At 39.4% G+C, this 144,179-nt stretch overlaps 2 protein-coding genes and 1 pseudogene across 5 annotated transcripts; all 3 read left to right on the top strand.

Annotated features, from left to right (window-relative positions):
* The first annotated feature begins 20,462 nt into the window (after positions 1-20,462).
* On the top strand, positions 20,463-20,942 carry LOC102271405 (mitochondrial inner membrane protease subunit 1 pseudogene; annotated as a pseudogene).
* Positions 20,943-46,334: 25,392 nt separating this feature from the next.
* Positions 46,335-47,510, top strand: LOC102272822 (eukaryotic translation initiation factor 3 subunit F-like). Its single transcript, XM_014476776.2, is given in 1 exon segment — positions 46,335-47,510. A coding segment is annotated over 1 exon segment (1,074 nt). The 3' UTR covers positions 47,409-47,510.
* Positions 47,511-70,534: 23,024 nt separating this feature from the next.
* On the top strand, positions 70,535-135,103 carry GPCPD1 (glycerophosphocholine phosphodiesterase 1). Of its 4 annotated transcripts, none has more exons than XM_070381247.1 (20): positions 70,535-70,702; positions 75,992-76,068; positions 79,027-79,123; positions 83,127-83,211; positions 89,340-89,415; positions 91,225-91,266; positions 99,698-99,821; positions 106,010-106,241; positions 108,008-108,170; positions 108,677-108,809; positions 109,156-109,210; positions 113,427-113,519; positions 117,243-117,320; positions 117,944-117,983; positions 123,161-123,222; positions 125,409-125,474; positions 127,029-127,165; positions 127,629-127,764; positions 128,130-128,290; positions 128,473-128,940. In XM_070381247.1, the coding sequence occupies exons 2-20, from the start codon at positions 76,020-76,022 to the stop codon at positions 128,654-128,656; spliced, it is 2,013 nt and encodes a 670-aa protein (XP_070237348.1). In that variant the 5' UTR covers positions 70,535-70,702; positions 75,992-76,019; the 3' UTR covers positions 128,657-128,940. The 4 variants fall into 4 exon arrangements, with proteins under 4 accessions (XP_070237348.1, XP_005891121.1, XP_070237349.1 ...); XM_005891059.3 differs by lacking the exon at positions 128,473-128,940 and adding an exon at positions 133,895-135,103 and having other exon boundaries at positions 70,536-70,702; XM_070381248.1 differs by lacking the exons at positions 83,127-83,211; positions 89,340-89,415; positions 128,473-128,940 and adding an exon at positions 133,895-135,103 and having other exon boundaries at positions 70,536-70,702.
* The last annotated feature ends 9,076 nt before the right edge of the window (positions 135,104-144,179 follow it).

Raw genomic sequence — 144,179 nt, 5'->3', positions numbered from 1 at the left:
CTGTATGTATGTTACCTTTGCAAAATGTGTTCTGTTATTATTAAAACTATAACCAGATCCCACTTCTGCCTCACTTGATGGTCAACATTTCATGTCTTCTTATGATCAGAAATCAATCTAACTAAATTTGTCCTGCTCCAGCCATTTGTTGCCTTGCTGTTTGAGAAAAATTATGCAATAAACTAAATAGACTCCATGCTGAGGCTATAGATTTTCATTTCCTAATTTTCTCTACTACATTCTGTATCTTCCTATTTTTTTCTAAACCCCTGGTCTGAACTTGAAAGCACTGGTTGGTAACCAATTTCCGTTCCTTGATGAAGAAACCCTTGTTTACATTTAGAGTTTCCTATTATGTTACTAAAGAGGCTAAGAGTCATTTCCTCCTTATGCTGTACAAGCAGTTTATATCCAGCTGTGTCTATACACAACAATAGAACACTTACAGAAGTCTTAGGATCATAATCCTTCTGCAAAGCCAGATTCTAAACACAGAATGTTCTCAATTATGTGGAATCTAAAAAACAAACAAAACCCAAATTTATAGAAAAAGAGATAAGATTTGTGGTTACTGGAGGTGGAGGATGGAGAGTGGGGTAATTGGAAGAAAATGGTCAAAAAGTATAAACTTCCAGTTATAAGATAAATAAATACTAGAGAAGTAATATATACAAAATTACAACCATAGTTAACATGCTATTTGGTGCATATGAAAATTGTTAAAGGAATAAATTTAAAAGTTCTCATCACAAGGGAAAAAAATTCATTTTATTCTTTTTTTTTAATCTATATGAGATGATGGAGGATAACTAAACTTTTTGTGGTAAATGTTTCACAGTGCATTTAGGTCAATAATTATGCTGTGCATCTTAAACTTACACAGTGCTGAGTGTCAATTATATCTCAATAAAACTGGGGAGAGGGAATGAAAATGTTAAGTTTTGAGGGGCCACAATTTACCCTCTACTTTCAAAGAAAATATCCTTGTGTGGTAGAATTATGAGTAATTTACATTTTTTTCTCTTTAATTTTCTATACTTTTCAAAATTTTATAAACATTATGTTTTATCTTTTTAGCCAGAGAGAAAAAAAGGGGATTTCTTAAAAACAATTTTTAATTATCCGATCAGTCTTTCTAACACTTAATCTTAAAAAAGATCCTCCTTGAGACTGATTGACCTGCTTCCTGTTAACCTGTGGCCAAAAGGTCACTTAGTGGCTGCTAGGGCCACTTCTAGATCTTGTCTTAAAGTGGAAACTCCCAGACGCTGACTCTGAGTCAGGACTTAGTAGTGGTTTATGTGGGAGGCAATCCCAAGAAATCTCAGTGGGACAGAAGGTAGCCTGCCCAGGTCTTTATCAAGTGGGCTACCAGAGGGGCCTTTGAAAGTTTGGGCAGAACACAACTTGGAGTGTCCCACTACAGGGAGAGGGAACTGACCTGCTAGCCAGACATCAAGGGCCACTCCCAAATGGGTGGGCGGTTCCTGAGCGCTCTGGACTATCATGTGAGCCCTGGCAGCAGCAGAAGACCCAGGCCCCGCCCCCAAAGGAGTTAGTGAGGGCATACTGGTGGGCTACAGCTTCTGGCACAGGTGTAGTAGGAAAGAAATGAAATCGTGCACTTTGATCCCTAACTACCAAAACCACAGCCTCAACTAGCGCCATCACAGGACGCCAATGTCAGCATCCTTGGAAACCTGATTTCAGGTAACACATCACCTCCAAGGAATTATCTGTGGGAGTCCACACATTAATTCATGTCACTCAATAACATGTCAGAAGTCTTTGATTGAAAGTGACAAAACCCAAATTCTGATTGGTATAGACACTAAAGTGGGGGTGAGAGATTATTTTTTGTAATTCATCAACACAGAGTGAACAGTAGTGTCCTCTGTGATAATTGTCTTGTCCTGACTTCAATGTCACTGCTGGAGATTATAAAGTATAGGAATGTAAAGAATGCTCTTCAGCAGGGAGATGCAAATTATAATAACAATGAACTCTGATTTCTGAGCCTTTAGATTGGCAAAATTTTAAAGTCTGAAAATATCAACTGTGATGAGAGTGGAAAATCAGCAACAGGGCTGTTACACTTTGCCAGTGAGAGTGAAAATTGGAATGATTGCAATAGGAAGCAATTTTGCAGTACTTAATAAATTAATGTGTGCATAATGCCAACTCAACAGTTTCCTACTCAGTTATATGTATGACCAAGCAAGGTTTTTGCACATATGGGTCAGGCCATGTGAACTAGAGGGAAACAATAGAATGGGGAAGACTACAGATCTCTTTAAGAAAGTTAGAGATACTAAGGGTATATTTCATGCAAGGATGGGCACAATAAAGGACAGAAACAGCAAGGACTTAACAGAAGCAGAAGAAATTAAGAAGAGGTGGCAAGAATACACAGAAAAACTAGACAAAAAAAGGTGTAATGACCTGGATAACTACAACAGTGTGGTCAATTCACCTAGAGCCAGACATCCTGGAGTGTGAAGTCATCCTGGGCCTTAGGAAGCATTACTACAATCAAAGTTAGTGGAGGTGATGGAATTCCAGCTGAGTTATTTCAAATCCTATTTCAAATGATGCTGTGAAAGTGCTACACTTAATATGCCAGCAAATTTGGAAAACTCAGCAAAGTCCACAGGGCTGGAAAATGTCAGTTTTCATTCGAATCCCAAAGAAAGGCAATGCCAAAGAATGTTCAAACGGTACTGTGCTCATTTCATATGCTATCAGGGTAATGCTCAAAATTCTTTAAGCTAGGCTTCAAGTACATGAACCAAGAACTTTCAGATGTACAAGCTGGATTTAGAAAATGTAGAAGAACCAGAGATCAAATTGTCAACATCTGTTGGGTCATAGAGAAAGCAAGGGAATTCCAGAAAAACGTCAACTCCTGCTTCAATGACTATGTTAAAGCCTTTGGCTGTGTGGATAACAAGAAACTATGGAAAATTCTTAAACAGATGGGAATATGAGACCACCTCACTTGTATCCTGTGAAGCAACAGTTAGAACCTTACATGGAACAATGGACTGACTCAAAATTGGAAAAGATTATATATTGTTACCCTGCTTATTTAACATCTATGCAGTGTACATCATGCAAAATGCTGGGCTGGTTGAATCCCAGGCTGGAAACAAGATTACCAGGAGAAATATCAATAGCCTCAGATATGCAGATGATACCACTTTAATGGCAGAATGCAAAGAGGATCTAAAGAGCCTCTTGATGAGGGTTTAAAGAGGAGAGTGAAAAAAGCTGGTTTGATACCCAACATTCAAAACATGAAGATCATGGCATCCCAAGATCGTCCCATCAATTCATGGCAAATAGATGGGGAAAAAGTAGAAACAATGACAGACTATTTTCTTGGGCTCCAAAATCACTGTAGACGGTGACTGTAGCCATGAAATTAAAAGACACTTGCTCCTTGGAAGAAAAGCTATGACAAGCCTAGATAGCATATTAAAAAGAAGAGACATCACTTTGCCAACAAAGGTCCATATAGTCAAAGCTATGGTTTTTCCAGTAGTCATGTATGGATGTGAGAGTTGGACCATAAAGAAGGCTGAGCTCCAAAGAATTGATACCTTCAAATTCTGGTACTGTTGCAGGAAGGGGGACCCCTTCCAGGGCCTGAAAGTGGGCTCTTGTCTAACATTCAGAAAGGAATTGTCCAAGGAGACGCATATGCTGACAAAGCAAGAGATTTTATTGGGAAAGTGTGCCCGAAGAGAGAGCAGTAGAGTAAGAGAACCCAGGAGAACTTCTCTGCCACATGGCTCCCAGTCTCAGGTTTTACGGTGATAGGATTCGTTTCCGGGCTGTCTTTAGCCAATCGTTCTGACTCAGAGTCCTTCCTGGTGGTGTATGCCTTGTTCAACCAAGATGGATGCCAGCGAGAAGGATTCTGGGAGGTGGTTGGACACATGATGTCACCTTTTGACTTTTCCTGAACTCTTCTGGTTGGTAATTATTAGTTCCTTGTTCCTTATCAGGACTTCCTGTCGTAAAACAACTCATGCAAATGGTTACCAAGGTGCCTGGCCAGGGTAGGTGGTTTCAGTCAGTGTACTTCCCCTAACAGTGCTGGAGAAGACTCTTGAGAGTCCCTTGGACAGCAAGGAGATCAAACCAGTCAATTCTAAAGGAAATCAACCCTGAATATTCACTGGAAGGACTGATGCTGAAACTGAAGCTCCAATACTTTGGCCACCTGATGCAAATAGCCGATTCATTGTAAGAAACCCTAATGCTGGGAAGGATTCAGGGTAGGATGAGAAGGCGGCGACTGAAGATGAGATGGTTGGATGGCATCATCGACTCAATGGACGAAAGTTTGAGCAAATTCCAAGAGATAGTGAAGGACAGGGATGCTTTCAGTACTGACATGCTGTGGTCCATGGGGTTGCAAAGAGTCAAACAGAACTTAGCAACTGAACAACAGCAATGTGTTTATAAACCTCTTGTGATAGTGAAGTGATAGACTACTGCAGGGCAAGTACAATCAGTGTTTGAATTAGAGCTCTTTTTTTTTTTTTTCAGGAAAAAGATAAAAAATATAATGGTGAGGGACTTCCCTGCCGATCCTGTGACTAAGACTCCACGCTCCCAGTGCACTCCTAAGACTTTTCATGCCAAAATGAAGATGGAAGATTCTGTGTGCTGCAACTAAGACTTAGCTGCCAGAGTAAAATAAGTACTAAATAAATGACATGCATATTCCATAGACAGAATGCAGTCCATCTCAAAATGTGACAGTGGTCCCCAAGTATGGCATGATTACTTTTTATGGGCTGAGTAATTGCATATACTAATGAGTGAGATGACTATTTCAACTATTTGGGGCAGGGCGTGGATTTCTAGGAATTGAGCCACATTTTGGCCTTTTATGATTGGCCTCAGAACTGTCATGGCACCGGTGAGTGTGTCATTTAGCTAATGGATTATAACGAGCATGTAATGAGGCTCAAGGTCTACTGGAAGTCTAATCTTCTGCCGTCTTGGGCCTAATCTGCTCTAACCAGTTTTCATCATATCCTGTGTTTGTCAAAGGCTGTGTCATCCTTTTGATGTTGTGCTCTGCCCCCTTTCCTCCTATCTCAGCCATATTTGACTTTTTAAAAAAAAATAAATTTTAAGAAATCACATCAGAAACTATTGTGTAAGAATATTTAGTTCAGTATTTTAGAAAGACTTCTTGCTCAGTCGTGTCTGACTCTTAGTGACCCCATGGACTGCAGCCTACCAGGCTCCTCCGCCCCTGGGATTTTCCAGGCAAGAGTACTGGAGTGGGGTGCCATCTCCTTCTCCGAATAATAAGCTTTAGAGAGTGAAATGCTTCATCATTCAGGATGACACAAGAGTGTCACAAGAGTCCCAAGGCACAGTGCATCTGATGGAAAGTTCTCTTTCATCCTGGACCCTCTCTTCACCAGCATTTCTTCCAAAAACACAAGATAAATTCTGCACCACTGGATGAGACCACTCCACCTTTTTTTGTCTGGAAGTTGTGAGAAAGTGCAGAGGTGCAATTTTAAGATACTGAGATGGAACAGGATACTGTGGGGTCCTCTCAGCTACAGAGCCTTTCCATATCCCCAGTTTCTAGGACTAGGAGATAGTCTTCTTTAAGCCTCTTTGACCTTCCCTGAGTTCCAAAGGGCAGATTCAAATAGCCATTTATCAGGGAAGGGAAGGAATATGGAAACAAGGAGGAGCAGTCAAGAAACAATACTTCAGAGATAAAGCAAGGTCCTGCTTCCTCCTCAACAAATGCACATAACAATATTTTTGAGTTCTTCTGCAGAAACTAAGGCCCCACCCAGGTAAAGGATGATATCTTCAGGCTGAGCACAAGATTCCTGGAACACCACCATGTTACCTCACCTCCAACCAATCAGAAGAAAGTCACACACTCTGTTCATCCCCAATTTTGCCTTAAAAACTTATCCCAAAACCTTTGAGGTGTCCAGGGGTTTTGAGCATGAGCCATTGTTCTCCTAGCTTGGCCCTGCAATAAACCTTGCTCTGCTCCAAACTCTGATGTTTTGGCTTGTTAGACTTCACTGTGTCTTAGGTGTACAAACCTGTGTCTGGTAACAACACCTGATGAAAGTTACGCAAAACTGGCCCCCAGTCAAGTCTAGAGGGCATCATGGTTGTTAACAGAACAGATCACTTGTATCTTCCTATTTCTACAAGGTATTGTTAACCAAGGCCTCGGCATATTTGTTTTCATATTGCTAAGGAAGTTACTTATAAAGCCCTAATAGACACAAAACAGTACGGAAAATTGCACAATTGCTTGACTTCTTTGAGTAAAACATTTGTAAGTGTGTATCTTAGAGCTTAGAGTCAAAGCCTTTATTGCCTTGCTTTAGTTAAAGCTGTGTGTGTGTGTTCATGTGCAAGGCTGTGATTTTAAGATATTTTAATTGATTTTTATGGTATTTTCACAAGTTACATTTATTGTTGTGAAAAAATAATCAATACAAAGTGTAAAGTTGACAGAAAAAGGCCCTTGGCTGTTTCAACCACACCCGAGCCCCTCCTTTTTCTAAAAATAAAAATTGCTATTTAATGTGGTGTGTTTCCTCCAAACTGTTATCTATATAAGTAGACATGCTATGTAAGTATAGACACCAGCTTATCTGATGGCTCCGATGGTAAAGTGTCTGCCTGCAATGTGGGAGACCCAGGTTCGATCCCTGAGTTGGGACAATCCCCTGGAGAAGGAAATGGCAACGCACTCCAGTATTCTTGACTGGAAAATCCCATGGACAGAGAAGCCTGGTAGGCTATAGTCCATGGGGTCGCAAAGAGTCAGACACGACTGAGCGACTTCACTTTACTATAGACATGTGCACTAGAAATATTATCTTTAATATTAAAGCTTTGATATTGTCAGCTACACATTGGTGCTTGCCAAGGGCAATTGCTGGAGAAGGCAATGGCACCCCACTCCAGTACTCTTGCCTGGAAAATCCCATGGGTGGAGGAGCCTGGTAGGCTGCAGTCCCTGGGGTCGCTAAGAGTCGGATACAACTGAGCGACTTCCCTTTCACTTTTCACTTTCATGCATTGGAGAAGGCAATGGCACCCCACTCCAGTGTTCTTGCCTGGAGAATCCCAGGGATGGGGGAGCCTGGTGGGCTGCCGTCTATCGGGTCGCACAGAGTCGGACACGGCTGCAGTGACTTAGCAAGGGCAATTGCCAGGGCTTCCCAGGTGGCGTTAGTGGAATCTGCCTGCAATGCAGGAGACACAGGAGCTGCAGATTCTATCCCTGGGTTGGGAAGGTCCCCTGGAGGAGAATCCCATGGAGAGGAGCCTGGGGGGCTACCTGGCAGGCTACAGTCCATAGGGTTGCAAAGAGTTGGACACGACTGAAGCAATTTAGCACACATGGATGCAACGGCATTTGCCATCTGCCTCTGTGGAGATTGAATCTATTCTGTTGACCTTTGACACACCCTGAAGGGAGTTCCAGGTGGAGAATGAGGCACTTTGGGCTCCAGGAAAACTGGTGGAATAGGTCTTTAGATAGTTAGATTTCATGATCCCAGTCCTTGCATCTCCTCACATCTGCAAAAGCACTAAATCCCTTCATGGTGACAGAAGCTCCTCATGACTAGCAGAAACTTTTTAAGTGTTTGATTGCATTGAGCTCCCCCTTCACCAAAATCACACATACTGACCTTCCCCCACAGCCTCTTTGGAGCAGCTTCTCTGAGTTATTTGAAGTGCTATCTCCCAGGCTGCAGTCCTCATTTTTCCCGAAATAAAACTTAACTTGCAACTCTCACATTGTGCTTTTTAAGTTGATAATATAATTATAATAATTCTTGGTCTTCTACCACTTGCTTTTCTCAACTAATAACATATGACAGCTAAGAGTATTGATACATTTCTTATGAGACAGGCATAATTCAAAATTCTTTACATGCATTAATCCGCTTAATTCTCAAAAAAGGGAGAAAAAAGAAAAGAAAAACCCTAGGGCTTCCCTGGTGACTCAGATGATAAAGAATTCGCCTGCAATGCGGGATACCTGGGTTCAATCCCTGGGTTGAGAAGATCCCCTGGAGGAGGGCATGGCAACCCAATCCAGTATTCTTGCCTGGAGAATCCCCATGGACAGAGGAGCCTGGCAGGCTACAGCGCACGGGGTCACAGAATTGGAGATGACTGAGTGACTAAGCACAGCACAGGAAGCAAATACTATTACTTTTCCCATTTCACAAATGGGAGAGTGGAAGACTGGAATACTTAGAGTACAGACAGGCAGGAAGGGCCAGCACTATGATTTGAATCCAGGCCAACTGGTGTTAAAGCCTTCATTGGTTACTGCTGCACCATGTTGCCCTTATTCTTAAGAGCTTGTTATGTTACTATGTATCAGCTCAGTTCAGTCGCTCAGTCTGTCCGACTCTTTGCGACCCCATGAATCGCAGCACGCCAGGCCTCCCTGTCCATCACCAACTCCCGGAGTTCACCCAGACTCAAGTCCATTAAGTCAGTGATGCCATCCAGCCATCTCATCCTCTGTCGTCCCCTTCCCCTCCTGCCCCCAATCTCTCCCAGGATCAGAGTCTTTTCCAATGAGTCAACTCTTCGCATGAGGTGGCCAAAGTACTGGAGTTTCAGCTTTAGCGTCAGTCCTTCCAAAGAAATCCCAGGGCTGATCTCTTTCAGAACGGACTGGTTGGATCTCCTTGCAGTCCAAGGGACTCTCAAGAGTCTTCTCCAACACCACAGTTCAAAAGCATCAATTCTTTGGCGTTCAGCCTTCTTCACAGTCCAACTCTCACATCCATACATGACCACAGGAAAAACCATAGCCTTGACTAGACGGACCTTTGTTGGCAAAGTAGTGTCTCTGCTTCTTTAGTTATAGCATGGTTTTCAACAGCATGGATGAATCATAGTTTACATAGCCATTCTCTCCTGCTGGACATTTGCATCATTTCCAGTGCTTTATGACTCAGCTATTTCTTGTGCATACTCTTCTTGTGTATGTGGGTAACTATTTCTCCAGGCTAGGTACCTAAAATTGGAGTGCAGGGTATGCACACTTAAAGTGTTGACGTGTAACACTAGGTTCTCTTTGGGAGAAGAATTTTCAATAGTACATATCCTCGTAGACACTGGATACTATTAGACTTTTAAATTTTCTTAGAGAATTCACATTCTTACAGACTCTAGATATTACCAATTTTTAAAATGTTTCTTAAGCTGGTAGGCAAAAATTATATTTCTTACTGGTTGTAACTTTTATTTCCTTGGTTTTTAGTGAAGTTGAGACCTTTTTATTTGTTTATTAGAAATTTGAATTTCAACTTCCATAAATATCTTTTGTCTGATTTTTATCAGATTACTTTTTCGTTTTGATTTGAATCATATATATGTATATTAAAATTATTTTCCTGCTATACTTATTGCAAATGTTTTCTCTCAGTCTATCCCTTGTCTTTCAAATTTATTTTTGGTGACTTCTGACTCAAGCAGTATTCAATATTTATAAAGACAAGTTCTTTTTGATTTTTGAAGCTGAGTCTTTCTCACTCTCCATCTTTAGAAAAAATATACATAAACATATAATACATGTTTATTGTAGAAAATATAGATACTACAGATAAAAGTTAAAAGTAAAAATCAAGTGTAATTCTATCCCTCAGGAACAAACAAAAATTGCTAATGTTTTGAGTATTTCCCATTAATATTTTAAATAGGAGAACAGATAATAGTTACACTATTTTTTAAGGACCATTTAAAAATATATATCTTTATTAACTCATTTAGGCTGTGCCGGGTCTTAGTTGCAGCACACGGGATCTTTAGTTGAAGCATGTGGGAACTAGTTCCCCAACCAGGGATCAAACCCAGGCCCCCTGCATTGGGAGCATGGAGTCTTAGCCACTGGACCCCTAGGGAAGTCCCTAAAGGGCAATTTTTTAAAGATTTTGATGTAACTATTTTTTATGTCTGGTGAACTGTTTTAAGACATTTTCAAGACTGTAGGGGAATTATCATATACAAGGAAAACTCTGTGTTCTTAGCAATCTGGGCTGGAAAAATGCAGAGAGGACATTTCCATGCTGTTGGTAGAATTCACCTCTTATTTCAAGAAGTAGGGAGGATACCCAGAGGAGTACATGCAGCACCATTTGTTGGGGAGATGTTTCTGTTCCCACCAGGACCCTCTACCTCCAGACATCTCTGGTTACATTTGTGATGTAAATGAGTAACCAAGGCCCCTTGGGTGCAACCCTTCCTCTCTCCATATGATCACTTAAGACTCGATGTCATTTGAAACCCTGAGCCCTAAATTCTCTTGGGTCTCATTTGTTGTCTTGCTCCAGTCACTAAAGAGACTGAGCATAAAGTTTCCATTATTTTCAAAGAAGACTTTGCACTAACTGAGCTCTGGAGGCCATTAGAAAATATGATTTTCCGCCTTTAAAGTTAAAGATGGAGGGCGTTTTTTTTTTAAGTTAAAAACAAGAAAGCATTTTAGGAGCATTGTTTTACTCTCAAGTCTAATTACTACACAAACATCATTATAACGATGTAAAGGAAAGACAACAATCATTCATTGCTCCTCTGTCACCTGTTTTCACATTTTCATGGCTTCTAACAAATGTAGAATGTTTAAAACAAAAATTCAATTCCCTCCTTCTCACCTCAAGTCACTCATAGTATAGGACAGATTCTCTATGTCCATTTCTACTACACACGTGACTGCTGTCAGGCTAGTAAGTTCTTCACAGTTTAATTCATGTATACTGTCAATTCATTAGGAAATCTAAGGCAGAGAGGTATTGAAAATTTTAGTTTCTCCAATCACGTTTTTAACCATGTTCTTTTGAGACTCTCTTCCCATTCCTGAATGTTATCTATAGCAGGTGCTATTTACGCCTTGACCTACAGCTCTCATCATTCATACCAAATGCTTCTTGATGCAAGTGCTTGGGTTTTCCACTTGAGCTAATTCCAGGGAGGGCAGGGAATTAATACCTCTGGGAGCAGCCCTCAAACAGTGACTGATAAGAGCTGGTGGATAGGTACCCCAGCTCCCTCACCCCTCAGGTTGGACAGCTCTGAGGTGTGCTCTTCACCCTCTCCCAGAGGCCTTTGTGGAACTGAGGCACAGTTGCCCACCCTTTGCTGTTAATAACATATCTATAGCTTCCTTCCTTTCCCTATGTCACTTTGCTGCTCCCCTACAGTGCTTCCTGGGATCATATCCCAAATAAACTTGCATGCACATTCTTGTCTTCTGGTCTGCATCTATGGGAAGGCTGCAGCAATGATCATATAGCACATTCCCAACATCTGGCTATAGCTGGCTGAACACAAGCTGAGTTTCTGCCTGTGCTGATCTGATCACATCCTTTCTCCCTGGAATCTTAAATTGGGAGAGAGAACATGCCAATTGTCTACAGGAAGCTGGGGGCTCTCTCATGCAAACTAAGGAGATTTGCAGTGCAGTGATGGGTAGGAGAAGCAGAGAAAGTCAGTCTGCAGGAAGAGAAAGGGATGAAGGGAGGAAGGGAGATAGAGTGATGGAGAGAGAGAAGAGAATGGACAAGAGAATCAGTGATGAGAGAGAGGTTCCTGTTCCAGGCTCCCTTCCTTCCTGGAGCCCTCCTACATCTGCTTCCTGGTCTGTGAGTTAAGCCAATATAAGCATCATAAATTCTCCTCTTTCTCTTAAACTACCTTAAATAACTTGTTACCTACCTCCAAACAGAAGATCATCAGGAAGTTAGACTCACCCTCTCAGAGAGTTGGAAATCCATGTTCCAGGATTCTTCCCCTCCCTACCCTGAGCTCTTCCCATGAGATGAGGCTCTGCCCTCTGACCTTCTCCTATGACTGGCCTCCTAAGCGGACTCCCTCAGCTGGTGACCCCCACATGGCTGGTGGGCTCTGCTGAGATGGTGCATGTGGTGCTTTTGGAGTGCTACATAACGTCATCTGGACCATTTTCCACTGAAGATCCCTTCGGGCAGTGGCAGTCTTGAGTCCCCTCAGCCTCTGCCAGCCCCAGGCTGCAGGCCCTCTACAAGGTGAAACATCTCCTTACTGGACAACTAGGGCAGCCTCTTGACATCAGTTTCTACTCTACCCTGTGCTCTTTCATAAGAAAGACTGGGGGTCCCTTGAGGTGCCTGCTCATGCCCTCAGGCTGAGAAACAAGATGAGGAAAAGGCTCCACCCCTTTCCTCTTGAGGCACACTACAGTGTGGTCACTGCTCACCTGGCAGGGACTGCCATCAGGGCCTCCCTGTTTCAAAGTGAGAACATTTAGGAAGCCCTGCCAATCTCTAAGTTCATGAGCACCCCATATTCCAGGGGACATATGTCAACTCTCTCAAGAGTCACAAATGTCCAAACGTCTTCTCAAATGTCACCCTGGCAATGAGTCCTATCTTGACTTCATGATCTAAAATGTCAGCCTCTCCTTTCCCCTGCTTTTGTTTTTTCCCCTTAACTTTTCTCTAACATTTTCCCATACATTTGTCTTGTTGTGGATTTTTTTCGTTTGTTTGTTTTCCCCAGTAGAATGTAAGCTCCATGAATTATTGCCCATTTTATTTAGTGCTGAATCCCCAGAACTTAAAACAAGATATGATGCACAGTAAGAACCTGTATTAGTCAGGGTTCTCCAGAGAAATAAACTCAAGTATATATACAGTTGATCCTTGAATTTGAACTGCACAAGTCCATTTATATCTGAATTTCTTTCACTAAATATGTATCACAGTACTACACGATCCACCATCCATGGTCGGTTGAATCCATAGATGCAGAACCATAGATACAGAGCACTCACTATAAAGTTATATCTGAATTTTTGACTGAGGAAATGGTCTAGGCCCCTAACTCCTGCATTGTGAAAATGCCAATTTTATTCATGTGTGTGTGTGTATATATATATATATATATGTGTGTGTGTGTATATATATATACATAAAAATTATGATATATATACTAGGACATATATATCTTAGCCCATTGAGGCTGTCCTAACAAACTATCCTAGACTGGGAGGATTAAAAACAACAAAAATTGTATTTCTCACAGTTCTGGAGGCTGGGAAACCCAAGGTATGTGCAGATTAGGTGAGAGATCTGTTAAGAATCCGCCTGCCAATGCAGGGGTCACAGGGGAAGAGTCCACATGTCTTGGGGCAACTAGGCCCATGTGCCACAATTACTAAGCCTGTACTTTAGGGCCTGCGAGCTGCAACTACTGAAGGCTACCAGCTCTAGAGTCCATGCTCCGCATAAGAGAAGCCACCAGAATGAGAGGCCTACGCACTGCAACTAGAGAAAGACCCTGCGTGTCAACAGAGACCCAGCACAGCCAAAAATAGATTAATTAATTAAGTTTTTTATAAAAGAAGCTGAAGAAGACCAATGTCCTAGCTCAAGGACCATCAGGCAGAGTGAGAGCAAATTCTTCCTAATCTCTGTTTTCTTCAGACCTTCAGTGGATTAGACAGAAAGGAAAGGAAACCAGTTGCTAAGTCATGTCTGACTCTTCCGATCATGGACTGTAGCCTGCCAGGCTCCTCTGCTCCTAGGATTTTCCAGGCAAAAATACTGGAGTGGGTTGCCATTTCCTTCTCCAGGGGATCTTCCCGACCCTAGGATCGAGCACAGGTCTGTCTTTACCAACTGAGCTACCAGGGAAGCTCATTAGATGAGGATTAGATGAGGCCCATCAAAATTAAGGTTGGCAGTCGGCTTCACTACCAATTCAGATGTCATTTCATCCAAACACAGCCTCACAGACACACCCAGAATAATATTTAACTAAGTATCTGGGCACCCCATGACTCACTCAATTTGACATAAAATTAATCATTACAGTGCCCAAGAAATATATGGTTAACAAATGGATGAGCTCCCATCATCAGTCTCCTCTCCAGATTTATAATCTAGGCAGTCAGGATTAAGATGTTTATCTCTTCTTCCTGCAAATCATCACTTTGTTTAAGCAATTCCTTTGGAGCCTCCCCAATCATTTGATTTAGAGATGGGGAAATCCACCCCTTCTCCACTCCATTCCCCGCTAAGCCACTTCCTTCCAACACCACTCACCGGGGGAAGCATCCAACCCTGGGGGTTGACAGCTCTCCTTAGAATGAGAAGTGTGTATGTTTACTGTTTTCAGCTGCATCCCCTAATGCCAACAGGATGTCAACAGAAGAGATCCCTCTTACCGAATGTTGTTGCACAAGTTTCCTGTCTGGCAGATTGTGAAAAATGGCCACAAACTCCTCCTTTCCAAGCTTTACCTGCCCTTTTCCAATATGCCTCTATATTTCCTCCTATTAAAGAGTGGAAATAATTTCTCTACCCTTTGAGTCTGGACAGACCTTATCACTTGCTGTGATCAATAAAATGTGGCAGGGACAACTACTGAGCCCTCTCACCCTAGTTCCCGTGCTCTGCAACAAGAGTAGCCCCCACTTGCTGCAAATAGAGAAAGTCTGTGGGCCGCAACGAAGACCCAGCATAGCCAAAATAATAATAATAATAGTAACAATAGTAAATAATAAAATAAAATATGGCAGGAATGACATTGTGGGGAGTTCTGAGCAAAGCCTTAAGAACCCTTGTAGCTACTGCTCTCACTTTCTTTCCAGGTAAAGTAGGCCAGCCTCATCTCCTGGCACCAACCACCAGACATGCAAATGAGCTGCTCAGTTCATCCGGCCTGTCATGCCTGATTGTAGCAATGTGAGTGACTGTACTGGTTTTCTATTGCTATAGAACAAGTTAACACCAGCTGAAAACAATGTGCATTTATCACCTCACAGTTCTGGAACTCCAAGATAGATCTCACCAGGCTAAAACTGAGCTGTCAGCAGGGCTGCATTCCTTTTCAGAAGTTTTAGGGGAGAATCTTTTTCTTTGCTTATTCAGACTGTTGGCAGAATTCAGTCTCTTGCAGTTGTAGGATTGAGGTCTCCTGTTTGCTGCCTGTTAGTGCGGGCTGTTCCTATACTCCTGGGCTCATGAACCCTTTCCTCAATATTCAAAGCCAGCAGTGATGGGCCAAGTCCCTTTGCCACTTCAAATCTCTCCCATCTCTTCTTCCATTTCATCTCTGTGACTAACTCTTCTGCCTTCTTCTTACACTTTTAAGTGCCCATGTGACTACACTGGACCCATCCAGACAATCAAAGATAATCTTCTTAGCCAAAGGTCCATAAACTTAATTCCATTTACAAAGTCCCTTTGACCATGTAACATACCCAGACTTAATATCAGGGATTAAAGCATCAACATCTTTGGAGGAGGTACATTATTCCACTTACCACAGTGACCCCAGATGAGGGTATCAGGACCACCCAACTCAAAGGCTGACCCACAGAATCATCAGCAAGTAAAATGGGTAGTTAAAGGAGCAATAATGAACTGATCCGTGCTGTACACAATAATATCAGGTCACAAACAGCCAAAAGAAAATGTGTTTGGAATATGTTCTCAAAATTCCAAAGGAGTCCCTCAAGCCTTGAAAGCTCTTAGAGACAAAATTCTCTGGGTTTGGAGTCTCGGCCCTGTCTTCTTGCTGCTAAACTGCCTCTCAAAGTGGAAAATGAATGATAAGCCTTTAAGAATCTGGATTCTCAAAGTATATTATTAGTAAAATGTATGAGTTGGACCCAAGTGATCATTAAATGCTGCCTGGGCTCCATGCTTTCCTGGATACATCTCTCCTGGCTGCTTGTTGAAAATCAGCTATGTTGCCAGATGGTTCCTTTTAAGGTTGTCACTTGTCCTGCAAAGGGTTGGACACATTTTACTACATCACACAGTATCTTTATCTTATTGTCTTTATTGTGAAAAGGCAAAATCTACAAAACCAAGATGAGAAAGACAGATGTATGATCTTCAGATTCTCATTAAATCAAGGAGCAATCTGCCAGAGCCAGGACAGCAGCTGGACACAGTGTGGGAGCTCTGGTGCATTTGGACCAGGATATTTGGCCATGAGGAGAATGCAATAACCCTCGTACTACAAGGTCCCTACTGCCCTCGCTGCAAAGTGTTTGGCATTCCCAGACAACTTCATTCAAATAGTCTAGATTGGAGACTGACATCTCCAGTCTAGACTATTTGACATCAGTGTGTGCCGTAAGAGGGTGGGAAGTTTTTCCACTAGAATAGAACTCATAGCATATCCACCAGGGTCCTGATCTTGGCATACCTTCCTTGAGGTATGAACAGGGGTGAGGATGCCTACTTTTCCCTTTATTAGTTTTTCCTTTCCCTAATCAAGCTGCTTCTTTAATGATTCGGGTTCTGCCACCAATTCTGATTCAGGGTCAGGGAGGCAGAGTATAGGGTCATACCATGAACAAGCACTGCTCCAGACATGAGCTGGGTACCTACAATTCAACTCATTCTGACAGGTGAAGAGTGCAGTCCTGCAAGACTGCTTTCCCTCTGCAAGTCCAGGCTAGGTTATCACCTGTATTTCTGGCTGACTGTACAGAAGTCAGAGATAGCCAGGACCCCATCTTCAGGTTTGATTTGCTAGAGTGGCTCATGGAACTCAGAGAAACATTTTACTTACTAGATCATTGGATTATTATAAAAGGATACAACTCAGAAATAGCCAGACAGAAGAGATGTATAGGGCATAGTGTGGAGAAAAGGCTTAAAATTTCATGCCCTCTCTGAGAGAGCCATGTTCCCCAGTTGCCACATATTCACCAACCTGGAAGGTTTCCTAAACCTCTACATTCTTTTGGGTTTTTATGGAGGCTTCATTACACAGATGACTGTTGACTGAGTCAACCTCCATCTTCTCCCTCCACCCTCCCGGAGGTCAGGCAGGTTTAACTCAAAGTTCCAACCTGCCAGTCATGGTTGGTTTCACTAGCAACCAGCCCCCATCCTTGGTTTAGTCTGAAAATTACCTCATCAGCATAATAAAATACAGCTTTGTCACTCTTATTGTTTTGGAAAATCCAAGAGTTTTAGGAGCCTGTGCCAGAAACAGAGATGAAGACTATATATATATATGTACATATAAATATATATATACAAAATATATACACACACATATATATACACACACATATTAATTTTTTAGAAGAATTCTATTGGAGTAGAGTTTATTTATAATATTGTGTTAGCTTTGGGTCTACAGCAAAGTGATCCAGTTATACATATACATACATTCACTCTTGCTTAGATTCTTTTCTCATGTAGGTTATCACAGAATATTGACTAGAGTTCCTGGTGATATCATAGGTCCTTGTTGGTTATCTGTCTCATAAATAGTGTACATTTGTTAACCCTAAACTCCTGGAGAGGGTAACCTCTCCACTATATTTCCCCTTTGGTGACCATAAGTTTGTTCTCAGTATCTATCAGTCTGTTTCTGTTTTGTAAGTATCATTTTTAAAAAATTAGATCCCACATATGAGCGACATCATACAGTACTTGTCTTTGTCTGGCTTACTTCATTTAGTGTGATCATCTCAAGGTCCATTCTTGTTGCTGCAAATAGCATTATTTCATTCTTTTTTATGGTTGAATAATATTTCATTGCATTTATGTATCACATCTTCTTTATCCATTCCTCCACATTTCTTTATCCATTCCTCTGTCAATGGATATTTAGGTGGCTTCTATGTCTTGGCTATTGTTAACAGTGCTACAATGAACATTGGGGTGCACGTATCTTTTCAAATTATGATTTTCTACAGATATATGCCCAGGAGTCAGACTTTGGATGATATGGTAGTTTTATTTTTGGTTTTCTTTTAAACTTTTTATTTTGTATTGGAGTACAGATGATTAACAAACAATGTTGTGATAGTTTCGGGTGAACAATGAAGGGACTCAGCCTGACATATACATGTATCCTATTTTTTGTTTTTTAAGGAACCTCCATACTGTCTCCAAAGTGGTTATACCATAAATATATATTTATTATAAATTACAATATCACATTTACCCATTCTGTATGACATTTTAGAATTGGCCCCTATCCCTTGTATGACAGGTGTTAACCTCACAGGGTTTCACCCTTGCATGACAGCAGGTATAAGCAAATATACAGATTTCCTGGTGTCAGGTTCAATTAGAATCTCTGGGATGGGCCCATACACTGGAACTTTTTATATACTGTTGCTATCTAATGGAGCCTATAGGCTCCTTCTCAGAATGCCATTTTTAAAAAGCATAAAATAAGGGGGGAAAAAACCCTACATTTACATTAGGATTCACTTATAGTAGAAGAGAGAAATAAAAATATTAAGAAAACAAGTGTGTGATAAAATACCATATTTGTTGCTCATAATATTCACACATTCAACAACAAGACCTAGCAGTAGGTCTAATAAATACAGTCATTCCAAAAATAATAAGAATAAACAACATTTTTCTCCAGATTTTGCCATCCACTAGCTCTCACCTTAATCATCTCTAATGATTTCCCCAAATTCCCAACAAGGAATCCCTTTGAAATGGTTTCCCATGTTTGAAAAGAGTCTGCCTTGGGGCTTCCCTGGTAGCTCATGGGAAAGAATCTGCTTGCCGGTGCAAGAGACACAGGTTCAATCCCTGGTCCAGGAAGATCCCACAAGCTGAGGAGCAACTAAGCCCCTGCACTACAACTATTGAGCCTGTGTTGTAGAGCCCAGAAATCACAACTACTGAGCCCACTTGCTTCAACTACTGAAGCCCGAGCTCCCTAGAGCCCATGGTCCACAAGTAAAGCCACTGTGGTGAGAAAGCCTCACACCACAACCAGAGCATAGACCCTGCTCACAGGAGCAGAATAAAAGCCCAAGCAGCCGCGAAGATCCAGCACAGCCAAAACTAAATTAATTAGCTAATTAAATTAAAAAGAGAAGAGTCTATCTTCTCTAATAATGGCAATCATTCATTTTCCCATTTTCCATTCCAATGAAATAACATTAAATGTTTTGATAAAAGTTTAAGAACCATTGTATGGTTCCTAGGAAGTCATTGAGTTTCAATATGATTTTAGGCTCATATATATGAATTTGTTCCATGAGAATCAAATTCAGAAAGTGTCAACTTACTTTATATTATTAAATGAAATTAAATCTGCTGCAACCTTCATTGGCTTTAGTAGTAGAGAAATCCAATCCAAGACTTTTGGTGAAAAGTTTCCTGCCACTCAATTAGGATCAGGCCACCACCCGGGGTTTACGCAATCCAGGTATTTTGCCATTTGATCTGGAGGAAGTGGAGTTGCCTTTTCTTCCTGCATTCTTTCCTCCCCTCATTTGGGTGAGGGCTCTTTGCCAAAGCCCCTGAATAGCAGCCAGGATCCTAAACTCTTTGCATACTGGAAAAACTATATGAATGAATACTAGCTAAGATGTTAGCTGATATTGATCTTGGGTGGCCTTGGCTTGCATGTGCTTGAAGCAGAGCTTCAGTTCCTGGCCAGAGACTGAGGATTGGGTAGCGGTGGTAAGAGCACTGAATCCTAGCCATTTAGACCAATGGTCAGTGACAAGACCCTGACTCTGCAGATTCGCTGAAGGAGAATACCCACAACAATGAAATGTAGTGAAACAAGTCAAGTGTTTATTAGGAGAAAAAAAAGTATAGTATGTGTGGATAGACACACAGGCAGACTCAAAGAGAGAATTGCAGAGTTGTGCCCTCATTGTAGTTGGAATCACTTATAAGGGGCATTTCTTCCAGGTTTCCTTTAGCCAATCATTTTGATTTTCATGGTTCAGAGTTCATATTTGGTATATCTCAAGATCTCCCACATGTGCCCACACATCTCTTAGCCAAGATGGATTCTACCAAAGAGGCCTATGGGTAGTTAGCATCACTTAGCATCACTCCCCTTTTGAGCTCCAAGGAACCTTTCTGCCCATGTGCAGTTGAGGAGTTCTCCTGATTTCAAGAATGAGAGATATGTGGTCTCTTATCTCCTTTCTGGGCAGAGCTTAGCCTCCTGCCTTGATTGTCCTGCTAGTCTCATGTCGGAGTATTTACATGGTGGGGCGGGGGCGAAGGGTGGCTACCTCCTGCCTCAATATCATCTTAAACTAAGTGATATCCCTCTCAGAGGCATTAGTATTGTTATATGGAGTTATTTCCATGTATATTTAGAATAGAGATGTATTTAAATTTCACATAATACACACTTACTAGAATGACTAAGAATACACAGGTTAACAATGTTAATTGTTGGCAAGGATATGAACCAGCTAAAACTTTCATATCTTGCTGGTAGGATCACAAAATAGTACAGCCAAGCAGACTTCTGCAGGTCCAGGAATCCTGAAATCATGGATCACCTATATGTGCTTTGAAGCATGCTTTAGATGTTTTTTTCTTGGAAGCCCTGGAACTACACTAAAAACTGAATGCTTGAATGTTGAAAAGACCTATGGTCAATGGTGGCAGAGTCTACATAGAACTATGCTTTGTGTTGTTCTGGGAAAAATGTTTTGGCTTGTTAGCTATACTATTTAGTATGGCTGTATAGCCCATGGTGCTTTTGAATATGTTGGTAGTGTTGTCATGTGTTTTGAACCATCAATGGAGCCTACAATTCAAAATTCAGATACTGTCTTTGCAGAAAGTCTTAATCGACATTTTTATGGTATCCAAAGAAATGACATTGTGATTACAAAAAGCCCAAGTGATCAACATTTCAAATTGGTTTTGAAGAAGACAAAATTCTCACCAGTAGCCCAGCAGATTTCTTCAAAAGACATTGTTTTGTGCCAACAGGTCATGTTTGGTTAGAAGGTGATAATCTACAGTTACAGATTTCAGGTACTATGGACTTGTTCCATACAAACTAATAAGTGGACATATCTTCTTTAGATTTGGCCTCTGAGTGATTTTGGATTTCTATGTGACAGCCCTAATAGTCACAGATTTTCTGATGATTAGCAAGCATTTGTTCTTTTGATTTGATTATTGTCTTCTGTTCATGTGAGTTTATTATTGTCACTGGAACCATGTATTTACTAATAAACTCTTTGCTATTCAGAAAAAAAATGGTCCAGCCACTTTAGAGAATAGTTTAGCAGTTTTTTTTACAGTTAAACAAAAACTTACTATAGTGAGACATATACCTATACTATGATCCACAATCCCTAATTTCACTCCTGAACATCTAATCAAAGACATGTGTTCACATAAAAACCTGTATGAAAATGTTATAAACATTATTCACAAGCACTAAAAATTGGAAACAACCTAAATGTGGATCAACAAGTGAGTGGATAGAATGGTATATCCTAGACAGAAAATCAGTCAGTAGTTGATTGAGGCTTAGAGTCAGGGAAGGGAACATGTCAGAACATTTTGGGGTGGTAGAAGTGTTCCATACCTTGATTATGGTGAGTGTTAAACTCTTTGTTGAAGGGTAGAGGTATATTACATGAGGACAAGGGGCAGGCTTGGGATGGAGGATATTAGTTCTCCTGAAACCTGGTAGGAACTGTTTTCAAATCTGCAGAGATAGGGCCTCTGAATAGATTGGCTGCAAGTACGCAAAGAGTTTGGGACCCTCGCTGCTACACAGGGGCTTTGGCAAAGAACTTTCACCCAAATGAGAGGAGATGAAGGAGGAAGTAAGGGCAACTCCATTTCTTCCAGATCAAAAGGCAAGATACTTGGTGGAGTGGGAAGAAGGTTTTCACCCAAAGTCTGGGATTGGATTTCTTCACTACTTAAAGCCAATGGAGGTTGAGCCAGATTTAGTTTCATTAAAGAATTTAATGTAAGTTGAAGTACTTCCCTGCTGAGCCAGTGGTTAAGACTCTGCCTTCCAATGCAGGGGGCACAGGTTTAATCCCTGGTCAGGGAACTAAGATCCCACATGCTGTGCAGTGCAGCCAATAATAATAATTAAGAAAAAATGGAATATAAAATAAGTTGATACTTCTTGAGTTTGATTCTCATGAAACAAATTCATACAGATTCAAATGGGCACAAAATCATATTATTAGACAGAAGTTAGAGAAGATATAATATCCAGAGAAAAGGAGAACTAAAGGTGGTTCTGGCATGGACAGAAGTGGTGAGACACTTTGGCAGCAACAGGGCTCCTAGTTCCCCTGAGATCTTGCCAGAGAAACTGGTACTTCTCCTTGCTTTCTTGAAAGACTCACTTACTGGGCTTAGGGACTTTGCAAAGAAACATACTTCAATGAAATTAAAAGTCAACTTAAGCATCATGTCCAAATTTGCAAAATTTGTTCAAAACAGTTTGCATTTGCCAAGCAATTTGTTTTGAACAGTTGCCTTGTCTATGAAAGGCAGCCAGAAGAAGATAACATTGCTCTATCAACATAAAACAAAGGCTATCTTCTTATAAACACATGCCCGAAATACCACATGCAGCTCACCCAACCTCGGGAGTTAGCAATTGCATATTGAGGTAATGATTGAGAGTTTTCAAATAAGGAAAAGCAAACAGACCTAAGATGTGTCTTCTCAGAGTAAACTGAATAGATGGGTGATTATGTTAACATCAGATTATTATACATATTTATTGCTGCAGTAAAACCATCTCTTTACACGTTCTCTTGGCTTCATAATGGTGAGAAAAGTACTTGGATATAAAGATATGAAACTGTGATTATGATAGGAATATAACATTGATGATCTTTAATGATTGATCAAGATCAGAGGGTTGAGAGATTTTGAAATCTCTCAAAGGGTTGTCCCAGCCCAGGAATACTGGATGGAGCAGGGCCTGGAAGTCTGTCTTAGTCTGCTTGGGCTGCCATAACAAAATACCCTACGCTGTGTGGCTTAAACCACAGAAGTTTATCTTGTCATAGTTGTAGAGGCTAGAAGCCTGAGATCAGGGTACCAGAATGATCTAGTTTTAGTGAGGGGTCTCTTCTGGCTGCCATTTTGCTGTATCCTCACATGGGCTTCCATCAGTGTTAGCATGTGGAGAAAGATTGACCTCTCTTTCTTCCACTTCTTGCTGCTGCTGCTAAGTCACTTCAGTCGTGTCCGACTCTGTGCGACCCCATAGATGGCAGCCCACCAGGCTCCCCCGTCCCTGGGATTCTCCAGGCAGGAACACTGGAGTGGGTTGCCATTTCCTTCTCCAATGCATGAAAGTGAAAAGTGAAAGGGAAGTCGCTCAGTCATGTTCGACTCTTAGTGACCCCCTGGACTGCAGCCTACCAGGCTCCTCCATCCATGGGATTTTCCAGGCAAGAGTACTGGAGTGGGGTGCCATTGCCTTCTCCGCTCCACTTCTTAGAAGGTCATTAATTCTATTAGGCAAGGACTCCATCCTTATGACCTCACTTAACCTTAGTTACCTCCAAAAGCCCCATCTTCAAACACAATCACATCAGGAGTTCAGGCTTCAACATAGAAACTTGCAAGGGACACAATTCAGTCCATAGTAAAAAGTAAGCAACCCCTCCCTCATGTCAGCGTGGAACTTTCAATTTAGCCACCATAGAAACCTGTGGTGAAGCATGAAGCATGAGGCAACAGCAAAGAATAAGGGACACAAATTCCATAGCTCAGAAAGAGGAGGGCTGGAGCACTCAGAAAAGACCTTCTAAACCTGGGATTCTCTTGGGACATTCAAGCCTGCGTGCAGATTTTCTAAACTCTGAATTTAGTCAGGAATTCCCTTGCTCAATGGCTTCCATTCTCTAAAGAAAATGTCCAGACTCTTATCACTGCCTTCTGACCCCTCAGTTCTACCTCCCAGCCTCTTCTGTTGCCAAACTCTGAGGCAATCACATTGAGCTTCTTTCAGTCCCAAGGACTTTCTTTCATCTTCAGGCCTGTGCCTGGGTACTTTCCTCTTCCTGGAAGACTTATCCACCCAACACCTCACATCTCATCCTCTCACCTCAGTCTGTGCCTCCCAGCTCCTCTCATCCTTGAGGTCTGAGTTTAGAGGACACTTCCTCAGAAAACCTCAGCGAGAACATCATCATGAACCCTCAAACACCTGTCACTCATCTGCATTTGGTAATGAAATGCCATGAAATATTCCACCAGTGCTCAAATTGCCCTAATCATCTCATAAATAATTATAATAGTTTATTTGTATGAATCAAGACCCAAAGTTCACACTTCGCAAAATAATGGTTAAATTATTCTACTGAATTGTTACATATATGATATTTACCCACTACCTATCCAATCACATTGGTTGAACTGCCAAGTATTATCTGCCCCAACACACCAACCCCCATCCCCGGGCCACCCACCTTGGATGAAAATTTCCAGTTAACATTCACATCTATAGGGCTAACCTCTAAACCAAACACTACTACTGACATTGTCCTTCAAACATAATCTACTGAACTTCCCTGGTGCTCCAGTGGTAAGGAGTCCACCTAACAGTGCAGGGGACATGGGTTCAATCCCTGGTCCAGGAAGATTCCATGTGCATGGAGCAAAAAAGCCCATGAACCACAACCATGGAGCCTGTGCTCTAGAGCCCACTAACCATAACTACTGAGCCTGCATACTGCAACTCCTGAAGCCCATTCACCCTAGAACCCATGCTCCACAACAAGAGAAGCCACTGCAGTGAGAAGCCCACGTACTGCAACTAGAGAGTAGCCCCTGCTCGCCACAGCTAGAGAACGCCTGCATGCAGCAACAAAGACCCAGCACAGTTCAGTTCAGTTCAGTCGCTCAGTCGTGTCCGACTCTTTGAGACCCCATAACTTGCAGCATGCCAGGCCTCCCTGTCCATCACCAACCCCCGGAGTTTACTCAAACTCACGTCCATCGAGTCAGTGATGCCATCCAGCCATCTCATCCTCTGTCTTCCCCTTCTCCTCCTGCCCCCAATCCCTCCCAGCATCAGAGTCTTTTCCAATGAGTCAACTCTTCGCATGAGGTGGCCAAAGTATTGGAGTTTCAGCTTTAGCATCAGTCCTTCCAAAGAACACCCAGGACTGAACTCTTTTAGGATGGACTGGTTGGATCTCCTTGCAGTCCAAGGGACTCTCAAAGAGTCTTCTCGAACACCACAGTTCAAAAACATCAATTCTTCAGCGCTCAGCTTTCTTCACAGTCCAACTCTCACATCCATACATGACCACTGGACCCAGCACAGCCATAAATAAATAGAATTTTTTTTAAAAAAAGGTGGGGTGGGGGATTTTCATAAAGTTCTGATGTGATTCATCTCCTCCATTTCCCCCCCACACACAAAAAAGCTAACTCACCCAAATTTACTGACATTCAGCCCAGATATATCTCCAGTATGTTATTTTCAGCACAACCTGACCTCATTGAAGGGTTCTTGAAGAACTAGAAAACTGACAATGTGCTTTAAAAGAAAAGAAGAGAAAAGATGTGTGATGTTCCAATTGGCAGCTCCAGGCTCTACCCGTACAGTCTTTGAGGACATTTACATGTCAGGAAGTTTATAATAAGCCAGATGAAATGTTTGTGCAGTGCACCCCATGAGACATACTGTTCCAAAAGCTGAATCTAAGCTTAGATGGATTCCAAGATCTTCCCCCACCCTCCTGATATCCTCTAAAAATAGCTTCTCTCTTACTTAGGAAATCTGTCTTGCTTCTGAACACAAATATGCTTTTACTTGATTCCAACACAAAAAGACATTACTGACTGAAAGAAAAACTGAGCTCTTAGCAAAGGGACACGCATGGGTGAGGAACTATCTGAGCTATTTCTATTTACTTTCCTAGTGTTTTTAAAGGTACGAAATGCTCCCCTCCCCCATTTCAGTGTTCTGTGTTGAAAACACAGTGTAGAGGGGGACTTTGCCAATGAAATATGGTGAGTGTAGGAGGAGGGAGACACAGGCAGCGTACCAAGCCCTGCTTTGTAACACAGAACATGCTGGAGAGAAAAATGCTGAAAAACAGAGAGAATAGGGGAGGATTTATATTTCCATGTTGGCAGTTGATCACATTCAGTCTTATTCAATGAAGCTGCTTCAGTGGCTGTTGCCATGGGAACCAGACATGATTAAGTAGTTTATTGGATGCAGTTTCCATGGACCCATGTTCTAAAGCGGAGTCAGTGTTTCACCCTCACTTTGGGTCTTCCAAAATTGCCAAAGTATTTTCTTTTAACAGGTGTGTTTTTAATTTCACTGTCAATGAACACTCATAATATCTGAGATAAAATGTAGGATTTCGATTATTTTGTCAGAAATAAAATGATTTAGCTTACTTGCCAGAAGAAGGCTGTAATTAAAAATTTTACATGTGTGCACAGTGAACTTTGCATCACAGTGTAGAAGGGATCATCTCACTTTGTAAGATCACTAAGGCCATCACTGATTTGAAGTAGTTCTCTTTCCTGACTGTGCTGGTTCAGCAGAATATTCTTCACTGTAGTGACGCTGTAGTTACCTTCCCAGGATCGTCACACCCCTCATTTATTCAAACCAGACAGTTCTGTGCTAAGAGTCTGGACAGACATTCTGTCTTCCTAAGCACCTAATGAGATGCAGCAACACTGCTTTCCTCCCCATATTCAGCCCCCATAGTTACTCACATGACACACATGGACAGGCAGCTGACTCTTAGACACTGTGTATCCAGGATCGTTTCCAGAAATGCTCCACAGCAGTCAGCGTGCGGAGATCAACACACACCAAACTAAGCAAACAGCTGGGAGCTGGGGCTGCTGCTGCTGCTGCTAAGTCGCTTCAGTCGTGTCCGACTCTGTGCGAACCCATAGACGGCAGCCCATTAGCCTCCTCTGTCCTTGGAATTCTCCAGGCAAAACACTGGAGTGGGTTGCCATTTCCTTCTCCAGTGCATGAAAGTGAAAAGTGAAAGGGGTGTCCTCAGTCGTATCCGACTCTTAGCGACCCCCTGGACTGCAGCCTACCAGGCTCCTCTGTCCATGGGATTTTCCAGGCAAGAGTACTGGAGTGGGGTGCCATTGCCAGGCAGTGCTGTCTAAAAGGCTACATGCAGACCTGGGCTTTGCTGCTAGAAGCTGGATGACTTGTTTCCTTTCCCACAACTTCTTCAGGATTTCTGGGAGGTACTTCTCAGTTTCTTCTTCAAACCAAAAGGACTCCTAGCTGCTAGAAGTGTTGTCAGGTAACAGCTGGGGCCCTCTCCTGAAATCATCTTCTCCTAAAAAAAGCCAGCTCCCTCAGGGGCATGCTTCCTTCCTTCCTGGGCATCTCACAAACAATATGTGGTTTATGGGGTGTGTATGGTGGGGTGGAGGATGACTGGTATGAAATCCTGAGCACCTCATTCCCACCCACCTTGCTCCAGCTCCAGATCCCTGTGAAGGATCACCCAGCTCTAGAGCTCCCTGCAGAGTCAGCCACAGCACATGTTGAGACTTCTCTGAAGCCCAGCTTCTCCCTCTGCCCAACCCTGCTTTTTTCACTCCATTTGCAAGGGTGCTGCTCACTAGGGCACTCCCTAGGAACATACACGTCAGCCTCCATCTAAGAATCTGCCTCCCAGAATAAAGACCAGCAATAACTCTGAACTTCTGAGAAATTCCCTCCCCTATTTTTACAGTTCAATTTTGGGGCAACTTAGTCCCTACTAAGCCTCAGGTGTAAAGCATCTGGAAAAGCCCATCAGCTCCTCCATCCCCAGGCCACATGATTTCTGAATTAGGGCAATGAAGTACTGAGAAGAGGTCTGATGAAAACATCTAAAAATGAAGCTTTCCTAATTTTCCAGATCTACCAGAAGAGATATTCTCCATCACTGAATATGAACAAGGAAACATACGGACTTTGAGTTATTCTTAAAATGATGAGAAGTTTGCTGAGATTACAGCCAACCCAGGAAAGAGGAGGAGAGAAATAATCACTCATCGAGTCACTGATTCAAACTACACCTGCACCAGTTACATCTGAAGCCAGCCTGCCTCTGGATTTCTCAACCTGTGAACCCTTAATCCGCACTGTTTAAGTTAACTTTATGTTTCCCAACTGTAAAATGGCATTGCTGATGCTACAGTCTTTCTAATAAGGATGTTTTAGAGAATACATTATCAATGTATCCAGTGTATCAGAAGGGCACCATAGATGTCAGTGATTCACATGGCTTTGAAAATCCTTGGCTGATTTACACGATGGAAGACAATGCATTTTCCTTAAGTATATGTTCTTCAGAGGAACAAAGTTTTGTTTTGTTTTTTTTTTGGAACAAAGGTTTTTATTGGACAATATCTGGGACTGTGTTCAACCTGTAGTTTGATGCTCGATCCAGAACTGAGATTTTCAATTGGTAAGCAGTGGTATTTTAAAAAACTGAAATCTCATGTGGAAACCATAAATATGTATACACACAAAAGTGGAAGTGTCAGTCGCTCATTCGTGTTCAACTCTGTGACCCCATGGACTGCAGCACGCCAGTCTTCTCTGTCCTTGGAATTCTCCAGACAAGAATACTGGAGTGGGTTGCCATTCCCTTCTCCAGGGGATCTTCCCTATCCAAGGATCGAACCTGGGTTTCCCACATTGCAGGCAGATTCTTCATTGTCTGAGCCACCAGGGAAGTAATAATAATAATAAGTATAGGGTACTTGCTATGTGCCAGGTACCATGCTTAGCACTATATTTTTAGGATATATATGCATGCTTGTGCAATAATGAATTCACTGAAACTTCCTGATAATTCTATGATGTACACACTACTATCGTCTCTGGTACTTCTTATGAAACCTCTCCAGTACATTCACAGTAGTGAATGCTGGAATCAGATGACTATGAATATTTTCTCTGAATAATGGATACTTTGAAAGCAACATTGGGTCACAAAACTTTTTTAAAAAAACAGGAAATAAAATCTATGTAGCACAAATAGTCTAAAGTAATAACTACACACATACATATTCAATCAGAGCTTTAGTTAGCTAAATGAGAGCAGTTGTTGAGAAATGCAATAGTTCTTCCATATTCCAAATAGTCCTGAGAAAACAATTTGCAAAGGAAAGGAAGATTAAGGAAAGGAATGAATACTACTTTATACAGAAATGTGAAATTTTACATTCATCAGAGAGAGAATTACAGAGCATGTTGGGAAAATGGTTTATTTCCCCCTTTTGGGTTTAGGCTATAGGAACGATTAACATCTGTCATTGGGAGACTGTGTATTTATGTTTACGTGTGTATGAGCCTTCAGTTCCCTTATGGGAAAGCAGGAAATAGAGATTTTTCTCTGCAACTACACTGGTAGGGAGATTGGAGTTCAAGGTTAGGACTTGGGAATCCATGTCCATTCTGAACTCTTCAAAGGGACCTGGAATACCAAAACCATATTACGCCCCCAGTGTATTGACCCAGGCAAAATAAATAAGCCTCGGGACCACATACCACTCAGGGAAGAACACTGTCAATGACCAAAACTAAGTCCTTGGGGCAGGGCCTGGGGCTTTGAACTAACAGAAGAGCTATGCATGGCAGCGAGCAAGCATCTTTTACAGAGTGGAAGATGAGTTGGTGGGGTAGATTTATGAACTAGGGTGTGGCAACAAGAAATCCCAGTGAAGAACTAAACTTTGTGGAAAGTTTTCCTTTGAGCTAGAGGAAAATTCTTACATAGCCTCACTTTATTTTATTTTTTTTCACTTTATTTATTTATTTTTTTGAAGGCTAATTACTTTACAATATTGTATTGGTTTTGTCGTACATTGACATGACTCACTTTAAATGGCTTCCTTCTTATGTGGTCTAAGCTTTCCTCAACAATGTAACAAAATCTGATACCTCTAAAAACCTTGAGAGTTGTGATATTGGGGCAGAGGGAAGTGGGGAAGTGGGCTGCCAAATTGTGTGGTGGTCAAAGGCAGAGAAAAGAGAAGCAGACCCCTCAGGCCTAGCAGGCTGCCGGGCTCCATAATCTGAAGGTCAGGAACCTCTTGAGGGTCCTAAAACAAATGTGGCTGCCATTAAGGCTCCAAAACGCAGAAGTTGAGTTATAAGTGGAGTCAGTTAAGCTTTTTTTTTTTTTTTTAAGCAGAGATTATCAAAAGTCCATTAAAAAAACTGCTCTACAGAATTGAAAATATTTTTCAATATTTCCTGTGGCAGAAATGCCAAATCATGTTAGTGGTTGATCATAGAAGTTGTGGGAACTGTGTATTTCTTACAGAGAGAAATTTAGTACCTATGGGCCTGACATCATTATCTGGAAGGGTTCTCTACATAAGTACTCCAGTTTCATGAAATCCAAGTATATTTTTTGGTAGATGCTGCATGACAGGTCTTGCAGACAGAAAGAGAGGGGAGTGATGTGGGAGAGGAAGCCAAGAGCTCCAACTTCAGCTCACCATCAGCCAGCACGGTGCCTTCAGCCATATCTTCTTGGCCTCTTAGAGCCTCAGATTTCTCTTTAAAATGAGAGTTTTGCAAATTCCACAATTAGAGATTCATTATTTTTGCCTAAAGTGTTTCTTCCTGCTAAAATACACATGCCCCTGATTGTTGTCAGAAACCACAATCAGGTATTTATGATAAAGTGGATTTATTCAAGAACAGGCTTTAGAAGGGGTTACTGAGCTGAAGAAAGAACACAGAAAAGGGAGGAGGGTCAAACCAACATACATTTTTCAGTTCAGCTAGTCAGCTAAGAGGCGAGAAAAAAATGGAGAGTTTTGACAGTGTCACCTTGTCACGGTAAGAGGGAATACATGTCACCCCAGAAAGAGTTGAGTTTTACTAAGTATTTGTACCACTAAAAACAATTGCTAGCAGTGTCAGTTAAAACCTTGGGGTACAAAATTATTATCATTGGGTTTCTTCCTGGGTTGTGATTGCCAGGTATACTTCAGAGTAAGAAAATTAATTCCTTTCTTTCAGATTTCTCCTGTAAAATGTATATCTGATGATCACTTTTTAATTGTCATTTATTGAGAATTTAAGGAAGTTCTACTCTGTGTTATCAACTCCAAAGTAAAAGTAGAAAAGTTGATCAATAACTTTTCTAAAAAATGAGAACATTGAGGAAGTAATCTCTTAGGTCCCTTCCAACTCTGAAATATTTCAGCTGTGTGTTGGGCTTTACTTCCTGAAAGTGGAGGTGTTTGAAGGAGGTCATGAACACAGGACCCAATTAAAGGAGAAGGCACCAAGCTCAGGACTGACTCATCGAGAGCAGAAATGCATCCTGCCTGGATTTGTTGAGCAATAAAAGGAGAGCAATATCTTATAGTTAGTGGCATCTCAGAATTTCTTCCAGAAGTTTAGCAGACACTGTGAATTAGAGATGGAACTGGTGTAAATTTCTGCTTAGAAGTTAAACTGGGCAACTCAATGCAGGGCTCAGTATAAACTCCTTTTAGAAGCAGCCAAGGAAATGGTCTTGACAGATACAACATTCTTGCATGGTTCAGGACAATCTCTTAGCCCAATCATCTGATCCTTACAGTTTAAGAAACCAAACAAAAATACTTCTCTAGATATCATTTTAAATTTTTAATTGAGTCTTGATTAGAGACTATTTTAAACCATCAGGAGAAAATACAAAAGGTATTTTAGCTCTGAAATAAGCTTTATTCCTCATAGAAACAAATATGAACATCTGGGCACATTTCCTCCTCACAGGTTCCGCAGGAAGAGATGAGCCTGGGATCTTTGACCTTTGTGGTATCTGGTGACTCATTCTTTATATGCAAAGATCATTTTAGTTGTGTGAAGAAGATTTTCCAATACAGGCCTATTCCCTGCAAAGTGGATTTCTTCCCAGGGAATTTTATCTATCACACGGTTTTATGATTTATTTTTAAAGACTTGAAACACTTTTGGTTCCTTGGAGGATGATTTGAATTCACTTAACAAAATACAGGCCCCTTTGTGAGCTAGAATTTCAGGATCTGTAACTTGACAAAGGTGATTTATGGCTTTTATGAATGTTGGAAAGTAGGAGTTTCAGTGGATTAAATTCCACTTAAAACCTCCTGGTAATTTGTGATATATTACAAAATAAAAGAGAAGCTGTTTAAGGTATTAGAACAGAGTGCAAATTCCTGAGTAAGTTTTCGCCAAGTAAACGACAACTTCAATTGCACAATTATCAGGAGACCAATTTTCATCTCAGTGTACATGACACAAAGTTTTGCCATAGATATAAAAGTGAGAAGCTTTACTTTAAAGGCTATAGTTTCCTAATGTTGATATTTCCTATGAATGTAAGAATTTTAAAGTGCCAAGATCTAATCTGGAGTTTCATTCATGTGCTCATACAGAAGAATCCGAGTTCAAACCTTCTTTTCCTGCTCCATCAAGACAATGTCCATCTCATGGGATGTTGGTCTTAGAGGAGGGAAAATGAGAACAATAATCAACTGCAATAAGAAACACAGGATATGGTATGTCGTGAGAAATTCCTTCCAGCCTCTGCATGTTAGGTTGACTGCATCTGTGTCACAGAGGGCCATGACCACAGTAAAACAAAAACTGTTTAGCTAAATGCTTTCCACTGAAAGGGTCCCAAGAGTATCCTTAATTTTGGTTTTAGATGCTGAGTAACCTGATCCATTTTCAGATATGGGTGCTATTGTGGGATTGGTCACGTCCAGCAGAAGCCCTAGTTAGGAGAGAAATAGTTCGTTTTTTATGTAGCCTCTGATTTGTTTCAAATCTAACAAGTTGCATTAAAGACTCCCAATGCCCTCCTTTGTGGAAAAATTGGGCTGACATTATAACTATGGGAATAACTGTGATGATGGACAGGAAAAAGCTACTAAAAAGGGAACAAAGAGGCATACATCCGGTAAGATAGTCAAGGGAAGTCTCTCTGAGTAGACAATATTCAGCTAACACCTAAAGGAAGAGAAAGAGCCAGACTAAGAAAAGTATGGGAAGACCTTCTAGGAAGAATAAACAACATATTCAAAGGCCCTGAATCAGGACAGGCTGGTGTATGAGCCAAAGACAGTAGTCTGAAATAAGCTTGAAAGGTGAGTAGGAGTGAAGTCCTACAGCAGCTTGGAAGACACTGCAAGTTTATATTTAATTCTGGGTGTAGTAGAAATCCATTGAGTGGTATTAAATAGATCATAACAGGAACAAATTTTTATTTTAAGATGCATCTATTGTCTATGTGGAGAATGGGTTGGATGGGCAAGGAGATTGGGTGGTAATAAAGGACAGGTTGATAAAATCAACAGCACTTCTGCTGAACTGAATTTCGAGAGTGAGAAGAAGGGTGCATCAAGATGTACTGAAGTTTCTCACCAAAGTGTCTAAATATGAGATGATGCCATTTACAAGACAGGTAAGGCTTAGGCTGGGGCAGCAGGTTGGAGGTGAGGAACCAAAAGCAACAGGAGACACACTGTGATATCTCTGAAATTCCCTAGCTGAAATGCCAAGAAGGCAGTTGGATATAGGAATCTTGAATTCGAGGAAGAGACGATGGCTGGAAATATTAATGTTAACATCGTTGGCATCTAGATGGTGTCAGAGCCAATGTATTGGAAAAGATTATGCAGAAAGAGCTCAGAAAGACAAGAGAAATGATCAAGAACTCAAACATTTAGAGACTGGGTAGTGGAAGAACAACTTATATCAATAGCAAACAAGGAGATGGTTGTTTGCTGAGCAAACAAGGAGAAAATGACATCCTAGGAATCAGGAGAGTATTTCCAGAAATAGTAGGGTGCTTAACTGGGTTATTGCTGCTTAGAAATCAGCTTAGAAATCAGTAAGTTCAAAAACAGAAAAATGTTCATCAGATCAGGCAACAAGGAGGTTGTTGTTAACCACAATGAAAGCAGGTCTGAAGAAATAATGGGGGCAAAAGCCAGGCCAGAGGTATTGGGGAGGTAAAGCAGAAACAGCACGTAGAGGGCATTTTTCCAAGAAATTTGGCTGTGATGAAAGTAGCTTAGAAACTCTTTGCTCCCCTACGTGTTATGAAAGAACAAAGCTCTAAGGTTCTTGCCACAATACAATGTTTTTTCCCTTCCTGTTTTGATTGCAATGTTCCCTTTGCTTCAATTTTCAATTAGCACTAACTGGAAAATCACCTCCTTTCATCCCAGCATGAAACCTGGACATTATTGTCCTGTAAAGTAACTACTAATTATATTGGCAAAAGTAAACTTCCTGGAAGACTGTGTCCTTGCTGAAAAAAGATATCATTTAGGCAACCCCAATTTCTTGTTAGAAGCTTAAAATATCTTTCTGTCTCATAAAACCAATTAAATATTCAGGAGAAATATTCCCCTTGTAGTTCAGCCAAGAAATTGAAAATGACTTTTTAAGTTTGTCTCCTGTTGTTAGTGCAGGAATAACTTTGAAAGAAAAAAATTGGTCATTCTTCTCACTTCTCTTTTACCTCTTACCTTCACAAGATGTGGCAGGACTATACGCTCTTAAGATTCTCTACCTCATCCTCAGCTTCAGTACCCAAATTATTACTTCAGTTTTCCTCAAAATGCTCCTGGTTCCATATTACATATCTCCTTTGTCTCTTCTTTTCTCCCAATATTATCTTTTCCTTGGCTTAACCAAGCTCATTTCCTCAGATGACCCCAATGACACCTCATCTCCTGTTATTCATATTCTTGTTATTCATACTCTCCCTCACTATTAAGGCCAACCTCTGTGACCAATAGAATTATGGAAATGAAAGAGGATGAATTATAACATTAGGTCACAAAAATCACTGTGACCTCTGCCTTACTCTCTCTGGGACGGCTTACTCTGTGAGAAGGCAGCCACCATGTCATGAGAACAGTAAAGCAATTCCTGGAGAGGTCCTTCTGGGGAAGATCTGAGGTTCCCACCTATAACTAGAACTATTCAAGCATGCCATCTTGGAAATGAATCTTTCAGCCCCAGCTGAGCCTTCAGAAGACTACACACAGCCCAGATAACATTTTGCTCTAGCCTTCTCTGAGACCTGGAATCAGAACCACTTAACTAAGCTGCTTCTAAATTACTGATCCACAAAAAATGTGATATAAAAAACTTTAACAACATTGAGTTTTGAGGAAAAGATAGCCAATACATCACTGAAAATCAATTACTGTGAAATGGTCCACAAATTTTCAGAAGAGTTTACATATTCTAAAAAGGATAGTTTTAAACTCAAATGTATAGTTGATAATTTTCAGGCAACAGGAAAAGTGAAGTGAAGGCTGCAATACAAGGAATAAGGAGAGCGGATAATTTCTCTTTGCATGTGTATGTTTTGGGAAGCAGGAGAGGGCAGAAGATACTAATATATTGTAAATGGGTCCTGATAATCTGCTCTCCAGTCAAACCTCTCCTAAACCCATACATCTTGTCAGAGCTTATTTCCTTCCTTCTCTTTAAAAAAATATGTCATTGAGGTAGATTATCATGGTAGATTAAAAGTAGTCTCTTCTAGGGAAGCCAGCCGACTTAGACCACCATGCCAGGATGAAGTGTCTCAGATGGTGGCAGAGAGTTTCTTTTTCTATCCAGTCTCTCCACATGACTAGCATGGGTTTCCTCACAGCATAGCAATTTCAAAGTACTCAGATTTTTTACCTAGCAGCTGGCATCCCTCAGAGCAAACATTCTAAGAGACACAGGCAAAAGCTATAGGGTTTTGAAAGATTATTATTTTTCCAATAACATGAGACATTAAACACCAAAGGGGTGAAAAATAGACATGTAATAAGACTAGGTTTGAATTTTTTTTAATGATTTTATTTATTTATTTATTTTTGGCTGTGCTGGGCCTTCATTTCTGCGTGGGCTTTCCTCTCGTTGTGGAGCCAGGGCTACTCTTTGTTGCAGTCTGTAGGCTTCTCATTGCAATGGCTTCTCTTATTGCAGAGCTTGGGCTCTAGGGCATGTGGGCCTCGTTATTTGTGGCACACAGACTCCGTAGCTGTGACTTCTGGGCTCTGAAGCACATGCTCAGTAGTTGTAGATCATAGGCTTAGTTGCTCTGAGGCATGTGGGATCTTTTTACCACTGAGTCACCCAGGAAGCCCCTAGGTTTGATTTTAAAAGGAGAAAAGGAATCGAGAAAATGGAGCTATGGTGCCCCAAAACTTGTTATCTAGAACCAGTGTTGCCCAAAATAAGTTCCTTTTTTTTTTAAGTACACACTGCTATATTTTAAAAATACATAAATAAAACTGTGCTGAAAGTAAAATAAAATTTTTTAAATAAATTAAATCTTTCAGGATTTATAAGAGAAAACAAAATCTAAAGCTAGTCATTGACCATTAGCATTTTGTCTTCTGAACTCTTGGTCACCTTATTTCATCCACACTTTTTGTGTCTTCTATTGTAGATACTTGGGCATTTGAATGATTCAATTCAAATAAGATTGGTATAAGATGGTGACATCCAATAGGACAAGGGCCATCTTATTTTTTTTTTAACATCATAGTAGCCTCGTGCCCTGTTTCAAGCAGGGCTTCCATAACAGTTGTAGTTCTGCTAAGTATTTGGTCTTTAAGGAGAAACATTAATATCCTCTTATTTTTCTTGATCATGAAGCAGAGTACTGAAAGCTTTCAAGACAACTAAAAAATGCTTTCCATCATTATTGTTGGTCGCTTTGATGACTTCTTGTTCAGGTTAACCTCCTCAACCTTGAGGTAGCTCTTGACTTTAGTGAAGGCCTTTAATGACAAGTGCTTCAGAGTCGGATGTTAAGTATACCATTTGATAATGAAAACACTTATTCTTCAAGGAGGTAGGGAAAGGCAGGATGACTCTCAGTTTGAACATTTGGTGTGACCTCTGACTGGCAACAAGATGGCATCTGAGAGGTTAGAGGAGTTTTGGAGCTAAGTGTCCTTGCTGCTGCTACTGCTACTAAGTCGCTTCAGTCGTGTCTGACTCTGTGCAACCCCACAGATGGCAGCCCACTAGCCTCCTCTGTCCCTGGGACTCTCCAGGCAAGAACACTGGAGTGGGTTGCCATTTCCTTCTCCAATGCATGAAAGTGAAAAGTGAAAGTGAAGTTGCTCAGTCGTGCCCGACTCTTAGCAACCCCATGGACTGGAGCCTACCAGGTTCCTCTGTCCATGGGATTTTCCAGGCAAGAGTACTGGAGTGGGGTGCCATTGTCCTTAGGCTTATCAAAAGGATAGTTTCTATCGGACAGTCAGGAATAACCTTTGAGTGTGTGGATCACAACAACCTGTGAAAAATACTCAAAGAGATGAGAATACCAAACCACCTTACCTGCCTCTTGAGAAACCTGTATGCAGGTCAAGAAGCAACAGTTAGAACCAGACACAGAAATACGGACTCGTTCAAAATTGGGAAAGGAGTACATCAAGGCTATATGTTGTCACCCTGCTTATTTAACTTCTATGCAGAGTATACCATACAAAATGCCAGGCTGGATGAAGCTCAAGCTGGAATCAAGATTCCCTGGAGAAATATCAATAACCTCAGATATGCAGATAACACCACCCTTATGGCAGAAAGCGAAGAGGAACTAAAGAGCCTTTTGATGAAGGTGAAAGAGAAGAGTGAAAAACATGGCTTAAAACTCAACATGAAGAAAACAAAGATCATGGCATCCGTTCCCATCACTTCATGGCAAATAGATGAGGAAAAAATGCAAATAGTAACACTTTATTTTCTTGGGCTCCAAAATCACTGTGGACAGTGACTGCAGCCATGAAATTAAAAGACATTTTCTTCTTGGAAGAAAAGCTATGACAAATTTAGGCAGCATATTAAAAAGCAGAGACATCTCTTTGCCAACAAAGATCCGTATAGTCAAAGCTATGGTTTTCCCAGTAGTCATGTATGGGTGTGAGAGTTGGACAACAACAATTATCAGGACACGCAGGGACTTGCCATTGATAGAGTCCATAGTGGTTCTAGTGGTAAAGAACACTCCTGCCAGTGCAGAAGACCTAAGAGATACAGGTTCAATGCCTGGGTCAGGAAGATCCTCTGGAGGGGGAAATGCAACCCACTCCAGTATTCTTGCCTGGAGAATCCCATGGACAGAGGAGCCTGGCAGGCTACAGTCCATGGGGTCACAAAGAATCCGATAGGACTGAAGCAACTTACCATGCGGCACATACAACTGACTTGTTATTGTTGTTCAGTTGCTATAGTTGTTCAGTCACAGGGTCTGACTCTGTGACCCCATGGAGGGCAGCACGCCAGGCTTCCCTATCCTTCACTATCTCCCGGAGTTTTCTCAAACTCATGTTCATTGAATCAGTGAAGCTATTCAACCATCTCACTCTCTGCTGCCCACTTCTCCTGCCCGCAGTTTTTCTCAGCATCAGCATCTTTTCCAGTGAGTTGGTTCTTTGCATTAGGTGGCCAAAGTATTAGAGCTTCAGCTTCAGCATCAGTCCTTCCAATGAATATTCAGGGATGATTTCCTTTAGAATTGACTGGTTTGATTTCCTTGAAGTCCAAGGGACTTTTAGAGTCTTCTCTAGTATCACAGTTCAAAAGCATCAATTATTTGGTGCTCAGCCTTCTTTATGGTCCAGTTCTCACATGCATACATGACTACTGGAAAATCCATAGCTTTGACTATATGGAACTTGTCAGCAAAGTGATGTCTCTGATTTTTCAATATGCTGTCTAGGTTTGTCATAACTTTTCTTCCAAGAAGCAAGGGTCTTTTAATTTCATGGCTGCAGTCACTATTCTCAGTGATTTTGGAGCCCAAGAAAATAAAACCTGTTTGGGGGGCTACAATTCATGGAGTCACAAAGAGTCAAACATGACTGAGCAACTAACACTCTCTTGACTTGTACCACCCTATATTTTGAGGATGTTCTACTTGGAAATCAAATGTGAGACTCACTGTCTGGTGTTTCTGTAGAAGCAGCTCAATGTTGGTTACAAACTCCACAACAACCACTCCCAAAGGAATAAAGCAAGCCTAAACCATCCTATCTGGTCAGTAGATAAAATTTCACAAAACAAAAATGAGAAAAGTGAATGCAGACCAAGCCCAAGATTTTCATCCCATGACTATGTTGATTGGGCATAAAATGGATACCACAGATGCCTACAGAGCTGAGTTTTTAATCTCACTGAATATCCAGAAACTCAGAAAAGATTTGGAGCAGAAACAATCAAATGTGAATACCCTACCATAACCACCAAGGGTTTAAGGGTAGGGAATATTGGCTTTCATTTCAGTAAAAAGGTAAAAGACAAATGTTATTTTCTACATACTCTGAAATAAGATTTTAGATAAAGTAATATCTTGAAACCCACATCAACTGTAGTTCTATAATCACACATAAAATGTGTAAGATATTTTGTGAATCTCACAATCAACTTGGAAAACTTTGTTTTTTGATGTTTAAAGTGACCAATAAGTCTCTTCCTTATGTATTTTGTTAGTAGCTTTTAATCCTTTTGCTATTGAAAAGAGTGGCATTGTGAAATTAAAACAGGTAGATTTTTATGGTGTGAGGAAGGTGTGTAGGAAGGAAAAATAATTTTAAACCCTTCTAGGTTCTTGGCTGAGACATCTCCTTGGAATAAAAGAGAGATTAGGTAGAGAAAATTAGATTTAATTTAACTTTGTACATGCTGCTGCTGCTGCTAAGTCGCTTCAGTCGTGTCCGACTCTGTGCGACCCCATAGACCGCAGCCCACCAGGCTCTGCCGTCCCTGGGATTCTCTAGGCAAGATCACTGGAGTGGGTTGCCATTTCCTTCTCCAATGCATGAAACTGAAAAGTGAAAGTTAAGTCGCTCAGTCGTGTCCGACCCTCAGCGACCCCATGGACTGCTGCCCACCAGGCTCCTCCGTACATAGGGGAACCCAAATATAAGAGACCTTCTTATACATCATGAGCTAAGGAGAAGGAAGTAGGGGTTTGGGACTTCAAAGGGGACTTCTCCTTCTGGGACTCCTATAATGTGAATATTAGTATGCTTGATATTATCCCAGGGGTCTCTTAAATAGTCCTTATTTCTTTTTTCAGCTTGAGTGGTTTCCACTACTCTGTCTTCCAGCTCACTGATCTGTTTCTCCATATCATCAACTCTACTCTTGATTTTTTCCAACGTACATTTAATTTCAGGTACTGTATTTTTCATCACTGTCTGGATCCTCTTTATATTTTCTAACTCTTCGTTAAAAACTTCTAAATTCTCACTCTGTTTATCCAATCTTCTTCCAAATTCTTTGAGCAACTTTAAAATAATTACTTTGAACTCTTTACTGGTAGATTATTTCCATTTCCCTTAGCTCTTCTTCTTGAGTTTTATCTTGTTCCTTCATTTGGATCATATTCCTTTCTTGCCTCATTTGCTGTTTTTATTTCTACGTATTTGGAAGGTTGACTATGTTTCCAAACCTTGGAGACATCCTAGGAACAACCCCCTCTAGTCCCTAGAGCTGTGTGCTCTAGGGTTGACGCTTATGTAGGCAGCATAGGTCCTTCTGTTGTGTGCATACTACTGAGGGTGGCCTGGTACGTGTGACTGGCCCTTGGTCTGATAGGTTGCCAGGTCCTGCCTTGTGTGGGGACTGCCAGCCACTGGTGGTCAGGGCTGGGTTATGAGGTAGCTGGCTACAGAGCCCTAGGGAAGGAAGGTGTCCTGGGGCTAGTGCTGGCTCACTGGTGTGCAAAGCCAGGTTCTGAGGTGGGTGGTTATGCAGTGGGGTCCCTGGATCTGGTGTCACCCTGCTAATGGTGGGACTGGCTCCTGTGGACACTGACTGAGAGGTCCAAGGTATCCCAGTTTGCATGCTAGTGGGTAGATCCTGATAGGGCTGGCTGTGGGACTGTTGTCATGGTGAGTGTAGATGGGTCTTTGGGCAGTCCCAGCCTACTGTGAACAGAGCTAGGTTCTAGATTCTCTGCCTGAGGGCTTAAGAGTTCGGGAGCTGGTGCCAGCTTGCTAGTGGTCAGGGCAGATGCCCAGGGACTCCTGGGGCTAGTGCCAGCTCACTAGTGTATAAGTCTGGTCTCAAGGTTAGTTCTGGCTCACTGGTAGACAAAGTTGGGTCCCAGCATGTCTGGCTGTTGGGCCCTAAGTATCCTGAGGTTTATGTGTTTGCCCAGTGGTGGGTGGGGCCAGGGCACAGGGAGTCCTGGGGCTGATGCATGCCCACTAATGGGTGATACTAGTTCAAGGGTTAGTTCTGGTCCACTGGTGAGTGGAGCTGGGTCCTGGGATCTCTGGCTATAGGGCCCTGGGTGTCCAGGCGTTGGTATCAGCCAAGTGGTTCATGAGACAGGGTCTCAGTGGCTGGCTGCAGCGTCCTGGAGGAGTCCCAAGGATAGTGTCTGAGGACTGGTATGTGGGGCTGGGTCCTGGGCCCTCTGGTACACAGAGTCAGGTCCTGGGGTGGCTATGGTCTTCTGTGGGTCTTAATGGAGCCCATCTGCTGATGGGTAGTACTGTGTCCCTGTCTGGCTAGCTGTTTGACTTGAGGCATACTGGTGCTGGCTGACAAGCTGGTGGGCAGGGCTGGGTCCAGATACTAATAAGCTAGAGGGAGGGCTCCAAAATGACGCTTGTCAGCACCAGGTCCTTGTGGTAGAAAGAGTTCCCACAGTTGCTGCTGCCAGTGTCTAGTGCAATGTGAGTTCCAGTTGTCTCCTGCCTCTCCAGGAGGCAGGCATTCCAAGATAAGCAAGTGGGTCTGACCCGGGTCCTTTCAAGTTACTGCTTCTGCCCTGGGTCTCAAAGTATGTGAGATTTTGTGTGTGCCTTTAAGATGGAGTCTCAATTTCCCATAACTCTCTGGTTCTTCTAAAAGGAGGCCCCGCTGACCTTCAGAGCCAAAGTTTTGGGGGCTTATCTTCCCTGTGCAAAACCCCCAGGCCTGATGTGGGGCTTGGACCCCTCACTTCTTGGTGAGAACCTCTGCAACCTCTGCAGTTATAATTAGCTCTCTACTGGGTGCACCTAGGGTTATGGGTCTCTGCTCCCCCTATCTGTCTCATTGTGGTTCCTTCTTTAAATCTTTAGTTTTAGAAAATATTTTCTGTTAGTCTTCTGGCCTTTCTTATCAATAATTGCTCTATAAATAATTATAATTTTGGTGTGCTCATGGAAGAAAGGGAGCTAAGGGTCTTCCCAGTCTGCCATCTTCACTCTTCAGTTAAGTCTTCGTGATGAAAAAAAAATGTTGATAATAACACTCTTCCTGGTACAGGCTCTCTATATAAATTATTTTACACAATTGAGTTCAGTCGCTCAGTCGTGTCCAACTCTTTGAGACCCCATGAATCGCAGCACACCAGGCCTCCCTGTCCATCACCAACTCCCAGAGTTCACCCAAACTCACGTGCGTTGAGTCGGTGATGCCATCCAGCCATCTCATCCTCTGTCGTCCCCTTCTCCTCCTGCCCTCAATCCCTCCCAGCATCAGGGTCTTTTCCAATGAGTCAACTCTTCACATGAGGTGGTCAAAGTATTGGAGTTTCAGCCTCAGCATCAGTCCTTCCAAAGAACACCCAGGACTGATCTCCTTTAGAATGGACTGGTTGGATCTCCTTGTAGTCCAAGGGACTCTCAAGAGTCTTCTCCAACACCACAGTTCAAAAGCATCAATTCTTCAGGGACAGTATAAAGCTCTTCTTGAGTCTGTTGGGCCTTGATTGTCTTCAGCTTGAAATAATCCATATGATAATGGTATATTCTAGAGTGCCCTGCTCTGAACCACATCAATGGCAATAAGCACAAAGCAGATACGCATCTGTGGGAGGTAAATATCCTCATTAATTAAAAAGAATCTTAACAGTTATAAGCTAAGTGTTCAAATAAACCTTCATCTTTTATCTTTTCATTTGTTTGATGAGTAACATTGCTTCATATATCACATTGCAATTGTTTAAATTCTGTTGTGATTATACACTTTTTTTTAACCATATATATAATCTTTTGTTTTCTTTTTATTAAAGTTGATTTACCATATTATATTAATTTCAGGTATATAATATAGAAATTCAATACATTTATAGATTTTACTCTATTTAAATTTATCATTAAATATTGGCTACATTCCCTGTGCTGTACAATATATCCTTGTAGCTAATTTGTTTTGTAATGATAGGTTATACCTTTTAACCCTCTACCCCTATCTTGCACCTTATCATCCATCTCTCTACCAGTATCCACTAGCTCATTCTCTGTATCTGTGAGTCTGTTTCTGTTTTGTTATATTCACTCATTTGTTTTATATTTCAGATTCTACATATAAGTAAGTGATCACATACAGTATTTGTCTCTTTCTGTCTGACTTGTTTTACTAAGCACAGCGCCCTCCAGGTCCATTGATGTTGTTGCAAATCGTAAAATTTCATTCTTTTTACGGCTAAGTAGTATCGCATTTCATGTGTGTATATATATATACACCACATCTTCTTTATTCATCATCTGTTAATGAAAACTTAGATTGCTTCCGTATCTTAGTTAGTGTAAGTAATGCTCCTATGAACATTGGGTAGCAAACTAGTGCTTTGATTATACATATTTAATGCAAGTAGTTATCCTTTTTAGCTACTGAGGCATTTTCCCCAAATAATCAACTTGTATGGAATCCTAAAGCTCATATCATAGTTTTATTAAGTGAAAATGACATGGTATAATTTAGTTTACCCTAATTTCTACTTGACTTGGGAAATTTATAGAATTTATCTCTGAATTTGTGACTTCTGCATCCAGCTTTAACACACCAAAAGAGAATTTTGTGGAGGAGGGTGGAGACAGTGCACACAGGAGATGTTGCTTCCAACATCTTCAGTGTGTTTTAAATATTATTTTTTTCTGCTTACTAGCTCTAGAAATAGCATAAGAAGTTTGGTGATTTATCTAAGTTCTCCATAAATGTAATGTGGGAAAAGGTAAATGAAATTTAAACCAAAGATACTGAATACAGTCCTGATATTTGTTATTTACTTTCTGTGTAAATATTTTCTCACTTTTTGTTTGCTTTCATGAGTCATTATGAAAGAGGGTGTACAACAGCGGGGTGTGGATTATCAGTTAGCCTCTGCCTATAGGGATGCAATTTAAACTTAGAATTGCAGCACCAGGTCATATGCAGTGACTGATTCTTTTTTTAAAAGATGACTCTGCCTGCAATGAGGGAGACCCAGCTTTGATCCCTGGATTGGGGAGATCCCCTGGAGAAGGGAATGACTACCTACTCCAGTATTCTTGCCTGGAGAAGTCCATGGACAGAGGCTATAGTCCATGGGGTTGCAAATAGTCAGACATGACTGACTAACACTAACACTTTCACTACAATTTTTGGTGCACATAATTTTTGATGCCTTGTCTTGGTATTGCCTTCAAGTTTGGTTAGTGTCCCATCATCTAGAACTCCTGAAAATATATGAGCTAACCCAAGAGCATCAGGTGAGAGACGGACCACAGATACCAAAGGCCTACAAAATGATGTACTCCTTGAGCATTGACCAGGTGTAGACTGTGGTGAGACTTCCTGATCAAAGACTACTTGTGTCTCGGGACTTCCCTGGTGATCCAGTGGTTCAGGGTCCACCTGCCAATGAAGGGGACATGGGTTCAATTTCTGGTCAGGGAAAATCCTACATACTGCAGAGCAACTAAGCCTATGCACCACAACTACAGAAGCCCATGTACCTAAAGCCCATGCTCCACAAGAGACGACACTGCAATGAAGACCCAATGCAGCCAAAAATAAATAAATACATAAATTTTAAAAGACTACTTGCTTACTTGAAGAGATGGTAGCAGCAGCACCCTGTGGAAGCTTATTAGAAATTCAGAATTTCAGACCCCAGACTTGCTGAATTAGAACCTGTACTTTAACAAGAGCCCCTGGTGATTCAGGGTAAGTTAAAATTTGAGAAACACTGCTCTAGATCCTAGATTCTAGGGCATTCCATAACCATATTTGATTTCTGCAAATTATGCAAGCGACCCATATCACCCCCTCACTCCTTTCTTTCCACTCTGTTCTGCTCTCTCCATCTCTTCCTCTTCTTCCTCCTGCACCTCTTTCTACTCCATCTTCTTTTCCTCCATTTCCTTCTTTTCTTCCTCCTCCCTCTTCTCCTCTTCCCTCTTTCTCTCTCCCTGCTACACTCTATACTCTCACCCTCTTTCTCCTCTTTCATCTATAGAATATACGCTAGGAAAATAGAGACCTTTAACTCACATACACATATGCATATTCACAAAGCCAAATAACAAATAACTCAGCCTACATGGAGCATTAATCTGTGAAGGAGCTGAAACTGGGTCTTGGAAGAGTGGTGAAGAATGTGAGGTTATAGTTCTCACCCCTGAGTCTGAGATGTTCTCTCTTTGTTGCAGAAAAGACAAAGAAGCTTGGGTTTGGGGTAGTAAATTGGTGAAGAAATAGACAAAAATTTTAATATAGCCTCTCAATCCTAAATTCCCTGTCTTGGCTGACAAGGATGCCATCTCCACTCCGGATACAGGGAAGGTGCGTTTCACATGGAAAATTCATCTCTTGCTTGCAGGGGGTCAAAGGAGGGTCAGAATGTCCTCCTTACACCACTGTTTTTCAAGTACATTTATTTCAAAATAATCATTATGTCAAAGTGGCATATTTTGGGGTAACGTATTCTGAACTATTGTATTTGTATGGTGTAAATGTTTTATAATGTTCTCAGCTGTGCATCTCATCCCAACTCAACATTTAGTGATGCCACATAGGTAGCTGAAAAATGGCCATGGTGAGTATTTGTACCATGGAAACTGGCAAATGGGACAAACCAGAATTGTTTTTTGGAGAGCCAACTGTTAAACATTTACCATCAAACCACTGACTTACATATTACTTACATTACTCTTTATTGGGTTTTCCTCCTTCCCTGTCCCCTTCCCCCTCCCTCACAATACTTTCTGAGATCACCTTGCAAATAAGCTATTTGCACACAACTCTTTGTCTCAGAGAAACAGCGGGAAAGAAAATTCCGACCATTCCAAGCTGACACTGTTGTTGGCCAGGGAGGTTGGCCTCTTAGCATCGAACAGGCTGCTGAATATCCCCCCTTACAGATGAGAGTAGTTTCCAAGCAACAAAGAATTGTCATGAGCCCCATACTTACTGCAAGAGAGCCTGAAGTAACCTAGCCTGGTGAAAATTTGTATCCAAAGAGACTATGTGGGGGAAAGTGGCTTACATAGAATTTGTCAGAAGAAAGAAATTGAATCTCCTACTCAGCAAAGCTTGTGGATATTGTGTGTGAATGTCACGGGGCTTCAGTGTGCTTTAGGTCAGTGCTTATCAGACTTTTAGAAAATTTTGTTCCAACAAAGTAAATTTTTTAAAATTCTGAGTCTAAATATAGGATTGCTGGTTTCTCATTTTGTTCCAAATAGAACATTATAAAATGAAACAAACTCCGATTGTTTCAAAGGATATTTTAACCTTTAAAAATAGAAATAGCCTTCTCTCCGGACAAGATGGCCACACCGGCAGTACCGGCGAGCGCGCCTCCCGCCACCCCATCCGAAGCCCTAGCTGCGGCCTCATCTCCGGCCTCGGCCCAGGCCCCGGCCTCGGCCCCAGCCTCAGCCTCGGCCCCGGCTCCATCGCCGGCTCCCGCGTCATCCTCAGACCTGGCAGCAGCAGCGGCTACGACCGAGGCTCCGGGCCAGACCCCGGCCTCAGCGCCAGCCCCAGCGCAGACCCCCGCACAGTCTCTGTCCGGCCCTGCTCTCCCAGGCCCCTTCCCCGGCGGCCGCGTGGTCCGGCTGCACCCGGTCATTTTGGCCTCCATCGTGAACAGCTACGAGCGACGCAACGAGGGAGCTGCCTGAGTTATCGCGGCCCTGCTGGGAACCGTTGACAAGCACTCAGTGGAAGTCACCAATTGCTTTTCAGTGCCACACAAAGAGTCAGAAGATGAGGTGGCTGTTGACATGGAGTTTGCTAAGAACATGTATGAGTTGCACAAGAAAGTCTCTCCAAATGAGCTCATCCTGGGCTGGTACGCTACAGGCCATGACATGACAGAGCACTCAGTGCTGATCCATGAGTACTACAGCCGAGAAGCCCCCAACCCCATTCACCTCACAGTGGACACCAGCCTCCAGAACGGCCGCATGAGCATCAGCACTTTAATGGGTGTTCCTGGGAGGACCATGGGGGTGATGTTCACCCCTCTGACAGTGAAATACACGCATTACGACACTGAACTCATTGGAGTTGACCTGATCATGAGGACCTGTTTTAGCCCCAACCGGGTGATCGGCCTCTCCAGTGACTTGCAGCAAGTGGGCGGGGCTTCTGCTCGCATCCAGGACGCCCTCAGCACAGTGTTGCAGTATGCGGAGGATGTGCTGTCTGGAAAGGTGTCAGCCGACAATACCGTGGGTCGCTTCTTGATGAGTCTGGTTAACCAAGTACCCAAAATAGTTCCCGAGGACTTCGAGACCATGCTCAACAGCAACATCAACGACCTGTTGATGGTAACCTATCTGGCCAACCTCACACAGTCACAAATTGCCCTCGATAAGAAGCTTGTGAACCTGTGAAGGGGCCTCAGGCAGCCCTTCTGCCACGCTGGACCCCAGCCAAGCCCGGGACCCAGAATGGAGTGACGGAGAAATGGTGTCTTTGTGGTCTGAGTCACACTGAGTCAAATCAACTGCTTGTGACTCTACATAAACATAGACTGCCTTTTGTTAAGTGAATTCCATCTAATGTGAGTTTCCCTCTGGGTGGAAGGGAAAAGGCAGTTCTGGAGCTTACCCAGAAACTAGGAAGTGAGTACTTTGGAGGAAGCTGGTCATGTGTGTGTGGCCTGAATCCAGCTCTGGATTTTTTTCTTGTGCTCTGTCTGCTTCATAGTTTAGTGGCCCAGTGAAATAACTGCTCTCATAAAGCAAAAATACAACATAACGGGAACAAAAGGGCTGACCAGAGTCTGTCAGAGTCTATGTAAGACATGATATCTGAGCTGATTTTTTTTTTTTAAATCAGCAAATCCAGAAAGGGTGATTGGGACAAAGGAAGTACATGGAAAATTGCTTAACCTGTTTAGAATCTAAGAAGTCAGGAGCCAGACCACAAGGGCCCACAACCTGTGGAGGTTGGATTTTTATCCTGGAAGTTGTGGGAAGGCATTGGATAATTAGATTTGGATTTTAGGAAGATTACTGGGTACTGGTGTAGAAGAAGGAGGGAAAGGGAGAAAAACAGAAGGCAGAGAACTAGGCAGAGGGTCACTGTGATTGTCAGGAGATGACGAGAACCCAGGTTCAGGCCGGGCCTTGGGGATGGTGACAGAGACTTGGGTTCAGGAGGCAGATCCAAGGAGGACCTGAAGTCTGGTTGACACTTGGATGGTGAGAGATGGGAGCAGTCTGGGATGTTGCCTGGTTTCTGATAAAGGTGATAGAAGGGCTGGTGATACATGAAAACCCTGGCTACTTGAGAGTGGTAGAAGCTGAGGATGCAGAGGTAGGGTTACAGGGTAGTTTACCAAATGGTGAAGTCTTAAATGCAAATACATGTGACTTATTTTGTAAACTGGGGCCACACCAGATGCTTTGAGGAAAGGCTGAAGAATTCATGTTACGTATTGGCTCATGTAATACTTATCAAATGCTAACCAGTGTGCTAAACAAGAGGTCCTGGTGCCTGCTTAGAACCTGCAGGGGGGACAAAGAGACCGTCACTTTGGGAATCATGAGATGTTACAGATCGGGGAAGACTTCCAGTTAGGAAATGAAATCTAAGCTGGACTTGAAGAATGAGAAAGAGGCAGATTGAAAAAGAAAAGAAAGGAAAACAGAGCATTCTAGACAAAAAACAAAAGGCTTGGAGGAAGACTGTCACTGAACGTTGCTCCATTGTCATCCACCCTGGCCACAGAGTTGTTTATAAGACAAGAACACTCCTCTGTGCCTACAAGGATGCTCGATTTATTTTTTTCCCCAGGCTTTGCCTATATGTGCACAAGTTTGTTTTTTCTATGAAATGTGTTTTCACACATTCTCTTTGTATGTGGTTGTGCCTTTGCTGAAAACACTGCAGTGTGTCTGGGTGTGACATCATGTGTTACTTGAGTCCTGTGATACCATACTTCCCTGATTTTCTCCCAACACCCTTACAAACTGGTCCTTCCTCCTCTGACATCCCCCTATCCCATCCCACCCCCAACAAGTTCCATTCCCCAGGGTTCCATCTTGGGCCCTCTGCCTGGAAGAGCTGAGAAAAGCTTGGGGCTGATTACTCCCTCTGTGTTAATGATGCATAGGCTCCAACTCTGGCTGAAATTCAGAACTGGTTTCCTGATTCCAGAAATACCATATCTCTCACCTGGATGTCTCAGAAGCCTCTTAAATTCAGCATGTTTCATATTCAGTTGACTGTCTCTTCCTCCCCAACAAATCACTTCCTCAGGGAATAACACAACCATGTACGCAGTTGTCAAAGCCAAGAAACCTTGGGTGAATCCTTAATTCCCCCACCCACCATCATGCCTCAAACAGTTCATCACAACTTAGCCATCCCTCTTGCCCTCTGTGATACTGTGATACAATAAGAAATAAATTTTTTCATCCAAGTTAAAAAAAAAAAAATAAATGACATTTATCATAGGATATCTTTTTACAGGATAAACTTGGCTTCATGAAGAACTTATGACATTTCCTTTGTATTTCTCAATTTTCTTGAGGCTGTAAATATGTCTTCACGGATCATCAACCATTCCACATGGGCTTCAGGGCAATCTGGTTTACAGTTTAGAAAAAATCTCTCAAGTGAAGGAAATCAAAGGAGGGAATGATTGAGTTCATGGAAGGGATGCAGTGGAAACCACATTGCCCATCTTTCTTTTTTTTTTCTGTTTCCCTTTTTACATCTGTTCTGCCTGTGCCTTCCTTTTCCCATTGCCTTCCCTTGCTGACTCATCTTGGACTTGGCCTGATTATTTACAAACCCCTGACCTATAGAGCATTCACTGAGGACTTTCTTCTCAGTATCTGTTGTGGGATCTGTCCCACAGAAAGTTATGTTCAACTTCAACCTCTATATCTCTGAACATGACCTTGTTTGGAAATAGGGGTTTGCAGATACAACCAAGTTAAAATAAGGTCAGTAAGGTAGGTGGAGAAGGCAATGGCACCCCACTCCAGTACTCTTGCCTGGAAAATCCCATGGATGGAGGAGCCTGGTAGGCTGCAGTCCATGGGGTCACTAAGAGTCAGACACGACTGAGCGACTTCACTTTCACTTTTCGCTTTCATGCATTGGAGAGGGAAATGGCAACCCACTCCAGTATTCTTGCCTGGAGAATCCCAGGGATGGGGGAGCCTGGTGGGCTGCTGTCTATGGGGTTGCACAGAGTCCGAAATGACTGAAGCGACTTAGCAGCAGCAACAGGGTGGGTAATCCAATATGGCTGATGTCTTTGGAAGAGTGTAAGAAGCACAGAGATAGACACACACAGAGGAAAGAGAATGTAAAGACAGACACACAGGGGAAATTGTGTACAATGAAGGCAGCAGAGATTGGAGTAATGCATCTATACAGGTTAAAGAAGGGTAAAGATTGCTGGCAACACCAGAAGTTAAGAAAAAGGCATGGAACAGATTCTCTCCTGGTGTCTTTAGAGAGAGCATGGCTCTGCTGGCACCTTGGCCTCCAAAACTGTGACAGAATAAATTTCTGTTGTTTTAAGTCACTAAATTTGTTGTACTTTGCTACATGAGTCTTGGAAATGTGGTATCCTAGCTGAAGTTGCTGAGAGAAGCTAATTAGCTTCCCTCCTGTCAGGAACCTAACCCTAGTCTAGTCAGAGGCCAGCCAAGCTTTGCCTCCCAGACTGGGTAGCTGTGAGTGGGACACTTTGACCTACATGTCTGATACAGGAAAGCTGACAGGACCCATGGGAGAAAGGGCAGTGGATGTGGCCAGTGACTTGATGACATTGAGGGGGAAGCAGGACTTACCCTCTGTACCGCTTAAGTTGCAGCTTGAGTTTCAGGAGGGCGCAATGAAGTCCAACAGAAAGTTTTGCATGTCTTCAGCCATAATGAAGTAGTCTCATTATTTTATCATGGAGGAAAGGGAAGCTTTCTGGGGCCAAACATGAGCCACTGAAATAATGTTGACCAATACTGCCTTATTTTGACAAAATATCTCAACTTCTCCATGCCAGCCGTTCTTACAAGATATGGTTCCACAGGAGAATAAACACTGCTTAATGAGCTAGCTACTCCAAGACACTAGTATGCCAAACAAATTGGGCTATTCACAAAGTTATTTATCTGAGCCCTTTATGGCAGTAATAAGCAGGGCAGAGATTAACAACAACAACAACAACAAAAACCCAACGATGTGTCTGGAATATTGTGTTTCCTTAATCAGATTGAAAGAGCTGAAATGGGAAAATCATTTTCTAGGGGGTTTTTGCCATTCTTGAAATTCCTTCACACTGCAGCTGGGAAAATAGGCCTCATAACATGCAGATCCAAGTTATGAATCATTCTCCCTACCTCAATAAATAAAACTGAATTTGAGCTAGTTCAGTAAATCTGTTATATTTTAATCTGGGAGCTGTGGTGTGCCAGTAAATATCTGACAACCAGTCCTTCTCGGGGAAAGACCTGATCTGCAGCATTTACTGGTTTCAGACTCCCCCCGTGGCTGATTTCAAGTCACCGACGTGAAGACAGTGAACTTGAAGTTGGGAGATGGGTACCACCCACATGCAGCTGGCTCCTGCACAGGACTTCTTCAGAGTTTAATAGTTGTACTTGACATTGTTAGAGAACTTCAAAGCATTTGTTTTCTTTATACCAGGTGTTTCACATAAGAATTCATTCACAGTTGACATTCTTTTAAAATTCTTGCACTTGATGAGGTAGATGCTATCTTAGTTTTATAGGCTATAAAATTGAAAGCCAAAGTGTATGAGTGGTTTGTATAAAACCAGGTAGTGGAGCTGAATTAGTCAAGTTATTTAACCTAATGGCTTTTATTTCCTTTCCTACAATATGTGTTAATAATAGTACCTCAAACACAGTTGGGAGGATTTACTAAGATAAGGCATGTAAACTTCTTTGCACATTGCCTCCTGTGCAGTCATTCTCTATTTCAAATGCAATAAATATTCAGCGTGAAACATTAAAAAATACCAATATGCAAAAAGGAGGAAAATTTAAAAAACTTTTAACTGCTAACAATCCTGGTGCAGGATTTTAGTTCTGGTTTATAAGATTTATGAAGGGCAATCCAAGCATAAAATACTTTTCCAATGATAAAGCATTTGAGCAATTGTTGAGTGCAATTTTGTTTGGCTCATGATGGAAGCTTAGGTTGCATACCAAAGTATGCAAATTACTTTAAAAAATAAATTAGAGCAGAAACAATAATATCATTGTCACTCTGAGTATGATATCATGTTCTCTCTAGAGTGGGAGTCCTAAGAAAGAAGATGAAGCCAAGGTCCAGAGCATATAATAATCATGATTGGAACATCAATGAGTACATGTGGTGGCTGTAAATTATACCCTTGGTGAATGCTGCAAGAAAGATGGGGAGAGAACTGAGTCAGACAAATTCGAGGTTAGGGAGAGCTAGTGTCCTTCTTACAAGTCATTACTTAGAGTTCCCTGTAAGGGGTAGTGGAGCTTCTCCTCTGGGTGTGGGGGTGGGATTTAGGGGGCCATTGCTATTTTTCAGTAGATCACAATTCTCCACCTGATTTGACAGAGGAATTTCAGTGGATTTCAGTGGAAACAAAAAGTGATACTTTTTTTTTTTACCATACCGAGGCAGCATGTAGGACTTATCCAACCAGAGACTGAGCTTGAGCCTCCTGTAGTGGAATGACTGCATCTTGATGCTTTTGAACTGTGGTATGGGGGAAGATTTTTGAGAGTCTCTTGGACTGCAAGGAGATCCAACCAGTCCATCCAAAAGGAGATCAGTCCTGGGTGTTCATTGGAAGGACTGGTGTTGAAGCTGAAACTCCAATACTTTGGCCACCTGACGCAAAGAGCTGACTCATTTGAAAAAACCATGATGCTGGGAAAGATTGAAGGCAGGAGGAGAAGGGGACGACAGAAGATAAGATGGTTGGATGGCATCACGGACTCAATGGACATGAGTTTGGGTAAATTCCGGGGAGTTGGTGATAGACAGGGAGGCCTGGCATGTTGCAGTCCATGGGATCACAAAGAGTCGGACACAACTGAGCGACTGAATTGAACTGAACTGAACTGCTACACTACCACTGAAATCCAAGAAGTGACACTTTTTTTTTCCTGAAAATTTCACAATTTCTTTCCTTCAAAACAACTTTATTGGGAATTCCCTGGGGGTCTGGTGGTTAGGACTCTGTGCTCTCATTGCTGAGGGTGCAGGTTTGATCCTGGTTGGGAAGTAAGATTGCAGAAGCTGTACAGAGTGATCAAAAAACAAACACCCCCCCTTTCCTTTTTGTTTCATTTGTTACCACAATTTGTTGCCATAATTCAGTAATTAGAAGATGAGCTTGTAGTTTGCTTGTATGAGCCTTTTCTATTGTTTTCAAGCATGATTAAAAATTAATACATATTCACATAGAATATTTTAAAAGCTGAGAAAAACACAAAAAAGCCACAACCTCACATACTTCCACTACTTTTTTGTGTATTCACTGAGCCTTTTAAAAGTAGTATGCTGCTGCTGCTGCTGCTAAGTCGCTTCAGTTGTGTCCGACTCTGTGCGACCCCATAGACAGCAGCCCACCAGGCTCCCCCGTCCCTGGGATTCTCCAGGCAAGAACACTGGAGTGGGTTGCCATTTCCTTCTCCAATGAAGTGGCTCAGTCGTGTCCGACTCCCAGCGACCCCATGGACTGCAGCCCACCAGGCCCCTCCGTCCATGGGATTTTCCAGGCAAGAGTACTGGAGTGGGTTGCCATTGCCTTCTCCGTAAAAGTAGTATACAAACATATATTTCTATAAATACATATATATCAAGAAATACTTTTATTAAAAAGTAGGATCATACAAAAAACTCTACCACTGTTTTTTACTTAGTAATAGACTGTGGACATCTTTTTAAGCAGGTACATAAGGAGTAATCAAATTCTTCTTTAAGTGACTATTTCTTTTGTAGATAAGTGAGCATCATTTATGTAACCACTGTCAAATGTTTGTATTGTTTTTACTTTTTTTCTTAATTCTTAGTATATTTTCATACGCCTGTAAGTATACCTTTCTAAAAAATATAAATTCTGGGTTGAAAGCTATGCACTCAAATTTTTCATAGATGTGATTCAAATACTCTCCAAAAGAGTGCTATCAATGAAAATCCTTAACAATAATGTGCCAGATTATTTGTTTTTTCACATCCTTCCAAAACTGGGTGCTATAAATTTTTACTTCTAATATTGACAAGTTCCTATGGTTTCTCTCTGCTAAAGACTGTTGGAAACCCAGGAGGTTGAAGGTCATAGAACTAGAGATATGGTGGAATGAATTGTTCTGTTGGCTGCTAGAAAAGTTTTGGCTCTGAAATCAAAGAGGGCCATTCTGGGGTCTGAGCAGGAAGACATCATGCTTGTCTGTAGACCAAAGGATTACACAGAGCATAAGCCTGTGGTGGCATAATTAGATGGCAGACACCTTCCTTAGGGCTTTCCTCATAGTTCAGTTGGTAAAGAATCTGCCTGCAATGCAGGAGACCTGGGTTTGATTCCTGAGTTGGGAAGATCCTCTGGAGAAGGAAATGGCAACCCACTTCAATATTCTTGCCTGGAGAATCCCATGGACAGAGGAGCCTGGCAGACTACAGTCCATGGGGTTGCAAGAGTTGGACACGACTTAACAACTAAACCACCACCACCTTCCTTTTGGCTCAGGGCAGTATCTTTGGACTAGAAATAGGATGAGCAGATGTTGCATCTGTTAGAATAGTTGTGGTCAGCCCTGTGCCGAATTCAAATAGTCATGTGAGGGACTTCCCCAGTGGTCCAGTGATTAAGACTCCACCTTCCAAAGCAGGGAGCACGGGTTCAATTCCCAGTTGGGGAACTAAGGTCCCACATGCCATGAAGTGCAGTCAAAGATTAAACAAACTTTGGACTTCCCTGGTGGGCCAGTGCTTAAGAATCTGCCTGCCAATTCAGGGGACATGGGCTTGATCCCTGGTCCAGGAAGATTCCATATGCCGAGGGGCAACTAAACCCCCACACCTAGGACACACGCTCTGCAGTAAGGGAAGCCACCGCAATGAGAAGCCCATGTGCCACAACTAGAGAGTAGCCTCCTGTTGCCACAACTAGAGAAAGCACAGGCGCAGCAATGAAGACCTAGCACAGCCAAATAAACAAATAAATGTCTTTTAGAATAGTCATGTGAGATTAAAGTTTGTGATTCTGAAATCACTCCGAACTTTTCTTAAGACTAGATGGCCCTTCTGGTAGTTGAGATTAATTACAAGAAAGCATGGGCTTTAGAAGTCAATTATTTATTCCCTCAGGCAACAGAACTTATCAAGTCCATCTGATAGGCTTAGTTATAGAAATGGGCTTCAAAATAGAATAATATAAGATTCAGTAAATTCAACGAGTTTACAAATTAGTTGCCCCTCCAGTGTTCTTGGGCCTCCCTTGCGGCTTAGCTGGTAAAGAATCAGCCTGCAATGTGGGAGACCTGGGTTCGATTCCTGGGTTGGGAAGATTCCCTGGTGAAGTGAAAGGCTACCCACTCCAGTATTCTGGCCTGGAGAAATCCATGGACTGTATAGTCCATGGGGTTGCAAAGAGTTGGACATGGACATGACTGAGCGACTTTCACAAATTAGTTGGGACTGAGGAGACTGAAAACCAAAAACCAATACCAATAAAGATGCAGTTGATATTGTCTATGCAAATTTACCCATGTAAATTTTTATCACACCCACCCCCTCAACACACACACACACAAAACTCTAAGAAGAAAGCAAGAAGGAAGAAAAGGGTTGTAAGGAAACACTTCTAAGATAAGTGCAGATCATTTGATGACTTCTTGGAGCTAATTTTACAGTGGTTCAATGGGTGGGGTGAGGACAGGCAGAGAAGAGTCCCTTGAAGAAGATCTTTTCAAACTGTGTTCAACTTTGAATACCTAGTAATCTTGTTAAAATGCAGGTTTGGCAGGACTGGAATACCAATGCTGCTGGTTCAAAGACCACACTTATGATGAAGTTCTAGGCTGACATAGCCCTAAATCCTTTGGAATGACTGGGAAGGAAGGGAGTGGCTTGGGTCAGAGACAAGGCTTTAGAGGTAGGTAGGATTCACTAATCGTGGAGAGCCATGGAGGTAATGGTGAAATTTAATCCAGAGAGGTAGACTATGAGAATAAATCTACCCTTTTGCTTTCTTTGCCTTCCCACTTCCTCCTCCTCCACACCCCAACCTTACATGAAGCAAACAAAGAGGGAGGCTTCTCTATTTTGAAGACAAACAGAAATTTCTGGCTATTACAGAATTCTTAGGTCTCTGAATTTCTTAAAATTTCCAAGATGAGTTTTAATCTCCTACAAAAAGAATTTGGCTGTTTGCCTTAGGTAGTGGGTGCCTGCTTTGGCCATGTTACTGAACTCAAATTAGGCTGTTTGCTGCTTGAAAGTCAATATGCAAGAAAAACCTTGTCAATAGAGTGTTAGTTGGAAAGTAAAGCTTGCTTTATTCAGGGGGCTGGCAACCTGTGGAGAAAGCAAACTCATGTCCAAGAACCAATTCTGAAGTTGCTGGTCGACCATGAAAATTTTTTAAAGGGAGAAAGAGGAAGTTAATTATTTGGGGTAAGGTGTCAAGAGTCTTTGTTATCACAAAGTCGGCTGTGTGCAGACTCTCTTCTGATTGGTTGGTGGTGAGGTAACAGGGTGTGATCTTGAGCTCAGCCTCAAGTTTCCATCCTCCACCTGGGTGGGGACCTCGGTGATGGTTTAGTCGCTAAGTCATTGACCCCGTGGACTGTAGCTTGCCAGGCTCCTCTGTCCCTGGGATTTTCCAGGCAAGAATACTGGAGTGGGTAGGCATTTCCTTCTCCAGGGGATCTTCAGGACCCAGGACTCGAACCCTAGTTTCCTGCATTGCTGGCAGACTCCTGAATTGCAGGTGATTGTTAAGGTGGGTGGGGCCCTTAGTTCCTGCAAAAGAGCTCAAAGATATACTGTAGTGTATACCCCTTGAGGAGGAGCCAGGATTCTGCCCCATCCCTACACTATTGTTTCTTTGACTGCCCCTCCTCTTTTTCTGCATTCCCTCCCTTTTCTGGTGGCTTAAGTCTTAAGGCTTCCCTGGTGGCTCATTTGGTAAATAGTCTGTCACAATGCAGGTGACCTCGGTTTGATTGCTGGGTTGGGAAGATCCCCTGGAGAAGGAAATGGCAACCCACTCCAGAATTCTTGCCTGGAAAATTCCAGGGACAGAGGAGCCTGGTGAGCTACAGTCCATGGGGTCACAAAGAGTTGGACACGACTGAGTGACTAACTTTCACTTTCACTTTTTTCCCTTTTCTGATTAGCAACTGTTTAATCTGCCCTTTGGAAATTAAGGAAGGTCAAGGAGGCCAAGTAAAGCCTGTTTCCTGCAAAGGAGAAAGGCAATGTGGAAGGATTTGTACCTGGGAGGGCCCCACAAGGTCTTGCTCAGTTTCAATTAGTCTATGATTTGAAATCTGAGACCTAAAAAGTAATCACTGATTTTAATAAGTTTTATCAGCCTAGGATGTCATTTCCTAAAGAACTTTTCTGTAATAACTCCCTACAGGAAACTTTTCTCTCCAAATCCAGTAAAATAAACATCTCTGCTGCTAAGTCACTTCAGTCATGTCCGACTCTGTGCGACCCCATAGACGGCAGCCCACCAGGCTCCCCCATCCCTGGGATTCTCCAGGCAAGAACACTGGAGTGGGTTGCCATTTCCTTGTCCAAAGCATGAAAGTGAAAAGTGAAAGTGAAGTCGCTCAGTCGTATCCGACCCTCAGCGACCCCATGGACTGCGGTCTTCCAGGCTCCTCCATCCATGGGATTTTCCAGGCAAGAGTACTGGAGTGGGGTGCCATTGCCTTCTCCAAACATCTCTAAAACCAACTAATTAGTTGAGGTTACTAATGCTCATGTCTATAGTTGGCTGGGTAATGAAATAACTTGGGAGACAATTTCCATTTCTGATGGACTTTGGTTGACTACACACACTATAACTGAGTCTTCTAACCATTAATCATAGATATAATATTTATATTAAATAAAGATCATTTATTCAGTTTAAAAAAAAAAATGCCTGTGTGCTCAGTCACTCAGTCATGTCTGGCTCTTTGCGGCCCCATGGACTGTAGCCGGCCAGGCTTCTCTGTCCATAGAATTTTCCAGGCAAAAACACCAGAGTGGGTTGCCATTTCCCCCTCTAGAGGATCTTCCCAACCCAGGGACTGAATCCTCATCTGTTGGGTCTCCTGCATTGGCAGGCAGATTCTGATAGTTAAATAAATCTAGAGGTAAAAAGACTGGATTACAGGGGTGCAAAAGAAGGATATAATAAATAAAAGCAATCAAGTGTTAGTTCTCAGTCTTGTTTTCATTTTTAGGTAAAATAACAAAGGTATGGTGTAAAACAAGGTAAGAGTAGAACAGAGAGAAGGGTTATTGCTGCTAATCTCCCCATCTCAATCATTCACATAATAGATGCACCGCCAGTGCCAAAAACTCTGCCTTCCTGACTCTGGCTCCAGCATTCTTTGGCCTGGCACCAGCCTGGATTGAGCAGCTGGGTTTTTGGCCCTTGTGTGTGGTATCAATGCTGATAGTGGTTGTTTTTTTTGTCGTTCAAGAGTAAGGATATGCCCTGAAACAGCAGCTCATTTTGTGGACAATCAATATTTTCACCTAAATGGTAAAATGATAGCCAGTCAACTCTGGAACAGTTTGAGCAGTAAAGGGAACTCTGTTGGCGGATCCATTGTAATGCAAAATGCACAAGACTCAGAGGCATTTGGAAAGAAAAGAAAATAGTAATAAGTGGAACATACTGAAGACAAAATGTTCAGGATTTTCTGTTAAATTTTCTGTGTGTGTATTAAAAAGACTGAAATATAGTGTTAGTTCAGGTGTAATACATAGTGATTTGACAATCGCATACATTTTTGTGAACATGCTGCTACTGCTAAGTCGTTTCAGTCGTGTCCGACTCTGTGCGACCCCATAGACGGCAGCCCACCAGGCTCAGCCATCCCTGGGATTCTCCAGGCAAGAACACCGGAGTGGGTTGCCATTTCCTTCTCCAATGCATGAAAGTGAAAGGTGAAAGTGAAGTCGCTCAGTCGTGTCCGACTCTTAGCGACTCCATGGACTGCAGCCTACCAGGCTCCTCCATCCATGGGATTTTCCAAGCAAGAGTACTGGAGTGGGGTGCCATTGCCTTCTCCATTTTGCGAACATAGGAGTGCATTTATCTTTTTGAATTAGTATTTTTGTTTTCTACAGGTGAATACCTAGAAGTGGAATTGCTGGATCATATGGTAGTTCTATTATTAATTTTTGAGGCACTTCGATACTGTTTTCCACCAATTTACATTCCCACCAAGGAATGCACAAGAGTTTCCTGTTTTTCACATCATAGCCCAGACTTCTTGTCTCTTGTCTTTTGATAATAGCTATTCTGACAGGCATGATGCGATAGCTCACTGTGGTTTTGCGTTTCCCTGATGATTAGTGACGTTGAGCATCTTTTCATGTGGGCCAATCTGTATGTCTTCATTGGAAAAATGTTATGTCCTCTGCCCATCATTTAATTGTTCTGCTTCATTGTATCCAGTTTCAACAAAATGAGAAAATTGTAACTCTATTCTCCCTTTTTGTGGAGGAGACTCTATATAGCAACTGACGAAGCTTTCTAATTAATTCTTCCATTTACTTAAAACAATTCTTTTTTGAAGCGCTCCCTTTTTGGTTATATAAATTCAAAATGTGATAGGGAAATTAAATGAGTAACCGGTACTCTACCAAAACTATTGGCATAATTTCCACAATTCTGTGAATTAGGCTGGGCATTACCTTATTCCACCCATTCTACTGTCCCCTTTGAAAAATTAACCTCTGAAATCACTGATGGCCAGGGAGGAGCAGCCCTGACATACTTGTCCTCTAGACACATTGAATGTCATTATTTTCCCTGAAGACCTTTGAAAATGAAGTAGGAATCCAGACTATTATCTGTAGACCTTTGTTGATAGCTTCCCTTAGGCCCAAAACCAGAAATGGCATCAAAACTTGGCCATTGGTATCAGCGACTTAGGTCCTGGTGATCATATTTGAGCACTTTAAAAAAAATGTTGAATCACTAATGTTATTGGATAATATTGTTTAGAAAACAAGGGCATTACAATGTTATTTATGGTTGAACTATAAATGTGAAGATGTTTCAGGAATACCAGAAGAAATATCAATAACCTCAGATACGCAGATGATACCACCCTTACGGCAGAAAGCAAAGAAGAACTAAAGAACCTCTGAAAGTGAAAGAAGAGAGTGAAAAAGTTGGCTTAAAACTTAACATTGAGAAAGCTAAGATCATGGCATCTGGTCCCATCACTTCACAGCAAATAGATGGGGAAACAATGGAAACAGTGAAAGACTTTATTTTCTTGGGCTCCAAAGTCACCGCAGATGGTGACTGCAGCCATGAAATTAAAAGACGCTTTGCTCCTTGAAAGAAAAGCTAAGACCAACCTAGTAAGTAAGTGAAGTCGCTCAGTCGTGTCCGACTCTTTGCAACCCCATGGACTGAAGCCTACCGGGCTCCTCCATCCATGGGATTTTCCAGGCAAGAATACTGGAGTGGGCTGCCATTTCCTTCTCCAGGGGAACTTCCTGACCCAGGGATGGAACCCGGGTCTCCTGCATTGTAGGCAGACGCTTTACCATCTGAGCCACGAGGGAAGCCTAGACAGCATATTAAAAAACAGAGACATTACTTTGCCAACAAAGGTCCGTCTAGTCAAAGCTATGGTTTTTCCAGTAGTCATGTATGGATGTTAGAGTTGGAATATAAAGAAAGCTGAGAACCAAAGAATTGTTGCTTTTGAACTGTGGTGTTGGAGAAGACTATTGAGAGTCCCTGGGACAGCAAGGAGATCCAACCAGTCCATCCTAAAGGAAATCAGTCCTGAATGTTCATTGGAAGGACTGATGTTGAAGCTGAAGCTCCAATACTTTGGCCACCTGATGCGAAGAACTGACTCCTTGGAAAAGACCCTGAAGTTGGGAAAGATTGAAGGCAGGAGGTGAAGGGAATGACAGAGGATGAGATGGTTGGATGGCATCACCAACTCGATGGACATGAGTTTGAGGAAGCTCTGGGAGTTAGTGATTGATAGGGAAGCCTGGTGTGCTGCAGTCCATGGCAACGCAAAGCCTCCATGGACTGATTCACAAAGACATGACTGAGCGACTAAACTGAACTAAGCAATTTCACTTATATTTTCCTATTCATGCATATATGCACAATAATTATACATAATAAAATTTGTGTCTAAATAGATATAAAAGAACACTTTCATTAAATAAAATGAAACAAAATATAAGATGTTATGGCATATTTTAAAGGGCAGCACTTTTTGATTCTTAGTATTGTCTTACAATCAACTTTTTACGTATGTTGAAATTGGTAGTTCTTTCATGGAATTGAGGCATAGGGAAGGTCTAGGGGGGACGGTAAAGTGTCTGCCTACAGTGTGGGAGACCCGGGTTCAATTCCTGGGTCTGGAAGATCCCCTGGAAAAGAAAATGGCAACCCACTCCAGTACTCTTGCCTGGAAAATCCCATGGGTGAAGGAGCCTGGTAGGCTACAGTCCATGGGGTCTCAAAGAGTCGGACATGACTAAGCGACTTCACTTTCACTTTCAGGAGGGACATAGTCATTAGGTGGAAACAGGTACTGTGTCAGAGGCTGGGTGCCTTCTCCAGCTTCATTTGAAATAACCTATGTATTTAAATTTCCACTTCACCAATGAAGAAACAGGTCAAATACATTTTGAGCTAACCATCTGAATCTTAGGTGCTACAGACATTTCAATATGATGATACAACTGAAAGCTTGGAAAGCATGGACCAGAAAAGCAGCAGCCAATTTGAAACTGGTTTAAAGGTTCACATTTGCAGCACTTAAAAATTTTTGGAAATCAGCAGTTCCCTTGATTTCCTCCACATAGAATTGATCTTTATATCAAAGAAAAATTAACAGCAAGAACAAACTGTAGCAACTGTGTCACTTTTATGAAGAATTAGTCAGTACAGTTCAGTTACTCAGTTGTGTCCAAGTCTTTGCGACCCCATGGACTACAGCACACCAGGCTTCCCTGTCCATCACCAACTCCTGAAGCTTCCTCAAACTCATATCCATTGAGTTGGTGATGCTATCCAACCAACTCATCCTGTCATCCCCTTCTCCTCCTGCCTTCAATCTTTCCCAACACCAGGGTCATTTCTAATGAGTCAGTTCTCTCTATCAGGTGGCCAAAGTATTGGAGCTTCAGCATCAGTCCTTCTAATAAATATTCAGGACTGATTTCCTTTAGGATTGACTGATTTCCTTGGAGTCCAAGGGAAGAGTCTTCAACACCACAGTTCTTCTTTGCTCAGCCTTCTTTATGGCCCAACTCTCACATCCATACATGACTACTGGAAAAAACATAGCTTTGACTAGGTGGACCTTTGTTGGCAAAATAATGTCTCTCTTCTTAATATGCTATCTAGGTTGATCATAGCTTTTCTTCCAAGGAGCAAGCACCTTTTAATTTCATGGCTGCAGTCACCATCTGCAATGATTTTGGAGCCCAAGAAAATAAAGTCTCTCACTGTTTCCCTTGTTTCTCCATCTATTTGCCATGAAGCGTGGGACCAGATGCCATGATCTTAGTTTTGTGAATGTTGAGTTTTAAGCCAACTTTTTCACTCTCCTCTTTCACTTTCATCAAGGGGCTCTTTAGTTCTTCGCTTTCTGCCATAAGTTTGGTGTTATCTGCGTGTCTGAGGTTATTGATATTTCTCCTAGCAATCTTGATTCCAGCTTGTGCTTCATCCAGCCTGGCATTTCGCATGATGTACTCTGCATATAAGTTAAATAAGCACGGTGACAATATATAGCCTTGACACACTCCTTTCCCAATTTGGAACCAGTCTGTTGTTCCATGTTGAAAGGTTGTTGTTGAACCACAAAGACTCCAGGATCCTTGGCCTCCAGAGAAGAATTCAGTCCAGCGCCAGAGACGAGGCTTGATTGCTAAGAGCTTCTGTGTAATAAAGTTTTATTCAAGTATAAAGGAGATAGAGAAAGCTTCTGACATAAACATCAGAAGGAGGTAGAAAGAGTACCCCCTTGCTAGTGTTAGCAATGGAGTTATATACTCTCCAATGAATCCAAAGAATGTCTGGAGGTTGTAAAGACCTCACCAGACCTGGAGAAGGCAATGGCACCCCACTCCAGTACTCTTGCCTAGAAAATCCCATGGACAGAGGAGCCTGGTAGGCTGCAGTCCATGGGGTCTCGAAGAGTCGGACATGACTGAGCGACTTCACTTTCACTTTTCACTCTCATGCATTGGAGAAGGAAATGGCAACTCACTCCAGTGTTCTTGCCTGGAGAATCCCAGGGATGGGGGAGCCTGGTGGGCTGCTGTCTATGGGGTCGCACAGAGTCGGACACGACTGAAGCGACTTAGCAGCAGCAGTAGCAGCACCAGACCTACTCCCATAATTTACATTTTAAGATAACAGAATTAGCCAGAAGGTTTAATCAAGAGACTGTCCTCAGGCAGGATACATTGTTATATAATCCTTATAAAGATCAGACCTACTCCCATAATTTACATTTTAAGGGAACAAGATTAGCCAGAATGTTTAATCCAGGGACTGTCCCTCAGGCAGGATACATAATCCTAAGGAATGTAGAGGGGAAAAAAAGTTTGTCCTTTCTTCCTCCTTGAGAATTCCAGACCCCTCTCTCCTTGGGGACCCCTAGACTTCTTATCAACCTGCCTAGGAAATGACTCTCTCAGTGTCCAGTTCTAACTATTGCTTCTTGATCTGCATACAGACGTCTCAGAAGGCAGGTAAGGTGGTCTGGTATTCCCGTCTCTTGAAGAATTTTCCATGGTTTGTTGTGATCCACAGAGTCAAAGGGTTTGGCGTAGTCAATAAAGCAAAAGTAGATGTTTTTTCTGGAACTCTTGCTTTTTCAATGATGCAATGGATGTTGGCAATTTGATCTCTGGTTCCTCTGCCTTTTCTAAATCCAGCTTGAACATATGGAAGCTCATGGTTCACGTATTGTTGAACCCTTGCTTGGAGAATTTTGAGCATTATTTTCCCAGTGTGTGAGATGAGTGCAATTGTGTGGTAGTTTGAACATTCTTTGGCATTGCTGTTCTTTGGGGTTGGAATGAAAACTGACCTTTACCAGTCCTGTGGCCACTGCTAAAGAATTAGTAGTGCCTTCTGTAACTTGGTAATTGCTCATGGACTCATGCAGAGGGAATGAAAGGCATGGACCTTAACTTTGAGGGACAGAGCCACCTGTGAAGTGAACGAAACACGAAATTGATAGCCTTTTGAATCTGTATAAGATTCTGACAGTACAAAGATCGTGGAATGTCTCAGGAGAATATTCAAAATATTTACACGGGTTGATCAAGGGGTAAGTACGAATGATCACTCTTTTTTAAAAATTAATTAATTAATTAGACTGTGTCCAAGGTCCCCTAGAGGAGGACATAGCAACCTACTCCAGTATTCTTGCCTGGAAAATCCCATGGACAGAGGAGCCTGGGAGGCTTCGGTTCACAGTGTTGCATCAAGTCGGAAGTATGAAGCAACTTAGCAGGCACACACGCAGGTGAAGTCTTAGTTGTTGTGCAAAGGATCTTCGTTGCATCATGGGGATTTTTTGTTGTGGTGCATGGACTCTCTCTAGTTGTGGCAAACAGTCTCTGGAGTGTGGACTTCAGCAGTTTCAGTGTGTGAACTTAGTTGCTCCAAGGCATGTGGGATATTAGTTCCCTGACCAGGGATTGAACCTATGTCCCCTGTCTTAACTACTGGACCACCAGGGAAGTTCCCAAATGATCTTTTACCCACGTCATAATGAATGTTTCTGGGAGAAGACTCAGCACAAAACAAAGCTGATTATTTAAAATTACCAAAGGTGTACAGGCGGACGTTAGTCACTCATGAGTATCTGGCTTTTTGCAATCCCATCTGACTCTTTGCAACCCCATGGACTGAACCAGCTCCTTTGTCCACAGAATTCTCCAGGGCAGAATACTGGAGTGGGTAGCCATTTCCTTTTCCAGAAATCTTCCCAACCCAGGGATCAAACCTGGGTCTCCTGCATTGCTGGCAGATTCTTTATAGTCTGAGCCATCAGGGAATTCCACTGTTGGAGGAATCAACACTTTGTAACAAAAATAAAGACTTGCAAAATTAGACTTGGTAAAATAGTGGCCACAAAAGTAGATGCTATAGTTGGTTAAAAAAATACTGATATCAACATAAAACTTTTTTTTTTTTTGTAGTAAAATTTATATGAAAAAACTGAACCCGGGATTTCTCTGGTGGTTCAGTGGTTAAGAGTGTAGGGGTCATGAGTTTGATCCCTGATTTGGGAAGATCCCACATGCTGAGGGTCAACTAAGACCCTGCACCACAACTACTGAGCCTCTGCAACTAGAGCCCATGCTCTGCAACAAGAGAAGCCACTGCAATGAGAAGCTTGCACACTTTAAAGAAGAGTAGGTCTCCATGCTACCCACCCCCCTGCAATTAGAGAAAACCCCAAGCACAGAATTGAAAACCCAGCACAGCCAAAAATTTATTTAAAAACCCTGAACCCAACAAAGGTAATTTCAATAAAATAAAAATGAAATTAGCAACAGCTTACTTCTACCTCTATTACCGAGTCCAAGCTCACTCTACTTGCCACACGATAGGGCAATGAATCCAAGAGATGAGGTGTTGAGGTAAAGAAAGTGAAGTCACTCAGTCGTGTCCACAGTCTTTGTGACCCTGTGGACTGTAGCCTACCAGGTTCCTCCATCCATGGGATTCTCCAGGCAAGAATACTAGAGTGGGTTGCCATTCCTTTCTCCAGGGGATCTTCCTGACTCAGGGATCAAACCCAGGTCTCCTGCATTGCAGGCAGATGCTTTACCATCTGAGCTACCTGGGAAGCCCTGGTTGAGGTAAGAAGAGACTTTAACTGGGGAGCCAGCAGATGGAGAAGGTGGCAAGCTAGCGCCTCAAAATAACCAATTTATTTGGGTCTGGATGCCAGGTTCTCTTACAGACTGGAGAGAAAGAAGCAATGAGGAACTAAAGTCAAAAGGCAGAATAGAGAGGGAAATGCAGTGGGGAAATAAAGTGGAAGGGTCTTCAGCCTTGCAAAACATCTCCCTTCAGAAGGGGTAGGTTAATCTCTTCTTTTTTTTTTTTTTCTAATTTTATTTTATTTTTAAACTTTACATAATTGTATTTGTTTTGCCAAATATCAAAATGAATCCGCCACAGGTATACATGTGTTCCCCATCCTGAACCCTCCTCCCTCCTCCCTCCCCATACCATCCCTCTGGGTCGTCCCAGTGCACTAGCCCCAAGCATCCAGTATCGTGCATCGAACCTGGACTGGCAACTCGTTTCTTACATGATATTTTACATGTTTCAATGCCATTCTCCCAAATCTTCCCACCCTCTCCCTCTCCCACAGAGTCCATAAGACTGTTCTATACATCAGTGTCTCTTTTGCTGTCTCGTACACCGGGTTATCGTTACCATCTTTCTAAATTCCATATATATACGTTAGTATATTGTATTTATGTTTTTCCTTCTGGCTTACTTCACTCTGTATAATAGGCTCCAGTTTCATCCATCTCATTAGAACTGATTCAAATGTATTCTTTTTAATGGCTGAGTAATACTCCATTGTGTATATGTACCACGGCTTTCTTATCCATTCATCTCATCCATTCATCTCATCCATCCATCAACATCTAGGTTGCTTCCATGTCCTGGCTATTATAAACAGTGCTGCGATGAACATTGGGGTACACGTGTCTCTTTCCCTTCTGGTGTCCTCAGTGTGTATGCCCAGCAGTGGGATTGCTGGATCATAAGGCAATTCTATTTCCAGTTTTTTAAGGAATCTCCACACTGTTCTCCATAGTGGCTGTACTAGTTTGCATTCCCACCAACAGTGTAAGAGGGTTCCCTTTTTTCCACACCCTCTCCAGCATTTATTATTTGTAGACTTTTGGATTGCAGCCATTCTGACTGGTGTGAAATGGTACCTCATTGTGGTTTTGATTTGCATTTCTCTGATAATGAGTGATGTTGAGCATCTTTTCATGTGTTTGTTAGCCATCTGTATGTCTTCTTTGGAGAAATGTCTATTTAGTTCTTTAGCCCATTTTTTGATTGGGTCGTTTATTTTTCTGGAGTTGAGCTGTAGGAGTTGCTTGTATATTTTTGAGATTAGTTGTTTGTCGGTTGTTTCATTTGCTATTATTTTCTCCCATTCTGAAGGCTGTCTTTTCACCTTGCTAATAGTTTCCTTTGATGTGCAGAAGCTTTTAAGGTTAATTAGGTCCCATTTGTTTATTTTTGCTTTTATTTCCAATATTCTGGGAGGTGGGTCATAGAAGATCCTGCTGTGATGTATGTCGGAGAGTGTTTTGCCTATGTTCTCCTCTAGGAGTTTTATAGTTTCTGGTCTTACATTTAGATCTTTAATCCATTTTGAGTTTATTTTTGTGTATGGTGTTAGAAAGTGGTCTAGTTTCATTCTTTTACAAGTGGTTGACCAGATTTCCCAGCACCACTTGTTAAAGAGATTGTCTTTAATCCATTGTATATTCTTGCCTCCTTTGTCAAAGATGCGTTAATCTCTTCTATTCACAGGTGGGCATGGACAAACTATCTCTCCAGGAGCTGAACAAAGGCACTTTAGTTTACAGTCAAGCAGAGGGGCAGGGTCCTCCAAGCAAGCCATTGAGTATGATTATAATAATAAAATGAAGTCAAAAAAGTAGTTTCCAACATGGAGTCAGAATTGGGTTCCTTCCTGCAACACCTCTACTAAATTTAAGTAAGAAAGGAAATGGGCTTAATCGTTTTGTCCAGAAAGAAAGCCTCATAATTCATCAATTTGAGGACATCTCCCTGGTGGCCCAGTGGCTAAGACTCTGTATTCCCAATGCAGGGGGCCTGGCTTCAATCCCACCTCAGGGAACCAGATTCCACCCCCATGATGCAACTGAAGATCCCTAGTACTACAGCTAAGACCCAGAGCAAACAAATAAATAAATATATTTAAGTTCATCAATTGCAGTAAAAAATTTTCCAAAGATTTATATTCAATCACAGATAGTGAGGGGTAGGATTTAAGTTCAAGTCTGGAACCTAAGTCTAGAAGATTTTCCACCAATGCTACTACCATTGTTAATACATGAAAGACAGAGAGAGATCATGCAGCTGATTTTGGACAAATGAGTAAATATGTTTCATTATTTAATCAAATAAGATAACATTAAATATTTTAAATGAGATAAGATCCAAGTTAATCTCATTAAACATTTCTTGCAAAAGTTATAACATTCCACAGAAGTATGAGGAAGGAATGTATTGTTTATATTTTACTCTAATATAGCAATCATAACAAGGCATATATGATATAATCTAAAATATGTTGAATTATTATAAGAGTTTTTAAGCAAGGCTGTGTAAAGTGGCAGCTCCAGGGGTCCCTTCTTTCCCTTTGCAGGTCCACGTTTCTCTTTTCTCAGTTTTTCAATTATCCAATGCTGATGGCTTGTTTTAAATCTTCTAGAAATTCTTCAATTTCTGGCTCACTGACGGTGATTTTCAAATATGTGTAATCCTTCCGTGATTTCAATAGGATTTAGGAAAAGAGCATGGTTTCGACCCATCAACTTGAACTATAAACATTAGCCTTGATTAAATAGTGATTACAGTAAAAAAAAGATCTAGTATAAACATTTTAAAAAAGCAAACATGTGAAAGAAATTCATCACTGAAGTATGACTAACAGCAGAGGAATGAAATGAACTCTAAGGTATTAGGAAATGTTAACAGCTGACTTTAGCAGATAATAGTACATAATTAAGAGGAATTTTTAATTCCTTATGAAAATTGTGATTAAAACTAGTGACATCAAGAAACCATTGCATCCTGTCTTCCACTAAGCAGGTACTTAGTAATTATTGATTAACTTAATAGACAACAGTCAAAAATGCTCTGGGAGCTAATCCAAGATCAAATATAAAATTCAGTCACCCGATATATAAAATTTTATTTTATTAACAAATATATCTATTTATAAAATCCTACTTATAAAACTAGGAGCTGTCTAAAAGCTAGAGCGCCTCTAACCCAAATGCTTTTTCAATAGGACCATTCTAACCAATTTGCAGCTCGAGCTAACTCTTGAGTCCTTTTTCCATATCTTAAGATATTTTCCATATCTTACTCGATTTTTAAATATAATTACAAATATATTATTATCATATTGCTATATAACTATGAAATTTTCGAGTTGGAATCTCACTCGTTTTAAATGAAATCTGATAACAATTTTCTACTACGGGTAAACCAGCAGTTAACCTTGAAGACTGGAAAGCAACAGTTTAAGTTGGCTGATTAATTTTTCTGGAACCATCAAAGGAGAGAGTAAACCTTGTCTTTTTTTTTTTCTTCTTCTTCTTAGTAAGCACCCCCCCCCCCCCCACTTAATAAATGACTACGAGTTTTGCAGAGATCTTTCTAGCTTCAAGCTTTATTTTACGTATGAATAACCTGGGTCTTGTTACATGCAATTCATGCCGATTGACGTTGTTGTTGCTAAGTCTTTAAATTGTGTCTCACTCTTTTGCAGATACCATGGACTGTAAAAATGCGAGGCTCCTCCGTCTATGAGATTTCCCAGACAGTTCTGGAGTTGTCATTTCCTTCTCCAGGGGATCTTCCCAACTCAGGGATCGAACCCCTTTTCTTGCCCTCTTCTGTATCCGCAGGCAGAATTCTTTATCACTGCATCTGGGAAGCCGTTAAAAGCAATTGGAATAGGCAGGTTTGACAGGGTCTCCAGTGGGCAACTGTGATAATAACCACCAAGTGATACTGCAAGTATGAACCCCGTCCTTTGCATAGGGAAGGTATAAACTCTCAACTATCTGAGGTCTCTCAACTCTCTTTAACCCTAAAGATTTGGTCCAAGTGCGCTTTCCATTTTGTAACGAAATAGCTTCCACAGAATGTTAATCTTGTTAATCTCCCCCGCTTTCCAATGGGACAAAAGACGCAATTCAGGATCTCAGCTCCACCTTCCATTCTAGTTTGTCCTAGGACGGCTTAGGGGACCAAGGTAGGTGTCTAAGAACCCAGGTCAGGCCTCTGCCGCCGGTCCCGGTCAGCCGAAAAAACCCACACCGGAGACCCCTGGAATGCCCAGTAGCTCTCAGTCACCAATGCCTGCCCTTACCAGGATCGCGCGGCCCCGCCCCCAACGCGCGGCCATCCATTGGCCCGGAGGCCGCCGGGCGTGACGTCAGTCTCCGCCTTGCCGCTTTCTGGTCCCGCCCCGCGAGGTGGTCTGGCGGTTTGGTCTGGAGCAGCTGAAACCGGTTTGAGCGGAGCCGCTTCCTGTTGCTTGGTGCCGCTGCGGGCTGCCTGAGGGAGCGCTGGCGAGGTGCTGACTGCCGGCGCCCGGCACCTCGGCCTGCGACTCTGACTGTCGGGCGCGGAGTCGGTGGTGGCGCTGACCCGGGGACCCAGCAGGTGAGGTGGGAGGCCGGGTGGGCTGGGCGCTCGGTGCGGGGCCCTTGGCTGTCGCTCACGTTGCGGCAGAGCTGTCAGGGCTACGCGGCGGAGCGGGGGGCGAGTCGTGGGCAGGATCCCCCGCCCCGGACGGGCAGCCGGTCTGGAAACAGCGGCCTGGAGGTTTGCTTCTGTAAATCCTGTAAATACATGTTTATTGTATTTATCGTTTGCTGCCGCGATTACGCTGTGCTGCCTAGTGCTTAGTTCCCGTACGAAAATTCTGTAGCGTTTTCGGTAATACCAGAATGCATAGAGCATGAGACCACCTAAGTATTGGAAGAACCATTTAGGGAACGAAGAAACGTAAATGCAGCAGGACTCGCTCACCGCCACTCTCTGACTTCAGAAGTAATTCGTAGTGTTTTGACAACTGCTGCTTTTCTGAAATTGCTTATCCAAGTAGTCTAGGGCGTGCTTGTATAGTTCAGTTACTCCAAGAAACCGAAGTGCCTTACTTTTTTAGGAAAAGGTTCCAGTAATAGACATCAGTACCCCTGATACAATTTTAAGACAGCTGCCTCTTTTTCTAAAGCTCTACTTTTTCCAAGCTCTTCAAAACCTAGTTCATCGATCCCCCTCTTTTCCCCTTCCCCGGTTATAAAGGAAATCAGGCATGAATCATGAATTCAGTCACGAAGTGTGGTTATCTTTCACCATTGAGACAGCGGTCTAGTCTGATGTAACACATAGAGGAACTGGTTGGGTGTTTGGGCTTGATGTTTTCTTCATACTTTTCTGTTGCCCTTCCTATTTCTGCGCAATTTCTATCCACTACTCCCCTCCCGGCCCCTTCTCCGCCCCGCCTCCCCCCTCGCGCCCCCCCCCCCCCGCCACGTCTTGCTGCATTTCTGACAGTTGTGACTTAGCTGAGAAATAAATACAAGTTATCAGTCCTTTTTCCAACGCCTAACGTTCTGGGTAAAAGTAAGTAACATAAGGTAAAACAAACAGGTAAAACTGCGCATGGTTCGGTCCGTTCTTGACATCACTAGCGAGAACTGATATTCTAGACAAGATGAGATTAGGAAAGTTCGACTCAAATAATGACCACAAAGGATATTTCAGTGGCAGAGTGAGTAAAATTTGATATGTGCAAATAGTAAGTTGATGAATCAAATCTTTGTGTATAACTTAACCAGGAAAAATAAATATATGAAAATAATATCTAGATGAAATGAAAAAAACTTTGGAGTGGTTTTCTGGCATTGTGTAGAAAGATGATTAACGAGTTTCCTGGCTTAATGAAGTCTTCAGAACTGCTTTCTTAATAAAAAACCCATCATGTCTGTGCCCAGTCGTGTCCGACTCTTTGCGACCCTGTGGACTGTAGCCCACCAGGCTCCTCTGTCCATGGGATTCTCCAGGCAAGAATACTGGAGTGGGTTGCCATTTCCTTCTCCAGGTGATCTTCCCAACCCAGGGGTCGAACCGAGGTCTCCCGCATTGCAGACAGACAGCTTTAACCTCTGAGCCACCAGGGAAGCCTCTTCATGTCTATGTACACTTGATTAAAGTATTGACTCAGTATACTGGGGTTGGACTAGAGGGATCATAATGATCCTCCACCAGGATAAGCAGAAGTTAGCTCAGGAAAGTATAGGCATTTATATATTGCTTTCTAATACGCATTTAGGAGGCAAAGCTGTTGGAGCCTAGAGAATTGGAAACTGCTTTTTTTTTGGAAAAATATTTGAAGGAAAACAGTGAAATATGTCTTTTTGGCTAGGAAAAAAATACATTTTTGCTGAAAATATCTGTGACTTCAGTTTAGTTCTAAATTGTACCTCTGTTTGTTGAAATCTCTCTTTTGTTCCCTAAGCTTGCAAGCCGGTAAAGGAATATGTTAGAATAATTTATTTTACAAAAAGAATAAAGTAAAACTTACTTTGCCAGGTAGTATTTTTGAAGTATTTTTAAAATGTAAATTACAGTTTCATTTTGCAAATTATTCGAGTCCTTAAAAATGTGTTAAAATAGTGTTAAATGCAACTCAAAGTCTCAGATGAGAATGCTGTTTAATACTTACCTTCAGAAAGCAAAAAATGGAGGTTATGTTTAAAACCAAACCAGAAACATATCTCAGGAAGCATGTTTTGTACGTGAGGGTATAGGTGAATTAGTTAAATTACATATTCAGTCAGCTCCTGTATATAAAATGACTAGCATTTTCCATCTTACTCTTTTATGTATCTAGAAGATCTGTCCCTGTTCAAGTTGAGATTCCCTTTGCATATTTGGAAGAAGAGGAAATTTTGGTTGTGTAAATTTTTTGTTCCATGACAAAACAGTATTTTACTTTGGTGGTAGCAGGGTGCCAAAAGGGTATACTTCAGTCCTGCACCAGAATTTTGGCCTCTGTCCACCATCAAGTAAACTGCTGTAGGAGCAGCTCTGCAGGCTTTTATTTGGAATGGCCTTAAATTTGGACAGTGCGGGGAGTGGAACTTAAACAGATTATATGATTTTTTTGGCAATTCAAGTTGGGGATGATGCATTGTTGACACCCAGTGAGGTTTTTTTTAGAGGGGTGGGGTTAATTTTGTGCTTGTGTATGCAGCTTTGGTATATAGTACATAATGTAAACTGCAGCTGTTTCCACCCAAGTTACTGTAGCCACTCTTACAAGCAACCTTAATAATGAGAGGCTCAACTGTAATCAGCTAATTCCCTTTTCATAAAATTTAATGCAGTAGAAATTTAGATATTTTTTACTAGGTGTTGATTTTAATACATAGGAATAATTATATCTGTTTCCCTAAAATTGGTTAAAACAGTTACTTAAAATTGATCAACAAATAATCAAGCACCAATTTTTAATTATATACATGAGATTGTTCTTAGTAACTGTGGCAGTAAGCATTGGGTGAAAGTTCAGGTTATATGTTGAGATTGGTTATTCAGCAGTTTGCTGGATGATAGAGCTTTTTGCTTTGTCTCAATTCAGTAACTTAAAAAGCCTAGTTTTTTAGATAACCTTAAGGTTTCTGCTTGATTGATGTAGATAAATGTAAGAGATAAATTAAAAGTAGATTGCAGTGCTTCAATGAATCATTTATTTATTAGGAAAGAAAATCATCCTATTCTTAGGGTTATACTCAGATTCGTATCAGGTTATTTGAGTTATATAGGTTAAATGGCCAGTAACAATCTAGAACTAATTTTAGGTTTAAAACATTCTTTGGCTGTGCTCAAACTGGATGTATTAATATTTTTTAAATAGATCAGGTTTACTCTTAGACATAGAAAATAGATTAGCATATGTGGTTTGATCAAGGACAGGTTTTTTTTTTTTCCCTCCAGTGTGGAATCTTGGGTTTTCTAGCTGAATAAATAGAGTTACTAAATAGGGATTTCTTTAGACAAGTGACAGGAAACCACGTTGACTGATGGTCTTCCTGGTGGCTTAGATGGTAAAGAACCCGCCTGCAATGTGGGAGACCTGGATTCAATCCCTGGTTTGGGAGGATCACCTGGAGAAGGGAATGGCTACCCACTCCTAGCCTGGAGATTTCCATGGACAGAGGAGCCTGGTGGGCTACAGTCTGGTGTTGCCAAGAGTCCCACACGACTAAGCGACTTTGACTTCACTTGATTAGTTTATTTAGTATATTTACATTTTATAATTGATGTAGGTGAGATGATGCATAGTGACTCTTGATTTTCATTGCAGCCCCCACGAGGGTTAGTTATTAGAGATTCCTCATCCTTAGCCCTCTTGATACTTGGAGCTGGATAATTATTTCTGGAGCGCTGTTCTATGCATTATATGGTGTTGAGCAGCACTCCTAGCTTTTACCACTAGATGCCAGGAGCATCACCCACAGTTGTGGCAACCAGAAATGTCTCCTGACATTGCCAGATACCCTTAGAGGACAAAATTGCTTCCAGTGGCAACTGCTGCTTTAGATCTGTCTGCTTTGCCTTGAAAGTGTGGTTAACTGTGGGTGTTAGTGTTCATTAAATGACCATTGCGGAGTTGTGCATGTGTTCACAGGGAGGGGAAGGGAGCATAGCAAAAGTGGAAGAATGAATAGCTGAGAAAGGTACTTGAGGATTTTTTTTTTGAAATAAAATGTATAAATGCAAATAAACAGTACTTAAGCTGAAAAATTAATGGAAATGACATTAAGACATTGGAGTTCTTTTAGGAACATTGATGGATTGAGGGTACAAAAGTTTTTTTGGAGGTGTTGGGATAGCTTATGTACAATATGATGTGGCCTTTTGTGTGGAGTATGTGTTCTTTCTATATTTAAATTCTATAAACTGCGTGAGAATTGATGTACATTAAAGTCTTTAAAAATTTCCTATCTTAAGTACTTAAATAAAGAGATGGTAAGGTGAATAAGTTGGTTAGGCTGGGAAAAACAGCAAAGAAATGGAAAGCAAGCTGGAGCGAAGATGTGGCTAAAGGAGTAAAGGACACCAGGAGCTTAGGGATTTAGATTTCTGTAAAATAATGGAAGTGATTCTAAGCCAGGGAAGTGAGAAGCATTCTAATTGACATAAAAATGTATTGTTGGAAAGTGATTGGAAGACAAAATATAAGTAGGAGGCTTGAGTTTTTAAAGAAGTTTAAACTTAGAAAGGCATGTATGTAAGATAAATTTGTATCTACAGGGTTTGGTAATAGATTACAGAGTTGAGACTATGGGACTGGAGTAATGATGGCCCTATAGTTAATAAAGAGAAACTTGAAAAGCGATTTGTAGGGCAATGAGTTTTGTCTTTTTTAAGCTATCAGGTCATTTAGAAGCAGATTCTCAAACTTGTTACGAAACATAACCAGTTTTTCAGTGGATGGTGCTTAAGTTCTTTGAATGTTTTCTTGTTATTAAAATTGGAACCTTCTTACCTTGAGCCAAGCTTTTTTCTGTCTGTAGTTGTGTGTGTGTGTATATTTCCCTCCACTGTAAACATGAGCCTGGTCAGGAAAGATAGGTGGAGTTCAAAACAGCTGCTTATTAGAGGAGTAACTGTGTGACAAGATAGTCTTGAATTCTAAGAAGAAAAAAAGCTTGGATACACTTGTTTTGCAGTTTTTTTCTGGTCCATGCATTCTTACAGAATAGGTTTGTAACATTAGGCCCTAAGACTTGCTGGGTAATTCCCAAATAATTCAGTCTCTCTAGTCTCTGAAATCTTTTGCTCACAGTTGAGATTCATTTTTGTTTTGTGCTTTTTAGCTTATTTCTTGGTGGTAGCTATCTAGATGTACTATAAATGACATCATCTTTTTCTTTATAGCACGACATCCTAAAATAAATCCATCAGAATGACACCTTCTCAGGTTACCTTTGAAATAAGAGGAACTCTTTTACCAGGTATTGTAAAGCTTTACTTTTAAACATTTTTAAAAATTACATTTTCCTTATCTGGATTATCTTAAATATAGAGTTGTTACTAGAGTGGACCTAATTTTTATTTATTTTTTAAATATCTTTCTAATTTTTAGATGAAAGTATCTTCAGGGCATGCCTGATAACGGAAATGTGCTTGGAGCATAGTAAGCCCAAGGAAAAAAACAAAAAGCTGTCTCAAATAGTGTCTTATTCTCATATTTTCCAGGAAAGCTGTGAATTTTGCATAGGATAAAGATATTTGAGCTGTTTTTTTTTGGTCACACCCACGGCTTGTGGGATCTTAGTTGTTCCCTGACTAGGGATTGAACTTGGGCCCTCAGCAGTGAGAGAGGTTTTAAGTTGCATGAAAATGATGGAAATGTTTCTAGTGTGAAAAGTTGGTTAAATATTTGGCTAAGATAAATTTTTTCCTTACTTATACATCTGTTTTTAAAAGCTTCATTGTATTTTTTTGCTATCTACTAAAGCAGTGTGAAATAATTTGAGTGTAAGGTAGCACGTCAGAGCAATCACACCTTGGGCCTTCCCTGGTAGCACAGTGGTTAAGACTCCTTCCTGGCTTCCATTGCAGAGGGCATGAATTCTATCCTCTTTCAATCACTGGTCAGGGAACTAAGATCCTGCATGCCTGCACAGTGTAGCCCAAAAAATGAACAATAGAAAAATACAGTATCATGCCTGGGTTATATACTTCCTTGTTTAATGCACTCTGGTTACACTGGCCAGTCCTCAAATCTGTTGCATTCCTTTTCTCCTTTGGGGCTTTTTCAAATTGTTTTCTTTGTTTAGATCTGTGCCCCTTCCCACTACCTCTTAACTTACTCATTCTATATATCAAGCATCTTTGATCCAGAAGCTATTACAGCACCTGATAGTGTGTGTTTGTCTAACACACATTCTTAGCCAAGATAATATTGGACAGCTCCACCTCTGGGCAAGATTCTGCAGGTTGAAGATTGCTGGTCTCTTGGGTCCAGTACTCACCTCTTGTCCAGTGTGTAATCTCCTTTGTGGAGAGAAGACTGCAGACCTGTATCTTTTATTGACTTTTGTGCATAGGCACTTTAAGCTAGAAGGGGCTGACCATGTCAGACAAAGAAGATGACTGCAGAATTAACTCTAGAGGAGTCAGCTTGACACGATGTAATTCCTGAAGGACTAGAGGGAAGATAGTGGTAGATGTGAATGTAGCTGAATCTAAGTAAGAGGAAAGGAAGTGGATGGACAAGAAGGACTGTCACCTTCTGCCTAAATCTTGTGTTCCTCCTCAAAACAACGAGGATGTATTCTCTGCTAAATGTGGAGAGAGTGCAGAGAGGGGTGAAGTTAGAGGGAAAAAGTTAAAAATATGTGGCAGTACTGTTTGAAATTCCTTTAGTTAGCATTCAAGTCTCTTGATAAATGAAAGCCAATGAAAGAAAGAGGCCTATTCTAGTAAAAAGTTTCCCTTTTTTCCTCATAGAAGCCATATTCAAAGGCAATCAGCAGAAAGAGTAACATTGTAGGAGGGTGTTGGTTAAATGCAGGAGCTTTTATATAGAAGGAAAGTAACCAAGTTTGTCCAGGTTTCACTTTTTTCCATGTCTGATACATGTTCTTTCCAGAACAAAGAGTAGCTACTGTTTTGTGTGGGAATAGGAAATAACTGAGTCCATGAAAAAGTTTGATGAGACTCTCCTTTATAAAAGAAATATAACAGGCCTGAATCAGTGATTTTTATGATAATCTATACTTTGAGCTAGGAACCATCTCATATGCTATACATATGCATAGCAGCATATGTGATCTTGAGAATAAATATTTGTGCTTTGTTTTTAACAAAAGTGTTTATCTTTTTTTCCTTTACATCAGAAAAGGTAGTGATAACCTAAGTTAATTGCAAAAAAAAAAATCTGATTACTTTAAGGATTGGTGAATATTTTAAAATGAAATCTTTATGTATAACCACCGTATGCCTTTATAGACATGTATTTAGAACCCTGAAAACTTCTGAATGACTACCACACTTGTGATTTTAGTTAAGTTTTAGATAGTCCAAGTATACAAAATGCTCATGCAGGTCGCCAAAGCCAAGTATAGCTTCAGTCTTACTGGAATAGTGTCCAAAGCTTGGAAGCCAAGCTACACAGAGTGTGAAGGAGTTTATCCTGAAGTTTTGTTCATTTGGGCTCAGTTCATTGTCTTTTTCTTCATGAATTTTAATTACAGTAATTCAGAATGTGTTGATATATAAGTTAAAGACTTCTGCATAATTATATTCAAGAACTTGTAGACTTTTGCTAAATGTATGAAATTAGCAAATATAGGTGATGTTGGTTTGTGTGTTGAGAAGTGTTCAGATGAAGTGTGATAGTCTTTTTTTTTTTTTTAAGTAAAGAATACTAGATTTTTCGCTAGTTTTGTATTGAGGGTTTTTTTTTTTAGTGATGGTTACATTGCTCATGTCCCATTGATAATTTTCTTGATCTTTAACTTCTTGATAGCTACTGTTTGAGTTCCTGGAAAATATCAATTATTATTTCTCTAGGATACTTACATGCCTTTAGTGTTTTCCCCTTTAAATTGGAAGCTGCCTTGAAGACAAGGACTGTGGCTTGATCACTTTGTCTTCTTGGTGCTCATTATTGGCTCAGTAAGTAGTTGAAAAATGAAGAAAATTCTGTTCCTGTACATCCTTCCTTTTCTCTGCCTTTGGTTCTGTAGAGGTGGGTCAGATTAATAATGCAGGTATAATCAAAACAGAAAAAAGAAACCCCCCAAAAAACCACACGTGCTAGTGTGTGTGCCACCTGGGTTCAAACCCATTTCTCCAGTGAAGCCCTTTCATCTCTGCTAAAGGGGACTCTGCAGCCTGTTAAACCAGTGCAACTTCCTAAAACAAAATGAGATGTTCCTACTTAACCCATTATGGTTTTTTAGGAGAGGTTTTTGCAATATGTGGAAGCTGTGATGCTTTGGGAAACTGGAATCCTCAAAAAGCTGTGGCTCTTCTTCCAGAGAATGAAACAGGTGAAAGGTAAGCATGGACATGTCATATTACCAAACAATTGTGACATTCAGATTATAAACCTGTTTTTTTTTTTTTAAAGATATCTTGGTGTATTTTTCTTTTAGTTTTTAGCAAACTTATCACATATGCATACAGAGTAAAGTCATTTTACAAACTTTGCTGTAAAAAACAAGTTCCTTTGTTTCTCAGTTTTGACCTCAAATAGTTTCAAGTCTTGGCTGTTAGCTGCATCTTTTGGTACTTAATACCATGTTTCTAAACAGGCTTATATTGTTGTTTCTTATTTTAAAAATCTTTTTAAGACATTGTCTTTGGCTTCTTGGTACATACTCTTTTTAAAAAATGTAGTTTTTGCTTTAGCCTAAGAAATAATTTTCTTGAGACATATATACTATTAAAAGCAGAGAGTAGAACACAGCATTAGAATTTTTAGCTAATGAAATGAGTTCACTACTGACATTAATTACAGCACTAAACTTAGCATGGGTGTGTTGGTGCATTGGAGTGGAGAAAGGAGGGCCTGGGTGCCAGTTCATTTCTGCCATTCTGATTTGGGGCAGATCCCATATCTCTTAAGCCTCAGTTCCATCGTCTACGTGGTAAAGAGGTTAGGATAGAATCAGTGATGTGAACAACGGTAATCCTCTGCCTGCAGATATTTTGAAGTGTTACTGATTGTCAAAATGTATGTGTGGGGGTAAAGGAGAGATGAGATTGCAAGTAGTGTACAAATACATGCAGTGCACCCAGGGAGAAACATCAGATTAGATGATTATTAAGCAGTTCTGCTAAAACTGTGGCCTGTAGACCCAGTGTTAGACAAAAAACATTTTTTATTAGTGCATGATGTGAGAAATGCACAAACTGAGAGCAAGTGTTTAGAAATGCTTACAGCAATTTGACATTGCTAGGACACCGATACATGTAATGGACTTATTGAACTGGATGTGTTGTAGACCAGAAGTATTGGTAGGGTAACAGAAACAGAAACTGGTCCTTCACAGCAGATAGTTTGAGGAGCACAGGGAAATAACAGGGAAAGTAGAACAAGACCATAATGTTCTCTTAGGAAAAGAGAACAAACACACAGAATACCATTTTCCCTGTCATTTGTGTGACACGTTTTCTCAACCAATTCTCTTCTGTTTATATATATATTAAATTCTGTTGACAAACGATATTGGGGTCACAGACAAATGAAATGTTTATTCTCTTCAAGTGGCTATTTTTTCCTTGATTTGTGGATCTGTCACTCTTGTCTGAGGTGAAACCTCATGTCCTTCTGAACTTGTTTACCTCTGCTCTGAATTCTTGATCTGCCCTATTACCTGTCTTCTCATTGCAGTGCCTTCTCTTGTTGTGAAGCAGGGCTCTAGGGCCCGAGGGCTTCAGTAATTGTAGCACGTGGGTGCCATTGTTGTGCACAGGCTTAGTTGCTCCCTGGCATTTGGGATCTTCCAGGACCAGGGACTGAACCCTTGTCTCCTGCATTGGCAGGCAAATTCTTAACCACTAGACCCAGGAAAGTCCTGAAACCACTTTAAAAAATTTATTTTAAAAGGACTTTGCACTTTTAAAAGGGGCTTTTTTAAAAAAGTACATATGCTTAGGCCCTACTCCTGGAAGATGGATAAATAATGCATGGCAGAGGGACCCCAACACATTTTTAAAGCATATTAATTCTACTGTGCACATCTGGGGCAAGTTGCACTTAATCTGGTTGATTTTATCTATGAAATAATACTGGACATTTGCCATAATTTTGGTAGCAGAGATGGGAACTAAGTTTCACCCCAGAGTTGGTGGAATCTGTCTAGAGCCCTGTATTGAAGAGGATTCTGAGGCTTATCAGGGAGAAGTAGTCAGGGCATACGTGCTGAGCATGTGGTCTGTCCTTGCTGTGCAGCAGTGTTTCTCAACCATATGCATCCAGTGTATCGAACTCCATGTGGCCAGGCTTCACCGCAGACCTATGAAACCAGTGTCCCAAGGTGGAGCCAGGACATATGTATTTTATTATTGCCAGGTTAATCTGATTGTTGTAGCTGGAGACCAGGGTTGACAGCTGGTTGTGGGTATTTGTTAGAGACCAGAATTGAGTCAGAGTAAGGGTAATGCCTTAAGTCTGTCTTGGCAGAGCCAGGTGGGGAGCATTGCTGACCATCTGGTATCATGGAAGAACACACGGAGCTCCTGTTTAGTCACTGAACTATTCATGCTGAGTTAATGTTTGGGTAATGATCTATGACATGGGCTCTCAAACTTAAGTGTTCATCATCAGAGCCTGGAGGCTTGTTAAATTACAGAGTGCTTGGGCCCTCCCTGGGAGTTTCCAATTCAGTAGTTTTAGATGTATTCTGAGATTTTGCATTTCTACAAGCTCCTAGGTAATATAGTCCTGGGAGCACACTTTAAATGCTATTCGTCTATGATTTGAAGTTAAAAATTACTTATAATCTTGAACTGTAGTGAATTCTTTAACTATTGAGTCCAAACTTTAGAAATAGCGTTTAGAATATGTTAGAATAGAATAGTTCAAAGGAAGACATTAAGTTGTAAGACTTACTTACAAACAAATAAGACACAGACTCTGCTTGACTTGGGGGGAATAGCTAGAGGCTGGGCAGGAGAATAAGAGACAGTGGAAACAGGCGGTTAAGTCAGTGACCTTAGCCTCAAAGCCTCTTAGCAGCCATGTAACATCCTTAGCTCAGAGAAGGCAGTAGCAACCCACTGCAGTACTCTTGCCTGGAAAATCCCATGGACGGAGGAGCCTGGTAGGCTCCAGTCCATGGGCTCGCTAAGAGTCGGACACGTCGGACACGACTGAGCAACTTCACTTTTACTTTTCACTTTCCTGCATTGGAGAAGGAAATGGCAACCCACTCCAGTGTTCTTGCCTGGAGAATGCCAGGGACAGGGGAGCCTGGTAGGCTCCCGTCTATGGGGTCGCACAGAGTCAGACACGACTGATGCGACTTAGCAGCCGCAGCAGCAGCAACATCCCTAGCTAAGTGAAAAGTGAAGAGATTCAGAAGTCTGCAGTGTTTGCTTGCCTTTTTTTGTTTGGAATATTTCTGGTTCTTTGTATGACTCATTGTTAAGGTCTCAGCTCAGATAGCTCTTGTGAGGTCTCCCTCCAAAATTTGTCCCCTCAGAAAGGTCAGCTAGTCCTTCCTATGTTTGTTTGTCTATTCACGTAAGCAAGCACTCTCCTTGAAGATAAGGCTTTTTCTGCCTTACTCATCACTGTGTTTGATGCCTAAAGCTCAGCTTCTCTGTACATCAGTGCCAAAATGAATCTTGGAGACAAAAGAGTTTTGGTTGAAGTAGAAAAGGACAGCTTTATTGCTTTGCTAGGCAAAGCAGGCCACAATGGGCTAATCCCCTCAAAACTATGTGTCCCAAATTGGGAAAGATAGTCAAAAGTTTTATAGTAATTGCTCAAAGAAGGCGTGATCAGCTCGGTGGACATTTCTTCTGATGGGTGAGGTAAATGGGAGTCAACTTCATAAACCTTCAGGTCTAACTGGTCTGGGGTCTTCATGCTTGTGGGCTGCATACCATTGACTTCTCCCACCTGCAGGGGATTTCAGTATCTGTAAAATAGCTCAAGGATAACTGTTGTATGTATCCTTAGTAGGGAAATAGGACCTTGCCACAAGGCTGCTCTTGACTGTTCCTTTCTCCCTGGTCTTGCATCCCCTCCCTTCCCTAATTAAGAACTGCTGGAATCTGCCCATTGGAACTCAGGGATGGTCATGGAGACTGAATGAAGGTTGTTTATTAATCAAAGAAATGGGGGACACAAAGGTCTTGAGCCCCATAGCTCCATGGGGCCCAGCATGGTATTATGTTCCCAGTTCCCAGTTGATATCAGACCTCGAATAAAAATTTTTGTAGGGATAAATGGTATTGATTACACATCTTACTTGAAGGATTTTATGAATTAATGAAGTCTTGCATTTTAGTTTGATACTGATGCTGCTGCTTTCTTTTTTTCTCACAGCATGTTATGGAAAGCAACCATTGTACTAAGTAGAGGAGTATCAGTTCAGTACCGCTATTTCAAAGGGTGCTTTTTAGAACCAAAGGTATGTTTTCTTTATCTAGTTTCCAGTTTCTTTAGAACACTTCTTTCAAAAGCAAATAAGTTTGGAAACATTAAAAGTAAAATGAGTTTGTTTTGATCAAATAAGGAAAAAGAACTCTAGATTAATAATGTTTCAGTACCCAAAAGAAAGGAAATAGCCACTTCAGAGGCAGACAGTGTGTGCAGTGGAATTTTTTTAAAAGACTAATAGTAAGTATGTTCTGCAGTATTCTTATCATGAAATTGGTTTTAATGATAAATGTTCTTGATAGGTGTGCATTTTCTATAACTTTTGTGAACTAGTTAGTAACCAGTAGTAAGGGTTTTTCTGTTTGTTTCATGTTTTTGATTTGTTTGTGGTACAATATATTTAGAGGAGTATATAGCCAACTTTTAAGTAACTGTTTTAAAAATTATTTCACTGCAGCCAACTCTTAGTGGCTGCATTAACTGCTGTCAAAACTGAAGTCATTCTTTTTAGATTTTTTTCAGTGATGGTGTTGATAAATCAGGATCTTTTCTAAAGGCTTTGAAGTATCAGTTAGCTCTAAATCTGCTTGCTCACAATGGCTTATTATTTTGGGATCATTTTCATTTTTATGTTTAGAAAAGAAAATTGATTCTTTCTTATTTTAAAGATAGTTGCTTGCTGAAAGGATTCTTTTCTTTCAGATTTTTATCTGAGCACACTTTGGGCTGCATGTGAAAAAGAGCTTAAGCAGGAGTCTAGGAAGCAGAATGTGGATTAGATCTTTTTAAAAATGTATTTCCCTGTGGGGTCCTTGAATACATGTGAGAAAAAAATGCAAGCAGCCACTGTTTCCTCAGTCTCTTTAGCCACCATTATAAAAAACAACAACCAAAAAAAAACTGACAAACCCACTTCAGCTGTCTTTTGCACCTATTACGTTTCTTATTCCAAAAATATATTGTGAATATACTCAGTAATTAAAATTAAATTACATTATAGTTGATCATTATGTTGGCTTATCTTGACAATAGTCTCACTTTAATGGCTTGGGAAAAGATCATTTATTTGGCTGAGGGGTTGGATTGTGGCAGAATTCTTTAGTATACAGTAAACATTTGTGCATAGAATGTAGATCATAGCGCTTATGACTAAGCTTATTTGAGGATCCTAGTATATGAAATCTGTAACATGTGAAATTAATTAAATTTTACTTAAGGGGGCATCTGGACAAGAAAAATCTTAATGAATCCTTTGGGCATAGTTTCCTAAAGTAAGACTGTTGGCAACACAGGTCAAATTAAGCCAATCTATTTTCTCTTTTCATTGAAGATGTAACCAAAAGCAGTAAATCAATCCAAAATGTCTTTTCAAAAAATTGGCAAGAATTCTGTTTACAGTAAGAAACAAGTTTTTCCCCTTGTAATACTTGCAAAAGTTTACAGTATGTGTTGGTGAGTGTGTTTCTTTAAGTAGGTGCTCTGTATCGTGTACACATGTACCGTGTGATGCAGGGGCTGCCATGGTAAGTATGTTTTTCATGGAATAGAGTCAATAGCGTCGATAGCCACATAATAAATTCCATGCATATGGCTAGAGAGTTTTTTTCCCCATATGCCAGCTTAAAGTGACGCTTTTCTTTTTAAAGTTGGTGGCGCTTTTTAAATGAATAATGATTTTAAATAGAAACTTTGTCTCAATTGTGCAATGATAGAACCAATGTGCAAGGAATCTTAAATTGTTAAATGATGTAAATCATTAGAGTATATGTTTTATGAATATAAAGAATGATTGGAAAGAAAAATAATTACAAAAGCATTGAAAAACTGAAATGGGTAATAAGGTTAATTTTACTGAGTCAAAAGTTTTCAATAGTCTATCCAGGCAGTTGTAGGACCTAAAAAAAATCTTGTGATGTTGTCGCTTGACCTTCAGAATTCAGCTTCCTCATCCATAAAATGAAGGGTTTAAACTGTAGATTTTTTAGGTCCCTTTCATTGCTAAAACTTTCTATAGAACATTTTACCATTCATAGTTTCTCTTCATAATTTGCTCTTTCTGGCATATTCCTCTTAGTTTAGAGGAGTCTTGAGGTCCTTTTTCTCCTAATTTTTCATATTCTTATACTTTGTAGAATTAGAATAAGGTATTAATAATTGAATTTTAAAATAATTTTACAGGTAACAAATATATTTTAACATAGCACACAAAAATAGTAGATATTCTTGGAATGGAAACATTGCTGTGAGTCTGCAGATAACCCATTATTTTCGCATCTTCACCAAAGATAATTTTTGAATTAACATGTAACTTAAGCATTTTTAAATCCATGTTCACCCCTTTTTATTTGTGCCTGGAATTAGGGATTGTCTCATACTAAGATTATATTGTCTTTGAAATTTTTCATTCATTTCAGTGAAACAGCTCTTTATTTTACAATAACATCTACTTTTAATTTTTACAGGTGTTAACATTCACTCATAATTAGATTCATTATAAATTTTTTTATCTTGTGGTTAATCTCCCTTGATTATTGTTTAAATCCTTTAACAAAAGAATCAATCATCTGATAGGCAGACAGTTGTTTCTTACTGGTCTTATTAAAAATAGTGATTTTAAAATAACTACATATCTGGCCTCTGAAAAAATTCTTCAGAGTCCCTTTCTTTTTTTCTTTTTTATGGAGACATCAGTAGTTTAATGAATGGGGAAGCTTGCATGTATGAAACAAATCTTGGAGCAACACCCGACCGTGTGCACACGTTGGCAGGCAGGACATGGTAGCAGTCTTCACTGTGGGTGGGGAATGGGGGAATTACCAGTTGCAGGGGAATTGACTTCAGGTGTGAGCTCCTTTCACATGGGCATTTCTTTCAAAATTGTAGAAAGCAGTGAAATTTCTAAAATTTACACTTAACAGTTTTTGTGATATTTGAAAGCAGTGATATTACATGATAGTGATAATTTTGCTTGGTGGTTTGTTAAGAACAAAAACTGCACTCTATATGTTATATAGTCTTGTTTCTCAGTGCTTGATGTAGCTGAATGATGTCAATCAATAACTGTTTAAGAAGGCAGTCATTATGATGTTTTTCTGGAAACATTTTTTTTGTTTGTTTGTTTTGTTAATACGCATTTTGAAAAGTGTTCCAGCAATCATCTGATTCAATACATGCTAAGATGGGCTTACGTGATAGTTCAGTTGATAAAGAATCCGCCTGCAATGTAGGAGACCCTGGTTTGATTTCCTGGGTCAGGAAGATCCCCTGGAGAAGGGAAAGGCTACCCACTCCAGTATTCTGGCCTGGAGAAATCAAATCCATGGACTGTATAGTCCATGGGGTTGCAAAGACACGACTGAGTGACTTTCAATAATAATAATACAAATAAGATGTGAAATAACTCAAACAGTACTGTTACTAGAATACTGTTTTGGGCTAATGGTTACTTTTTTTCTCCAAAGAGCCACCTTCCGTTTCACTCCAAAGCACTTAACATTTTGATAGTCTTTTACAGAATGGAACTCTTGTTTTTTTCCTAAGATCTTTCTAAGACTTATTACATTTAGAGTATTAAAAAGGACTGCATGTTTTGGAATTGTTACTGAGATCTTTAATTTCCCAGTGCTCAAGTCTTAAGTTTTTTTTGTTTGAAAAAATATTAGTAAGCCAGAATTTAAGATTACCTTCTGAAGTTTAATAAAGTAGGCGTTACAATTTTGGAAATTCAGTGTGTTTTAAGATTTGGTTCATTTGTCAGTACCGTAACGTTTTATGTACCAGTCATGAATTTTTAATGTGAATGCCTGTAGACTCACAAGCCCTTTGGATTTGTAATTGGCCCTTCGGACTGCTCCTCAAAACTCCATTCTGTTCGAGCCTCATTTGCTTTATTCTGTGATTAGAGGGTTTGTTACTAAAACAGACAGGGGTGAAGTTTTTAAACTTAATTACTACAATATGTTCATTTTCAAATGTTTAATCCACAGGGTTATTCTTTTATGATTATAGATACTGCAGTCAGCACTTTGAGAAATTCCTCTGATACCAGAATTAAAACAGAAACAGTCTCTCTTCTACTCACTTTTAATGCCCACTGGTATTTACTGTTACATTCATGGCACCCTTTCAAGTCACATTTCACTAGTAACTTTTGTAACAGTATGGATCTATACCATTTTTGTAGCAAAGAGGATTTTTTTTTTGAGGAGGGTGCAGGGGACATGGGGAATAGGAATAGGTTGGTTAGTTCTGGGTGCCCATTATTGCTAAGAAACATTCCTATTTTTAATATATATGTGCATCTTTTGAGGATTATAAAGTTTTATCTGTGAAAATACAGAAAAATGATAGCAAAAAGTTTTAGTAAAAAATATCTAACAGATGCAGGATCAAATGTTCCTCGTTTTTAAACATAATTCACCATATTTTAAGATGAACACTTTCACATTACATTTTTTTAAAAACGTCTACACAGTTTATTATCAATTCACAAGTGAACTCTTATGACAAGGATGTATTCAGCCGGAGAAAATGAGTTCCTGTATTGTCCCAGGATTAACAAATTGAATGTATATCTAATGCAATGTTAGTTTTCAAACTTTGAAAGTTTGCAAGTTTTAAATAAGGTTTTAGCCTCTGGATATTTTAAGTAGCAGAATTCTCTCTTGCCTAACTTGTTACATACTTACTGTCATTTGGCACATTTCTTAAATCAATATTGAAATCCTAGAAAAAGTTAGAGTATTTAATGCCATCTACAGATGTACTATAGGGAGAAATGTACATGTTCCAGACTTAAGAGTATATATAATACATACCTAGAAAAGAATTTGAATATGTGAAAGTATTGATAATGATTGTCTATAAGTGATGTGATAATGGGTGATTTTGTTTTCTTTTTGCTTTTTTGTATTTTATTAAATTTCTTTTTCAGGAAGAAAAAATACCTTGTTAGGTTGTCAAACCTTGTTAGGTTTGAAATTTTGCTTTTAAAATATGTAAAGGATTGTTTTTGGCACATAAGTTTAATTAGTCAAGTTTGTTTGTTTGTTTTTGATGAAAATTAGGAAGCACTTCATACTTTAGTCCCTTAGGAACACACAAAAGAGTCTTTGTGGTAGTTCATTCTAGCTTTTAAATTGCTGTAGGCATTATCAACAATACATAAGGCTGGGCTTTCCTGGTGGCTCAGATGGTAAAGAAACTGCCTGAAATGTGTAGGAGACCTGGGTTCAATCCCTGGGTTGGGAAGATACCCTGGAGAAGGGATTGGTTACCCACTCCAGTGTTCTTGCCTGGGAAATCCCATGGACAGATGAGCCTGACAGGCTACAGTCCATGGGGTCGGCAAGAGTCAGACATGACTGGGCAACTAACACTTTAACTTTCTTTTTAATGAGACAACTCGATAACAGAAGACAAGTATTATAATTTTTCACACTGTATGAATTTATAAACTTCAAGGCATGAAGAGTAAAACTGGATGCCTACTCCCATTTAATTAAACTTGTTCTTCAGATTTACCCATGCATGTTTCCTTTCCTGAAGGAAAGGGCTTCTTGTGCTCCTTAAAAGCACGGGTTACTCTGATACGAGGATCTGATATCCTTCCTGTTACCTACTTAGCAGTTTTAAAATACATGAAATGAAGAACTTTATGATGCCTTTTAGTTCCTTGCATACTTGCAATAATTGATCTTACAGTATTTGTTCTTACTGTTTATTTCTATCGGAGAGTTTCAGCTTTTTCCAAACCCTTGAAGAGTTACTTCAGATGAGATGCTTCTTCCAGTAATCACATTGACTGCCGATATACGGAACATAATGTGTATTTGCTGTTAATTTAACTCAGAACAGAGTATCAGTTAACGATTAAACTGAGTATTGCAGGCAGATTAAAGAAGGGGTTTAGAACGGTTTTATGTGCCAGTTCATCTCATTTTTCTTTGTTTACTTCCTCACCCTCATTTTCTTCCAGCGTTCATCATGTTTTGTGACCTGGTACATTCCTGATTTGGGGCATTATAATATTGATATTAACAAGATGAATCTCTTGGTTTCATGCTTAGTATAAGACTTAGGCCACAAACATCTAATGACATCATGGGTAGAAAATAAGATACAAGAAATTATTGCAGACGTTTAACTTTTAAATTGCAGACTATCGGTGGCCCATGTCAAGTCATAGTTCACAAGTGGGAGACTCATCTACAACCACGATCAATAACCCCTTTAGGTATGGGCATTAACTGCATCTGTTTGAGGCATATGCATAAAGTTACTAATATGCTGCACATTGGCTTAGTGAGATTTAATAAATATTTATTTTAAAGTTTAAGGTAAATGCATTGTCAATACTACAAGTTTCACTTAGTGTCTTACTTTCAAAACTAAGCAGTTCTTAATTGCCTTTCTTTGTAAACTTAATTAGAAACCTTTGTCTAGTTATTTTTAATTTCTTGGATTAGATGACTTTATGGAATATATATTTCCATTTGGAGTAGTTACAAAAGTTTGTAAAATAGCATTTTTCTTAACTGAGCATCCGTCTGTGGCTTTGATTACTTGCTCAGAGAACTTAGAGAACGTTCAAGGAAAGAACTAACACAAAACAATGATTCTTTTAACTTTGAGTAGTATGTTATTTTATTTATTGTGTGTGTTTTTTTTTTAAACTAGTGAATATTTGAATAAACTTGTATGAATGAATTCAAATTTCCTGGTTGTAGCAGACATTTTCCCCCAATACCCTGCTGGCTATGTTAAAGTTGCTATTCAGATAATTTTTTTTTGTTTGTTTAAGTGTTGTTTAGTTTTCTTATGCCCAACAGTGGCATTTCTCTTCATACAAGTATTTTTGAATTTCCTTTTCCATACTGAGATTGAAATTTGAAATTCTTTGCACATACATTAAATTACTCACTTGGTTTTGTGTATAAATTAGTGCTGAGAAATCTTTTAGTTTCTAGAAAAAATTATAATTTAAAGATAATAAATGGCTTGTTAGTTACTAGCTTAGATTAGAAAATAATGAGTGATTCTGCTTTACCCTGCATCAAGGACACATCTCGTTTAAACAAATATCTTGTTCCATCCTCTGTTGGATTTTATTTTTGCATGTTTTAATACATTTCTGATACTATATTTATAATTGTTATGATAGTGTACTTTAGAATTATACTGAGGTTGGAAAATATTAGGAATTGAATATTTAAAAAATTGCATTTTGAAGCATCCTGCAATTAAATATATTTTCTTTGAGAGGTAGGATGATTTTTGTTTCTGATCTTTTTAATAAATTTATTTTAAGCTTTTGGGAAGTATAACTTCTGAACTTAAGAGCTGTGTGAAATATACCAGAGAATCTTTACTGGAAACTATCACACTTATTTTGACAATTATTTCAGATTTATGTTTAAAGTAAACTGGGGAATGAAGTAGCAGGGAAGATAATCAGTATTTTACTTAGAGGGTGGGGATTAACAGTTTTTCTTATTTAGTTGACATTTCTGTTGGAAGGGAGCACTTACCTTTTGGTAGTTCCTCACAGCTCTATGTATACAGGTAAGTTTATACTGTTTGAAAAGCTTTTAGCTGGCTGTAGAGAATAGTTGGGGTTTGAGGAGCATTATATTTAAGATCAGAATAGGCACTATGTGAGAATAAGCATTTTAATTGTGCCAAGACCTTTGGTTTGAAAAAAACCAGGCGATATTGTTCAGCAACTTGTCAGTCTGATATATTGGTTGGTATAAACATTTGTCCCAGTGCCTCTAGCCTGGAGCACCTCTCTGAGGACTTTTCTTTTCTCTTCCTTGTAACATTGTGAATAATCACCATGAATGTAAGAACTATTACTGTCTGATAGCCTCCTTAAAAGGGGTTTCTTTATTGAGGGCTACAATAAATATGCTTATTCACTTTGGGATGCTTTATATTTTTAATTAATTAAAAAAAAATCCTTAAGGTGGGTAATTTCTCAGTTGTTCATTCTGTGTGTACATCATGAATTTTAACTAAGTTTTCTATTTTCCTTCAATTTTAGAAAGTGAAATTATTATTGACGATGGACAATTTGGAATCCACAGTAAGTGAGACTGAGTTTTCAAAAATCTTCATCATGTGGTTGAGATCTTACATAACATTTTCATTAGAAACAGCACAGAGAAATAAGACTATGATTTTTTTTAGATTATTTATCTGTTTATTTTTGGTTGTACTGCATCTTTGTCTAGTTAGGATGAGTGGGAGTTGCAGTACGTGGGTTTCTCACTACAGTAGCTACTCTTGTTGCAGAGTACAGGGTCTAGGCACAAGGGCTTCAGTAGTTGCAGCTCAGGGACTTATCAATTGTGGTGCATGAGCTCTAGTTGTCCATGGCATGTAGAATCTTCCCGGCCCAGGGGTCAAAGCTGTGTCCCCTGCATTGGCAGGTGGACTCTTAATCCACTGGATCACCAGGATCTGCTGTATCACCATGCTTCTTGTGGAATCTTAGTTCCCCAATCTGGGGGATCAAACCTGTGTCCTCTGCAGTGGAAGTGCAGAGTCCTAACCACTGACCGCCAGGGAATTCTCTGCGGTATAATTCTTATGCTTTACAATTTTATGTTTTTGATTTTTATTTGGCTGGTAACTTTAGGTGTAGGAATTAATAGAATTAACTTAAAAATATTATACTTAATGGTTATTATATCATCACTTAACAGTATTGTGTTTGAGAATATTAATTGTTCTAAACCTTTAAATGTGAACCATTACTCATAACCAACATTTGTGCATTGTTTGTATGTGCATTTATACTAAAATCCAGATTAAAGAGAATGTTCTAGTCATTCTGGCTGAGTAAACAATTTACAGTGGAGTCTAAAGTCCTTTTACTTCTGAAAATGTTATGCATTCTTATACTTTCTGCATCAGTAGATATTTTATCCTAAGGATTCAAGTTATTTCTTCAATGACTGGAATTCATTATCATGCTAAACCTCCATCTTCATTTTAGATACTATACCATAGGAATCAAAAGTTATAAAGGGGGTGAGCAGAATGTGTGCTCACAGAACCAGAGATAATTGCTCATAACCAGAATTACTTGTTCCTGTTGAATACAGGAAGGAGTAGGGCCTGGATGTTTTATTTTTATTTATTTATATGGCTCTGCTGGGTCTTCACTGCTGCACGTGGGCTTTCTCTAGTTGTGGTGAGGGAGGGCTACTCTTCCATGTGGTGTGCACTGTGGTCTGCAGGCTTCTCATTGCAGTGACTTCTCTTGTGGAGAACGGCCTCTACGCTGGTGGGCTCAGTAGTTGTGGTGCCAGGGCTTAGTTGCTGTGGCATGTGAAATCTTATAACCAGACCAGCGATCGAGCCTCTATTCCCTTCATTGGTGGATGGATTCCCATCTACTGAGCCATCAGGGAAGTCTGGGCCTGAGTGTTTTGATTGTGGTTTTACTAGGTACATATGTTTATCCACTTTACAGATGTAGATGCTTTTGTAGTGTTAGGACAGTAACTTGACTTATTTTCTTGATTTTGTTTGGGATTATTTATATTACATCATAAAGTAGTCTAACACTTGAGATGGTAATGGTTTCTCTTTATGTATAAAATTTTGATAGTTAGGAAATCAGACCTAAGGAGAAAGTTTCCTTGATTTATTTATTTATTTTTTTTAAATCCTGTTGATGGAAAACTTAGGTACAAAACAGTTGTCAGCTCCCTGGTATTTATGACAATGTTATTACTTTTGTTAATTTGAAGTAAGAAACTTCAAATTAACACTGCTAGCAGTGTTATCACAATCATGCAGTTTATCAATGACAGAATATTAGGTGGATAATACATTTATTTATTTTTTTCAACTTTAAGAACAATTTATTTTTCATTGAAGGATAATTGCTTTACAGAATTTTGCTGTTTTCTGTCAAATCCCAACATGAATCAGGCATAGATACACATATATCCCCTCCCTTTTGAACCTCCCTCCCATCTCCCTCCCCATCCCACCAGTCTAAGTTAATACAGAGCCCCTGTTACGAGTTTCCCAAGCCATACAGCAAATTCCCATTGGCTATCTATTTTACATATCATGGAGGTTTCTATGTTACTCCTTCCATATATCTCATCCTCTCCTCCCCTTTCCCCATGTCCGTAAGTCTATTCTCTACGTGTTTCCCCATTGCTCCCCTGTAAGTAACTTCTTCAGTACCATTTTTCTAGATTCCGTATATATGTGTTAGAATACAATATTTATCTTTCTGACTCACTTCACTCTGTATAGTAGGTCCTAGACTCATCCACCTTATTAGAACGGACTCAAATGCATTACTTTTTATGGCTGAGTAATATTCCATTTTGTGTGTGTTCTACAACTTGTTTATCCATTCATCTGTCAATGGACATCTAGGTTGCTTCCATGTTCTAGCTATTGTAAATAGTGCTGCAGTAAACAGTGGGATACATGTGTCTCTTTCAGTTTTGGTTTCCCCAGGGTATATGCCTAGGAGTGGGATTGCTGGGTCCTATGGTGGTTTTATTCCTAGTTTTTAAAGGAATCTCCATACCGTCTTCTATTGTGGCTGGATCAATTTACATTCCCACCAACAGTGCAAGAGCCTTCCCTTTTCTCCACACCCTCTCCTCCACACCCTCTCCTCCACACCCTCTCCAGCATTTGTTTGTAGACTTTCTGATGAGGGCCATTCTGACCAGTGTGAGGTGATATCTCATTGTAATTTTGATTTACATTTCTCTAATAATGAGTGATGTTGAGCATCTTTTCATGTGTTTGTTAGCCATCTGTATGTCTTCTTTGGAGAAATGTCCGTTTAGGTCTTTTTCCCACTTTTTGATTGGGAAGTTTGTTTTTCTGGTATTTAGTTGTATGAGCTGCTTGTATATTTTGAAAATTAATCCTTTGTTAGTTGTTCCATTTGTTATTATTGTTTCCCATTCTGAGGCTTGTCTTTTCACCTTGCTTATAATCTCCTTTGCTGTGCAAGAGCTTTTAAGTTTAATCAGGTCCTACTTGTTTACTTTTGTTTCTATTTCCATTACTCTAGGAGGTGGGTCATAGAGGATCTTGGTTTAATATATGTCAGAGGGTTCTGCCTTTGTTTTCCTCTTAAGAGTTTTATAGTTTCTGGTCTTACATTTAGGTCTTTAATCCATTTTGAGTTTATCTTTGTGTATGGTGTTAGAAAGTGTTCTAATTCCATTTTCTTACATGTAGCTGTCCAGTTTTCCCAGTACCATTTATTGAAGAGGCTGTCTTTGCCCCATATTGCCTCCTTTGTCAAAAATAAGGTACCCATAGGCTTTCTATGTTGTTCCATTGGTCTGTATTTCTGTTTTCATGCCAGTACCGTACTGTCCTGATGCCTGTAGCTTTGTAGTATAACCTGAAGTCAGGAAGGTTAATTGCTCCAGCTTCATTCTTCTTTGTTAAGACTCCTTTGGCTATTTGGGGTCTTTGTGTTTCCATGTGAATTGTGAAATTTTTTGTTCTGGTTCTGTGGAAAATGCCATTAATAATTTGATAGGGATTGCATTAAATCCATAGATTGCATTTGGTAGTATACTCATTTTCACAATATTGATTCTTCCTACCCAGGAACATGGAATATCTTTCCATCTGTTTATGTCATCTTTCTTTCATTAGTGTCTTATAATTTTCTTTGTACAGTTCTTTTGTCTCCTTAGGTAAGTTTATTCCTAGATATTTAATTCTTTTTGTTGTAATGGTGAATGGAATTGATTCCTTAATTGCCCTTTCTGATTTTTCATTGTTAGTATATAGAAATGCAAGTAATTTCTGTATATTGATTTTGTATCCTGCAACTTTGCTAAATTCACTGGTTAGCTCTAGTAATTTTCTGGTACTATCTTTAGGGTTTTCTGTGTACAGTGTCATGTCATCTGCAAACAGTGAGACTTTACTTCTTTTCCACGGGATTCCTTTTGTTTCTTTTTCTTCTCTGATTGCTGTAGCTAGAACTTCCAAAACTATGTTGAATAATAGTGGTGAAAATAGACACCCTTGTCTTGTTCCTGATCTTAGGGGGAATGCTTTCAGTTTTTCACCATTGAGAATAATGTTTGCTATAGGCTTATATATGGGCTTTACTGTGTTGAGGTAGAGCTTTTATTTTTGAAGAGTTTTAATCATAAATAGGTGCTGAATTTTATTCTGCATCTATTGGGATGATCATATAGTTTTAATCTTTCAATTTGTTAATGTGGGGTATCACATTGATTGATTTACGTATATTGAAGAATCCTTGCATCCCTGGAATAAACTGAACTTGATTGTAGTGTATGAGCTATTTGATGTGTTGCCAAATTCTGTTTACTAACATTTTGGTGAGGATTTTTGCATCTATGTTCATCAGTGATAGTGACCTATAGTTTTCTTTTTTGTGTGTTGTCTTTGTCTGATTTTGATCAGGGTAATGGTGGCCTCATAGAACGAGTTTGGAAGTGTTCCTTCTTCTGCAATTTTTTGAAAGATTTTTAGAAGGATAGGCATTAGCTCTTCTCTAAATGTTTGATAGGATTCTCCTGTGAAGCCATCTGGTCCTGGGCTTTTGTTTTCTGGGAGATTTTTGATCACAGCTTCAATTTCAGTGCTTGAATTGGGTTGTTCACAATTTCTGTTTCTTCCTAGTTCAGTCTTAGAAGATTGAACTTTTCTAAGAATCTGTCCATTTCTTCCAGGGTATCTATTTTATTGCCATATAACTATAGTAGTCTCTTATAATCCTTTGTATTTCTGCATTGTCTGTTGTAACCTCTTCTTTTTCATTTCTAATTTTGTTGATTTGATTCTTCTTTTTTCTTGATGAATCTGGCTAAAGGTTTGTCAATTTTATCTTCTCAAAGAACCAGCTTTTAGTTTTATTAATCTTTACTATTGTTTCTTTCATTTCCTTTTCATTTATTTCTGCTCAAATTTATGATTTATTTCCTTCTACTAATTTGGGGGTTTCTTCTTTTTCCAGTTGTTTTCGGTGTAAAGTTAGATTGTCTATTTGCTGTTTTTCTTGTTTCTTGAGGTAGGATTGTATCACTATAAACTTCCTCTTAGAACTGCTTTTGCTGCATCCTGTACGTTTTGAGTTGTGTTTTGATTGTCACTTGTTTGTAGAAATTTTTTGATTTCCCTTTTGATTTCTTCAGTAACCTGTTAGTTATTTAGAAATGTATTGTTTAATCTCCATGTGTTTATGTCACATCTGTTTTTTTTTACAGTTTTTCTTTTTTTCGCCTAATCATTTCTTTCTTTCTTTCTTTATTTTTTTAAATTTTATTTTATTTTTAAACTTTACAATATTGTATTAGTTTTGCCAAATATCGAAATGAATCCGCCACAGGTATACCTGTGTTCCCCATCCTGAACCCTCCTCCCTCCTCCCTCCCCATACCCTCCCTCTGGGTCATCCCAGTGCACCAGCCCCAAGCATTCAGTATCGTGCATTGAACCTGGACTGGCGACTCGTTTCATACATGATATTATACATGTTTCAATGCTATTCTCCCAAATCTCCCCACCCTCTCCCTCTCCCACAGAGTCCATAAGACTGATCTATACATCAGTGTCTCTTTTGCTGTCTCGTACACAGGGTTATTGTTACCATCTTTCTAAATTCCATATGTATGCGTTAGTATACTGTATTGGTGTTTTTCTTTCTGGCTTAGTTCACTCTGTATAATAGGTTCCAGTTTCATCCATCTCATTACAGTTTTTCTTTTAATTGATATCTAGTCTCTCATAGTGTTGTGGTCTGAGAAGATGCTTGATATAATTTCAGTTTTCTTAAATTTACTGAGGTTTGATTTGTGACCCAAGATGTGGTCTATCCTGGGTAATGTTCCATGTGCACTTGAGAAGAAGGTGTATTCTTTTGCATTTGGATGGAATGTCCTGACAATATCAGTGAGATCCATCTCATGCATCATTTAAGACTTGTGTTTCCTTATTAATTTCTGTTTTGATGGTCTGTCCATTGGTGTGGGTGGGGTGTTAAAGTGTCCTACTATTATTGTGTTACTGTCAATTTCCCTTTTTATGTCTGTTAGTGTTGGTCTTACGTATTGAGTTGTTCCTATGTTGGGTGCTTGAAAGTGAAAGTGAAGTCGCTCAGTCGTGTCTGACTCTTTGCGACCCCCTGGACTGTAGCCCACCAGGCTCCTCTGTTCATGGGATTCTCCAGGCAAGAATACTTACTTCTTGGGTGCTTAGTTACTTAGAATTCTTATGCCTTCCTCTTGGATTGATCCCTTAATCATTATGTAGTGTCCTTCCTTATCTCTTGTAATCTTTATTTTAAAGTGTATTTTATCTGATACGAGGATTGCTACTTCAGCTTTCTTTTGCTTCCTGTTTGCATGAAATACATTTTTCCATCCTCTCAGTTTCAGTCTATGTGTTTTGAGGTCTGAAGTGGGTTTCTTGTAGACAGCATATATATGTGTCTTTTTGTATCCATTCAGCCAGTCTGTGTCTTTTGGTTGGAGCATTTAATCCATTTACATTTAAAGTAATTTATTGATATATATGTTCCTATTGTAATTTTCTTAATTGTTTGGGGTTGATTTTGTAGATCTCTTTTCTTCTGTTGTGTTTCCTGACTGTTTTCGTTTCTCCGTCAATTTTGAATGAGATCCTTGCTGGGTACAGTAATCTTAGTTGTAGATTTTCCCCTTTCAGTACTTTAAATATATCCTGCCATTCTCTTCTGGCCTGCAGAGTTTCTGCTGAAAGATAAGCTGTTAAATGTATGGGGTTTCCCTTGTATGTTACTTGTTGCATTTCCCTTGCTGCTTTTAATATTCTTTCTTTGTGTTTAGTTTTTGTTACTGTCCTGGTGTTTCTCCTTGAGTTTATCCTGTATGGGACTTTTGTGCCTCTTGGACTTGACTATTTCCTTTTCCATATTGGGGAAATTTTCAACTATAATCTCTTCAAAAATTTTCTCATACCCTTTCTTTTTCTCTTCTTCTTCTGGGACCCCTATAATTGGAATGTTGGTACATTGGATATGGTCCCAGAGGTCTCTGAGACTATCCTCAGCTCTTTTCATTCTTTTTACTTCATTCTGCTCTTCAGAAGATATTTCTCCCATTTTATCTTCCAGCTCAGTGATTTTTTTCTTCTGCTTCAGATATTCTGCTATTGATTCCTTCTAGAGTATTTTTAATTTGAGTAATTGTGTGTGTCTCTGTATGTTTATTGTTTAATTCTTCTAGGTCTTTGTTTATTGATTCTTGCATTTTCTGCATTTTGTTTTCAAGGTTTTTGATCATCTTTATTATCATTATTCTGTATTCTTTTTCAGGTAGTTTGCCTCTTTCCTCTTCATTTATTTGGGCTTCTGTATTTCTAGTTTGTTCCTTCATTTGTGCATTATTTCTCTGCATTTTCATTGTTTTTTAAGTTATTGTGTTTGAGGTCTCCTTTTCTCAGGCTTCAAGGAAAGTTGAATTCTTTCCTTGAAGAAGGTTGAATTCTTTCTTCCTTTTGGTTTCTGCCCTCTTAAGGTTGGTCCAGTGGTTTGTAGTGAGCTTCCTATAGGGTGAGATTTGTGCTGAGTTTTTGTTTGTTCTGATGAGAAATGCTGAGTGAGGTAGTACGCCTGTCTACTGATGATTTGGTTTGTATTTTTGTTTTGTTTGTTGTTCAGATGAAGCGTCCTGTACAGGATGCTACTGGTGGTTGGGTGATGGTGGGTCTTGTATTCATGTGGTTTCTTTTGTGTTAGTTCTCACTATTGGTACTCCCTAGGGTTAGTTCTCTGGTAGTCTAGGGTCTTGAAAGAGTCAGTGCTCCCACCCCAAAGGCTCAGGGCTTAATCTCCTTGGAGTCATGAACTATGCCATGGCTCAGGAGATAAACAGCTCCAGAAATGGGGTGTTGTTACTCGATAAAATCTTTCAACAAGTATTTGTTCAGTACTTGGTGTGTGTCAGGCTCTGTTCCAAGCCCCTTATCCTTTCGGCCTCGGCTACCCTCTGGGTGGCAACCGCCTGTTCCTTGCCCCTAGCAGCTCCCAGTACATTGATTTTGTTCGATTCTACCTCCTGGTATCTCCACTGCCAGCACTAGTGGAATAACTAGTTTTCAGCTGAGTGTCTCATGTGACACTTCGGAATTGTAACTGTGGTCACCAGTAGAACAACTGCTAGGTTATAAGCCTTCTTGGGATATGTATTCTTTCTGAGGTAGATTTGTATTGCTTCAATAATATATTCAATAAGGATTTTAATTTAGTTTGTTTAGTTATTAATGTTCATTTAGTTTTTCCCCCTTCATATGTATATACTTTATATACTTCATGTAAAAGTTTTCTTTTAATGACAAATTTAAGACTGCTTGTATATTTGCTTTGAAGAGAAATACCAGTGATAGATAACCTGAGTGTATCAAACTGTGAATGTGAACTGAAACTGTCAACGTGTAGTTATTGGATTGTTTTTTAAAATGTGTATATTAATTAGTGTTCTTCATACTTTTTCTAGATGGTATTGAGACTCTGGATTCTGGATGGCTGACATGTCAGACCGAAATCAGATTACGTTTGCATTATTCCGAAAAACCTCCTGTCTCAATAACCAAGAAAAAATTTAAAAAATCTAGATTTAGGTAGGACCATGTGTATTTGTTACTTAAGTTATTTATTTTCACCATTGCTGTAGATTTCCGATCCATCTGGTTATAGGCTTTGAGTGTATCAACTGAGGAAATAGCATACTTATATTCTAACAAACAACAGGGTCTTGTAAAAGTGAATTTGCTTCCTTGCATGAAGATTACTACAGTTAAATGTACTTACATTAGTCTTAATCTCCAAATGTGAAATCAGAAAAATTTTTTTTTACCTTACGTAAGTGATTTCTAGGCTGACATGTCTTTGTAGTTCCTACTGTTTGAAATTTCTTAGTGTAGCAATAAATATTTGTTTTAAAATTGATGTGATGAAATGATTTTGTGTTAAATGAGGGGAAAATGGCACAAACAGAAAAATGGTCATTGGAAATACACTTCAGTGTCCTAAATTTTCCTGGGTCTTAAAAACAAAAAACCTTTTCATTAAGGAAAGGTCACAGTTACCATAGCAGTTCCAGATTAGTGCAATTTTAATCTTAATTTAAGAAATAAATGTCAAGCTTTGTATAAATAAATAAATAGTAACAAACTTTTGTAATGTCACCATGTATATCTTTGAATGAACTGATTTCTTAGCAAAGCAGGCAGCCTTATCATTTGAATTTTTTTAACTTTGGGACCGAGAATTCTAAATATGCTATGTAATGCAGCTTTTTCTAACAAAATGTCAGGGACTGGGTCGAAAGGGCCATTTTCAGTAACTAAAGTAGTTAATAATAATAGTTAATATCTATTTTCATGATAAAATTAATAATGATGTTGCAGTTTGTAAATCCATAAATGCTTTACAGTAACTGCTGAAAATACTATATTACTAATCCTAGTCATAAAATACATATGGGAAAAGGTCGATGACACTTCTCAACCCTTTCCATTGGCCTGTTCTGAAAGTGAGTAAAGTGTGTCGGATGTACCTTGTCTCTGATCATTAGCTTTTTTAGGCCTCTGCTTTGCTTCTGAGAAACCTAGGTAATTGGACCACGTAGCTGATCTGCTCGGTCAGTTTGATTGCAGAGATTCTCTAACCAGATAGTCATAAATAATTAGATATTGTATTTACATGTTAAAAGAAGCAAATAAGTTGTGTTATAGCTGTAAAGTATCTTCGTTTTATGACTTTGAAATGATAATGGTAAGACTTCTCATTTCCACTGTAAGGGATGTGGTTCCATCCTTGGTTGGTGAACTAAGATCCTGCATACTGCGGTGCAGCCAAAAAAATTAATAGATAATTAATTGTGTTCTGCTTGGATTGCTTATGCATACTGAGTCCTATGTTTTTCTTGTTTATATAGAAATTGAGTGTTTGTATATATTACTGTGTTGCTTAGGCTTAAATTGTTACATTTTTATAACCATACTTATTTGACCACTATAAATTAACTGATTCCTACTGAAATAATTGTGCATAGCTAGTAATTGATGTTTGTTTTGACCATCTCTTTCCCCCGAATTCACAGTATTGATAGCTTAAGCCTTCATTTGCTAGAAAATAATTTATCTGCAAATTTACCATGACTATTTTAAAAGCTTAGCAACAAGTGTTTGCGTTTTAAATAAAATACTTAACATGATTTTTTATCTCCTTAACACCACATTTTATTTATTTATTTTTAAAGACACATTTATTCATTGTCATGATCAGACTGTTACATGTAGCAGTCAACAGCATGGGTGCAAAAAAAAGTCTGCTTTAAAACTGTCCTAGAATTCTTTACACAGAACAAACTTGAATAACCTGTTACACAATTAGTCACAAATACAGTCCTCAAGTTTTTTACCCATACAGATGAGTATTGCCTAAAACATCTTTCTTCATAGTTGCTGGACCCTGCCACCACTGTGCTTGTCTGAGTTCACAAATCTGTTACAACCTGTCACTTCTCTGGCTCTCCTGCTAAGCTTTGTTTCCTGGCAGTAATTAAAACCTTCTGCCACTGCCATATCTACTGCTACTGCTGGAACCACCAGAGTCACCCTCCTTTTGTGGTTTAGCAAGGTATTGGCCTTCACTACCATATGAGCCAGAACTTCTCCCTCCAAAGTTTCATCCTTTCATGAGTCCAGAATTTGAAGATTGATGTTGTAATTGCCAAAATCATTGTAGCTTCTGCCACCTCCAAAATTGTTTCCATTATTATCAAATCCATAGCCATCCCCACTGCCACCATATCCACCACCACCGATGGCTGTTACCAAAGCCACCTCGACCACCGAAGTTTACTCCACAACCAGAGTTGTCAACCTCACCACAACAACCTCCTTGATTACCACCAAAGTTTCCAGAAGTACTTCTGCCTCTTTGGTTAGATGAAGCAGTAGCTATCTCTTACGTAGATAGGGCTTTCTTACTTCAGTTGTCGCCATTCACAATATGGTATTTCTGAATGGCAGTCTTATCTACAGAGTCATGGTCATCAGAGGTTACAAAAGCAAAGCCTCTCTTTTTGCTGCTGCCTCAGTGATTCATGATTTCAATCACTTCAGTTTTCCCATACTGTTCAAATTAATCTCTTAGGTGATGTTATTCAGTATCTTCTTTAATGCTACCAACAAAAACCTTTTCACATTTAAGTGGGCAGTTTGAGCATCTTCTCTTGATACAACCCTCTTTGGTTCCACAACTCTTCCATCCACCTTGTGTGGTCTTGCATTCATGCGAGATCTGCCGCCTCCATTGTGACTTATGTGACAAACCCATGCCTCTAGAGTGCTTGATATTTGGACCCCTCATGACCACAGTGTGAGCATTCCCCAATGCTCAGAATGGCTTCTCAGACTCTCCTCAGTTGTTGCAAAGCTCACTCCTGATGAAGAGCTTCTGCAGCTGTTCAGGCTCTTTGGGAGACTCTGACTTGGACTTGCCTTCAGCACTGCTTACTTAGTGATTTCCACAAGCCAAATGGAGTAATCTAACAAGCAAATCTCACCACCACATTTTACACACAAGTTTCTCTTTCACTTGATTCCACCAGAACTTGGAAAGCAGTGTTACTTTATGATAGACTATAACATTTATATATTCATTCCAATTCCAAAGAAAGGCAATGCCAAAGAATGTTCAAGTTACCACACAATTGTACTCATCTCACATGCTAGCAAGATAATGCTCAAAATTCTCCAAGCTAGTCTTCAACAGTACATGAACCGTGAACTTCCAGATGTTCAAGCTGGATTAGAAAAGGCAGAGGAATCAGAGATCAAATTGCCAACATCTGTTGGATCATAGAAAAAGCAAAAGAGTTCCAGAAAAAAGGTCTACTTCTGCTTTATTGACTGTGCCAAAGCCTTTGACTGTGTGGATCACAACAAACTCTGGAAAATTCTGAAAGAGATGGGAATACCAGACCACCTTACCTGCCTCCTGTATGCAGGTCCTATATGCATACCTGTATCTGTATGCAAGTCAAGAAGCAGCAGTTACAGGTAGATATGAAACAGACTGGTTCCAAATTGGGAAAGGAGTACGTCAAGGCTGTATATTGTCACCCTGCTTATTTAACCTATATGCAGAGTACATCATGTGAAATGCTGGGCTGGATGAAGCACAAGTTGGAATCAAGATTCCCAGGAGAAATATCAGTAACCTCAGATATGCAGACGACACCACCCTTCTGGCAGAAAGTGAAGAACAACTAAAGAGCCTCTTGATGAAAGTGAAAGAAGAGTGAAAAAGCTGCTTTAAAACTCAACATTCAGAAAACGAAAATCATGGCATCTGGTCCCACCACGTCATGGCCAGTAGTTGGAGAAACAATGGAAACAGTGAGAGACTTTATTTTTTTGCACTCCAAAATCATTGCAGATGGTGACTGCAGCCATTAAGTTAAAAGACGCTTACTCCTTGGAAGAAAAGCTATGACTAACCTAGACAGTGTATGAAAAAGCATAGGCATTACTTTGTCAACAAAGGACTGTCTAGTCAAAGCTATGGTTTTCCCAGTAACCATGTATGAATGTGAGAGTTGGACCATAGAGAAGGGTGAGCGCCAAAGAATTGATGCTTTTGAACTGTGGTGTTAGGAAGACTCTTGACTGCAAGGAGATCCAATCACTCAATCCTAAACGAAATCAGTCCAGAATATTCGTTGGAAGGACTGATACTGAAGCTGAATCTCCAATACTTTGGCTACCTGATACGAAGAACTGACTCCTTGGGAAAGACCCTGATGCTGGGAAAGATTGAAGGTGGGAGGAAAAGCGCACGACAGAGGATGAGATGGTTGCATGGCATCACCGACTCAATGGACATGAGTTTGAGCAAGCTCTGGGAGTTGGTGATGGACAAGGAAGCCTGGCGTGCTATAGTCATGGGGTTGCAAAGAGTCAGACACAACTGAGTGACTGAACTGAACTGATAACATTTATATAGCTATTTGAAGAAAACCTTTAATATAAATGAACTGAATTCTTTAATTGATCCCTTTAAACTTGGTTTTTTTTGGAGGTGGAAAGAGAGATAGGTAGTTGCACATTGCTATTTGTAGACAAGCTTTTCTTTTTTGGCCACAGCATGCAGCATCCTAGTTCCTGACCAGGGATCAAACCCCTGTTGCCTGTGTTGGGATCTTGGAGTCTTAACCACTGGACCACCAGGAAGTCCTGAGAATAGTCATATTTAATCTTCCATGCCTTCCTTGCCGATTCATTACAGTTCATTTGTGGTCGCTTTTTATATGTCCTGGTAGAGAATGTTTCTTCCTTCAGGCTCACCAGCAAAATCAGTTGTTCAGAGCTATTCCTAAGAGTTTGAAGAGAAGAAAGGATCTTTTTTGTTTGGATTATTAAAGTGGTGCTACTTTTGATTTCACAGTATGACTGTGATACATTATTACTGATTGAATAATCATGTCTCCTTTGGGATACCTTGGCATATGTGCCTGTAAGATAAGTCTGCACAGTTGTTGGAGGCAGCAGGCAGAGAGAATAGGTCTCACTAATGCAGTTCTATTACTTATATTATTAAGTGGATCTCATTTAAATCTAGAATGAAAAGCTTTCCTAGCTCAACTGTATTCTATACAGTAACATTACTCCTACATCATTGGTATTAAAGTTATATAATCTATGAAACTTGCAGTTGGTGCAAGAAATATTCTAGAATTGAGTTAACTTATTGGCATTACAAGTGTTCTCTGCAGCTGATTGCTTCTCACTGGGAGTAAATTAGTCTTTGTGACCCAGTGGCTTAGGTAACTTGTCTTTTGTTTTCATTGCTGTGGGAGTTAATAAGACTCTTGGTTTCTTGTTTTGTTCCTTTGTTTCATTAAAAAGTACATATATGTAAATACATAAAAGCCATGCATACTTGCAAATGTATATGCCATGCTTTTAATACCATTAATACCATAGTTTTCTTTAATAATCTGTTCACAAAGTACCTGGTCTCAGTGTAGTGAGGAGAAGTATGGGAAATTTAAAAATTTATGACCTCCAACTCTTAACAGGATTTATTTTTTAATGTTTATTTGGCTACATCGGGTTTTAGTTGCAACATTCAGGATCTCTGAATGTGGCATGTGGTCTTTTCTAGTTGAGACATGAGGGCTTTTCTCTAGTTGTGGCGCTCAGGTTCTAAGGCACATGGGCTCAGTAGTTGTGATGTGGGCTTAATTGCTCTGCAGCATGTGGGATCTTAGTTCTGCAACTAGGGATCCAGCCTACAACCCATGCATTGGAACACGGATTCTTAACAACTGGACCACTGGGGAAGTCCCTGTCTAACAGTCTTTTAATGCACACTAACAGAATATGGTTCAAAATTGTACTTGTTATATATATATATTTGTGAAACTTCTCATAAGAAATTGAGATAGCCAGTTATAAATGGATAATAGTAAATGCCTCTTTAGATTCATTTTAAAAAACTCAAAGAATTAATGAAAATAGCCTTATGCATAATGAGCATTTATCTCGTTTTAATGAAAATAGCCTTATGCATAATGAGCATTTATCTTGTTTTAATACTTGGCAAAAATGTGTGGAGATAAAAACACCACTATTTTATGAAATATAACTAATGCCATAACCTGTAGTATGTATAGTTCTTTTGTTATTTGAGGGTTTAGCATATAAAGGGAGCACTTTTAAATTCAGTGTTTAGGTAATATATATAATTTTCTTTCTTCATTTTTTGCATTTCATCATTTTTTCCTTTCATTTAGGGTAAAGCTGACATTAGAGGGTCTGGAGGAAGATGATGATGATAGAGTATCTCCCACTGTTCTTCACAAAATGTCAAATAGCCTGGAGATATCCTTAATAAGCGACAATGAATTCAAGTGTAGACATTCACAGCCGGAGTGTGGGTATGGCTTACAGCCTGACCGTTGGACAGAGTATAGTATACAGACAATGGAACCAGATAACCTAGAACTAATATTTGATTTTTTTGAGGTGAGTATATTTCACTGAAGAGGGTGAGAGACAATGTAGACATGAGCTTATTTTTACATATGTTTTGATTTTTATTGTAGTCTAACTTATGTAAACATATGATTCATACAACTTTTTAGATGTTTACTCCTCTGTACATGTTAGCAGATTTTAAAAACTTAGAGTTGGCAGACTCATTAACAATATAATTGAGAATTTCAAAATTGCATTCAAATTATGACCAGATGTCTTGATGCCTGTGTGTATTTTAAACATAAATGAATGTGTCCAAAGCCTCTTTGAAGAATAGAGGCTGTTACTTGATAGGCAGACTGATGTAACTAGCATGATTGAGCCCTCTTCATGACTGAAGTTTTGTTTATTGAAGCATTTTATAAGAATCCATTGTAATTGTGAACTCATTTTTCCAACTTTACTTGATAGTATAAATATGTAAGAAAAGATAGTTGCTGTGAAAATTGTGCCAAGTTATTCAGACTCTGTGCTGCCAACTTTCTAGAGCTTCTTGTGATGCTTATCTTGGCTTTTGGACTGTTCAGCTGCTCCTCACAAATAAAACTGGGTCCTCCCATAAGGTCCTGGCTCTTTGATACTTCCACTCATATTTACACTAGATTAGAGTTTGACTCTTTGAGGGTGGGGAATAAACCTTCCCCAGCAGTAGCACCTAGCCAGTGTTTCTGATATCAGAATTCAGGATGGATTAGAACCTGAGTAATTCTTATAGCTTTATAGTGTAAAGTTATCTTGCCTAATTAATAAGACCTATGAGACATTTATTATAAAAATATGAAGTTTTGGTTGAATGTTTCCTTGTTCTTTTAGTACCTACCTATTAATAATCTCTTGGAACAGCCTGACTTCCCTTTCATTTGGTTAGCAGTTTTGGAAATACTAATTTATTCATAGACTAGGTGGATAAAACACACTATTTAATCTCAAGTATTCAGTGTCCTAGAGGTTACTATCTCTCTGTGTCATCTGTGTAGATGGCATTTGTAAAGAACAAAATATACATTAAAAGTGAAAGTCGCTCAGTCGTGTTCGACTCTTTGCGACCCCATGGACCTTGGGGAATTCTCCAGGCCAGAATAGTGGAGTAGGTAGCCTTTCCCTTCTCCAGGGGATCTTCCCAGCCCAGGGATCAAACCCAGGTCTCCCTCGTTGCAGGCAGATTCTTTACCAGCTGAGCCACAAGGAAAATAATTACAGGTATATCTTGGGCTTCCATAGTGCTCAGTGGTAACGAATCTGCTTGCCAAGAGATGCAGGTTCAATCCCTGGGTCAGAAAGATACCTGGGAGAAGGAAATGGCAACCCATTCTAGTATTCTTGCCAGAGAAATCCAATGGACAGAGGACCCTGGCGGGCTTTAGTCCATGGGTTTGCAAGAGTTGATCACAACTTAGCAACTAAACAACAACACGTATATCTTAGTCTTTGAATATAAAAGTACTTAGAAACATTCAGTCGATGCTTTATATTTGCATAATATATGTTAGAGGATCAGAAGTACAAATCAACAGTAACGATTAATGAACATAAAATCTTACATATACTGTATATTAAATATCTTTGCATACTAAAAGAAAATATGTTACTTGTTACAAGAAAGCTATCTAAATTACCTGAATATAAATTTGGTTGTATTTCTTATTGATTTTCTTCTATAGATTCCGAGTTGATTTTAAGGGTGTCTTTTTTGATCTTTTAATGGAGAATATTGAATTATAAGAATTTGGGTTATTCTTATCCTTATTTTTCAGGAAGATCTCAGTGAACATGTAGTTCAGGGTGATGCTTTTCCTGGACATGTGGGTACAGCATGTCTCTTATCGTCCACCATTGCAGAGAGTGGGAAGAGCGCTGGAATCCTTACTCTTCCCATCATGAGCAGAAATTCTAGGAAAACAATAGGCAAAGTGAGAGGTAAGCTTAGACAGGCATGGTGGCCCTTTACAAATAAGCAAAGGTTAAGTTAGGGTTCTAATTAGTTTCAAATTGTGCTTTTGAGAATGGTAAAGAATTAAATTAATAAGTTGTTTCAGAATATTAACAAATACATTCCCTGGTTGCTCACTGGTAAAGAATCTGTCTGCCAAGCAAGAGACAAGGGTTTGATCCCTGGGTTGAGAAGATCCCCTGGAGAAGGGATTGTCAACACACTGTAGTATTCTTGCTGGGAAATCCCATTTACAGAGGACCCTGGGGGGGGGGGGTGGTGACGGTCCGTGGGGTCGCAAAAGAGTTGGACATGACTTAGTGACTGAACAACAGCAATTTTCTGGAAGCTTTACTTTGAATGGGCATTGACTTGATTTCTTTCTGTTTGATCAACTGATAAAGCTGGTTTGAGTGGTGTTTAGGTGTAATTGAGTTCATCGTAGCCTTTTAATTGTCTTTCTTTTTCCCTTCCCCCTTTTTTCCTATGAAAGTTGACTATATAATTATTAAGCCGTTACCAGGATACAGTTGTGACATGAAATCTTCATTTTCCAAGTATTGGAAACCAAGAATACCATTGGATGTTGGACATCGAGGTGCAGGGAATTCTACAACAACTGCTCAGTAGGTTGAATATTTGAGTAGTACTAGCATTTGGTAGCTTATGTTTGATGATAAAGTTTAACCAACTAAAGGTCAAAGGATCCTTTTAATTATTACCCTGGATTTAAATGTGATTTGGTAATTGGGCTTTAAATTGCTTGTAAATACCTATGATTATTAGAGCTTGATTTAAGGAGTGCACACACCAACCAGTTAATGGTCAGTCTTATTTTGGGGATGGTAAAGTTAGCCTCAAAATAGAGAATAAATACTGTGTCCATTATGGAAAATATAGTTGACTTATTTACTAAATTTATCTTTTCTTTATTAATGATATTTATTTATCTGTATATTTATTTTCTTTCAGGCTTGCTAAAGTTCAAGAAAATACTATTGCTTCTTTAAGAAATGCTGCTAGTCATGTAAGTGAACCTCTTTTTAAACAACTTTGGACTAGTGGTCCACAGGTAGAAAAGTAGAGAGTTGTACGTTGGGGCAGCCTCCTTCATTCTGCATTAATAGGGTAAAAGGGAGACTATTTCTGCTTTTTCTAAATATATTTCTAAGTGAAGATAAAATATTTCTAGGCATTTTAATTTCAGTTCCATGATACGGATTGGAATTAAAGCAATGGAATCCTAAGCATCCTCTTAAAAGTTAATTAGGTGATTTGTAGTATGGTTGATGTATATTAAATAAATTACAGGTACACAGTATAATGATTCACAATTTTTAAAGATTATGCTCCATTTATAGTTATTGTAAAATGTTTACTATATTCCCTGTGTTATATCCTTATAGCTTATTTTAAACCTAATAGTTTGTACCACTTAATCCCCTATGCCTTTATTGCCCCTCCTGCCTTCCCTCTCTCCACTGGTAACCACTGTTCCATGCAAGTGATGTCATATTGTATAGTCTTTCTCTATCTGACTTAGTTCACTTAGCATAATACCTTCCAAGTCCATCCATGTTGTTACAGATAACAAAACTTCACTCTCTTTTATGGCTGAGCAGTACACACAGCTGAGCTGTGTGAGTGTGTGTGTACATACATACACCACATCTTTATCCATTCAGTTCGGTTTCTTTATATCTTGGCAGTTGTAAATAATGCTACTATGAACATTGAAGAGCATATATGTTTTCAGATTAGTATTTTTCAGCTATATATCTGGGAATGGAATTGGTGGGTCATATAGTAGTTCTCTTTTTAGCTTTTTGAAAAACCTTCATAACTGTTTTTCACAGTGTCAATACCAGTTTACATTCCCACCAGCAGTGTAGGAGGGCTCCTTTTACATGCTTGCCAGCATTTATCTGTTCTTTATGATGATAGCCATTCTTTTGATGATAGTGAGGTGATAACTCATTGTGGTTTTTTTGTTTTATATTTCTTTCTGGCTGTCCTTGGGTCTTTGTTGCTCTGCAAGGGCTTCTCTAGTTGTGGCAAGTGGTAGCTACTCTTACTGCAGAGCAGGAGCTCTTAAGGCCTGCGAGTGTCAGTAGTTGTGGCACGAAGGCTTGGTAGTTGTGGTGCACAGGCTTATTTGTCTCACAGACTAGAGTTTGATCCTGTGTCCCATGCATTGGTAGGTGGATTCTTAACCGTTGGACCACCAGGGAAGTCCAGTTCTTTGTGGTTTTGATTTGCATTTCCCTCATGCTGAGCGTTATAACATTTCCTGTATCTGTTGGTCATCTGCATTTCCTTTGGAAAAATGTTTATTCAGTTCTTCTAACATTTTAAATAACTGGATAGTTTTTGGGGTTTTTTTGATGCTGAGTTGTAAATTTTTATGTTAGATATTAACTCCTTATTAGTCATCTCTTGGAAATATTTCCTCCTATTCAGTAGCTTGTCTTTTTGTTTCATTGATGGTTTGCTTTTGCTGTGCGAAGGTTTTTGAGTTTAATTAGGTCCCATTTGTTTATTTTTTAAGCATCCCCCCCCTTTTTTTGAGATAATGTTTTAAGTGTTTGACGCATGCAAAAATGCTCCCCATGAAACATTGCATTTCATCAAATGAATTACTCACTTTGAACTACTCACTTTTTAATGCTCATTAAAAATGAGCTCATTAATGCTCATTAATTGAACTACTCACTTTTTAATGTTCATTTAGATACTCACTTTGTAAATAATGTTTACAGAAGGATTTGATAGTGATTTTATGTAACACTTGGGCTTCCCTGGTGGAATCTGCCTGGAATGCAGGAGACCCAGGTTCAATCCCTGGGTCGAGAAGATCCCCTGGAGAAGAGAATGGCAACCCACTCCCAGTATTCTTGCCTGGTTAATTCTGTGGAGAGAGAAGCCTGGTGGGGGTTGCAAAGAAAAACACTTAGTATGTCAGTTTGCCTCCTGTATACCAACCTGATTATGTTGAATTTCTTAACTTTTTATAGTACTCTGTGTGCATGTGTGTGCATAAAACTCCTTATATATATTATATATATGTATATATAAAACTCCATTTATATATATATATATATATATACTGCATACCATCCTGATTCTAACCTGATTATGCTGAATTTCTTAACTCCTTTTATATCATTATTCAGTTAGTGGTTTGGTTTTTTTTTAGCTTTTAGGTTTTTTAGTACCTGAAGTTTTACATTTTAAATCAAGAGCCTGTGTGTTTCCTCCTCCCTCACCTTCTACTGTACCTCAAGTTAAGCCTCATGTTCTGAAGTTAAACTAAGGGGAAAACTGAGAAACTCTAATTATATTTCATTTTTTCCCATTGTCCTCCACATACATGCCTTAAGTTTTGCCTTTTTAAAAATAGTTAAGTAAATAAACTTGATTTGTTAGATTTTAATTTTATCACTTATATGAAGCAAACAACTATTCTAAGATGTACTTTTCCCATATTTTAACATCTCTAAAATTGGGATAGGATTTACAACTGTCTTAACTTGTCATGGTTTGATTGGCATTGTTTTTTCTCCCTCTTAGTGGTGTTTAAAATAATGATGCATTTTGTATTTCTTGACATCTTAGATTGATTGTCATAATTATTTTAATGTTTAAAAATGTTTAGTTGATAATTTTGTGTTGAAAGGATGTTAAATATACAAGTATGCTGTGCTGTAGGTCATTATTTGTAACCAGTTTCAGTTCCTTATAGTTAAGTAATCTAAACATGGTTTTATTAGCTGTGAACACATGAAGATCCCTAATAAAGAGCTTTCAGGGTGTCTGCTTTTTGAGGGAAGATTCCATTGAGCCTTTTTCTGTTGAAACCCTTTTTACTCTCGGGGATCACTTTATAGAATGTCTTATGTTAGTTATGAAAGGCTGGTTTGGTTTCATGTTAAAGACATCCTTGAAGAGTTTTCGGTTATTATTGGCTTATTTCTTAAAACTTGCTCACACATGAATTTTTTTTTTTTTTTTTATTTTTGGCCATGCTACACTGCATGCGGTAGCTTAGTTTCTTGACTAGGGCTTGAACCCGGGCCCCCTGCAGTGAAATATGGAGTCTTAATAACTGGACCACCAGGAAAGTCCCTCACACATGAATTTTGAGATCAGATTTTATCCCTTAGTAAATTTATCTTCCTAAAGGATGGTGATTATGTAAAATTAAACTTTAAAACTGGGAAGCTATACTTTATTATTGTTTTAACTCTTTAGGGTGTATAGGGTTTTTTTTCCCTCTTTGACAAAAATGATTTGTGTTATTTTCTTGTTGACCGTGGAAGCAGCTAAGCTTATTTCCTGCTTCAGAAGTTACAGAGGAAGCAGACTCCTTTGGTTCTAGGCTATGATCTATATGTACTGACAAGTTAAGCGTCTTTCTTGAGTAAAGCTAGGGTAAGGGATGGAAACATGTCCATCCATTCTTACACAGCACTTCTCTGGGCCATAGACACTGTCAGACCTTGTATCCTTTGATCCCAGCTGGTTTTCTTATAGTGAATTTACAAATATGAATGTCAATTTATGTTTTTAGCCTTTATTTGGATTAATTCATAAGTCATGATGGATCTGACTTAAGTCTAATTGGTGTATATATTTCTTCTGTTTAGGCTTCTATTAGGAAATTTGGTGTATGCATCATTCTTGTTATCCATTTCTGTTTTCTCTCTTCAGCAGAAGTTGTCATTTCCTTTTTAATCTGATTATTGAGATTTTATTAAGAAAGGCTATAAAGTGTGTTGTTGAAGTGCACCAAGTAGCAGAGCTAAGAGATTGCAGCTTTTCCTATTCCCACCTCACCTTTGAGGTTTGACTGTCGAACTGAGGTGTGCAGGGGTCAACAAGATGGGAGGTAGCCATGCCCCAGACTCCTTGTAGGCTCCATTTCTGCTAATAGCAGGAGCAGAGGTGACACTGCTGGAGGCTGTCCACTGCCACAGAAAGGCCCTGGAGTGTGTGTGAGTGGGATCAGTACCCAATTTTTTTGCCAGGAAAAATTGTTGTGCTGTTACAAAAAAGAAGTTACAATTGTTTTAAAAGATTACCTTTTAGAAAAAGCTTGAAGTATAGCATTAAATAATTCATGAGGAAGTTTTTGTGTGTATAGGTCTATACTTTTACAGTGAATAATAAATTTGTTATGTTCTTAGAGTTTTAGATGTATTGTGGGCTGGATAATATTTTTCAATTTTTTTTTTCCCTCTCAGGGTGCAGCCTTTGTAGAATTTGATGTACATCTTTCAAAAGATTTTGTGCCTGTGGTGTATCATGATCTGACTTGTTGTTTGACTATGAAAAAGGTATGTAGAAATTCCTTTAATTCTTAGACAAAAGTCTAAAAATTAGCAAGTTTTATATACACATGCCATTATACATAAGAGACTTGAGCATCTGTAGATTTGGTACCCATGAGGGGTCCTGGAACCAATCCCCAGCAGATGCTGATATATGTGTGCTCAGTTGCTTTAGTTGTGTCTGACTCTTTACAACCCTGTGGACTGTAGCCTGCCAGACTTCTCTGTCAGTGGGATTCTCCAGGCAAGAATACTGGACTGGGTGGCCATGCCCTCCTCCAGGGGATCTTCCTGACCCAGGAATGGAACCCACGTCTCCTGGCATTTTCTTTAAAACTGTGATGGATATCGTTTTCAGTTGAGTTGATCTGAAGTTAAGACTGAGAAAACTGGAGAACTACATGGAAAAGAATGAAGTTAGAACATTCTATAACACCATATAGAAGAATAAACTCAGGGCTTCCCTGTGACTCAGTGGTGAAGAATCCATCTGCCAGTGTGGGAGACACAGGTTTGATCCCTGATCCAGAAAGATCCCACTTGCTGTGGAGCAGTTAAGCCCATGTGCTACCAACTATTGAGCCTGTGCTCTAGAGCCTGGAAGCCACAACTACTGAACTGAAGTCTTCGTCCCCTTGATTCACACTCTGCATCAAGAGAAGCCGTCTTCAACCACAACTAGAGAAAAGCCCATGCAGCAACAAAGACCCAATACAGCCCAAAATAAATGAAATTATTAAAAAAAAAAAACCCTCAAAGTGCATTAAAAACCTAAATGTAAGACCGGACAGTATAAAGTTTAGAGGGAACAGGCAGAATACTCTTTGATATAAATTGCAGCAATATTTTCTTGCATCTGTCTCCTAGAGTAATGCAAATAAAAAACAAAGGGGATCTAATTAAACTCTGAAGCTTTTGCATAGCAAAGAAAACAACCTACTGACTGGGAGAAAATATTTGCAAATGATGCTACTGACAATGGATTAATTTCTAAAATATACAAACAGCTTCTATAATTCAATAAATGGGCTGAAGACCTGAATATACATTTCTCCAAAGAAGACATACAGGTGGCTAATGGGCACATGAAAAGATACTCAATGTTACTGTTAGAAAAATGCAGATCCAAGCTATAGTGAGGTACCACCTCTTACTGCTCAGAATGGCCATTATCAGAAAGTTGAAAAATAATAAATGCTGGAGAGAAGGTATGGAGCAAAAGGAACCCTCCTGCACTGTTGGTGGAAATAAATTGGTGCAGCCACAATGGAGAACAGTATGGAGATTCCTCAAAAAGCAAAGTAAGTCTATATGATCCTGCAATACCACTCATGGGATTTCCAGAGAAAATTATAATTTGAAAAAATACATGCACCTTAATGTTCACTGCGGCACTATTTAGAGTATCTCACACATGGCAGCATCCTGAATGTCCATCTACAGATGAATGTGTTAAGATATATACATGTACAATGGAATACTACTCAGCCATAAAAAAGAATAAAATAATGGCACTTAGAGTGACATGAATGGACCTAGAGATTATCATACTAAGTGAAGTCAGAAAATGAAAGACAAACACCATATGATATTACTTATGTGGAATCTAAAATATAATACAAATGAACTTACAAAATAGAGACTTAGAGAACAAAATTATGGTTACCAAAGGGGGAGAGGGATTGTTTCATATAAATTTGGAGTTTGAGATTAGCAGATACAAACTGCAATATATAAAAGAGATAACATGATCCTATTGTATATCACAGGGAACAGTATCTTAATTCAATATCTTATAATAACCTGTAATGGAAGACTAGATATATCTACTTATTTATATATATATATATATATATTTGTGTAACTGAATCACTCTGCTGTACACCAGAAACTGATACAACATTGTAGATTAACTAACATGTACCAGACGCTGCATAATGTAGTGTAAATCTGTGACAAGGCACCTGACTCTGCCTGTTGGTGGATTCTATTATAATCAGTCATATGGGTTTGGATTATTTTCATTTATAGAAAAGGATCCTTTCCTTTTTGTGAAATGGTGTTAGGAGAAGGAAGGAGATGCACTTATTTATTTATTTAAATCATTTGCAGGGTGGGGGGGGGCCACCATGCTGCATGGCTTAGGGACTCTTGCTTCCCTGACTAAGGATTGAACCCAGTCCCTCAGCAGTGAGAGTGCTGAGTACTAACCACTGGATCGCCAGGGAATTCCCAAGATGCACCTATTAAGATGAAAGATGTAGAATTAGACTTGGGACAGGTTGTTTTTGCTGTGGGGGAAATGTTAATGCAAAGTGAAACAAAAATGGATGGAATGGTAAAGGAACTCACTAACCAAGATTGAGATTAGTGACTCTAGCTATAATTAGTGACTCTGGGGGTTAATTGAAGAGTGTAACTGACCCCTCCTTTGTATCAGACTTCGATTATCTTTGATTGAACCTGATTGAGTTAATTGCAGAATGAAAACAATGAATTGTTTATTTTTTTTACTATTCATTTTTAAGTTGGTATTTTCCTTATAAAACCAATTTATGTTCATTTATTTTTATATACCAGTATTTTTTATATACCACTATACTTTTATATACCAGTATTTTTTATACCAGTAGTTCAGAAGATTATGAAATGGATCTTCAGCGGGTCCAGTGGTTAAGAATTTCTGCCTGCCAATGCAGGGGATTAGTGTTCAATCCCTGGTTCCGTATGCTCTGGGGCAACTAAACCCACTTGCCACAGCTACTGAGCCCACTGGCTACAACTATGAAGCCTGTGCTCCCAGAGCCTGTGCTCTGCCATTAGAGAAGCCACAGCAGTGAGAAGCATGAGCATTGCAAGAAAGCCTGCACTCCCCACAACTAGATAAAGCCTGGGCATAGCAATGAGGACCCAGTGCAGCCAAAATTAATAAACAAATAAAATTTTAAAAAGTAAAAAGATTATGAAATGAAACGTAAATCTTCCTTTTTCTCCTTGGTCGTACTCTCTACTAGTAGTTTCTTGTGTATCCTTCTAGAAAAACTTAAATAATCTCATACTATATGTACTTGGTGTGAAAATGAATAGACATACACTGAATTTTAATTTGTTTGTTGGATTGATGATTTACTGGTGGTGCATTAACTCGTTTCCTTAAGATAGAAGTGCCTGAATAGTGTGACTTTTGATTTATTAAAATCTAATAAAACAGATTTGCTTATTGTGAAAGCATCTATAATACAGTTCTTATTAAATATTACTACTTAGAGGTAATCAATTTTTTCATGACGGTTGATTTCTGTGGTTGTTTTTAACCAAAATTCAGTTTAAAAGATTTTGAAATGTTTAGAAACTTGACAGAAACTACTCCATACTTGGATCGTGCTTGCCTGTTGATTTCCTAGTCATGTAGCATGAATATATGTCAAATAAATGTATACAGCCTGGCAGGAAACAGGAGAAATGACTGATGTTGGCTTGGTTCTCAGTGTGTCTTCAGTGCTACAGCTTCTTCCCAGCTGTTTTTTTCTTCACTAAAAAAAATGTTTTTATCTGCATTAAAAACAAAAAAGCCAGAATTTAAGAGCTGGAAGGTGGTGTTAGGTAGAAAGAGCTCCCCTTCGTGGGCTCACTGTGGCCACCAATTATTCTTATGAGTAAATTGAGACATAGGGACTGTCTACAGTAAATATTCAGTAATAACTTACGGCCCAGTTTTCTTCTTTTTAGAAATTTGATGCTGATCCAGTTGAATTATTTGAAATTCCAGTGAAAGAATTAACATTTGACCAACTCCAGTTGTTAAAGGTATTAATAGTGTGAAATGTTAATCTTTTTGGTTTTACATTTATCATTTGGTTTTAATACTATTTATACTTGTCTGTATATGCTAATATTCTCCTTGCCTGTGGGGATGACTATATATACAGCATGTGTAGAGTCTATGCTTTGGTTTTCTGTTCTATTAGGAAGAATGAGTTTGTGCTCATCCATCTGTCACCTTTAAGTTTCCATGGATCCCATCGGTTTTTGCTTTCATGAAGGAGACTGGACTATAAGTCTTTATAGGCCATGGGGACTAGCTATAATCTTAAGTTGTCTCTGGTCTGCTTTAGCTCTTTTTATTTCATACTTGACTTTCTATGCTATTGTTGATTTTTATACTTATTCTACTAAGATCCTTCTCTATTTTATTGATACCATATAATTTTACATGGTGATCCTTCCTGTTCTCATTAGATATAAAATATATACACTGATATGTGCTTATTCTTATTAAAATAAGTGCTTATTCTTATTAAAATAATAATTCTACATTTTGTTTTTACTAACTTGCAAGCTTTTCAAGCTATAGTTCTGTTAGCCATATCTTCATAAACTAAGGCCTTTTTTTAATGATTACATTTTGTATGTGTGTGTGTGTTTTCCAGCTCACTCATGTGACTGCACTGAAATCTAAAGATCTGAAAGGTATGTACCTATATGAAAACATTGTTTTCATTTCATGATTAGCATAATGAATTTTCTTATCTATTTTAATGTACTCTTTGTGACCTTAATATAATACTCAATTATATAAATGTAATGTTATAGATGGAAAGGCTTTACATATAATACTTGTCAAATGCATAGAAAGCATGATTTTTTACTTTTATGAGTTTTCTTAGCTTGATGATCAAAAATCCATTATTTTGTACTTACCAATCTTTCCACACATTCTTAAGCATTACAGAGTACAAGAGTGTATCAAATATGGAATATAGCCCTATATAGGTGTTTGAAACTAGCTCTAGCATTTACCAGCTATGACCTCCATCTTTGTGTTTAACCATTCTGTGCTTCACTTTCCTCAATGGATTATAAAATCCCTTTGTAATTCCACTTTGCTTTCTGCCCCCATAGAACTTAATAGTGTATGGCATTCATCTTAGCCTCAGTATGTCCTTTTCTAACCCTTTATTTTTATTTATTTATTTTTTACTTTACAATATCGTATTGGTTTTACCATACATCAACATGTATCTGCCACGGGTGTACACATGTTCCCCATCCTGAACCCTCCTCCCACCTCCCTCCCCATACCATCCCTCTGGGTCATCCCAGTGCACCAGCCCCGAGCTTCCTGTATCCTGCATCGAACCTGGACTGGCGACTCATTTCTTACATGATATTATATATGTTTTAATGCCATTCTCCCAAATCATCCCCGCCCCATCCCTCTCCCACAGAGTCCAAAAGACTGTTCTATACATGTGTGTCTCTTTTGCTGTCTCACATACAGGGTTGTTACCATCTTTCTAAATTCCATATATATGCGTTAGTATACTGTATTGGTGTTTTTCTTTCTGGCTTACTTCACTCTGTATAATAGGCTCCAATTTCATCCACCTCATTAGAACTGATTCAAATGTATTCTTTTTAATGGCCGAGTAATACTCCATTGTGTATATGTACCACAGCGTTCTTATCCATTCATCTGCTGATGGACATCTAGGTTGCTTCCATGTCCTAGCTATTATAAACAGTGCTGTGATGAACGTTGGGGTACACGTGTCTCTTTCAATTCTGGTTTCCTCAGTGTGTATGCCCAGCAGTGGGATTGCTGGGTCATAAGGCAGTTCTATTTCCAGTTTTTTAAGGAATCTCCACACTGTTGTCCATAGTGGCTGTACTAGTTTGCATTCCCACCAACAGTGTAAGAGGGTTCCCTTTTCTTCACACCCTCTCCAGCATTTATTGCTTGTAGATTTTGGATCGCAGCCATTCTGACTGGCGTGAAATGGTACCTCATTGTGGTTTTGATTTGCATTTCTCTGATAATGAGTGATGTTGAGCATCTTTTCATGTGTTTGTTAGCCATCTGTATGTCTTCTTTGGAGAAATGTCTATTTAGTTCTTTGGCCCATTTTTTGATTGGGTCGTTTATTTTTCTGAAATTGAGCTGCAGGAGTTGCTTGTATATTTTTCAGATTAGTTGTTTGTCAGTTGCTTCATTTGCTATTATTTTCTCCCATTCTGAAGGCTGTCTTTTCACCTTGCTTATAGTTTCTTTTGTTCTGCAGAAGCTTTTAATTTTAATTAGATCCCATTTGTTTATTTTTGCTTTTATTTCCAATATTCTGGGAGGTGGGTCATAGAGGATCCTGCTGTGATTTTTGTCAGAGAATCTTTTGCCTGTGTTCTCCTCTAAGAGTTTTATAGTTTCTGATCTTATGTTTAGATCTTTAATCCATCTTGAGTTTATTTTTGTGTATGGTATTAGAAAGTATTCTAGTTTCATTCTTTTACAAGTGGTTGACCAGTTTTCCCAGTACCACTTGTTAAAGAGATAGTCTTTTCTCCACTGTATATTCTTGCCTGCTTTGTCAAAGATAAGGTGTCCATAGGTGAGTAGGTTTATCTCTGGGCTTTCTATTTTGTTCCATTGATCTATATTTCTGTCTTTGTGCCAGTACCATACTGTCTTGATGACTGTGGCTTTGTAGTAGAGCCTGAAGTCATGCAGGTTGATTCCTCCAGTTCCATTCTTCTTTCTCAAGATTGCTTTGGCTATTTGAGGTTTTTTTTGTATTTCCATACAAATTGTGAAATTATTTGTTCTAGCTCTGTGAAAAATACCATTGGTAGCTTGATAGGGATTGCATTGAATCTATAGATTGCTTTGGGTAGAATACTCATTTTCACTATATTGATTCTTCTGATCCATGAACATGGTATATTTCTCCATCTATTAGTGTCCTCTTTGATTTCTTTCACCAGTGTTTCATAGTTTTCTATATATAGGTCTTTAGTTTCTTTAGCTAGATATATTCCTAAGTATTTTATTCTTTTCGTTGCAATGGTGAATGGAATTGTTTCCTTAATTTCTCTTTCTATTTTCACATTATTCGTGTATAGGAATGCAAGGAATTTCTGTGTGTTGATGTTATATCCTGCAACTTTACTATATTCATTGATTAGCTCTAATAATTTTCTGGTGGAGTCTTTAGGGTTTTCTATGTAGAGGATCATGTCATCTGCAAACAGTGAGAGTTTTACTTCTTCTTTTCCAATTTGGATTCCTTTTATTTCTTTTTCTGCTCTGATTGCGGTGGCCAAAACTTCCAAAACTATGTTGAATAGTAGTGGTGAGAGTCGGCACCCTTGTCTTGTTCCTGACTTTAGGGGAAATGCTTTCAATTTTTCACCATTGAGGATAATGTTTGCTGTGGGTTTGTCATATATAGCTTTTATTATGATGAGGTATGTTCCTTCTCTTCCTGCTTTCTGGAGAGTTTTTATCATAAATGGATATTGAATTTTATCAAAGACTTTCTCTGCGTCTATTGAGATAATCATACGGCTTTTATTTTTCAATTTGTTAATGTGGTGGATTACATTGATTGATTTGCAGATATTAAAGAGTCCTTGCATCCCTGGGATAAAGCCCACTTGGTCATGGTGTATGATCTTTTTAATGTGTTGTTGGATTCTGATTGCTAGAATTTTATTAAGGATTTTTGCATCTATGTTCATCAGTGATATTGGCCTGTAGTTTTCTTTTTTTGTGGCATCTTTGTCAGGTTTTGGTATTAGTAACCCTTTATTTTTGCACATGGCTTATCTTCCACCAAAATGTAAACCTCTCAAAGATGTGAAAATATTTTTATATTCCCTGAAAAGTTTATAATGTGGTTATAGTAGGTATTCATTAAATGTTTGTCTGTAGTTAGGATAACAGGATAGGTGTAATGCCTTTATAAAGACATTGTGAGGTGCCAAAAACTTCAGAGATATCCCTGGAGCATAAATATGACTTTGAAAGCTTGTAAATGTTTCATAACTAATGAATTTACTTTTAACTTATTTTACTGGAAAATTTTATGTAACTTAGTTTTTGAATTTGCATTGCATAGGATTAGTTACTTGTTGGTTTTGTTTTGCTTTTTGTTTGCTTTTGTTTGTTGGGGAGGTTTAAATCTTGATAGAAAATTTTTTTCTCTAGGAAAAAGTTCTGTGTACCTTGACATAATTGATTTTGGATTAAATGATAATGCTAACAAAGACACAATGGTACTTGTAGAGTCTCTTAATTTTTAAGTTACTATTTCAAGTAGAAGTATTAGCAAGATTCAGTTCAGTTCAGTTCTGTCACTCAGTCGTGTCTGCCTCTTTGCGATCCCATGAATCACAGCTCACCAGGCCTGCCTGTCCATCACCAACTCCCAGAGTTCACTCAGACTCATGTCCTTCGAGTCGGTGATGCCATCCAGCCGTCTCATCCTCTGTTGTCCCCTTCTCCTCCTGCCCCCAATTGCATGAGGTGGCCAAAGTATTGGGAGTTTCAGCTTTAGCATCAGTCCTTCCAATGAACACCCGGGACTGATCTCCTTTAGGATGGACTGGTTGGATCTCCTTGCAGTCCAAAGGACTCTCAAGTGTCTTCTCAAACTCCACAGTTCAAAAGCATCAATTCTTTGGTGCTCAGCTTTCTTCACAGTCCAACTCTCACATCCATACATGACCACTGGAAAAACCATAGTCTTGACTAGTTGAACCTTTGTTGACAGAGAAATATCTCTGCTTTTGAATATGCTATCTAGGTTGGTCATAACTTTCCTTCCAAGGAGGAAGCGTCTTTTAATTTCATGGCTGCAATCACCATCTGCAGTGATTTTGGAGCCCAAAAAAATAGTCTGACACTGTTTCCACTGTTTCCTAATCTATTTCCCATGAAATAGATGGCATCTGGTCCCATCTAAGTGATGGGACCAGATGCCATGATCTTCGTTTTCTGAATGTTGAGCCTTAAGCCAACTTTTTCACTCTCCTCTTTCACTTTCATCAAGAGGCTTTTTAGTTCCTCTTCACTTTCTGCCATAAGGGTGGTGTCATCTGCATATCTGAGGTTACTGATATTTCTCCCGGCAATCTTAATTCCAGCTTGTGCTTCTTCCAGTCCAGCGTTTCTCATGATGTACTCTGCATGTAAGTTAAATAAGCAGGGTGACAATATACAGCCTTGATGTACTCCTTTTCCTATTTGGAACCAGTCTGTTGTTCCATGTCCAGTTCTAACTTGCTTCCTGACCTGCATACAAATTTCTCAAGAGGCAGGCAAGGTGGTCTGGTATTCCCATCTCTTTCAGAATTTTCTACAGTTTATTGTGATCCACATAGTCAAAGGCTTTGGCATAGTCAGTAAAGCAGAAATAGATGTTTTTCTGGAACTCTTGCTTTTTTGATGATCCAGTGGATGTTGGCAATTTGATCTCTGGTTCCTCTGCCTTTTCTAAAACCAGCTTGAACATCTGGAAGTTCATAGTTCATGTATTGCTGAAGCCTGGCTTGGAGAATTTTGAGCATTACTTTACATAGCCCTTAATCTCAATGAGCTATAAAAAATAATTTCTTGCAACTTCTTTTACAAAGTATAATTTTTATAAGAAAATAATCACTGTTGAGGTCATAAAATTAGATGTTCCTATTAAATATTGTAAAGTGGTCTTCATAAAGGATGTTTATTTTGAAAATGGGGGTTTTATTGGTTAAAATTACTAAATACAAGAGTGTGAAAGGATCTCATAACTACTTCCTTAAGAATTTCAGGGAATGTCTTAGTGATAAAGTGGCATTAATCTACTGAGTTTTTATATTTAAAATTTCAGAATCTATGGTTGAAGAAGAAAATTCCTTTTCTGAAAATCAGCCATTTCCTTCTCTTAAGATGGTAAGTTCTTTAGATAAACTTCAGGTAGTGCTATCATTAATTCTTTTATATCTGAATAATTTATTTTGGTTTTTTAAATGGGCACTAAAAAAGCCGTGTAATGTAAACTAATGTTTGATGCTTTTTAGAGAAGATACATTCTTGTGTATTTGTGTACTTTTTTTTTTTGATGAGAAACTGATTTGCTCAGATGAATAAATTTCCTACCTCAATGGATTAATTTGGTAAGAACAGGAAATTCACATATTTCTGTATATAAACAGAGAGGAAAGGGCATAGAAAAGAGAGTACAGGGGGAAGTGTGATGATGGGAGAGGCATTTTTACGAAATTTAAGGCTGGTGTTTGGCTTTTAGAGAGAAATTCTCCAACCAAAGAATATAGTACCCTGGTTACTTAAAGTGAGATACAAATTTCAAGAATTCACTCTGAAAAAGTGTAACAAAGATTTAAAGATTTAAAACTAGACACAATTCATAAAGGAATTCCTTTGACAGGCAGGTCAAATACCCTCTTTGATCATGCTGAATCTGCTTTTGTTCTTGTTGGCTCCATTTCCTAATTTTCCTGTTCTCTACTGTATTTCTGATGATGTGTCAGCTACAGTAGTTTTCTTAGGCAAAAAAATAGGTAATACCAGTGTATCATGATTATTTACCCTCTAAAAAAGATGCTACAAGAGAACCCCTATAATAGTCATTGTCCTAATGCCTTTAGGTCATGGTTTGAATAATTTTTCAGATATTTGTGAAGCCTAGCTAAGTCATTCCTTCTAGTCCAAAATTCTAAAATCATTTGGTTCTTAGAAATTTCATGATTTCTGGACATGATTTCATAGAACAGAAAAACAGATTTTTAAAAAATGTGTATCAAAGGGTTCTTTTCTGATTGTGCATTAGTCCAGTAAAAATATGGCAGATATATTAAGTAAGGCTAAACATATCAGAGAACAAAGTAAAAAAAACTCACAGGAGATTAAGTACAGCTTGTTTTAGGTATCGTACTTTTCATGCAGCTGGTTAACGTAGACCGGGACTATATCCAAGGTCACCAGAATTCCAGGCTATATTCTTATTCTGTTTTTATTCTTTTACTTGCTATTATAAAATTAAATACCATATATACTGTCCATGTTAAGTGGTTTCTAAACTTTGAAATAAATTGTTCTAAATTCATTTTCTGCTTTAGCATGCTTGAGTATTTGACAGAACAAATTGGTGTTTGAATAAAAAATCAGCTGTTTGTACGTTAATAAACAAGCTTCATATTTTATTTTATTTTTTTAAATTTGGCTGTGCTGGGTTTTCATTGCATCCCATGGGCTTTCTCAAATTGTACCACAGGGACATTTCATTGAGGTGTGCAGCTGTAATAACTGTAGAAGCATGCAGGCTCAGTAGTTCTCTAGTTGCTCCATGGCATGTAGGATGTTAGTTTCCTGACCAGCAATCGAACCCACATCCCCTGCATTGGAAGGTGGATTCTTAACCAATGGACCACCAGGGAAGTCTCAAGCTTCATATTTTAGATTATATTTTCTTTTTCTTTTTTTTTTAGATTGTATTTTCTAGTAATGCCAGGGCAAGTGGTATTACTACATAGTGTCTAGATAATTTAGATAAATTGATACACTTATTTATATAAAGACTTTTTTTATTTATGAGCCTCTTTAACTTTAAAGATAACATCTTTCCAGGGAGTTATCACTGTGGTACAAGTTAAGTATCACCACCTTAAAAACAAGCTAGAAATTATATTTTTTTGTATATCTTAGTAGACTGTAATGCCTGGATGCGATTCAGAAAATATGACAGACGTCCTTTTAAATTCATGAGGCTCCTTATCTGCTCACTTTAGTTGTTCAGTACTAATAGTGAGAAGAATTTTAGGTTAGGATCATCTCAATGTTAAGTAGTAATCAATTATCACATGCTAAAGACCACTGTCTTTGCTATTTAATTTGTTTTGACTTTCTTATTCAATTTAATCATTAACCAGGTTGTCAGTTTGAGTATAAGAAAAGATAGTGGTTTTTACCAGCGGCACAAAGCGCTTTATCCTTACTAGTGATACGTTTTCTTACAGGTTGCTTTTTGTAATAAATTTGTTTTTCTTTTTTTCCTTCTTATTCTACCATTCATCTCACCAAAAATAAACAAAATTTACCACCAACAAACGCACCTCTAGGTTTTAGAATCTTTGCCAGAAGATGTCGGGTTTAACATAGAAATTAAATGGATCTGCCAACAAAGGGTAAGCTGTTCTCCATGTGACCCATTCTTCTTTCCTCCCTCTTGTTTCTTTAAATGCATTGATTCTTGTCTCTTTGTTTAGTGGAATAAGTGACACTGAAATCTTATGGCTTCTTCCAGCAGGCACAGTGCTTGTTAGACCTTTTAAATAAAGCGGAATTTACACTTATTTCAGTTCTTAAAAGTAGTTATGGAGTGGGTAGCCTTTCCCATCTCCAGGGGATCTTCCCAACCCCAGGACTGAACCCAGGTCTCCCGGATTGCAGGCAGATTCTTTACAAGCTGAGCTACCAGGGAAGCCCAAGAATAGTGGAGTGGGTAGCCTATCCCTTCTCCAGCGGATCTTCGCGACCCGGGAATCAAACCGCAATCTTCTGCATTGGAAGCGGATTCTTTACCAACTGAGCCATCAGTTATGACGAAGCCCAGTTATGATTACATTATAGTAGAAATTCCAGTTTACATGCTTCTCATGCGCACAGTAATATGGACAATTTCTGTGACTTGTAAAAGGAACAGTGAGAAATCTAACCAGTCAGAACTTAGTAACTGATTAGTTTTTGTTTTTTTTATCCCCATCTCAATATATACCTTAAATAATTGCCTAAGCAGTTTTCTGTGAAGTGGCAATAGCTAGTAGTAATTAATTAGGAAAAGAAATTTCTGCACACATGTCTAAAATTTAGTCATTCTTTTGTTCAATAAAGAATTATTTATTGAAAAGCTGCTACTGTGCTTAAATGGTGAAAAAGAGCCTTGACTTTATGCAGCCTAGTAGTGTTCTACTCCAGGAAAACAACTAACTCTTGAATGTATCAGATGGGGCTGCATGCTAAGAGTGCTGGTTGGGGTGGGGACATTGGAAGTAGTTAATCCAGGCAATTCTGGTATTTGTTTTGGTCAGAATAATCAAAACTGTCCTAAAGCATGTCTTTTACATCGCTATTTATGATAAGCTGGTCCTGGCTAACATGTTTTTCTTAGTACTTGATTTTTAAGTTTTCAGAGCTTTTAGAATAACTGTAATGGACTTCACTTTCACTTTCATGCACTGGAGAAGGAAATGGCAACCCACTCCAGTGTTCTTGCCTGGAAAATCCCAGGGATGGGGGAACCTGGTGGGCTGCCGTCTATGGGGTCGCACAGAGATGGACACGACTGAAGCGACTTGGCAGCAGCAGCAGCAATATGTCTAAGACTCAAGAATGAGATTTTTAACTAGTAATTCTTAATTACCAGGGATTTTTGGCTAGTGAGTTAACAAATAAAGTGGAGTCTTTTTGTCCACTTACAGTTTGTGAAGATTATATAAAAATATTTTTAAATTACAGTAGATTTCAGATTTTCAGAATTTTAGCTTTTATTTTGTTAAACTTTATTAAAGCAAAAGTCAATTGATGTTATAATCACTTTGTATCTGTACCTAATTATAATAATTCACAAAGGCCTTTGCTTTCCATATCTGTAAAATACTAGTTGGACTGTTCTCAAGAATTTTTCTTAGTACTGTGATTCTAGGGTATTTAATGACTTTTGTTTTCCTATTCTTCCATAGGATGGAATGTGGGATGGTAACTTATCAACATATTTTGACATGAATCTGTTTTTGGATATAATTTTAAAAACTGTTTTAGAAAATTCTGGGAAGAGGAGAATAGTATTTTCTTCATTTGATGCAGATATTTGCACAATGTAAGTAGTTTTTTTCTCCTGTATACTTAGACTATAGCTAGGATTTAGAGTAGGATTACTGCAGTAGGAGGTAAGGAAGTGGTCAGCCTTCACCCTTGATTTGTCTTCTGTATTGCATTTTATATATTCTCTACTGAGATGCCTTGTACACCACTGGGTTGGAGCACCTCACACCCTGTGTTTCATTTTACAGACATTAAATCCTCCTTACCGAATTGTAATCCCTCAGGGGCTTTCTTTTGGCCCATTTCTGAGAGCATTTTAACTCTTGTATAGAATAATTTAATTTTTTCTTTTCTTTTTTTTAACTTAAAGGCAATGTATGTTAATGCTTGTTATACCTCTGTAACGAGTATGCCTTTAATTTTTTTTCTTTATATTTTTAGTATTTTCTCAAATTTCAAAGCCATATGTTATGGTTATCTGCCCAGTGAAAAATATTTTTTAAATTGTCTTTTTTTAGGGTTCGGCAAAAGCAGAACAAATATCCCATATTATTTTTGACTCAGGGGAAATCTGATATTTACCCTGAACTCATGGACCTCAGATCTCGGACAACCCCCATTGCAATGAGCTTTGCACAATTTGAAAATCTACTGGTAAGCTATGCTTGAATTTTTAATATTTATTTTTTGAAAAATGTTTTAGAGTAATAGTAAGTAAAATTATATATTAATTTAACATCTGAGTGGTTAGTTTTGACCTATGTATAATGAGCAGATAGCTCTACATAAAATGAAAATATTAAATTACAGACTGAAAAGCAGTTAAATGACTACTACTGACAAAAATTTTCTTGCAGGCCTAGGTTAAGTATGTTTTGTAGTTTAGTGTTCTGAGTGGGTTTTATGAATCATCTTCCCTGTCCATTCTACTTTACAGAATACTAATATAGAGTATGACCATTTAGAATTTGTAGTTAATAAGTTACTTTTTCATGAGTAACTTATTTTTCATCTTTTAGGGGATAAATGCACATACTGAAGATCTACTCAGAAATCCGTCCTATATTCAAGAAGCAAAAGCTAAGGGACTGGTCATATTCTGCTGGGGTGATGATACCAACGATCCTGAAAACAGAAAGAAATTAAAGGAATTTGGAGTTAATGGTCTAATTTATGATAGGTATTTGTTTTTTATGAAAAATTTTCATGGATTGTTAGAAGAGGAAAAGTAGTATAATTATCTTAACATTTATTTGTCAGTGAAATTTTTTCACACTTTGGAGTATACCACAGTCACTTGGGAAGTTTGTTAAAAATTCAGATGATTGCTCACTAACCTGGATATATTGACTCATCTTGCAGGTGGAGGTGGCTGTTTGCCCTAAACCTGTTCTCTGTCTGCAACAACTTTCTTGGTGGTCTCATCCTGTTCTGTGGCTTTTCATACTATGTACATCCCTCTAAGTCAGTCCTTGCCCTCCATGAGGGCAAGGCTTTGCCTGTTTTGTTCACTTTGGTATTGCCAGATTTTTGGACAATACAATAGCTTAAGTAATTTGTTTTTAAATAAATTTACTGGTTGTTTAAAACGTAAGTCTGAGATCTCTGAGAGATGAAAAGGTTGCTTAGTGTAAAGAAATCTGGGGTTAGAAGGTTTACTCTGCTGAGGGGGTTTAGTGGGCTTACTAATACTTGAGCAACATCAAGTAAGTGATAAAATTTGTTACCAGACCTGCTTTAAAAAAATACAGTCCTTGGATTTAGTTCGTATTACTGTTTGTTGTATAAAGTTATATTGCTTGCTTAATAAAGCTTTCCCCACCCCTGCTATTTTGTCTGAACTAGTCTTGTCTTAAAACTACAACCCGGATAATGCCTGCCTTTTAAAGTATTTGGTTAATATTTCTTTAAGCTGCATAATTCATGATTCTTTTTATTAGATGTTTCCATCTAATTAAAGGAAAATTAAAAATTTTAAATTGCAATATGATGAAAGTGCTTTATTTAGCAAATTTTGAGGGAATATTTCTTTGAGGAGGAGGAAGGAATGATTGCAAACATTTTCAGGTAAGAAAAGTATATTGTGAGATTATACCATGTACAGCTTTTGTAGAGTATAGAAATTTTAGTCAGATCCTTCATCCAAAGGGCCCTACTTGGTTGTAGCAAACACTGACCTTGCAAGGAAAACAGGAAGATACTGTGTGATATATATAAAAGGCCAAAACAAAGTGAGTGCTTCCTGGCACAGGGTCAACAAAAATAATTTTAAAGAGGAAGCAAGAGATATATTTGAGCATGGGTGGTGGTGGTTAAATTTGCTCTGACAGATTTTGCATTTTAGGCAGAGGTGAGAGCAGGCACCAGGGCAGGACTGTGTTGAGGGTGTGTGTGGGGGATGTTGAGGTGGCCCAGCACTGGGCTTCTGCTTGGGCCCAGTGAGAGGTGAGAGACTGGGTAGGGTCAATTTTTATTATTCTTGGAAGTTTTTTCTTCTTTTTAAAAAAATTTTAGTCAAAGTATTACATGTATATATATAATCAACCGTACTTATATATATGAACTACATATATATGTGTCTTCTGTGTGTGTGGTGTGTGTGTGTACGTACTTCACATAGTTCAACAGTCCTGGGAATTCCCTCGCGCTCTGTGCTTAGGAGTTAGTGCTTTCATTGTCAGTGACTTAGGTTCAGTTCCTGGTTGGGCAGCTAAGATCCTGCAAGCAATGAGGTGCAACCAAGAAAAACCTAGCAGTCTTTCCTAGCTCTTTAATTGTCCCTGAGTTCCTGTGTAAATTTTTTTTAAAACTGTTTCTTATGGTATTTAAGGTGCTTATTGCTATTATTTTTTCATTATCAAATTTAGACATATTGAAGATTTAAATGATTCAGAGCCTTTGTTTCATTTTACATGGGGGAGAATTGTGATGTGTTTTAATTTATCAAAACCAGTCCTGTTTTTACAAAGGCATTAACAGATTTTAGATTTAATCATGGTTTTGTGATTTATTATCTTATACAAGCTGCTATTCTTAATTTGCTGATATTTGGAATTTCTGCATTTGTAGTAATGACTAAGATGGCCTTTAATTTACCTTTATCGGGTAAAGGTAAATTACCTAATTGTCTAATTTTGTCTAATTTTGACATGAGGATAATACTTGCCTCATACATTAAATTGAGCAATGTTTCCTCTTTGTGTACTGTGCCTGCTCAAATTATTTAAAAGAATTCAGTAACAGAACCCACATTTAAAGAACATTATTATTAGATATGAACTCACTTGTGTGCCCCTCTCTAATTATATTCCCTTACCCCCTCCCTCAGATATAACTGATTATCATATTATTCTCTTAAAATTTGTTAAATTCTTATTTTTATTGCTAGACAATATAACATTTAGTTTTTCATGGCTTTAAACTTTATTTGTACTCTTTCCCTACTTGTTACATTCTTAATCTACAAGTGTGTACCTGAAACTATTAAATAAGTTAAAAAGATTATGGTCCCTGAGTATTTATGTATGTGTGCTTTTTTAAATGATTGTGCCATTGGCTTGCACCTTTTCTATGTTAGTCTTAACTTTCTGGACTAATTTTGTGACCCGCTGGGTCTCTAGCTCAGCATAAGGCATTTGTCTGTGGATTAGGCATTGGAAATATAATAGGAATATGGGCACATGGAGCGGGCTTTTCTGTGCTTGTTCTGCTCACTGGAGCCTCCTAAGAGTTCTCAGGAGTAGGCCAGCCCAAAATAAACCTGTCAAGTAGAGTGGAAACTGAATCAACAAATGTTAAATGGTTCAGGGCATTCTGTAGGTTTCAAAGCTGGTAGGATAGGCAGGGGCTCTTTTAGAGTGTTGCTGCTGCTGCTGCTAAGTCGCTTCAGTCGTGTCCGACTGTGCTAGCCCACAGCAAGCCTGTCCATCCATTCAGTCTTCTTCAGTAACATTGCTTGACTTTGGGTACAACTGCCACGCTGAGCAGCAGTTCTTAGGTCACAGCTCCTGTTTCCTGTAGTCCAGATCTTTTTCTCTCTTGCTTTACAATCATTTTTATCGAACACGTAGTTCAGTATCTTCTTGAGAAAGGAGGATGGAAAGCCTGAAGTCTTGCATGTCTGGAAGTGGCTGGGCATAAAATTCCATGTTAGAAATCATTTTTTTAAGACGTTTAAAAGCATTTTTCCATTATCTTCACAATTCCATTGTGCTATTAAGAAATATGAAACCGTGTTGATTCCTACTCCCTCACATGTGATTTGTTTGTTTTCCAGAATTCTGGAGAATCTGTGCTTTTGTCTCTAGTGTTCCAAATTTTCATAAAGATGGTCTTGTGGGTCTCGTTTTACCCATGTGCTAGACACTTGGTATCCCTTTTATTTTTCTTTATAGAAATCCTTTCATTTGTATATTATATACTCTTCGACCAGATTTAAATTCTTAGCTTTTTTCCTATTTTATATCTTTGTCTTTTTGTTCTACTTTCAAAGATTTCGTCAACCTTTGTGTCTGCTTATCCTGTTGAGTTTTTTGTATCTGCTGTCGGAAAAGGCAGTGGCGCCCCACTCCAGTACTCTTGCCTGGAAAATCCCATGGACAGAGGAACCTGGAAGGCTGCAGTCCATGGGGTTGCTGAGGGTCCGACACAACTGAGCAACTTCACTTTTACTTTTCACTTTCCTGCATTGGAGAAGGAAATGGCAACCCACTCCAGTGCTCTTGCCTGGAGAATCCCAGGGACGAGGGAGCCTGGTGGGCTGCCGTCTATGGGGTCGCACAGAATCGGACACGACTGAAGCGACTTAGCAGCAGCAGCAGCAGTTGTGCTTTTAATTTTCAAGAACTGTCTTTTTTCCTCTGAATGCTCCTTTTTATGTATGTATTTAAAAAATTCTGTTCTCATTTGATGAAATTTCTATTTCTCTGAAGTCATTAAGGATCACTTACAAAATTTTTTTTTTCTTCTCTTTTGCTCACTATCTCACATGTTAGAAGATTTCCTCAGATATTTAGAAATCTTTGGTTAAGGAACTGGTATCTAAAAAGCTTGTTGAAAACTCCTGAGTGTATGAATATGGCTTGTGAAATCTCACTGTGGAATAATATGTGTGACCCCTTTGGTCATACATCTATCATTAGATTAAAAACTTTGCTTTTTGATTGGTCAGATTCCTCCTAGAAGACTCTGTAATATATTGTACTTAGAGGATACAAGTCTGGCTGCTCAGTTTGTTGGAGTCAAGTGAGGAAAGAGAGATGGGTGAAGGGCATGTCTCTGTGTTTAGAATTTGTTGTATTTGTACCCTCTCTAATTTCCCTGATGCTGATGGCTATTTTATAAAACGCCTCAAACTCTCTCACCTAGTCTTCTCCTTCATTTGACCTGGACCAAGTAGGGCAGGGGCAGCCTCCACAGCAGGGAGTTAAATGGAAGGGAACCACTTGCTACTGCTCAACCTTCAGCCCATCCTCCATCTTTGAGCTCCTTCCTCCCCTTACCCAGTTCCAGAGGAGTCTGGGCTGCTTTTAACTCAACCCTTTTCATTTTTTCAACTACTAGCTTGTGGTTTGGACTTTTCTATTCTGCTAACTGAAGTACTTTATCACTTATCCATCTGTTTAACAGCTTCTAAAATTTTGTTGCTGTCTCTCTTTGGTTTTTCTCATATTTAGTGAATTTTCTCTCAATACCCTTATTTTATTTCTAACAGGATATAGGGAGTGAACTTAGATGCTTCTATTCAGTCTTGATCCAGAGATCACTCTTCATTATTTTATATATGCCTTTAATTGTCTTTGTGTTAGAATAGTGAAATATTTCATAAAATCAATACTTGAAAAATCTTGTTTAAGAAAATTCTCCCTATTCTGATGTCATAGCAGCTTCCCAGGTGGCTCAGTGGTAGAGAATCCACCTGCCAATGCAAGAGACACAGGAGATTTGGGTTCGGTCCCTGGGTTGGGATGATCCCCTGGAGGACAGTATTCTTGCCTGGAAAATCCCATGGACAGAGGAGCCTGGTAGGCTACAGTCCATGGTGTCGCAAAGAGTCTGAGCACTGCTGAGTGGCTTGATGTCATAAACAGTTAGTGCCTCACATAAATTGTCTGGTTTTTAAAACAGTGAAAGGCCTTCCTTGCTGTGCTGGTGGGCAGTGCTAGTACCGTCATTGTCACTTGGGGCTCTCAACTCTAGATACATCTGTTAGTGCTACATAGCTTTAGCATAATTTTCACACTGGTGAGTAGTCCTTTTTTTTTTTTTTTTAAATTTTAATTTAATCTTAATGTTTTGGCTGCATCGTGTAGCACGTGGGATCTTAGTTCCCCAACCAGGGCTGGAACCCATGTAGCCTGCAGTGGAAAGGTGGGTTCTTAACTACAGAACTGCCAGGGAAGTCCCGAGCAGTCCTTTTCATCTTGATCTTTAGTGCTTTGAAGTCAGAACCGGGTATGAATTCCAGCTCTACCTTGTAGTAAGTTCCCATCTGTCAGATAAGGCATTGCTGATTGATTAACCTGAAGAAAAGATACTTGAAGAATCATGAGTAAGCTACAGATTTCATTTTCTGATTCAATTTATAATCAGCTCTTTTGCTTCAGGGTCGCAAAAAGGCAGTGAGTAGACTGGAAGAAATGTTTTTAAATAGAACTGATGCTTATATCTTTTAAGAAAAAATTAAGACTTTGTAGTATAGGTGTTCTAGGCATTCTGTAGGTTGTCAGATCCTAAGTAAGCCATAAAATTACCTATTTTATGTTTTGTGTTTGTCTCATCATAGGATATATGATTGGATGCCTGAACAGCCAAATATATTCCAAGTGGAGCAGTTGGAACGCCTGAAGCAAGAATTACCAGAGCTTAAGAGCTGTTTGTGTCCCACTGTTAGCCGCTTTGTTCCCTCATCTTTGTGTGGGGAGCCTGACATTCATGTGGATGCCAATGGCATTGATAACGTGGAGAGTGCTTAGCGTTTACTGGGTGGAGACCATTTGGGGCATGCACCGCTATTCTGGGTATTCACTTTTCATCACTAAGCACTGTTTATCTATGCCTTTTAGGTTTTCATTCCAATGAAGCAATAATGAAGTATTTTCTATTTCATTACAGTTCTTGCTAGAATTTCAAGTATGCTATTTAAATCACTTGGCCAGGTATAATTACCAGTCAATCTCTTTACACGAGAATATTTATTGGTTGGTAAATATTTTAAACTAAATGTGTAAATGTATAATGTTAAACATAGAATTTCGGAATTAACTATATAAATATCTCATATTTACACTTAGTACAGCTTTTTATTTGATCAGGTCGGAAATACTTACCACTCAGAAGAACATGGCTATGCATAATTATACCTGACCATGGGAAAAATAAGTACCTCAAATGCATGTATTTGCACTGGTGATTCCAACTGCACAAACCTTTGTGCCATCTGTGTGTATATGTATTTTTCACATGAATTGACATGCACACCATTTTCATTCAGTATGAACCTTGAGGCTGCTGCCATTTTCCCATTTAACCAAACCGATACCTGTGTAAATAGCCTAAAGGTGATCCTTGAAAACTTGTTTCATATATCTTTCAGAAGTTATTTTGCATAAATATTAAAATTCCAAAAAGCTGCAGGGTAACTTAATGTATAAAATATTACAAGTATGGATTGCAGACTTCATACAATAGATGATAGTGTATAAATTCTATTGAATGCATGCTTTCTGTTTTAAGCATGAGACTGTACACGTTTACTGTAAGTCCTTGCATCTGTGGTGCTAGGTGAGTGTGAGAAGGTGTCAAGGACTGAAAAAATATTTTGTTGCCTAAAAAAAAAAAAAAGGAAAAAAAAGTTGTCTGTAGGCATGTTAAATATGCTTAAGTGTGTCTCTCTCTACCTATTACACACCATTGCTTTGTGGATTTGTTTTATGTATGTGTGTGTTTACAGTAGATAAAACCCTGTGCAAAAAATAAATGACCTGAATTCTCATTGGTATTCTTTATTGGTTAATGAATGTCATGCATGTAATTTATTTAGAAATGTAGAAGATGCTACTATATGTGTATGTGTATTATTAGGATTATACAAAGGTTTCTTTTATTAGAAGCAGATTGTTTTGGCATAACTTATGAGTGAATGTTAAATAAAATACACAGATTTATTATATTCATTATAAAATGAAATTTCAAGATGTTACTTTTGTAAAATTGGTCCCTTATTATTATTATGAGATATTGGAATTTAGTGTCCACCCTGAAAGGATGGCTTATTTGTATACAGCTTTTACTTCATGTAGGCAGTTTATTCATTACTGATATGATTTGGTAGTAGCTGAGAACCTAAAAGTTCGGTTGTATGTTGTATCTTTACTTTTTTAAGCTGAGTAATGCAGTTTTGGCCAGATCTTAATTGTGTTGAAGATAGGCTTTAAAATCCTCTGGTACTCTGTTTGTAACACTGATATTTAATGGAAAATAGTTTAGGAAATGGAGTTTTCTGCAGGGATTTTATATACTTTTCTCATGTTGAAAGGATTTTGCAACACTGTGTGTGGAAATTAACTTGGTATGAACTAGGGACTTTTAGAAAACTTCTGAAAAAGAATTACTTTTTTTGATCTACAGACCTGGTATAACACAGTTACCATTACTTTATGATAACTCGATTAGCCATATGTGTGTTTCTAGTCCTGTTTGTTTGCTCCTCCCCTGTGCCTTTTTAGTTCCAGCTCCATTTTGAAGACTTGCAGATCATAAATGGAAAGAAGAGGAACAGGAAAGGAAGTGATGTAGGGGTCAGTTTCCTCAACAGTATAATTTGCTGAGTAGAGCTTACAGCCACTGCTTATGACAAGGACAGAACCTCACTGCTCACTTTCTCCTGTCTCTTGCTGACCTTACAAACACCAGGGTTGCTGCTGCTGCTGCTAAGTCACTTCAGTCGTGTCCGACTCTGTGCGACCTCATAGACGGCAGCCCACCAGGCTCCCCTGTCCCTGGGTTCTCCAGGCAAGGACACTGGAGTGGGTTGCCATTTCCTCTCCAATGCATGAAAGTGAAAAGTGAAAGTGAAGTCGCTCAGTCGTGTCTGACTCTTAGCGACCCCATGGACTGCAGCCTACTAGGCTCCTCCATCCATGGGATTTTCTGATTAACTCATAGCTAGCAGTAGCTTCCCTTTTTATAGAACTTCCATATCACTAGCTGTTGCCCCATACACTCTGCACTAGCTATACTGTGACTGTATTAGGCCCTCGCCATGTCGTATTCCCACATTGCTCCCTGTCTGTAGCCATGTGCCTTGCCTGGAAGCCTTTTCTGCCCCTGATACTTTCTCCTTGCTCACACTCATTTCTCCTTTAGCCCTTCATCAACCTCTCTGCTGCACCCTTGCCAAAACTTAGAAAGGGATGAATCCACCTTTTTTTAACTCCATGGCCAAATGTTCATTCCTTGATCATGTCATGCAAAATGGTACATTCTTGGTAGACACAGTTAATGTTCATCTCACCACGTTGCAGGCTCTTCAAGGGTAGGGACATTGTTTTACAAATTTTTATTTCCATAGTGCATGGGGACATAGTAGAAAAGAAGCGTTGGAATTTTGAGGATAATATAATTTGTATCAAATTACTTTTGAGTTAAGAGATTTAATTTACTAAGATGTAAACTTTGAGTTGGTTTACATTTTGCAGTGAGTTGGTTTACATTTTGGCAGTTGGAATAGTTTATTAATGTCAACTTTAAATGTAGAAGTATAATGTTAAATTATTTTATATTTTTTGGAAATCTAGTGAAATGTTTGATAAAATGCTGCCATTATTCTCTGATTTTTTTCCATTATCTGGAATTATGTACTGTAACTGAATGTAAGTATGAGGAACACAGTTCATTCCTGTGTCAGTGGTGCCTGAGGGCTGCCACCGCCACCTGTTTACCTCACTCCCATTGCTCCTTGTGACATTTGTCTTTCTTCTCCCCTCCGAAGCCCATACTTAAGCCTACCTCAGCACCGCTTTCCTTGACTTCCTTCTGCGTTCAGCTCAGGTGCCACCAGCTCAAAAACCATTCCTCTGCTTTTGATCAGAATCATGATGCAAACAAGTACATACAGCCTCTAAATCTCACAATTTTGCAGCTGGGGTAGTAAACCCAGACAAGTTAACTGACTGACTGGGTTGGGACTACAACTGGGCTTTGTGACTCCCAGCCCTGTGTTCTTGGACTATCCTGCCCTCTGAATTTTTGTGGCATTTGTTAGCATATGCTTTCTTGTACCCACTTTTTATGTGCCTGTTCTATTTCCCTTATAAGATTGTAAGCCCCTTAAGGGCAAGGACTTCTTTGCGTTTCTAGCACTACCATAGTGTTCTATATTTAGATATGAACTAGATGAATAAATGGTGGAGACTACAATCCTAGTTTCCTAACTCAGATTGTTTCACAGTATACATATGTTTTTGTATGCTGTGCAGCCATTTTGTCTGAGTGTGTGTGCATGCATGTGCATGTGTGTTGGCATGTTTAAACATGGAGTTCTCACTCCACCCCCAGTTTCTTGGGGTCACTTAGTTTATGGGTTACCATAACTAATTTTCTCCTTCGTGCTGAATGAGGACAGTCATGGGAATGAGTGGCAGATAAGGTAGATTTCTCCCAGGCCTGTCCCTTTCTAGGGCAGTACACCTATATCCTGCAGTGGGTGGCTGAATCAGGTACTGCCTGTGGGGCCAGTGCTCATGAGTCTTGAGGGACCATCATTATGCTTTGTTCCTTGACTCTCCACACCCTGACTGCATTCCTCCCCCGACCCCGAACACGCACACACATTATTACTGGCTTGGTACTCTAGGTTGACAGTGGAGTTCTATTCATTTAGATTTGAATACAAGTGATTTACACTGTTTTAGGTTTGGATCATGTTCTTTTGGGGTAGAAAGAAAGTATACATACTAGAAGTAATGTATCGTGGTGTTCATGAGTGGAAACTTATTGAAATAATCTCTTAGTGGGTATATATTGAGAAATGGATTTGAAATGTTTTAAAAGTAAGCATATGATTAAGATGCACAAGTAGGTATTGGAGGAGAACTCATGGATTGGAACAAAGTTTACATGAGGCTCTCAAGCCCTTGTGGAATGGGGTGGTGGTCAGTTTGGGGCACAGCCTTTGTAAACTCAGAGGCCAAAGTAGTAGTATGTTCAGAGAGGATCATGGAGCCATCCCAACAATGGAAAAGGATTTAAGGATGTCAGAGGCCTTGCATCTTTGTAGGAGATAAAAGTTTATTGGTGATTTTTAAGGAAAGTGACAGGGTAAAATGAGTTTTTAAATAATGAAGAAAGTAATGTTAGTATAGGAATAATAATCCACTGGTGGCTCAGTGGTAGGGAATCTGCCTGACAATGCAGGAGATGCAGGTTTGACCCTTGGGTTGAGAAGATCTAGAGAAGGAAATGGCAACTGACTCTAGTATTCTTGCCTGAGAAGTCCCATCAACAGTTCATGGGGTTGCAAAAGAGTTGGATATGACTTGGCAATGAATGGAAATAATTTGTCTGGTCCTCTACTAAATTGATCCAATCATACCTCTGCTTTTTTTTTTCTCAGAAAACAAATACATACAGGATGAATGAACTTCTGAAACTTACTTGCAGAACCAAATTACATAATTTCATGGGAAAGAAACTAAACCTTAGTAAAAGTTCCATGATTTCAAATGTATTTTTCTGTAGCCCAGACCTCTCTAAGCCCCAGATTCATATATCCAGTCGTCAGTTTGCATCTCCACTTGGAGATATAATGGGGCATCTCACATTTAACACACCTCAACAAAGATTTTTCCTTCCTTTCACCAGACCTGCTCCCATCTCACCTCCTTCAGTGTTCTGAAGTACGGTCCAAATCACAGCATATTAAGCAGAGACAATATTTTTTGCTGACCAAGGTCCATGTAGTCCAAACTAATGTTTTTTCCAGTAGTCGTGTGCATATGAGAGTTGGGCCATAAAGACTACTGAGTGCTGGAGAACTGATGCCTTTGAATTCTGCTGCTGGAGAAGACTCTTGAGAGAATCTATGGGACTATGTGGAGATCAAACCAGTGAATTTTAAAAGAAATAACCCTGAATATTGGAAGAACTGAAGCTGATAATTGACAGATTGATGTCACATGATGGTAACAGCCGGTTCACTGGAAAAGACCCTGATGCTGGAAGAGATTGAAGACAAAAGGAGAACAGGGCAGCAGAAGTTGAAATGGTTAGGTAAAATCACCAACTCACTGACTTGAATTTAAGAGAACTCCGGGAGATAGTGGAGGACAGAAAAGCCTGGCATGCTGCAGTCCATGGGGTCACAAAGAGTTGGGACACGACTTTGTGACTGAACATCAAAGCAATCACAGAGGGCCTACACTTTTGCCCAGGGTACCAACTTTTCTCCCCTCTGCCTCTTGGACAGAAAGAGTACAGAGGATCCATTCCTAGAAAGTAATGGCCAGGACACGAATCTGTAAAGTATCAGCTTATTGGGAGTTTTTAAAAGCACACCAAATGAAGATTCAAATGCTATTTCATGTTAGTTGGGTGGAATCCATACTCTTGCAAAAGTGAACATAACCTGGGGTGTGTCATGAACAGAGTAGTAGAAATCAACTTAGGAAAATGACTATCACTTTCTGCTGGGAGCGATCTCCGCCCGTGGCAAAGGTCAGGAGGAAGGAGGCTTGGCATACGCAAAGGCAGGATCGAGCCTCAGGAGTTCCCCTGGAAATTCTTGAGCATCTACCCCAAAACCAGAGTCTGCCTACTTTCTGCTTTGTGTTCTCACCTACACTTCTGATTTTATGGGGGGCTGTCCCCCACTACCTCTCTCTGAAAAAAGAGTTAACTTATAGCTCCAGTTAATAAAGTTCCTGGGTGTGATAGTGTTTCAACCTACAAGCTCCTTTGGAAGTCCTCTAGCCTGCCTGAATAGGTTTTTCCGGCCACATGTGATTGTTCAGAGCCTCCCAACTGTGAGAGGCAGGAGATGTTCTAAACTGTCTAAACACAGATTCCTTTGAGTAGTTAAAAGATTGATTAGAAACTGTATTGGTGAAGGGTTTTTCACTTATTGGGCCAATGTTTGCTGCTAAGTCTCCATATCCCTTACCTACTGTGTCCTTGGCAGTGTATTGATTAATATAATGGGTGTATAGAAATGTAAGTAGTAGCCTCAATGTTTGTAACCTTGGACCCTTGAGTTAATTCTTTTCTTGTTAAAGCCCACCACACCTTTGCCCTATAGGAATGCAACTTTATCTAATGCTTTTGGAGGGTGGTGCCTGACTTTAGAATAATCACCTTTAGAGAAAAATAAGTTTTCTGAAGAAAAGGTCTTAAAATGTTAACAGGCCTCTGGGCCAGAAGATGATGCAAATCACCTAAACTTTTGCATATGATAAGTTTGTAGGAAGAAAGCCTGGCTTACTGCATGACTCTACCCCTTCCCCCATGCATAAACTTAAGCTATAAAAATTACTTTGGAAAATAAAGTGCGGGCCTTGTTCACCGAAACTTCGCCTCCCTACGTCGTTCTTTCTCTCACCTTCTGACTGAATTATTCAGCCTCTTTTCTCCACTGAATTTCCTCACTGAGCTATCCTTATTTAACCACTCTTTATATCCTTAATTAACGTTTAATTAAGCAATTGTTTCCTGATCGCCGATGCCGTCTCCCCTTCGAATTCCCTGGATCCATGGGGCTGGACCCTGGCAATTTTCAAAGTGACACATGTACATTATTTTAAACATGGAAAATAGAAGTAAGCAAAAGAAATGTTATCCATAAGTTTACTACCCAAATATTAATATAATTTGGTATTTTTTTGTAAGCAAATAGTATGTTTTATTTTTTAACAGGATTTTGGATCTTACTCTTCTTTTTTTGGACTAAAATGTATGTAATGAAAAATTGAACTTAGGAACCATGGAATATACATACTTCCCAATACAACTAAAACCTCTGACATTACTACTACTACTACTACTAAGTCACTTCAGTCGTGTCCGACTCTGTGTGACCCCATAGACAGCAGCCCACCAGGCTCCCCCGTCTCTGGGATTCTCCAGGCAAGAACACTGGAGTGAGTTGCCATTTCCTTCTCCAGTGCATGAAAGTGAAAAGTGAAAGTGAAGTCGCTCAGTCGTGTCCGACTCTTAGCGACCCCCTGGACTGCAGCCTACCAGGCTCCTCCATCCATGGGATTTTTCAGGCAAGAGTACTGAAGTAGGGTGCCATTGCCTTCTCCATTATATGAACAATTATATGCAAAACAAGCATAAGACAGATGGAGAGAAGACAGATTTAGCAATGGACTTCAGGACTCAAGGAAAAACGTGAATTCTCTAGGTTTTCTTATTTTCCTTATCTATCTCAGACAGTTTTGGTGAAGTTGGCTACCAGGAAACACCAGAAGATGTAGGCAAAAATGAAATTTAAAAAACACCAAAACCCAGTAAAACCCTGCTCTCTTCACCCAAAGGACCAGGAAAAGGGCAGCTTAACAAGTCAGGAATCCTTAGACAGTAACTTCTCTATTCTAATCAAATATCTCATGAAAGACTGCAATCATATCCTCACCCTCACCAGTTAAGGTCAAAGGGATGGCCTAGATTCCACCCCAGGAGGCTTAAACTTAGTACTTCAACCCTCTGCCGGGATGGTATCAGAGAAAGTCTAGTGAGGAACCTGGACTCCAACCTCCTTGCTTTCTGGGATGGAAACGGGGTACTCAAAGGAGAATCAGGGTTTTTACCACTGCATAGTGGTAAAAACTGTGCACAACAGTGTCAGTGGAGACTGCACAAAGAACCTAGACTTCATCCTCAGTAACAGGTGCTTCTCACCCTGTGGTGTCAGAGGAGGTCTACTGTGAAGCCTGAACTCCCAGCCCTTCCTGTCCTCAGGTGTCAACAGGAACCTTCTACCTGGCAGTAATGAGGCAATGCTGTGGCAGAGAGGACCTGTTAAAAGATTTAAGTAGAATTTAGTAAGAGTCTTACAACACCAAAAACATCCAGGTTTCAGTCAATAACCACTTGGCGATATATGCCAAGAACCAGGAAGATCTCAAACCATGTGAGAAAAGACAATATAGATGACACATAATTATCTGACAAGGATTTTAAAGCAGTTGTCAGCAGATGCTTTAGCAAGCAATTAGAAACATGGAACAAATGGGAAAATGGTCTCAGCAAAGAAACAGAAGATATAAAACAAAAGTTTTAGAATGAACAAATTTAAAAAGTGAATGGGCTCAACAGCAGAATAGAACAGAGGATAGAATCAGAGAACTTAGAGATAAAATAAAAATTACCCAATCTAAACAGAAAATAGACTGATAAAAAAAAATGAGCATGACCTCAGAAACACGTGGGACTAAAAAATCTTAACATCATCAGAGTCCCAGAAGAAAAGGAAAAAGAGGGTGGAGCTGAAAAAATGGTTGTAAATTCCCCAAATTTGGGGAAAAAACTAACTTGTAAACCTAGAGATTTAAGCTGAGCAAACCATAATTAAACCCAGTGAAATCCACACCAAGACATTGAAAGCAAACTTCTGAAAATTAAAGACAATTAGAAAGATGGTCCATTACCTACTGAGGAAAAACAATTCAAACAGCACATTTCTCTTCAGAAACCATGGAGACTAGAAGGACCTGATATTTTTCAAGTGCTGAAAGGAAAGTACTGACAACCCAGAGTTTTATATCCTGCAGAAATAATACTCCTAGATGTGAAGGGGGAAACAAGGATAAAGGAAAACTAAGAATTTGTTGCCAGTGAACCTACACTGAAGGAATAGCTAAAATGGAGTTCTCTGAAGAGAAAATGGTAAGAGGAAATGTTACATCAGGAAGGAAAAAAACTTGGTAATAGCAAAAATGCAGGCAAATGTAATAGAATTTCCTTATCCTATTGAGTCTTCTAAATTATGTCTGATGCTTAAGGCAAAAATTATAATACTGCCTAATGTGGTTCTCAGTGTATGTAGGGAGAGTATTTGGGAGAGGGAAAAGCATGTAAATGGAGATGTTTCTATACTCAAATTGGTAAAATGGCACCAATAGATTTTGGTAAGTTTTTTGTTTTGGGGTTTTTTTGGCTATTCTGGGCCTTTGATGCTTTGTGTGGGCTTTCTCTAGTTCTGGTGGCAGGGGCTGCTCTTTGTAGTGGTGCACAGGTTTCTTGTTGCAGTGTCTTCTCCTGTTGCGTACATAGGCTCTAGGCTTGTGGGGTCAGTACTGGCGGTTCACAGGCTCAGTTGCCCAACAGCATGTGGAATCTTCCTGGACTGAGAATCAAACCCATGTCCCTGCATTGGCTTGTGGGTTTTTAACACTGGATCACCAGGGAAGTCCAGACTTTGATAAGTTGTACACATAAAAGGTTGAGTAAACACTTAAAGTGCTACACAAGGAAATACACTCAAAATACTATAAGCAAGTAAAAATGAAATTGTAAAAAATGTTTAAGTAACCCACATAATGTCAGGGAAAAGGAAACAAAAAAATCAGAACCAGTAGAAAAAAATAGCACATTTAAGCCTTAACATCAGTAATTACATTAAAATTAACTTGTCTAAATGTATCAGTTAAAAGATTCATAGCGTGAACATACTATTGACAAGAAACTCAAGTACAGTGATAAAGGTAGACTGAGAGTAAAAGAAAGGAAAAAGACATGGCATGCAAAAAAAATTCAAGACAAGTACAGCTATTAATATCAAATAAGGTAGACGTTAGAGCAAAAGTTAGCAGATACAGGGACATCGCATAATGATCAAAGTGTCAGTTCACCAAGAAAACAGCAGTTTAAAGGTGTATATCTCCAAAACTCCCCCAAAACAAAAAACAAAGCTATAAAATATGTGAAGCAAAAACCGCTAGAACTGAAAGAAGAAAGATACACAACCATAGTTGAAGACTACAATATCCTCTCAAAAAGTGATAGACCAAGACCATCAACCAACAGGATGTAGGTGACATTCCAAAATTTGTGGTATACAACGAAAGCAGGTC

The sequence above is a fragment of the Bos mutus genome, chromosome 13 (genome assembly GCF_027580195.1).
Source record: "Bos mutus isolate GX-2022 chromosome 13, NWIPB_WYAK_1.1, whole genome shotgun sequence".
NCBI classification, from domain to species: Eukaryota; Metazoa; Chordata; class Mammalia; order Artiodactyla; family Bovidae; genus Bos; species Bos mutus.
The sequence above is the reverse complement of the archived record's forward strand: the minus strand, read 5'-3'. Positions and strand labels throughout refer to the sequence as shown.

Excerpts from the sequence above, each read along its gene's own strand:
- GPCPD1 (XM_005891059.3), top strand. The coding sequence starts at position 76,020 with ATGACACCTTCTCAGGTTACCTTTGAAATAAGAGGAACTCTTTTACCA. Across the intron at positions 106,242-108,007 it reads TAATATTTGATTTTTTTGAG|GAAGATCTCAGTGAACATGT; the intron begins GTGAGTATATTT and ends CTTATTTTTCAG. Across the intron at positions 113,520-117,242 it reads GTTGTTTGACTATGAAAAAG|AAATTTGATGCTGATCCAGT; the intron begins GTATGTAGAAAT and ends TCTTCTTTTTAG.